This window comes from Pseudophryne corroboree, chromosome 6 (assembly GCF_028390025.1).
Source record: "Pseudophryne corroboree isolate aPseCor3 chromosome 6, aPseCor3.hap2, whole genome shotgun sequence".
Lineage (NCBI taxonomy): Eukaryota > Metazoa > Chordata > Amphibia > Anura > Myobatrachidae > Pseudophryne > Pseudophryne corroboree.
In genome coordinates this window covers 341578910-341723088 of record NC_086449.1, presented here as the reverse complement: position 1 = coordinate 341723088, position 144179 = coordinate 341578910, and the positions used below count along the sequence as shown (strand labels likewise).

The window sequence follows — 144179 nt, the reverse complement described above, 5'->3', positions numbered from 1 at the left end:
TTACTCACACAGCGACCTCGGTGCAAATTTTAGGACTAAAAATAATATTGTGAGGTGTGAGGTATTCAGAATAGACTGAAAATGAGTGTAAATTATGGTTTTTGAGGTTAATAATACTTTGGGATCAAAATGACCCCCAAATTCTATGATTTAAGCTGTTTTTTAGTGTTTTTTGAAAAAAACACCCGAATCCAAAACACACCCGAATCCGACAAAAAAAATTCGGTGAGGTTTTGCCAAAACGCGTTCGAACCCAAAACACGGCCGCGGAACCGAACCCAAAACCAAAACACAAAACCCGAAAAATTTCAGGCGCTCATCTCTACTAGAGACCCGCACCTGCTACCATCTTGCGGTGCAGCATGACTCTGCAGTGTCCCAGCATTGCATCCTGTGACCGGCAGTTACCTGACAGCGGCTTCCAACGTCCAGCTTCCAGTGGTGCTCTGCCCTGCCAGTAATCATCGGTGTTCCGTCATTGATCCTAAATCACCATCGGTGTTCTACCATCGATCTCAAGTTACCATCGGTGTTCTATCATCGATCTCAATTCACCATCGGTGTTCTAACATCGATCTCCAGTCACCATCGGTGCTCTGTCATCGATCTCTAGCATCACCAGTGTTTCTGCATCTGACCTTCCATTACACTAGTATCTGACACCATTTCACAGCTCACCACCTGTGTCGGTTCTATCCGGCATTTCCTGGCAGTTCACAAGTGCTCACCTCATTTAGCACTTCATCAGCATCTCCAGCTTCCAGCGTGTCATTTGCTGAACATTTCCCACGCATACCATCTATACAGCAGTTAGCTGTTTATCTGGACTTATCTCCTCTCCAGGTCTTCCAAGACCATACAGTGCTAATATCATGTTTCAATTCCATATTACTGAGTACCACTGTCTTTTTCGTGAACCGTCAATGTACATTGGGAACTGTGTTTAATAAACTTTTCAAACTTTTACGAAGTTGTCTTGGTCACGCCTTCGGGCATCTGTGCTAAAGATTCACGTACACCTCAGCCCCTAGAACTGAGGCTTCCCCAGGTCAGCACCAGCCCTCAGTTGTGACATAGTTGCTCCAGCATGGCCCAGACTGCATTGGTTCTCAGACCTGTAGCGTCTATCGATGGGGCATCCCCTTCTACTTCCTCAATGACCAGACCTCCTCGTACAGGGCCCTTGTCTCTACCCAAACTAGCTTTGACGGCGTGGCTCTTGAAGCATCACTCCTGAGAGCCAAAGGATTTTCAGAGGCGGTTATTCAAACGATGTTGAAAGCCCGCAAACCGGCCTCTACCCGGATTTATAACAGGGTTTGGAATACTTACTTCACCTGGTGTGCTGAGAAGAATTACGATGTCCAAAGATTCAGAACTTCCAGGATACTGGCTTTTCTGCAAATAGGACTGGACTTAGGTCTTCGTCTGGCCTCCCTCAAGGTCCATATATCTGCCTTGTCGGTTTGGTTTCAGAGAAAAATTGCCTCTATACCTGATGTTGAGACGTTATTCGGATTCAGCCTTCCTATGTCCCTCCTGTGGCTCCATAGGATTTGTCTGTTGTGCTGAATGCTCTGCAATAGTCTCCATTTGAACCTCTTGAATCGGTGGAGCTTAAATGGCCCACAGCCAAGGTCCTGTCCTTGCTGGCTATTGCCTCTGCAAGACGTGTCGGACTTAGGTGCTTTGTCCTGTCGTCCACCCTTTCTCATATTTCACTGGGACCGGGCAATTCTACGAACTTGCCCTGGTTATTTGCCTAAGGTGGTGTGATCTTTTCACCTTAACCAAGAGATTGTGGTTCCGGCCTTTGTCTTTTCGGATTTGTCTCCCAAAGAACGTTCTTTGGATGTGGTAATGGCTCTCCATATCTATGTGGAGAGGACTGCCTTTATCAGGAGGTCAGATTCCATTTTTGTTTGATTTTCACCATTGTGGCTGGCCTGTGAATAAGCAAACCTTGGCCAGATAGATTAGAATGGTAAATGCACATGCCAATGCGCAGCTTGGACTCCCAGCTCCTGCTGCATTTAAAGCCCATTCTATTCTGTCTGTTGGACCTTCTTGGGCGGCCCGCCATGGCGCTGCCCCAGAACAATTGTACAAGGCGGCTACGTGTTCCTCAGTGAACACATTCATTAGGTTCTATGCCTTTGATACTTCCGTCTCCCAGGATGCTTCCTTTGGATGCCGGGTTCTCTTACCTGCTAAGGCTCATCTCCTCCCTTGTGGAACTGCTTTAGGACATCCTCGATGTATTCCCTGTGGAACACAGTGTACCCCGATGCAGAAAAAAAGGAGAGTTATGGTAGACTTACCATGGTTAACTCTGTTTCGGCGAGGTACACTGGGTTCCACAGGGCGCCCACCCTGATTGCAGCAAAGAAGGCTAATAAGATATTAGCATGCATAAAACGGGGAATTGATGCTAGGGACGAGAGTGTTATACTCCCGTGGTATAAATCACTAGTGAGGCCACACCTTGAATACTGTGTACAATTCTGGGCACCATACTACAATAAGGATATCCTGGAGCTAGAAAAGGTTCAGAGGCGGGCGACCAAACTAATTAAGGGCATGGAGACGCTGGAATACGAGGAAAGGCTTGCAAGGCTAGGCATGTTAACATTGGAAAAGAGACTAAGAGGGGACATGATCAACATCTACAAATATATAAGGGGACAATACACAGATCTTGCGCAGGACCTGTTTTTAGTTAGATCAACACAGAACTCGTGGACACTCGCTCAGGTTAGAGGAGAGGAGATTCCGCACAATATGGCGTAAAGGCTTTTTCACGGTAAGGACTATACGTGTTTGGAAATCCCTGCCTGAGGGAGTTGTAATGGGGGACTCGGTCAACACCTTTAAGAATGGATTAGATAAATTCCTAATGGATAAGGATATCCAGGGTTATGGTGCATAGTCACGCACTACAGTTATTATAAAAAAAGAGTGATAAAACGTAACGGCAGACATCAGCATCAGTCAAAATTTTATACCAAATAATCCTGCATAGGAGACCACAAATAGGTTGAACTCCATGGACAAATTGTCTTTTTTCAACCTTAGATACTATGTTACATAGCTTCTTTGGGTTGTATGGCATTAGCCGCTGGTACCCTCTCCTGTCGTGAGATTGTGGTTCTATGTGACTAACATATGCCTTCTCTTTTACCTGCTCCTGCATTCGACTGGTTAATGAAACTGAGCTCTCAGTGCCTGGAGGTGGGGTTATAGAGGAGGCCCCAATGCATGCTGGGACAGTCAAAGCTTTGCCTGATGGTGCCTTTGGATCCAATTCCCGCTCTACACCCCAATCTTTTCCCTGTAGAACCCAGTGTACATTGCAGAGTTAACCATGGTAAGTCTGCCATAACTCTCCTTATTTGGTTCTCCCCCATTGATGCCAACATATTCTACATCAGCCATAAATCATTGATGATTTTGAATCATCGATGGTCGATGGCTATCCCTACCTCAGAGAGAGAAGTCGATGAGCGGCTCCTTCTTCAGCAGCACTGTCAGTATGTGTGAGGGCCAGTGGCTACCAGGTGATACTGTGCCCAGATAGGGAGGGGTAGTGGGGTGTCTGGAAAAAGGAACAGTTACATTAATAAAAGGTAGATGCTAGAATCAAGTAAGCTAATGGACCTCCGACGTCAGGGGGTGGAGCTAGGCCGGCAGGATAGTACTTTCACTATCCACTCCAACTACTCCCTGTAGTCACCCGGTGGTGTTATGCACACCAGTGCCTGCAGGAAAGTACTGGTGTCAGGACTGTTATGCACTCCAGTGCCTGCAGGAATGTACTGGTGTTTGAACTGTTATGCAAAACAAATGGACTTACAGACAGACTGGGGAATATGACATAACATACACAGAAGGTGATAGGGTAACAAAATACACACAAAGTGAACAGAGAAGCCCAGAGGCTAAGGAACTGGGTATCTCCCTTGTATTAGAACTGCTCAGATGGGAAAAGCAAGATGTTGTGTTTTAATACGTAGAGAACACGAAATGCTGTTGCTAAGGGCAACAGCAAAACCCTAAAGGGTTACCAACGGGTGTGGCAGTAAACTCCTTGGTCAGAGATGGAATGATAGACACAAGGAGAGTCTCCACAATCCTAATTCTCACTTGCAGTGCACAGGTTCAGCTTACTGCCACTAAACTGACCCCTGACACCTAGCACAGTGAGACAGGATTAGACAGGCAAGTCTTAGAATACAGCCGCAAACTTGCTAAGTTCACAGAGTAGTAACAGAACCTCAGCAAGCTAAACGACTGACTCCAGTCTTACTGCTAGGTCTGGATTGGCAGAGTGTAATACCAAATCCCCAGGCCTATTTGCAGTAAGCAACAAACAAATACAAAGCTACACAGTACTGGCTAACTTTCAGAAACTGACTAACCAACAAAGATTCAGCAGCATCTGCTTACCCTGAGAAGAGGCCTTATAAAGCAGGTGCTGTCCACGCCCCACTCAGACCTCACAGACTGTGAGCACAAAAACCAGCACCGGATCCCCTGCCATGCACAGAGCCTATAACCACTGCACAGCAAAAGACCCGAACCGGAGTATCAGCTGCGCTCAGGTCACTCCGCTAGCACTTGTCTCCCGGTTGCCATGACGACGTGGCAGCACAGGGCAGGAGACCCTAACAGTACCCCCCCTCTGACGAGGGGTCAAAGAACCCCTACCACCGGGTTTATCGGGGAACTGCGAGAAGAAAGAGCGTATCAGTCTGGGGGCATGAAGATCACAACTGCGCACCCACGACCGCTCCTCTGGGCCATACCCCTTCCAGTGCACCAAAAATGACAGCTGACCCCGAACCACCTTGGAGTCAAGAATCCTTTCAACAACAAACTCCCTCTGGCCACGTATCAGAAGAGGGGAAGGTCTTCCACTGGAAGAAGGATTACTAATCGCCCGTTTTAAAAGGGAACAATGAAATGTTTTATTGATACCCAAAGAACGGGGCAGATCTAACTGAAATGCCACCGGATTGATAACCCTGGTGATCTTATAAGGGCCGATGAACCGGGGGCCTAACTTATGAGATGGCTGTCTCAACTTCAAATTCTTGGTAGACAACCAGACGAAGTCTCCTAATTTGAAGCTGCAGGGTCTTTTCCGCTTATCAAAAACCCTTTTGGTCACTAATGACACAGACACAAGGGCTTTCTTCACTTTCCGCCAAATACCTCTAAGGACCGAAACCACAGAGGAACCACCAGGCGTGGAGTCCAGGGGGTCAAAAGAATTGGCCTTAGGATGATGCCCATACACACAAAGGAAGGGAGAGATCCCTGTAGCAGAGTGAGCCGCGTTGTTATAGGCAAACTCCGCCATGGACAGATGAGCAACCCAGTCAGTCTGACACTTGGAGACATAACACCTGAGGAACTGCTCCAAGGACTGGTTCACCCTTTCAGTCTGCCCATTAGACTGTGGATGGTAGCCCGACGACAAGCTGACAGAAATCTGGAGATCGGAACAAAATGCCCTCCAGAATTTGGCCACAAACTGGGATCCGCGGTCAGAGACCACATCAAGTGGCAACCCGTGGAGACGCACAACATGCAGCATAAATAATTCAGACAGGCATCTGGCCGATGGCAGCCCAACCAGTGGAACGAAGTGCGCCATCTTCGAAAACCTGTCAACGACAACCCAGATGGCTGTCATCCCCGAGGATTTGGGCAAGTCCACCACAAAATCCATTGAAATGTGGGTCCATGGCTTAGATGGAATAGAGAGTGGATGTAATGGGCCAACAGGAACCCCTCTAGGAGTCTTATTTCGGGCACAGATGTCACATGCCCGAACCCACTGATCCACATCCTTAGCCACCGAGGGCCACCACACCGCCCTAGATAGCAACTCCCGAGTTCTGGCAATACCCGGGTGACCTGCAGACTTCTTGGCATGGAATTCCAGGAACACTCGCTGTCTTAACCTAGGAGGCACAAACAAAAGACCTACCGGAAGGTCTGGAGGAGCCTGCTCCTGTGCTCTAAGGACTAATGATAAGAGGTCCTGGGTAATGCCCACTTTAATACATGATGGGGAAACAATGGGCAACGGCTCCTCGGTGGTCTCCTGGATTGGAGCAAAACTCCGCGAGAGCGCATCAGCCTTGATGTTTTTTGACCCAGGGCGATATGTTATCAAAAAATTAAAGCGAGCAAAAAACAAAGCCCATCGTGCCTGCCTGGCATTGAGACGCTTCGCTGACTCTAAATATGCCAGATTCTTATGGTCAGTGAGAATTGAGACCACAAACTTAGCCCCCTCAAGCCAGTGTCTCCACTCCTCGAGTGCATCCTTAATAGCCAACAATTCCCGGTTACCCACGTCATAATTCATCTCGGCAGGCGAAAATTTACGGGAAAAGTAAGCACAGGGATGAAGGCGATTATCAGACACTCCCATCTGAGAAAGCACTGCCCCAATACCCATCTCAGAGGCATCCACCTCCACCACAAAAGGACGCTCTGGATCTGGGTGTCGCAGCACCTTGGCCGAAACAAATGCCCTTTTGAGACGGGCAAAAGCCGCTTTAGCCTCACAAGACCAGTGAGCAACATCCGCCCCTTTCTTAGTGAGTGCCACCAAGGGCGCCACTATAGACGAAAATCCAGCAATAAATCGTCTATAAAAATTCGCAAAGCCCAGGAAACGCTGAAGCGCCTTCAAACTAGTGGGCTGCACCCAATCCAGGACTGCCTGTACCTTGGAACCCTCCATTTGGAAACCTTCTGGGGAGATAATATATCCTAGAAATGCGATTTGCTGAACTTCAAATTCGCACTTTTCCAGCTTCGCCCCAAGCCGGTGGTCTCTGAGTTTCTGGAGGACTAAGCGTACATGCTTCCGATGTTCCTCCAGGGAATGGGAGAAGATTAGGATGTCATCCAAGTATACAACTAAGAATCTATCCAAATATTCCCTGAGCACATCATTCATGAAATCCTGGAAGACTGCCGGGGCATTACAGAGCCCAAAAGGCATCACCAAATATTCATAATGCCCTGAGTGGGTATTAAAGGCAGTCTTCCATTCATCCCCCTCTCTTATTCGGATTAGATTGTACGCACCGCGTAGGTCAATCTTAGAAAAAATGGTGGCAGTACGAAGCTGGTCAAACAAGACCGAAATGAGAGGCAGTGGGTATGAGTTTTTAATCGTGATACGGTTCAATTCCCTGAAGTCGATGCAGGGTCGCAACGAACCGTCCTTTTTACCCACGAAGAAGAACCCCGACCCAACTGGAGACTGTGAAGGTCTGATAAATCCCTTAGCCAAGTTCTCCTGAATGTACTCTGCCATAGCCTGAGTCTCAGGACGTGACAGGGAGTACAACCTGCTCTTGGGAAGCTTAGCATTTGGCAACAAATCAATGGCACAGTCATAGGGGCGATGGGGAGGTAGTACCTCTGCAACTTTTTTGGAGAACACGTCCGCAAAATCTGCATAACACCCTGGCAATCCTGGCAAACTTAGCTGCGAGAGCCTGACTGGAAGGCTCAAGCAACTCCTGAAACAATCAGTACCCCAACTAAGAATCTCCCCAGAGACCCAGTCAAATTGAGGATTGTGGGCCCTTAACCAGGGTAACCCCAACACCAATGGGGCAAAAGTACAGACAGTCACATAAAAGGACAATTTTTCAGAGTGTGTGGCTCCAATAAACAAAGAAATCTGGCTAGTGCAAGAGGTAATTTTACCTTGGGATAATGGTTCCCCGTTTAACCCACAAATCTCAATTTCCGATGCCAAGGGTACTAAGGGAACAGAGTGTTTCAGGGCGAATTGGCGGTCCATAAAAACCCCGTCGGCCCCACTGTCGACAAAGGCCTCAGTCTTGACAGTTTGACCGAGGATCTTCAAGGTCACCGGAATGATAAAAGTCTTCTTGGGAAATTCTGACTTCTGGCCTGACAGGATATTTCCCATCACCCTCAGGCCCTGAAGTTTTCCGGCTTTTCTGGGCATGATACTACCACATGACCTTTATTCCCACAGTACAAACACAACCCCTGCTGTCTCCTCCGCGTCTTCTCACGCGAGGAGAGGCGGGTAGCCCCAATCTGCATAGGCTCCTCGTCAAATTCCTCAGAGTCTGAGGTTCCCTTGGGAAGGAGGGAAATCTCAGTCTCCCTTTCAAGCCTACGCTCTCTCAGCCGTCTATCCACCCGGATGGATAACTGCATGAGCTGATCCAAGCTATCAGGCAAGGGATATTGTACCAGTTGGTCCTTTATCTGGTTAGAAAGACCCCTTCGGTACTGGTGTCTCAGGGCTGGGTCATTCCACTGGGTATCATGGGCCAACCTCCGAAACTCCGTACAGTAAACCTCAACTGGCCTTCGCCCTTGCTTAAGGATCGAAATCTGAGCCTCGGCTGAGGCCGTCTTGTCAGGGTCATCATACAACATGCCCAGTGCCGTAAAAAAAGCATCAACACTTTTAAGCGATGGAAAGTCAGGCTGCAACCCATATGCCCAGACCTGTGGGTCTCCTTGTAGCAAGGAAATCACTATGCCCACCCGCTGAATCTCCGACCCAGAAGACTGAGGCCTAAGCCGGAAGTATAGCTTGCAGCTCTCCTTGAAACAAAAGAACTGCGAGCGATCTCCAGAAAAACGATCCGGGAGATTTACTTTCGGCTCCTTAACCCCTCCAGGTGCTGCTGCTGCGGGAGCTCCGCCAGCAGCCTGGGAGGTGTGCATTTTAATGGACAAATCATTAAATTGTCGAGTCAGGACCTGCACCTGATCGACCACCTGTTGCAACGTATTTTGAGGGGTATGCTCCATATTCCCACAAAATTTCAACAGGAGTATTAGGCTGCTGAATATGTTATGCACACCAGTGCCTGCAGGAAAGTACTGGTGTCAGGACTGTTATGCACTCCAGTGCCTGCAGGAATGTACTGGTGTTTGAACTGTTATGCAAAACAAATGGACTTACAGACAGACTGGGGAATATGACATAACATACACAGAAGGTGATAGGGTAACAAAATACACACAAAGTGAACAGAGAAGCCCAGAGGCTAAGGAACTGGGTATCTCCCTTGTATTAGAACTGCTCAGATGGGAAAAGCAAGATGTTGTGTTTTAATACGTAGAGAACCCGAAATGCTGTTGCTAAGGGCAACAGCAAAACCCTAAAGGGTTACCAACGGGTGTGGCAGTAAACTCCTTGGTCAGAGATGGAATGATAGACACAAGGAGAGTCTCCACAATCCTAATTCTCACTTGCAGTGCACAGGTTCAGCTTACTGCCACTAAACTGACCCCTGACACCTAGCACAGTGAGACAGGATTAGACAGGCAAGTCTTAGAATACAGCCGCAAACTTGCTAAGTTCACAGAGTAGTAACAGAACCTCAGCAAGCTAAACGACTGACTCCAGTCTTACTGCTAGGTCTGGATTGGCAGAGTGTAATACCAAATCCCCAGGCCTATTTGCAGTAAGCAACAAACAAATACAAAGCTACACAGTACTGGCTAACTTTCAGAAACTGACTAACCAACAAAGATTCAGCAGCATCTGCTTACCCTGAGAAGAGGCCTTATAAAGCAGGTGCTGTCCACGCCCCACTCAGACCTCACAGACTGTGAGCACAAAAACCAGCACCGGATCCCCTGCCATGCACAGAGCCTATAACCACTGCACAGCAAAAGACCCGAACCGGAGTATCAGCTGCGCTCAGGTCACTCCGCTAGCACTTGTCTCCCGGTTGCCATGACGACGTGGCAGCACAGGGCAGGAGACCCTAACAGGTGGCAAGCAGAGCGGGCCACCAAGCCCTAAGCATGGTGAGCGCACATTTCGTGTACCCTGTTCGGCCCTAACTCCTCCCACTGGTGACATCAGAGGATCTTTCCCCAACTTGGTTTTAGCCATAACCATTACTAAAAGCCCCTGGCCCCTCCCAGACCCTTCATTCTCACTTAGCAGAACTCCACTCGCTGACACCGCACAGAGCCAGCTGGATTTCTGGACTCTCCAATGCACATGTTCAAAACTCCGATGGTATGAACCAGCAATGGCATATAACATAGTATCATACCATCAATGGTTCACCTTCTATTTCCCATCAATGGGAAACACACTGATGGTCATCCTTAATATATGGCCATCCCTAATATAGATAATAATTACATCTAATTGAGGCAGCAGAAATGGACACTTCTGATCAATCACAAAGTATGACCAGTACAGTAGATAATGCACGGGATAGCCTGTCTGCACATGCACACCTGGCAAGCTTTGCGTTCCAGGCTCCAGACCATCCCACAAGTGTCAGTGTCCACTTCTGGTCACATGATCATTTCAAGCTGGGTGATGTTTATGAATTCTTTGGCGTGCTCAGGATGATGCAGCACAGGAACCTCACATAGCCAGTTATATTTTTAAATCATTCACCAATCATTCGATGAGGGAATATTTGAAGGTGTAGGACGCAGGCGAGGGTTTTTATGATTTTGTGCCACATGCAGGCCGTCAGGTTCGATAGCCAGACTCCGGGGTAGTGTAAGGCTCCAGAACAGAATAAAATCCCTAGGAGAGCTCAAATATGCGAAAACCGATTAGATAGACCGGGAAGGAGAGGAGGGTAGCTGAGGATTCTCTGTTTGTTGTAGGCGAAAAAGTTGGATGGTCCGCCCATCGGAAGTCCCTCCGGTGGAACTTTTATATAATACAATAGCAGCAGAAAGAGTTGTTGCATTTCCCCAGGAAATCCCAGTGATTGCACCATGGGAATCTATTACACCCAGTCTGTGTCTTAATTATTGGCAATAATAAAAGTGGAGATAGACTAGAAGATGATGGCTGCGCTTATCGTCTAACTTGATATGTTAAGCTGCTACGGGGGGTTAGAAGGGATTCCACATCTCCCTCTATATTATATGCAAATAAAAAGAAGTGTACCTCCCAGCTCTAATTTGATCAAGTATTATGCTGACACAAAGTCCTATAGCACTTATAAACCTTACACAAGAATCTATGACAGACTGAATATTAAAAAATATTGTTTCTTTTTATTAAAAAGCCCACCGCAGGGGATATTCAACTTAAGTGAATATGAATTGAGTACCTTTGAAGTGAAAGTTCTAGAAAACGGACTTAAATTTGCCCCGACTAATCCCATTAATAAATTCGATACTTTTATCGACCTTCAAAAATTAATTAGAAAGATCACACTGAAGAAGTTCTTCAAGCAAAAAGAGCAGGAGAAAATGACAGAAAGGGAAAGAAAAACAGACCCATTCGAACATTCGGCCTTGAAAGAAAAATCCACGTTTTACCCCTTACACCTCAAAGGCCATTTTCTGAATACATTTCAGAAGATGGTAGAAGAGGATATTAGGAGGATTCCTGGGAATATCAAACCTAAAGGGAAAAGGAATTTAACTAAAAAAGAAAATGAGGCCCTGAAGAACCTTAAGAAAAATGAAAATATAATTAAACAAGCCGATAAGGGAGGCGGTATCGTCATAATGGATAAAGAGAAGTATGATAACGAATCCATCAGATCATTAGGAGACAGAACTACTTATCAACAATTACTAAATAAAACATGTAAGAGTACAAGAAAGAACTGGAAACCATTCTTAAAGATGCGCTGGAAAAGGGGATTTTGACAAAGGATGAATATAAATTCATATATCTGGACCATCCAAAAATGGCTTTTTTTTATCATTTACCAAAAATCCATAAGGATTTGAACAACCCCCCTGGAAGACCGATAGTAGCAGGGATTCAGTCATTAACATCCCATCTTTCTTGCTACATCGATACGTTCCTTACAAAATTTGTAACTACTCAATGTAGCTATATTAAAGATACGACACAAATTCTGAATATATTAAACGGGATTACATGGAAAGAAGGTTACCTGCTGGCCACCTGTGATGTAAAATTGCTGTATACCTTGATCCAACATGAGCAGGGAATAGAAAATGTTCGGAAAATCATTATGAGAGAATCTAACATGGAAGAGGACCAAATTAACTTTATCCTAGAGGGTATAAAGTTCACTTTGAACCATAATTTCTTCTGGTATAATGAGATTTACTACATCCAAACTCAGGGAACGGCGATGGGTACAAATTTTGCACTCTCGTACGCCAACCTCTTCTTTGCCCAGTGGGAAAATTAGTATATATGGACTAATAACGAATACTTACCAAATCTCGTCCTATTAGCGAGGTATATCAATGATGTGATCATTATTTGGAATGGAGCGAATAAAGATCTTGAGCAGTTCATTACAAAAATTAAAATAATACATTCAATCTGCAATTTACAAAAGAAGTCAGCGATATAAGTATTAACTTTCTGGACCTTACCATTTTTGTTGAAAATAATAAGATTGAAACCAGAACCTATAATAAAGAAGTAGATTGCAATAGCTATTTGGACTGTCAAAGTAATCATCACCCAAAATGGCTATCAAATATCCCTAAAGGTCAAATGAAAAGAATGAGGAGGAATTGCTCGAAAAAAAGAAGACTAAGAAACACAAGCAATAAGACTTATGACACAATTTGAAGAAAAGAACTATAAAAGAAGCAATCTTGAAAAAGATAAGGATGAAGTTGACAAAGTGGACAGAATGGATCTTCTCCAATATAAGGAAAAAGACAAGAACATGAAAGAAGAAGTGATGTTTCTGACAAACTACTCCAGCCAACTAATATATCTGGAACGTAGCATATACAAACATTGGCACATTCTGACTACAGATAAGTGTCACAACTGAGGGCTGGTGCTGACCAGGGGGAAGCCTCAGTTTTAGGGGCTGAGGTATATGTGTACCTGGGAGGCAGTACAGGGTTCTTGGACATGCAGGGAACCTTTAGAACAAATGCCCGAAGGCGTGACCAAGACAACGAAGGAAAGTTCAAAGGTTTTATTAAACACAGTTCAGAGGAATACTGATGACTTGGTACTGGTAATAGGAAACACAGTTCAGAGGAATACTGATGATAGCAAACCGATGGTGACTTGGGATCAATGGCGGAACACCGATGGTAACTTGGGGTCGATGGCGGAACACCGATGATGACTTGGGATCGATGGCGGAACACCGATGGTGACTTGGGATCGATGGCGGAACACCGATGGAGACTTGGGATCGATGGCGGAACACCGATGGTGACTGGAGATCAATGGTGGAACACCGATGGTGACTTGGGATCGATGGCGGAACACCGATGGTGACTTGGGATCGATGGCGGAACACCGATGGTGACTGGAGATCGATGGTGGAACACCGATGGTTACTGGCAGGGCAGAGCACTGCTGGAAGCTGGTGTCGGTAACTGCCAGTCACAGGATGCAATGATGAGACACTGCAGAGTCAGGCTGTACTGCAGAGAAAGTCCATGGGAGGACTGCACACTGGAATCACTGAAGACAATTGAAGCACTGACAATCTTTCCAGCCCAGGAACAAGATATTTATACCAGCTGGGAAACAGGGATTGGCTGGCTGATTAACCAGAGACCAGAGTGCAGCTGCTGGGTAATCAGGCTGAGAGCAGAGTGCAGCTGATAGGCTGAAAGGTATCACGTGATTAGGAAAACATGGCTGCGCCCATGTTAGCTTTTGGAGGGAAAGATTGTTTGTAACTTGCATGTGAAACTTAACCCTGATGCTGCCAGAATCACAGTAAAGAGATTAGAAACAATGAGATGCAGCGTGCTGCACACAGACAGTGCAGATGGAATCCAGGCTTGGAACACTGGGACAGTCTCAGGAGACATCTGGAAGGTAAATACTGATAAGGAATTACCTGGATCGTGACAGCACCCCCTCCTTTAGGAGTGGCCCCAGGACACTTCTTATAAATTCTTTACCTGAACAAATGGAAGAATCAGCTGGAACTGAAAGAGTCAGAATCCGGTTAGAACCGGAATGAGTGGTATCTGAGTGTTCAGTTAGACCATCCTGGACCTGGTCCATGCTGGATGCCAACAGGATGGTGCTCTCTAAAGACGGCAAACAGGAGTTCATAACTGCATCTGTAGCACAAAAATTTCCATCTGGGAACTTGGCTCTGGATACTTCCCTTGGGGCTGAAATTCTGGTGACCCCCTCCTGGGGATGATGAATCAGACACCTCTCTCAGGGTTGTTTTCTCCAGCACCCCTCCTGGGGTTGACAGATCAGAAACTCCTTTTTGAGAAGACTCATATGCCCCTACTAGAGCTTGAACATTGGATACCCCTTCCTGGGCTGTAGACACAGACGCCCCTTCCTGGGCTGTAGACACAGACGCCCCTTCCTGGGCTGTAGACACAGACGCCCCTTCCTGGGCTGTAGACACAGACGCCCCTTCCTGGGATGTAGACACAGACGCCCCTTCCTGGGCTGTAGACACAGACGCCCCTTCCTGGGCTGTAGACACAGATGCCCCTTCCTGGGCTGTAGACACAGACGCCCCTTCCTGGGCTATAGACACAGACGCCCCTTCCTGGGCTGTAGACACAGATGCCCCTTCTTGGGCTGTAGAAAGTTCGGACACTAGGATCTGGTACTGTACCAGATATTTACTGACTGTTTGTGTCCCCTGACGTAGCTGGAGGATATCAGAGGAGGCTGAGGTCACACGACCTGGTTCATCAAAGATGCACCTGAAGGTTGCCACGAAGTCTGCATATGAAGAAAGCAGGGCATCAGACTTCTCCCAGAGAGGTGATACCCAATCGAGGGCGGAGCCACTGAGGAGGGAGATGATGTAAGCAACCTTGGTGCGGTCAGTTGGGAAACTGCCAGGCTGTAACTCGAAATATATCTCACACTGATTTAGAAAACCCCGACAGGCTTTTGGGGAACCATCAAACTTGGCAGGTGTCGGTAAATGGAGACAAGGAGCAGAAACAGGAATGGTGGGTGGGGATACCACCAAAGGTACTGCAGTCGGCACACTGGACGCCCCTGAACCACGGAGGGTTACTTGTATTCCATCCAGCCGAGAGGAGAGGTCCTGGAGACAGCGGATCACATGGCCCTGTGCGGTCTCCTGACGTTCAAGGCAGGCTGCAAGTTCTTGCATCGGCCTGGTCGCTTGGACCTGGTCTCCGGCCGGATCCATTAGGTCAGTGCTTACTGTCACAACTGAGGGCTGATGCTGACCAGGGGGAAGCCTCAGTTGTAGGGGCTGAGGTATATGTGTACCTGGGAGGCAGTACAGGGTTCTTGGACATACAGGGTACCTTTAGAACAAATGCCCGAAGGCGTGACCAAGACAACGAAGGAAAGTTCAAAGGTTTTATTGAAACTCAGTTCAGAGGAATACTTGTGACTTGGTACTGGTAATAGGAAACACAGTTCAGGGAAATACTTATGATAGCAAACCGATGGTGACTTGGGATCGATAGCGGGACACCAATGGTAACTTGGGATCGATGGCGGAACACCGATGAAGACTTGGGATCGATGTCGGAACACCGATGGTGACTTGGGATCGATGGCGGAACACCGATGGAGACTTGGGATCGATGGCGGAACACCGATGGTGACTTGGGATCGATGGTGGAACACCGATGGTGACTTGGGATCGATGGCGGAACACCGATGGTGACTTGGGATCGGTGGCGGAACACCGATGGTGACTTGGGATCGATGGCGGAACACCGATGGTGACTGGAGATCGATGGTGGAACACCGATGGTTACTGGCAGGGCAGAGCACTGCTGGAAGCTGGTGTCGGTAACTGCCAGTCACAGGATGCAATGATGAGACACTGCAGAGTCAGGCTGTACTGCAGAGAAAGTCCATGGGAGGACTGCACACTGGAATCACTGAAGACAATTGAAGCACTGACAATCTTTCCAGCCCAGGAACAAGATATTTATACCAGCTGGGAAACAGGGATTGGCTGGCTGATTAACCAGAGACCAGAGTGCAGCTGCTGGGTAATCAGGCTGAGAGCAGAGTGCAGCTGATAGGCTGAAAGGTATCACGTGATTAGGAAAACATGGCTGCGCCCATGTTAGCTTTTGGAGGGAAAGATTGTTTGTAACTTGCATGTGAAACTTAACCCTGATGCTGCCAGAATCACAGTAAAGAGATTAGAAACAATGAGATGCAGCGTGCTGCACACAGACAGTGCAGATGGATTCCAGGCTTGGAACACTGGGACAGTCTCAGGAGACATCTGGAAGGTAAATACTGATAAGGAATTACCTGGATCGTGACAATAAGGATCTAAAAGACATCTTACCCCAGCAACCTAAGAACATCTATAGGAGAGCATCTACAATCAAAAGTAATACAGGTTGAGTCTCCCTTATCCAAAATGCTTAGGACCAGAGGTATTTTGGATATGGGATTTTTCCGTATTTTGGAATAATTGCATAACATAATGAGATATCATGGTGATGGGACCTAAATCTAAGTACAGAATGCATTTATGTTTCATATACACCTTATACACACAGCCTGAAGGTCATTTTAGCCAATATTTTTTATAAATTTGTGCATTAAACAAAGTGTGTGTACATTCACTCAATTCATTTATGTTTCATATACACCTTATACACACAGCCTGCAGGTCATTTAATACAATATTTTTAACACCTTTGTGTATTAAACAAAGTTTGTGTTCATTGAGCCATCAGAAAACAAAGGTTTCATTATCTCACTCTCACTCAAAAAATTCCGTATTTCGGAATATTCCGTATTTCGGAATATTTGGATATGGGATACTCAACCTGTATTGTGAAAAGCCATCTAAAAAAGGAGAATAAGGGGAAAATAACTTGTCTGAAGGATCTAGAACCTGGATTCTATAAATGTAATAACTTTACAGTGTGCCGAAAAACAAAACAGCTGTCAACAAAACCCATCTTAAAGTATAAATCGAATAACACAGGAAAGGAATATACGATAAAGGAAAAAAGCACCTGTAATTCTAAGGGAGTGATCTATCTTATAACTTGTCCCTGTGGACCTCAGTACGTAGGGAAAACGTACCGTTGTCTGTACACTAGAATAAATGAACACTTGAATAATATAAGAACAAAAAAAGATAAACACAGTATTCCGGAACACTATACAAAAATTCATAATAGTGATCCTTCAGTATTGAATTTTATTGGAATTAAACTAGTGCAGAAACCATGGAGAGGAGGAGATTGGAATAGTATTCTACTGAAAGAAGAAGCAAGAACCATTTTTGAATTGGGGACTTTAATACCGAATAGTTTAATTGGGAGCTTCACCCTTTCCTAAAAGAAGGTTAATAAATCGAGCTATAAATAACATCTGTCCCTAGATACATTAACCGTTCCCTCCCTACTAATAATCCTATATAAGTATACTATTGAGTTAGTATTCAGTATTAATAAAATCTGGAAAAATATTTTGCTGTGTTTAAATGTGTGTCTATATGTTTGTATGTTTAGAAGAATACTGTGGATAATATGGAATTGCTAACAATAGTGGTGTCTATATTAAGAGCGGAAGGAGAAAGAAACTTCAAATTCCATAGAGAGAGAGAGAGAGAGAGAGAATAAAATCAATTGATCAGTATCTTAATTATATAAACAAATAGAAGAGACAAATGAACTATTTTATTGGACGTTTTTCATGACATCAACTCGATTAATACCCATGGTTTGGTGTTAATATGAGAGTAATTAGCCGCAATGATCATTACACCTATAGCGGGAAGAGAAACGAACTTTGTGATTCCCGGTTGCCATGACAACCAAAGACGGTATCAAAGGTATTGAACTAAGCGTAGATGAAATTATTTATTATAGAGGAGGGCGGAAGTGACGTGACGCCAGGACGAAGAGGAGGGCGGAAGTGACGTGATGCCAGGAGGAAGATCAATAGCGTCGGTAGTAACTGTGACAACGCAGCCTGAAGGAATGGGGCGGAAACGATGCCAGGAAGAAAGAGGGCGGAAGTGATATGACGCCCGGGAGGAGGGGGAAGAACTACAGTGGTAACTATGACAACGAGGACACAGACATGAGCATAAAAACGGGATAGAAGGTGCGCTCGGCCATCCTGATGAAGCTTGCTTAGTCAGGCGAAACTAGTAGATTGCAGAGCACCAACAACGTCTGCCGGCAGACACCTAATGCTCGTGTACCTCACAACCAGAAAGCTGCAAGTAAGTCTTCAATCAAATTTGCCTGTATTGTTCAGGATGTTTTTGGACTTATATAAATAGAAGTCTTCTATAGGACACTGTTCTTGGACCCTTCTATAAGATGTGAATTGAAAAATGTGGTAACAAATATTCCACTGGTAATTTATAACAGACTGACACGCTATACAATAGTGAGTAATTCGCCTTGGGCGTATCACTAGTAAATTTGTGTTGAATGTATGTATGTCCTGTTATGTAAATGTTGAGTATACCGGTATTAGGATTCACTATTAGTTTTTAATTGTACCTTATGGTATTTGAATTTATAGGGCAAATTATTGCATTACTTTTCCATTTATGATTTTTAATAAAAAGAAACAATATATTTTTATTATTCAGTCTGCCATAGATTCTTGTGTAAGGTTTATAAGTGCTATAGGACTTTGTGTCAGCATAATACTTGATAAAATGAGCGCTGGGAGGTACCCTTCTTTTTATTTGCAAATAATAAAAGTGGACCCTAATCAGTTTGTCTAATAAGAACTGCAGGGTAATAGGGAGACTGCTGACTAAGGACATACAGGTATCTTGCAGGAATAGAGCACGATCTTTAGGGACAGTAATGTGTATAGCCCAACGGGTTCAGTAAGATTTACTGACGTCCGGGATGCCAGACGTCAGTATACCGACAGTGGCATCCCGGCCACCAGTATGCCGGCAGCAGGGCGAGCGCAAAGAGCCCCCTTGCGGGACCAGTCTTGCGTTGCAGTGGGGGGAGCCTCTTTGAGGAAGCACCCAGGTGCGAAACTAGTTAGAGGGAGAATTTGCTGATAATTCTACAAATTCCTACAACTGATGGTGATCTGGTCCATAAGCTGGGAACCAAGGACGGCCAAATGTGACTCCTTAAATCAGAAACCGCCGGCTGGGTCTTCTGCAACGAGGATGCGGCCAACCAGCTGATGGGGAGAGTCAGATCTGCACAGCCGTCCGTATACAAGCGACTCCAGCTTCCCGTGCTCCGTTGAGCGGATGTAGACGGGTGAGAGACAGCACCACACACCACTGAGTGCAGAGCAAGATCCCGCAAAACAGCCAGTTGGGCTGCAGTGGTAAGCTGCCATACACGGCACATAAGCAGCAATCACATTACGGGACACGTGCTCTCAGGATCGTTTGCACATAACGTGGGACACCATACTTAGTGCCACTGCTTGTATATACAAGAGACTGCACCTTAAAACTGAAAAGCATACGAGTGTGCAAAAGTTTTCATACCATTTTAAGAAACATATATATCATGGAATAAGCTGTGTGCATACAGCATATGAGTGGTAACCACAATTTGGGACAGCATCTTTAAACACTGTTGTTTTTACAATATCTATATGGATAACGTTTTAAAGTTAAATTGCACTTTTTTTATGATAGATGTATACTTAAGATTGGATACTGATAAAGGTAACCCCAGGACAGGGCACCCCTCGCTGATTCAAGCTCAAGCACACACTCAATCGGTCAGCATCAGGTTCATTCATGGCTGTAGCCAGTTAAATAAAGAGAGTGAAGTAGGAAATAGCAGAAGCAGAAACAGATTTTATTTCCTGGAAACAACATATTATAAAGGAATACATATTTGCATACAGTGTCGTAATTTCCTTACACAAAGCTTAATCCTATTGGTTAATAAAACTTCTATCTTATACGTAATATATTTGCCAACGTCTATATTTTTTATACTGTATGTGCTTTTAAATGGGTTAGTTAGGGGAATTTTGCTAAAAGTGAGACATGCTATGTCTAGTTATGTTTTCACACCTTCCATACCGCAAACTACTGGACACCTGTGAAGCCTATATGTCTAGCTGCTGACATTTATATTTTACTCAGAAAAGTAATAAAAATAGATCATAAGAAGGTTTCAATATAGTTCACTCAAAGTGCAACGCCTTGCAGTTCTTTTCAATATCAACTCTGATCTGATAAACAATTATAAACAGCTTAGCAATATGGAGTCTATGAACAAAGATGGTTTCTATCTTTATCAATTTCCCCTCTTTGTTTACAATTTTTACCTCTATTCTACCCTTCCTTTACCTGGCCATTGATTCTATAGGGACACCTACTTTTACATTAAGTGTGCCTTAAGGGCACTCGAGACATGGGCTAATCCATTCAACACCCCTATACTCATGCAGAATCAATGTTCCCTATTCTCTTATCCCTAACTTTTAAATTATTATGAGTTCATAAATTAGAGGTATCTTCTGAAAATGGAATCATCATAATGTCCATAGTCCTTGCTCAATAGTCCTTAAAAGTCTTTTTGACTCAATATTGTGACAGCAAAGTTCATTAGATTACGTCATCATAACAGTAGGGACAGCTGGAAGCTTCTGTGTATCTGGTATGGCAGGTCTTACAGTAGAAGAATGTGGAATTGTATATTATAGCTCCTCCAATAAGTTTCATATAAATTGGTTGCGGTTTAGCAGTTTCAGCAATGCCTTAGGTAGAAAAACATTTTAGTGTCAGTATCCACATAATAAGCCTTAAAATATGCAATTAATAGCAAAACAAGTCCCTTAGCAACAATAGATAATATTCCTGAAAAGCAATTGGTTGTATAGTGTTTATAAAACCAAGAAAAGAAAGAATCTGGAAATACACTGGTATAATTATGATTAGTAGTGAACTGATTTTTCAACTGTATTACTTTATTTATCTTTTCAGCAATAATATCTTCTGGGCTAGTATAATTTATTAAATAAGTACAACATTTTACTCCATACATGGTCTGCAAAGTGACATACTAGCCTGCAGATACAGTAAACAATTGGTGACAACTGTTTATATTGGTCCTGTTTTACATTTTATGACTAGCATCTTTTATGCCTATTTGTCTTTACCTGGGTAATTGTTGACATCCTATGTGTATTCCCTTTTGTTTTGTTATTTTTGGCATAGTTACTGATTATTGCACTATCACTTGACTCCTCATATAAGTAAGGATCAATCATTACTGTTTATATAAGAATAACCATGCCAACAAGAAGAATTGAGTAACACATTATACATCCCCCAGACCCTTATATGGCCTGGGGCCTCTTAAATTGTATCTATATATTTTGATTATGTATCGTGATTGGATAATACTTCCTTTGTCACTTTTTTGCAATGAGATGCGTCTATTTACGAGTCTCTTCCACTCAACGTGACTGAAGTGGCGGTAGTCAACAGAACTTAAAACGGTCCTTTGAATCTGTGTTTAAGAGACTTTCTTTTTCTTAGTGACCACCCAATCACCTTGCTTTAGTTTATGTGAGTCTTGGGAACAGTTGGCATCTGGAATAGAATTAAAAACTTTGCCGTGCAATTTGGTTAGTTGCTGTTGTATATGCATTACATAATAAGTTAAGTCACCATGTTTATGTTGCAGTTGCTGTGGAAAATAACATACTGTCCTAGCAACAATACCAAAATAAGATTTCATATGGTATTAACCCATGCTTTTCACTTGAAGTATTTTTGAGAACAAAGCAATGGGTAAACATTTTAGTTTCTGTAACTTATTTTTATAGCTTTAGTTTTAAGGTAATATATACGTTTTTCTACATGTTTACTACTTTGCCTATAGGGAGTGTAAAAGGCCTGAGTAACACCTAAATCTGACAGAATTTTGCCTAATACTTCTCCTGTGAACTGGGTACCTCTATTGCTTTCAATAACTTAAGGTACTCCATATCTATATATTACTTCTTGCATTAACTTCTTTGCAACTGTTTTTGGCGTTTGCTGCTCTACAAGGCCAAGCTTCAACCCAATTTGAGAATAGGCCTTTGCACACAAGAAGTACATTTTAATAGAGATGAGCGCCTGAAATTTTTCGGGTTTTGTGTTTTGGTTTTGGGTTCGGTTCCGCGGCCGTGTTTTGGGTTCGACCGCGTTTTGGCAAAACCTCACCGAATTTTTTTTGTCGGATTCGGGTGTGTTTTGGATTCGGGTGGTTTTTTCAAAAAACCCTAAAAAACATCTTAAAACATTGAATTTGGGGGTCATTTTGATCCCATAGTATTATTAACCTCAATAACCATAATTAACACTCATTTTCAGTCTATTCTGAACACCTTACACCTCACAATATTATTTTTAGTCCTAAAATTTGCACCGAGGTCGCTGGATGACTAAGCTCAGCGACCCTAGTGGCCGACACAAACACCGGGCCCATCTAGGAGTGGCACTGCAGTGTCACGCAGGATGTCCCTTCCAAAAAACCCTCCCCAAACAGCACATGACGCAAAGAAAAAAAGAGGCGCAATGAGGTAGCTGTGTGAGTAAGATTAGCGACCCTAGTGGCCGACACAAACACCGGGCCCATCTAGGAGTGGCACTGCAGTGTCACGCAGGATGTCCCTTCCAAAAAACCCTCCCCAAACAGCACATGACGCAAAGAAAAAAAGAGGCGCAATGAGGTAGCTGACTGTGTGAGAAAGATAAGCGACCCTAGTGGCCGACACAAACACCGGGCCCATCTAGGAGTGGCACTGCAGTGTCACGCAGGATGTCCCTTCCAAAAAACCCTCCCCAAACAGCACATGACGCAAAGAAAAAAAGAGGCGCAATGAGGTAGCTGACTGTGTGAGAAAGATAAGCGACCCTAGTGGCCGACACAAACACCGGGCCCATCTAGGAGTGGCACTGCAGTGTCACGCAGGATGTCCCTTCCAAAAAACCCTCCCCAAACAGCACATGACGCAAAGAAAAATAAAAGAAAAAAGAGGTGCAAGATGGAATTGTCCTTGGGCCCTTCCCACCCACCCTTATGTTGTATAAACAAAACAGGACATGCACACTTTAACCAACCCATCATTTCAGTGACAGGGTCTGCCACACGACTGTGACTGAAATGACGGGTTGGTTTGGACCCCCACCAAAAAAGAAGCAATTAATCTCTCCTTGCACAAACTGGCTCTACAGAGGCAAGATGTCCACCTCATCATCATCCTCCGATATATCACCGTGTACATCCCCCTCCTCACAGATTATCAATTCGTCCCCACTGGAATCCACCATGTCAGCTCCCTGTGTACTTTGTGGAGGCAATTGCTGCTGGTCAATGTCTCCGCGGAGGAATTGATTATAATTCATTTTAATGAACATCATCTTCTCCACATTTTCTGGATGTAACCTCGTACGCCGATTGCTGACAAGGTGAGCGGCGGCACTAAACACTCTTTCGGAGTACACACTTGTGGGAGGGCAACTTAGGTAGAATAAAGCCAGTTTGTGCAAGGGCCTCCAAATTGCCTCTTTTTCCTGCCAGTATAAGTACGGACTGTGTGACGTGCCTACTTGGATGCGGTCACTCATATAATCCTCCACCATTCTATCAATGGTGAGAGAATCATATGCAGTGACAGTAGACGACATGTCCGTAATCGTTGTCAGGTCCTTCAGTCCGGACCAGATGTCAGCATCAGCAGTCGCTCCAGACTGCCCTGCATCACCGCCAGCGGGTGGGCTCGGAATTCGGATTTGGGATTTCGAAGAATGCACAGTTCTTTGCTGTGCTGCTTTTGCCAGCTTGAGTCTTTTCATTTTTCTAGCGAGAGGCTGAGTGCTTCCATCCTCATGTGAAGCTGAACCACTAGCCATGAACATAGGCCAGGGCCTCAGCCGTTCCTTGCCACTCCGTGTGGTAAATGGCATATTGGCAAGTTTACGCTTCTCCTCCGACAATTTTATTTTAGGTTTTGGAGTCCTTTTTTTTCTGATATTTGGTGTTTTGGATTTGACATGCTCTGTACTATGACATTGGGCATCGGCCTTGGCAGACGACGTTGCTGGCATTTCATCGTCTCGGCCATGACTAGTGGCAGCAGCTTCAGCACGAGGTGGAAGTGGATCTTGATCTTTCCCTAATTTTGGAACCTCAACTTTTTTGTTCTCCATATTTTATAGGCAGAACTAAAAGGCACCTCAGGTAAACAATGGAGATGGATGGATTGGATACTAGTATACAATTATGGACGGACTGCCACGGTTAGGTGGTATAAAAAAACCACGGTTAGGTGGTATATAATACAATTATGGATGGACGGACTGCCTGCCGAGTTCCGACACAGGTAGCCACAGCCGTGAACTACCGCACTGTACACTGGTTGATAAAGAGATAGTAGTATACTCGTAACAACTAGTATGACACTATGACGACGGTATAAAGAATGAAAAAAAAACCACGGTTAGGTGGTATATATTATAATAATAATACAATTATGGATGGACGGACTGCCTGCCGACTGCCGACACAGAGGTAGCCACAGCCGTGAACTACCGCACTGTACACTGGTTGATAAAGAGATAGTAGTATACTCGTAACAACTAGTATGACACTATGACGACGGTATAAAGAATGAAAAAAAAACCACGGTTAGGTGGTATATATTATAATAATAATACAATTATGGATGGACGGACTGCCTGCCGACTGCCGACACAGAGGTAGCCACAGCCGTGAACTACCGCACTGTACACTGGTTGATAAAGAGATAGTAGTATACTCGTAACAACTAGTATGACACTATGACGACGGTATAAAGAATGAAAAAAAAACCACGGTTAGGTGGTATATATTATAATAATAATACAATTATGGATGGACGGACTGCCTGCCGACTGCCGACACAGAGGTAGCCACAGCCGTGAACTACCGCACTGTACACTGGTTGATAAAGAGATAGTAGTATACTCGTAACAACTAGTATGACACTATGACGACGGTATAAAGAAAGAAAAAAAAATACCACAGTTAGGTGGTATATATTATAATAATAATACAATTATGGATGGACGGACTGCCTGCCGACTGCCGACACAGAGGTAGCCACAGCCGTGAACTACCGCACTGTACACTGGTTGATAAAGAGATAGTAGTATACTCGTAACAACTAGTATGACACTATGACGGTATAAAGAATGAAAAAAAAACCACGGTTAGGTGGTATATATTATAATAATAATACAATTATGGATGGATGGACTGCCTGCCGACTGCCGACACAGAGGTAGCCACAGCCGTGAACTACCGCACTGTACACTGGTTGATAAAGAGATAGTAGTATACTCGTAACAAGTATGACACTATGACGACGGTATAAAGAAAGAAAAAAAAATACCACGGTTAGGTGGTATATATTGTAATACAATTATGGATGGACGGACTGCCTGCCGAGTTCCGACTGCCGACACAGAGGTAGCCACAGCCGTGAACTACCGCACTGTACTGTGTCTGCTGCTAATATAGACTGGTTGATAAAGAGATAGTATACAATACATACAACAATATACTACTATACTGGTGGTCAGGCACTGGTCACCACTAGTCACACTGGCAGTGGCACTCCTGCAGCAAAAGTGTGCACTGTTTAATTTTAAATTAATATAATATTATGTACTCCTGGGGGCTCCTGCTATAACAACCTGCAGTGCTCCCCAGTCTCCCCCACAATTATTATAAGCTTTGCCTTTTATACATTGATGTGCAGCACACTGGGCTGAGCTGAGTGCACACAGACTGAGTCACACTGTGTGACTGGCTGCTGCTGTGTATCGTTTTTTTTCAGGCAGAGAACGGATATAGCAGAGAACGGATATATTATATTAAAATAAATAAAAGTTAACTAACAACAACTGCACTGGTCACTGTGGTAAACTCTGTCTGACTCTGCACAATCTCTCTCTCTCTTCTAATCTAATTTCTAATGGAGAGGACGCCAGCCACGTCCTCTCCCTATCAATCTCAATGCACGTGTGAAAATGGCGGCGACGCGCGGCTCCTTATATAGAATCCGAGTCTCGCGAGAATCCGACAGCGTCATGATGACGTTCGGGCGCGCTCGGGTTAACCGAGCAAGGCGGGAGGATCCGAGTCTGCTCGGACCCGTGAAAAAAACATGAAGTTCGTGCGGGTTCGGTTTCAGAGAAACCGAACCCGCTCATCTCTACATTTTAATACCCAGAACATTTGGGTAACTGGATAAAGTCTATTTGTAATTTCTGAAAGGGGTAGCAAGTTTGTGGGGTACTTTTTGCTGGTACCTTTACAACCTTTTCTGGGTTATGAAAGGCACAAGCTACACACCCTGCAACATAAGCCTGTGCTGCCTGTGTGAACCCTGGTGCCACCCAATGCTGGTTCAGAATCCTCACCATTGCATCTCTTGATTGGTGAGTTTTTTAATGCAATATTTGTGCTAAGACTGGGTAAAGTGAGCGTGGTAAACAGAGACTGTTTCCCACCATCCAACTGTCACTGTGTATTTGCCACCTAATTTTTCACAATCTTTTTCTCCTTGCCTAAGGCTTGTGCTTGTAATTTACACAATAACTGTAAGTCTAATGACTCTGGTGTGACAGTTAACATCACCTGAGTGTCTGGCAGAGGCTGGACTGCTGCAGCTTTTGCAGCCTGAATAGCTAGAGCATTTCCTCTGACCTCTGCAGTATCCTCTTTAGTGTGCGCTTTGACCTTTATAACGGCCAATTTCTTTGGCAATTGAAAGGCAGCAAATAATGCCCTAATACAGTCTGCATGTTTTATTGGCTTTCCTGAAGAACCTATAAAATCTTTGCTCTTCCAGATAACTGCATAGTCATGGGCAATACCAAAGCAGTATCTTGAGTCTGTATAAACGTTAACTGTTTGACCTTCAGCATAAATACAGGCTGCTATCAGTGCCCTAAGTTCTGCCTCCTGAGCTGAACTACCTGATGGCAAGGGTTCCTGTATTAAGATGTCTGTTTCTGTGGTAACTGCAAAACCTGTATGCGGTTCCCCATCCACATAGTACCTGGAGCCATCCACAAATAAATGTAAATCTGCATTTAGTAGAGGATGTTCCTGTATGTCTGGTGTACTTGCGGCTTCAAGGGTCATTAACTCTATGCAATCATGTTCTTGATCGTGTGTAGAAATTGAAAAATTTGATTGGTTTTCTGTGCCTGTCATTTCATCATCACTCGCACCATTCCCCTCTTTTGAAACCAGCGGCAATAATGTAGCTGGGTTCAAAGAAGTACAACGTTTGATAGTGATATTGGATGGTGTAAGCAATGCTACTTCATATTTGGTTAGTTTAGCAGCAGATAAATGTTTAGTCTGCGCTTGGTTAAGAATTTTAGTCACTGAGTGAGGCACCTGTACAGTTAAGGGATGACCCAGAACAATATCAGCAGCTTTGTCTAACAATAATGCTGCTGCTGCTACTGACTTGACACATGTTGGTGCTGCCCGTATGACTGGGTCTAACTGTACTGAGTAATACGCTAGGGGTCGCTGTTTGTCACAATGTACCTGCGTTAATATTCCTTGCGCATGGCCTGAAATTTCACAACAAAACAAATTGAAAGGCCTTGCATAATCAGGAAGTCCCAGTGCTGGTGCTGATATTATGTTTGTTTTTAGCTGACAAAAAGCATTTAGCTGTTCTTGTGTCATGAGTAATGCACCTTGTGCATTTTGTCCCTTTAGGGCATCATATAACACTTGTAGTTTCTGTGATGCGCCTACAATCCACTCTCTGCAATAAGTGATCAGTCCTAAAAGGATATGAGTTGTTTACATGTTTGAGGAGGTTTAACTTTTGAAATAATTTTCCTCCTTTTTGTAGTGATATGCTTACTATAAGCAGAAATGCAGTGTCCTAGAAATTGTACTTTGTCTTGTGCATATTGTAACTTATTTCTATGTACCCTACATTTTTTTTATATATGAATAGCAATAAGGGTTGCCATTTGGGTTCTATTTAAAAATACCTTACACTTGTGGTTCTTTTGATGGCATCATATAAAACTTAGTTTTCTGTGATGCCCTTGGAATGTATTTTGTACAATAGGTGATTAATTTTAGAAATGACTTAAGCTGTTGTAAGGCGCGTCATAGAGATATTTCTAAAATAAACCTCCCTCCTTTACTGTTATATGCCAAGCATCAACAGTGATGCAATGTTAATGTATGTTCACCTAACATCTTTTAGAGGTATTATTTATGCATTGTTACAGTTTACAGTTACAATCTTGATTTTATACCATGTAAATGTAATTGTATCATGAGGGCAGAATTCTATTTTAGGGGTATGGACTATGACTACAGTTCTGCCCACTTCTCATACCTAGTTTACTTTATCACTTGGCCCCACCCCTTGTAATAGTTACCCAAACACTTGCTGATTCTCTGACATTTCATTACACACTGTAACTGGAACAGCAACGAGCTGTACATTAAAGAAAATATTTTCTTACATTTGTAACATGTTCCTAATTATTTACCTATGAACTGTTACTGTTTTAGACACAGAGATATTAATTTTACTGTGGAGAATTTTTTTTTTTAATGCAAATACATGTCATATTTGTAGTCTTATGACAGCCCTTTGCTATTGGCTGGGGCAATATTCATTTGGCCACAACACATTTTATTATACTTATCCAAAACTTTATATTAAGAGAATACTATTTTACACACACAAATAAAACACTGAGAGTGAGCCAGCACTCTCCCAACTCCGAACAGGGGTTAGCTGGAGTTTAATGATAAACCATTAGAACTTACATAATACATTATATTACACACTTCCATTGAAGTCTACAAGTTATTTGTAGCCACTGATTCAATACATATTTACCAATTTAATTTACAGACTATATATTTTGCTATTCTGTGGCACAAAATGACAGAAAATAAGAATTTACTCACCGGTAATTCTATTTCTCGTAGTCCGTAGTGGATGCTGGGAACTCCGTAAGGACCATGGGGAATAGCGGGCTCCGAAGGAGGCTGGGCACTCTAGAAAGATCTTAGACTACCTGGTGTGCACTGGCTCCTCCCACCATGACCCTCCTCCAAGCCTCAGTTAGGATACTGTGCCCGGACGAGCGTACACAATAAGGAAGGATTTTGAATCCCGGGTAAGACTCATACCAGCCACACCAATCACACCGTACAACTCGTGATATGAAACCTAGTTAACAGTATAAAACAACAGAGCCTCTCAACAGATGGCTCAACAATAACCCGATTTAGTTAACAGTAACTATGTACAAGTATTGCAGATAAACCGCACTTGGGATGGGCGCCCAGCATCCACTACGGACTACGAGAAATAGAATTACCGGTGAGTAAATTCTTATTTTCTCTGACGTCCTAGTGGATGCTGGGAACTCCGTAAGGACCATGGGGATTATACCAAAGCTCCCAAATGGGCGGGAGAGTGCGGATGACTCTGCAACACCGAATGAGAGAACTCCAGGTCCTCCTCAGCCAGGGTATCAAATTTATAGAATTTTGCAAATGTGTTTGCCCCTGACCAAGTAGCAGCTCGGCAAAGTTGTAAAGCCGAGACCCCTCGGGCAGCCGCCCAAGATGAGCCCACCTTCCTTGTGGAATGGGCATTGACAGATTTTGGCTGTGGCAGGCCTGCCACAGAATGTGCAAGCTGAATTGTATTACAAATCCAACGAGCAATAGTCTGCTTAGAAGCAGGAGCACCCAGCTTGTTGGGTGCATATAGGATAAACAGCGAGTCAGATTTTCTGACTCTAGCCGTTCTGGAAACATATATTTTCAGTGCCCTGACAACGTCTAGCAACTTGGAGTCCTCCAAGTCCCTAGTAGCCGCAGGCACCACAATAGGCTGGTTCAGGTGAAACGCTGACACCACCTTTGGGAGAAACTGGGGACGAGTCCTCAATTCTGCCCTATCCATATGGAAAATCAGATAAGGGCTTTTACAGGACAAAGCCGCCAATTCTGATACTCACCTGGCAGAAGCCAAGGCCAATAACATAACCACCTTCCACGTGAGATATTTCAGATCCACGGTTTTTAGTGGTTCAAACCAATGTGATTTTAAGAAACTCAACACCACGTTGAGATCCCAAGGTGGGATGAACAAACGGGGGCTGAATATGCAGCACTCCTTTAACAAATGTCTGAACTTCAGGTACTGAAGCTAGTTCTTTTTGAAAGAAAATCGACAGAGCCGAGATCTGTACCTTAATGGAGCCCAGTTTTAGGCCCATATTTACTCCTGCTTGCAGGAAATGCAGAAATCGACCTAGTTGAAATTCCTCCGTTGGGGCCTTTTCGGCCTCACCCCATGCAACATACTTCCGCCATATGCGGTGATAATGAGTTGCTGTGACCTCTTTCCTGGCTTTAATAAGCGTAGGAATGACTTCCTCCGGAATGCCCTTTTCCTTCAGGATCTGGCGTTCAACCGCCATGCCGTCAAACGCAGCCGCGGTAAGTCTTGGAACAGACAGGGCCCCTGCTGTAGCAGGTCTTGTCTGAGCGGCAGAGACCACGGATCCTCTGAGATCATCTCTTGAAGTTCCAGGTACCACGCTCTTCTTGGCCAATCCGGAACCACGAGAATTGTGTTTACTCCTCGCTTTCTTATTATTCTCAATACCTTTGGTATGAGAGGTAGAGGAGGGAACACATAAACTGACCGGTACACCCACGGTGTCACTAGAGCGTCCACAGCTATCGCCTGAGGGTCTCTTGACCTGGCGCAATACCTCTCTAGTTTTTTGTTTAGGCGGGACGCCATCATGTCCACCTGTGGACGACCCCATTGATTTACAATCATTTGGAAGACTTCTGGATGAAGTCCCCACTCTCCCGGGTGGAGGTCGTGCCTGCTGAGAAAGTCTGCTTCCCAGATGTCCACTTCCGGGATGAACACTGCTGACAGTGCTAGTACATGATTCTCCACCCATCGGAGAATTCTTGTGGCTTCTGCCATTGCCATCCTGCTTCTTGTGCCGCCCTGTCGATTCACATGGGCGACTGCCGTGATGTTGTCTGACTGGATCAGCACCGGCTGGTGTAGGAGCAGGGATTTTGCTTGACTTAGGGCATTGTAAATGGCCCTTAGTTCCAGAATATTTATGTGAAGGGCAGTCTCCTGACTTGACCATAGTCCTTGGAAGTTTCTTTCCTTTGTGACTGCCCCCCAGCCTCGTAGGCTGGCATCCGTGGTCACCAGGACCCAGTCCTGTATGCCGAATCTGCGGCCCTCCAGAAGATGAGCACTCTGCAGCCACCACAGAAGAGACACCCTGGTTCTTGGGGACAGGGTTATCAAGCGATGCATCTGAAGATGCGATCCGGACCACTTGTCCAACAGGTCCCACTGAAAAATTCTGGCATGGAACCTGCCGAATGGAATTGCTTCGTAAGAAGCTACCATCTTTCCCAGGACCCGCGTGCAGTGATGCACCGATACCTGTTTTGGTTTTAGGAGGTCTCTGACTAGAGAAGACAACTCCCTGGCTTTCTCCTCCGGGAGAAACACTTTTTTCTGGACTGTGTCCAGAATCATTCCCAGGAACATTAGACGTGTCGTGGGGACCAGCTGTGACTTTGGGATATTCAGAATCCAGCCGTGCTGGCGCAGCACTTCCTGAGATAGTGCTACTCCCACTAACAACTGTTCCTTGGATCGTGCCTTTATTAGGAGATCGTATGGGATAATTAAAACTCCCTTTTTTCGAAGGAGTATCATCATTTCCGCCATAACCTTGGTAAATACCCTCGGTGCCGTGGAGAGTCCAAACGGCAGCGTCTGGAATTGGTAATGGCAATCCTGTACCACAAATCTGAGGTACTCCTGGTGAGGATGGTAAATGGGGACATGCAGGTAAGCATCCTTGATGTCCAGGGATACCATGTAATCCCCCTCGTCCAGGCTTGCAATAACCGCCCTGAGCGATTCCATCTTGAACTTGAATTTTTTTATGTATGTGTTCAAGGATTTCAAATTTAAAATGGGTCTCACCGAACCGTCCGGTTTCGGCACCACAAATAGTGTGGAATAGTAACCCCGGCCTTGTTGAAGTAGGGGTACCCTGATTATCACCTGCTGGGAATACAGCTTGTGAATCGCTGCTAGCACCGCCTCCCTGTCTGAGGGAGCAATCGGCAAGGCAGATTTTAGGAACCGGTGGGGTGGAGCCGCCTCGAATTCCAGCTTGTATCCCTGAGATACTATTTGAAGGATCCAGGGATCCACCTGTGAGCGAGCCCACTGATCGCTGAAATTCATGAGGCGGGCCCCCACCGTACCTGGCTCCGCCTGTGGAGCCCCACCGTCATGCGGCGGACTTGGAAGAGGAAGCGGGGGAGGACTTTTGTTCCTGGGAACCTGCTGTTTGCTGCAGCCTTTTTCCCCTACCTCTGCCTCTAGACAGAAAAGACCCTCCTTTTCCCCGCTTGTTTTTCTGGGTCCGAAAGGACTGAACCTGATAAAATGGCGCCTTCTTAGGCTGTAAGGGGACATGGGGTAAAAATGCTGACTTCCCAGACGTTGCTGTGGAAACTAGGTCGGAGAGACCATCCCCAAATAATTCCTCCCCTTTATAAGGCAAAACTTCCATGTGCCTTTGGAATCTGCATCTCCAGTCCACTGGCGAGTCCATAAGCATCTCCTAGCAGAGATGGATAATGCACTTACTTTAGATGCCAGCCGGCAGATTTCCCTCTGTGCATCTCTCATGTATAAGACTGAGTCTTTGATATGGTCAATTGTTAGCAGAATCGTGTCTCTGTCTAATGTGTCAATATTTTCTGACAGTTTATCTGACCACGCAGCGGCAGCACTGCACATCCATGCTGACGCAATAGCTGGTCTAAGTATAATGCCTGAGTGTGTATATACAGACTTCAGGATCGCCTCCTGCTTTCTATCAGCAGGTTCCTTAAGGGCGGCCGTATCCTGGGACGGTAGTGCCACCTTTTTAGACAAACGTGTGAGCGCTTTATCCACCCTAGGGGGTGTTTCCCAATGTAACCTATCCTCTGGCGGGAAAGGGAACGCCATTAGTATCTTCTTAGGAATTACCAATTTCTTATCAGGGGAAGCCCACGCTTCTTCACACACTTCATTTAATTCATCTGACGGGGGAAAAACTACAGGTAGTTTTTTCTCCCCAAACATAATACCCTTTTTTGTGGTACCTGGATGTAAATCAGAAATATTTAACACCTCTTTCATTGCCTCAATCATGCAGTGAATGGCCTTAACGGGCATTAAATTTGACTCATCGTCGTCGACACTGGTGTCAGTATCCGTGTCGACATCTACTTGTGCCATCTGAGATAGCGGGCGTTTCAGAGCCCCTGATGACTTTTGAGACACCTGGACAGGCACGAGCTGAAGACTCGGCTGTCCCACAGTCGGCATGTCGTCAAATTTTTTATGTAAGGAGTCTATACGTGCACTCATTTCCTGCCATAAACTCATCCACTCAGGTGTCTGCCCCCCAGGGGGTGACATCCCTGCTAAAGGCATCTGCTCCCCTTCCACATCATTATCCTCCTCGAACATGTCGACACAGCCGTACCGACACACTCCACACACACAGGGAATGCTCAAACAGAGGACAGGACCCACAAAAAGCCCTTTGGGGGGACAGAGTAAGAGTATGCCAGCACACACCAGAGCGCTATATATATACAGGGACTAACTGAGTTATGTCCCTAATAGCTGCTTTTCAATAAAATATATATATACTGCCAAATTTAATGCCCCCCTTCTCTTTTCCCTCTTACTGGTACTGTAGATTGCAGGGAAGAGCCAGGGAGCTTCCTTCCAGCGAAGCTGTGAGGGAAAAATGGCGCCAGTGTGCTGAGGAGATAGGCTCCGCCCCTTTTTCGCGGCCTATTCTCCCGCTTTTTATGGAATTCTGGCAGGGGTATTTACCTCATATATAGCCCCTGGGGCTATATATTGAGGTATTTTAGCCAGCCAAGGTGTTTTTATTGCTGCCTCAGGGCGCCCCCCCCCAGCGCCCTGCACCCTCAGTGACTGGAGTGTGAAGTGTGTGAGAGGAGCAATGGCGCACAGCTGCAGTGCTGTGCGCTACCTTGGTGAAGACAGAGTCTTCATGCCGCCGATTTTCCGGACCATCTTCTTGCTTCTGGCTCTGTAAGGGGGACGGCGGCGCGGCTCCGGGACCGAACATCAAGGCTGGGCCTGCGGTCGATCCCTCTGGAGCTAATGGTGTCCAGTAGCCTAAGAAGCCCAATCCGGCTGCAAGCAGGCGAGTTTGCTTCTTCTCCCCTTAGTCCCTCGCTGCAGTGAGCCTGTTGCCAGCAGGTCTCACTGAAAATAAAAAAATCTAAGACTATTACTTTCTAAGAGCTCAGGAGAGCCCCTAGTGTGCATCCAACCTCGGCCGGGCACGAAATCTAACTGAGGCTTGGAGGAGGGTCATGGTGGGAGGAGCCAGTGCACACCAGGTAGTCTAAGATCTTTCTAGAGTGCCCAGCCTCCTTCGGAGCCCGCTATTCCCCATGGTCCTTACGGAGTTCCCAGCATCCACTAGGACGTCAGAGAAAAGTGCAAACACACTGATTACAATTTATGAATAATCTTTTTACACAATTTGATAAGCATGCAGTTTCAGAGACAAAAGCAGCCTGAAACTGAGACCTTTGAACCCCAGTTTTACCTAATGACGGACCAGACCAGCCCACATGGGAAGGCAAAAAGGAGTAAAGAATAGATTACCACCAGCTGGTTTTATGTTTGCATTTCCATGCCACCTGAGTCCAATTGTCCATCACTAAGCAGGATCCAGAAAACTCATAACTCTTTTTGGATTCTATTTTTAGATTTAAATTATTTTTAATTTTTTTACATGTTTAATGAACTTCATAAATTGTTGTTTAACATCAGGGAGTTCTGTAACTGTTATGTTAACAGTTCTGAATTTGTTTATGGCTTGTACCATGTTGTGGTTCTGCGCCGCTCTGCCTGCGCTGCGTTACCATCCGCAGCTGCTACAGCAGGTGTGATTGAATCTTGTGTACATACCGGATACAATCCATAGGGGACTGGTCCCTCGGGTTCAGTATATGCTGGAGGTGCAGATGCCAATGTATAAGTTTAGGGCATCCGCATCTCCAAGTATATTTTGTAGGTTTGTTATTTTTAAGTAATGGCAACCATTCACTGATTAACTTTTTAGATTTAACAGATTTCCTAACATTTGGTCTTTTACAGGGTTTACATTTGTAAGACCAGGGTGTCTGACAAACTGGACATATTGTGTTATCTGGTAGGTTACAATGTCCACAATTTGGACATGCCCAGTAAGGATACCCTTTGGTTTTCTTGGGACCTTTATGTATCATTGTTTCCTTTCCAGATATGTCTGCATCTTTAAAATCATCCATATTAGTTAGAGTCATTTGTTTCTGAGTTTGTCCTAACTCTTCTAACTTTTTCTTATACTGAAGTAATTTACCTGTTTTAATCCAAAAATCAAGACTCTGTTCCAGATTATTATCCTTCACATATCTCCCATAGGTTACTCTAATTTGTTTTAACCTATCCGGGTCTAGAGTGCCATTAGTAGTCACTTTTGCCCATTGAAACAATCGTCTCATACCCTTCAAGCATTGCTCACCATGTACATTCTTTATAATGTCCATGGCACTCCGAGGTGCTTCATCCGAAGGATAAGTATTTGTATTTCCCATTCTTATGGTCAGTAAGTATTCAATAAAATCCGGGAAATATCAGTAACCTGGATCTAACGGATCCTCAGAGATATAACTGTGAGGAAAATTGCCTGGAACAGAGGTGATCTGTAACCAATTTTTACCTATGTCACTATCCTTTGGAATGAAATGACATTCCATCAATATAAACACATTATCTGGGTTTTCTCTATTTTCCCAAACCCCTTCTTCTGCAGAGTACACTACTGCTTTTAAAACAAATGGATGTCCCTCCCCTAACTTATGTATGATTGCTATGCAGACACAATCCGGACAGGACATTTAACGTGCATTCACCGTTCGCACCAGTCTGTATTTACAGATCACAGAAGAAAGAAAGAAAAGTTTTAAACGACTTCCGTTCCTCTTTTTTTTTTCTTAACTCTGTACGCTATAATTTTTAAAGCGACAGGAAGTGCTTTATGGTACTAACAAGGTATGCAAGTCAGATGCAATGATATTCTATTGTGACTGTAACTTAGACTCGTATATTATGTACAATATATTGTTCTGAACCTTCCAATTCAGACAGTATATCTGACCAATCCTTTCCAATATGTTTTACTTTAAGAATAAAATGACAACCTATTGGTACAAAAATGTTAAACCCCTCTTCCCACGGTTCAGAGAATAAGGGTGATTCTCCTGGATTACAAATATAATGTAAATAAAATTTCTGATTGTGGTGTGCCTTTACTAAGAGTACTACACACTTACAAAGGGGACATGTTTGTTTCATAACTCTGACTTATTTCTAGAGTCTTTTTACAATATTCTACACATATAGACTGCAGTAACACAAACTTAACCTACGTTCTAATTAGAAACATAGAAACATAGAATTTGTCGGCAGATAAGAACCACTTGGCCCATCTAGTCTGCCCCTTTTTTTTTTTTATATTATTTTTATCTCTAACCTTATTTGATCCTTATTTCTTTGTAAGGATATCCTTATGTCTATCCCATGCATGTTTAAATTGCTCTACTGTCTTAGCCTCTACCACCTCTGATGGGAGGCTATTCCACTTGTCCACTACCCTTTCTGTGAAATCATTTTTCCGCAAATTTCCCCTGAACCTCCCCCCCTCCAGTCTCAGTGCATGTCCTCGTGTCCTATTGCTTCTCTTCATTTGGAGAATGTTTCCCTCCTGGACTTTGTTAAAACCCTTGATATATTTGAAAGTTTCTATCATGTCCCCCCTTTCCCTTCTCTGCTCCAAACTATACATATTGAGATTTCTTAGTCTTTCTGGGTATATTTTGTGATGTAGGCCATGCACCATTTTAGTTGCCCTCCTTTGTACAGTTTCTAATGTATTAATATCCTTTTGAAGATATGGCCTCCAGAACTGAATACAGTATTCTAGATGAGGCCGTACCAATGACCTATACAATGGCATTATTACTTCTTTCTTTCTGCTGCTGATTCCTCTCCCAATGCAGCCAAGCATCTGACTAGCCTTCCTCATTGCCTTGTTACATTGCTTACCTGCCTTTAAGTCATCTGAAATAGTGACTCCTAGATCCCTTTCCTCCTCAGTAGTTTCCAGTATAGTGCCATTAATACTGTATTTAGCTTTAGGATTTTTGAGACCCAAGTGCATGATTTTGCATTTTTTTGGCGTTAAACTGTAATTGCCAGACTCTTGACCATTCCTCTAATCTACCTAGATCCTCAATCATTTGTTTTACCCCACCTGGTGTGTCTACCCTGTTGCATACCTTTGTGTCATCTGCAAAAAGGCATACTTTCCCTTTAATGCCATTTGCAATGTCACCAATAAAGATATTAAAAAGCACTGGTCCAAGTACAGATCCCTGGGCTACTCCACTGGTAACATTTCCCTCCTGTGAATGCACTCCATTTACCACAACTCTCTGTTTTCTATCCTTCAACCAAGATCTTATCCATTCAATAATCCTAATATCCAATCCCAAACTTTCAAGTTTATTTAGCAGTCTGCGATGTGGAACTGTGTCAAAAGCCTTACTAAAGTCTAGATAAGCTATATCCATGGCTCCACCTTTATCCATCACTTTAGTCACACAATCAAAAAAGTCAATAAGATTTGTTTGACATGATCTCCCCCCAGTGAATCCATGCTGTTTGGGATCCAGTAAATTGCCGGATTTGAGATAATCTACAACTCTTTCAAGAGTGTTTCCATCAATTTCCCTACTACTGATGTAAGACTCACTGGTCTGTAGTTGTTTGCCTCTTCCTTGCTTCCACTTTTGTGCAGTGGGACTACGTTTGCTCTTTTCCAGTCCCCTGGAATTACTCCTGTAGTTAATGACTGGTTGAATAATTCTGTCAATGGTGCTACCAGCACCTCTTTAAGTTCTTTTAGTATCCTTGGATGTATCCCATCTGGCCCCATAGATTTGTCCACTTTAAGCTTTGAGAGTTCTGTTAGGACCTTCTCCTCTGTAAATGTACTTGTTTCATTTTCCTGAATATCCCTGCAACTTAACTGTGGCCCCTTTCCCTCTCTTTCAGTAGTAAATACTGAGCAAAAATAATCATTAAGATGATCTGCTATTAAATTGTCTCCTTCAACAAGACTCCCAGTGTCCGTCTTTAGTTTTATAATTCCGCCTTTTGTTTTTCTCCTTTCGCTTATATACCTAAAAAAAGTTTTGCCTCCTTTACCCACTGACTGGGCCATTTTCTCCTCAGCTTGTGCCTTTGCACATCTGATTACCTTCTTTGTCTCCTTCTGTCTAACAAGATATATCTTTTTGTCTTCATTATTTTGTGTCTGCTTATATTTCCTAAAAGCCATCTTTTTTGCTCTCACAATATTTGCTACTTCTTTTGCAAACCACACTGGCTTCCTTTTCCTTGTGTTTTTCCTAACAGTTTTGAAACAAAGGTCTGTTGCCTTCAATATTGCACATTCTCAATATAAGACAAAACAAGACAGTGGTTGCAGCAACATCCAGTTTAACAACCCATCAGTTGGTTATATGCAGACACACTCTACATACTCCGAATCCATTTACTCCCACATTCATTTATTCTTACGCCTTTATAACACATATAAGCACATATAAGAGAATAGAAGGAAAATGAAAAAAATCAACCTGATTACTGACCAACTATTATGCACAATCCCCGATCCCTGTCTGACAACAGAACAGCTGGATAGTTAAAGGAATGACAGTCTGGAGATAAAATATCTCTACGTACCATGCGCATGGTTTTTGTGAGTCTCAGTCCAGCAACTATCCACCCAGCCGTCCGTTGCTCAACAGGTGATGAGGATCTCGGTGGGACCTCCATATTGATAAAGGTAACCCCAGGACAGGGCACCCCTCGCTGATTCAAGCTCAAGCACACACTCAATCGGTCAGCATCAGGTTCATTCATGGCTGCAGCCAGTTAAATAAAGAGAGTGAAGTAGGAAATAGCAGAAGCAGAAACAGATTTTATTTCCTGGAAACAGCATATTATAAAGGAATACATATTTGCATACAGTGTCGTAATTTCCTTACACAAAGCTTAATCCTATTGGTTAATAAAACTTCTATCTTATACGTAATATATTTGCCAACGTCTATATTTTTTATACTGTATGTGCTTTTAAATGGGTTAGTTAGGGGAATTTTGCTAAAAGTGAGACATGCTATGTCTAGTTATGTTTTCACACCTTCCATACCGCAAACTACTGGACACCTGTGAAGCCTATATGTCTAGCTGCTGACATTTATATTTTACTCAGAAAAGTAATAAAAATACATCATAAGAAGGTTTCAATATAGTTCACTCAAAGTGCAACGCCTTGCAGTTCTTTTCAATATCAACTCTGATCTGATAAACAATTATAAACAGCTTAGCAATATGGAGTCTATGAACAAAGATGGTTTCCATCTTTATCAATACTATCTAGAGTGTGCATAAGTATTCATACTACATGTGGTAATATAAGGTGTTTTCCATTGTTATAGCAATTAGGAAAAGTATTTGATGACTTGTACACATGAATTCTATATAGTAAAAGCAGAACGTTACCCAATCTTTTTATATATATATTTTTTATTGAATAAATAAATCAGATGGTTATATATTATACAGGAGTTTTCATTCATATATGCACCATTTAGTATTTTAGCGCAAAACAGTCATTTTTTGGTTCTTTGGTTTGCGTTAATTGCTGAGGTGGAGATCTGTGGCTCTTCATCATCACTAATTAAAATAGCTGTGTGCACACAGACACAGCTAGACTGTTTTTTTGCAGCTCATAGTATAAAAACTAATTGAGTTTATACAATTTAAAAACATACAGCGCCTGAATTGTGATTTTTGGAGATCTGTTCAGTTCAGGTTATTACCTAATCCCAGGAAGAAAGAACATAATAGTGAGGAATGACATATTACATGGACTCTCTGACGGTTCCCAAACATCTGTATTACAGATAGAGAGGCTGCAAGGAAATGAGAACAGCAAGTGTATGCCTAATGGGCCCTACACACTGGCCGATCCGCCGCCGAGCTGCCCGACGGCGGATACGGCCGACGAGCAACCCGGCGGCGGGGGGCGTGAAGTTTCTTCACTCCCCCCGTCACGCGGCTCCATTGCAGTGCAGGCAATTATGGACGAGATTGTCCATATTGGCCTGCATGTACAGCCGACGGGGGACCAGCGATGAACGAGTGCGGAGCCGCGCATCGTTCATCGCTGGAGCCTCCACACTGAAAGATATGAACGAGTTCTCGTTCATATCTTTCAAACAAATCGGCCAGTGTGTAGGGCCTATTAGAGCTGTAGCCCATGTCATGCAGTGTATCACACGCACGTGTTACTTCTGTGCTAGTGTGAGAGGTGGGGCGGCGGTGCGTGTGGTGCCTGCTGCCGTGCAGGTGTAGACTTGGTACTCACCAGGCGCCGCTCTCTCTCACCTTCAGGTACCGGAACCCTCAACGGACCTGGAAATCTTCACTCGGATCCGGACACGGCGATTCCCTCTCGGAGCTGACCGACGACCGAGCTGAGGAGAGAATGGTTTACATTAAAGGGGGTATCGACCCTTATTCCACTGGAACAGGGGATACCCCAGGGGTGGCCGCGACCTTCACCGGTTGGGTGAATGGTCATCACCGGCACAAAGCCTCAGCCACCCAGATTTCACACACTCGCGCTTTCGCACGTAGTGTGATGAAAAGGATTCTCACGTCCGTGAGCAATCCCGACTCCGGCGCTCGGGGACAAACAAGGGACAAACGTACACGGATGCTACTCACCGTCACAAGTCTTGCACTCCGATCTTCTCCACTTACAGGTCCCTGTAAGGAGGCAAAGAGAAACAGCCGTGCAGGGCCTAACTCTACCCTAGTGTCACACCCTATACTAAATACAACAGCAGAGCCCTCAAACTAGCTCTGTGGGTGTGGTGCAACAAAACTATGCAAACACAGACACTTTGCCCTGCACGGTAACAACATACATCACAATATCGGAATGCAATATCACACGGTTTTGTCCCTTTAAATCTCTACCTGCCGCTGGAAGGGGGTGGGCACCGCACGGCCTACCCACCTCCTGTGCCTTCCCTTAGGTGGGCCTCAGATCTGCCTTCCTAAATACTTCGGGGTGGCCTGGGCCTAGCGCCCAGGGCCACCTGTATTCACCCCGGGGGCTCTAATTCACTGGGCCTAGCGCCCCCTAACTGCACACAGGCCGGAGGCCTGATTTCGCCCACGGGCCTAGCGCCCGCCTCACTCGCTGCCCGTTGGGTGACCTGGGCCTTGTGCCCAGGGTCACCTTATATATACCTATTCGGACAAAATACACTAGGGCCTAATGCCCTCTATCTGTCCCACAGGCCTAGTGCCTGGATTGTGCCCCGGGCCTAGTGCCCGCCTAACTGGTGCCCGTTGGGTGACCTGGGCCTAATGCCCAGGGTCACCTTAATGTGTCCCTACTTGGCCACGGGCCAGGAGGGCCCGACTATGTGCCCACGGGCCAAGAGGGCCCGACTGAATGCCCACAGGCCGAGAGGGCCTGACTCTGCCCACGGGCCTAATGCCCGAACACCCGGTGGTCTAGGGAGGGGCGGGTACAGGGGCACCTGAGAAGGGCCTACCTGACCCGCTGGGAGAGGCACCAGGGGGGAGCTTCGGCAGCCCTTTGCTTCCCACCCCTGGTGACCCCTCCGGCGCTCTTCTTTAATCTTCGGCCGCTGGCCCGTCCTGGCCAGCGGCGCCGCCGTCGTCGCGCCGCGTCCAGCCGCCGCTGGACATCTTCTTTCCGAGGGCTGGAGTCTTCAGGCCTCTTCAGCGGCCACCGGAGCTCTTCTCCTCTCCTCCGCGCGGCGTCTTCTTTCCTCTTCTTCCGCCCGTCTCTTCTGCCGCTCTTCGGCGCGGCCTTTTCTTCAGGCTCCCGCCCCGCGTCTGACGTCAGACGCCGGGGGCGGGGCCTATGACGCGGCGAGCGCCGATTGGCTCGCCGCGTCTCTCCCTGATTGGCCGCCGCTCCGGGAGCCGCAATTGGCTCCCGGAGGGCGCCAAGATTCAAACGCCTCTGGTCCGGTGCAGGGAAAAGGGTAATCCCTGCACCGGACACCCGCCGCCACGCACCCAGCGCTGGGGACAGACAAGCTGCCCCAGCGCTGTCCCCAGCTAGGGACACCACCAGAGATGTGCCCACAGGGCACATCTCTACATTTCCCCCCCCTTTTTCCTTTGTAGTCCCTACAAAGTTCCTCACGGCGTCCATGGTCCGCGGGTCAGGGAATTCCAAGGTCCTTCCGGCGAAGGTGCATTCGGGGGCCCAGCCTGGACCGGCCGTGACCCCACACCCTTCCTCCTCCAGCTCCGGGTTCCTCTTACGTCCTGACCTCCATCGGCGGATCCTCTGGGGGAGTGGCATCTCCTCACGGTCGCTCGACGTTGGCCACCAAGGGGAATCTTCCTCCACGGGGACAACGGTCACCCACTCTTGACCTCCGATATAGTCTGTGGCTTCGTCCTTGTCTTCCGGGTGTGGTATCGACCACCACCCAACAGCGGAATCCTCCGGGGCATCCGTTTTTTCCCGGGCAACAGCCACCACATGTCGCATTTCCTCGTGGGGCATCTCCAAAGGTCCTGTGTCTTCCTCTGGAACGGGTCCTCCCACAGCATCGCGATCCTCTCCCCGTACGTCCGTCCATCTCGGCACTCCCGGCAGGTACTCTTGCTCCAGGACTATCTCCTCCTCTTCACGGAGGGCATTCAACTGGGAGCATGACTCCACCCGATCCTGCCAGTCACTCTCGTCGGCGCTTCCGATGCCAGAGTCGTCCTCCATCTGTTCTGGGAGGGATTCGTCGGCGGACAGCTCACCGTAATCCGAGTCTTCCTCCGATATCTGTACTGGGGTCTCGTTTTCCTCCTCAGCGTACTTAGTCTCTTCCGCTGGTACCTCTGCGTCCTCAGCGTACTCCTTCGTTTCCGCTGGCATCGTTACTTCCTCAGCGTACTCCTTCGCTTCCGCTGGCATCTCTAGGTACCCAGGACACATCTGTTCCGCACGTCTTGGACGTGGACGGTTCCATCGCGGGGAGATCCCGGACGTCCCAGTCACTGGGTCTTCACGCTTTTCTTCGCAGCGTAGTCTCTTCTCCTCCCAGTCGTCCACCTCCGCCTGCTGCGGGAAAGGATCCTTCGTTACTGGGGTCACTTTCTTGGGACAGAGTAGGTCCGCGGCATCTTCCCAGGGGCACTCACTGGCCGCATGTCCTGGTCGCCGACACTTCCAACAAGGGAGGGCCACTGCCACCTTCTCTATGACGTGTTTCTGGTCCACCTCCTTCACTGGGGAATCTTCACCCGTTGGTTCCGGCTCAGAGGAAATGGGCACCTGCGAACTAACTTCAAGCAAGGCCTTCCGCTCCATTTCCCTGGTTTCCTCCTCCCATCTCTGGGCGCGACCATCCGCAATCATCCGGTCTTCATCCCACGGACAATCGGGAAGCGCATGTCCTCTCGCCTCGCAGAGCGCACACACAGGCTCTGCAGCCACCCGGTCCCAAAGCTGCTGACGAGACTCCGTCATCTGCTTCACCGTGGCCTCGTAGTCCGTCCTGTCTTCCGTCCATGGACATTCCAGGAGCCGATGTCGGGGATCTCCACAGCTTTCACACCGGGAATCAACCTCGTCTTCGCTCAACTCTTCGTTCCAAGGACAACTGTTGTGCTCATGCCCGTAGTTTCCGCAGAGCAAACACCAGGACTCCTTCTTCGCTTGGCCCTTCTGACGTCTTCGGCCCGCTTCCTGGACCACCTTCTTTGGGGACGTCTCTTGCCAAGTACACTCGCTGGCAAAGTGACCTGTTTGCCGACATTTCTTGCAGGGCGTCACAGCGGCCTTCTTGCGCCCCTTCTCCCGGCGCTCTTCTTTTCCACGCTGGACCGACCGCTGCACCATCTTCAGGATGTCTGCCCCAGACACCGTCACCCAGTCGCTCTGGTCCGCACACATCCGGGGGTGAGTCTTCTTGGTGGCGTTCCACATCGTGTCCGTGATCCGGTCTCTTTGATCCTGCCGACTACGCCAAGTGTGAGAGGTGCGGGGTGCGGTGCGTGTGGTGCCTGCTGCCGTGCAGTTGTAGACTTGGTACTCACCAGGCGCCGCTCTCTCTCACCTTCAGGTACCGGAACCCTCAACGGACCTGGAAATCTTCACTCGGATCCGGACACGGCGATTCCCTCTCGGAGCTGACCGACGACCGAGCTGAGGAGAGAATGGTTTACATTAAAGGGGGTATCGACCCTTCTTCCACTGGAACAGGGGATACCCCAGGGGTGGCCGCGACCTTCACCGGTTGGGTGAATGGTCATCACCGGCACAAAGCCTCAGCCACCCAGATTTCACACACTCGCGCTTTCGCACGTAGTGTGATGAAAAGGATTCTCACGTCCGTGAGCAATCCCGACTCCGGCGCTCGGGGACAAACAAGGGACAAACGTACACGGATGCTACTCACCGTCACAAGTCTTGCACTCCGATCTTCTCCACTTACAGGTCCCTGTAAGGAGGCAAAGAGAAACAGCCGTGCAGGGCCTAACTCTACCCTAGTGTCACACCCTATACTAAATACAACAGCAGAGCCCTCAAACTAGCTCTGTGGGTGTGGTGCAACAAAACTATGCAAACACAGACACTTTGCCCTGCACGGTAACAACATACATCACAATATCGGAATGCAATATCACACGGTGTTGTCCCTTTAAATCTCTACCTGCCGCTGGAAGGGGGTGGGCACCGCACGGCCTACCCACCTCCTGTGCCTTCCCTTAGGTGGGCCTCAGATCTGCCTTCCTAAATACTTCGGGGTGGCCTGGGCCTAGCGCCCAGGGCCACCTGTATTCACCCCGGGGGCTCTAATTCACTGGGCCTAGCGCCCCCTAACTGCACACAGGCCGGAGGCCTGATTTCGCCCACGGGCCTAGCGCCCGCCTCACTCGCTGCCCGTTGGGTGACCTGGGCCTTGTGCCCAGGGTCACCTTATATATACCTATTCGGACAAAATACACTAGGGCCTAATGCCCTCTATCTGTCCCACAGGCCTAGTGCCTGGATTGTGCCCCGGGCCTAGTGCCCGCCTAACTGGTGCCCGTTGGGTGACCTGGGCCTAATGCCCAGGGTCACCTTAATGTGTCCCTACTTGGCCACGGGCCAGGAGGGCCCGACTATGTGCCCACGGGCCGAGAGGGCCCGACTGAATGCCCACAGGCCGAGAGGGCCTGACTCTGCCCACGGGCCTAATGCCTGAACACCCGGTGGTCTAGGGAGGGGCGGGTACAGGGGCACCTGAGAAGGGCCTACCTGACCCGCTGGGAGAGGCACCAGGGGGGAGCTTCGGCAGCCCTTTGCTTCCCACCCCTGGTGACCCCTCCGGCGCTCTTCTTTAATCTTCGGCCGCTGGCCCGTCCTGGCCAGCGGCGCCGCCGTCGTCGCGCCGCGTCCAGCCGCCGCTGGACATCTTCTTTCCGAGGGCTGGAGTCTTCAGGCCTCTTCAGCGGCCACCGGAGCTCTTCTCCTCTCCTCCGCGCGGCGTCTTCTTTCCTCTTCTTCCGCCCGTCTCTTCTGCCGCTCTTCGGCGCGGCCTTTTCTTCAGGCTCCCGCCCCGCGTCTGACGTCAGACGCCGGGGGCGGGGCCTATGACGCGGCGAGCGCCGATTGGCTCGCCGCGTCTCTCCCTGATTGGCCGCCGCTCCGGGAGCCGCGATTGGCTCCCGGAGGGCGCCAAGATTCAAACGCCTCTGGTCCGGTGCAGGGAAAAGGGTAATCCCTGCACCGGACACCCGCCGCCACGCACCCAGCGCTGGGGACAGACAAGCTGCCCCAGCGCTGTCCCCAGCTAGGGACACCACCAGAGATGTGCCCACAGGGCACATCTCTACACCATACTTGCCTACCCTCCCGCATTCAGCGGGAGGCTCCCGCTTTTTAACTGAGCCTCCCGCTGCCCCGCAAATCTTCTGCGTCCTCCCGGTTTTTGACGTGTACTCTCTGTCAAAGCACACTGCGCATGCGCCTGTCCTAAAGTGCTGGGGGCGGAACCTGAACAAGTGGCGACCATGCATTTCTACCACTCGGAGGGGCGGAGGCTGTGGACCATTCACGATGAGTTCTAGTATGAAGCGGGCAGGCTGACAGTGGGCACTAAGCAGCATTCTCTTCCATCCACGGAGCTCCGGATCCAATCCGCCCCTGCTGCACTGTTATTGGCCAGGGATACGCTAGTGAACCGCCCATAGTAGGCGGAGTCACAACAGGAGAGATCAGCAGCCTGGGTGATTGTGATGTAAGTCAATGTGAAAGCGAGTGGCCAGGCATAGTGCAGAACCCGGAGAGTAAGAGAGCAGTTCGGGTGAGTGACAGTCACTAGGCAGCCTGCAAGGAGTGTAATTCTAATCTGTGGCAGTTCTACACTAAGCATGGTCACTTGCTCTCCCCTCATTGCAGCTTCTCCTTTCCCTGCACCTTTCCCCCTCCCACACTGATGGACCAACTACCTGCTCGATTTAATACTGGCTGTAGTAAGGGGGCGGGGCCAATATTACTAACCCCGCCCCTTCATGATCCCCGTGAATCGCGGCATTAAGTCCCAAGGGGGCGGGACCTAATGATTACAAGTGCCCTTCTCCTTCAGCAAACTGCAGCAGCAGCAGTGCTCCATCAGAACATGTGATAATGTATGTATAATTGTGTACATATGTGTATGCAATGTGTAAATATACATTTGCTGTATTCCTTTGTCGTGTGTGTTCTCAAAGCCCCTGTTATTACACAGGCTTTTCTATGTGCTTGTTCTCAATTATCTCCGTGTTGGTATATGCCCAGTTATTTCTATGTGCATGCAGATCTACAAGGTCTCAGAGTAGCACTGAGCAAGACAAGATCTGCACCTAAATCACAGGCTTTCTGAGGGAGGTTTGCAGTTACGATACTGGCTGCCTGTCGGGATCCCAGCAGTCGGAATATCGGTGCCGGAATCCCGACAGCTGGAGGATGTTAAGTTTAGGCACCACCCAGGGGGTTAGGGGTAGGCTGCGGGGAGGAGGGTTAGGGGTAGGCTGTGGGGAGAAGGGTTAGGGTTAGGCACCACCGGGAGGAGGTTAGGGTTAGGCACTAAGCCGGGAGGTTAGGGTTAGGAACTAAGGGGGAAGGGTTAGGCTGCGGGAAGGGGGGTTAGGGTTAGGCACCATCAGGGGAAGGTTAGGGTTAGGCATGAAGAGGGGAGGGGTAGGGGAGATGAGACGCTCTCCTGTCGGGATTTCAACTCTCAGGGTGTCGGTGTCAGTATTGTGACTGCCGGCATCCCATCCACCAGTCGATCATACTGAACCCCTCAGTGATCCTGATAGCAAACTTTAGTGGTCACATTTTACATATTGTCTGCATACTCTTCCCGCTGTGAATTAGAATTCACCCATAGAGTGGGAATAGAACCTGTGGCGAGCGGTATTGTAACCGGCGCTCTCCTGACCTCCGGTCACGGTTGGTTCTATATCGGAGGGGCTGAAGGGACCTTGTGACGTATTGAGGGGAGGAGCTACGTCACCAGGGGGAGGAGCTACGGGCGAACAGGGTATCCGAAAAGTACCCTCGCGGGCTCGCTTCGCTCGCCACGCTTCGGGCACGGTGGCTCGCTCCGCTCCGCTTCGCTCACCACCTAATTACTAAAGGTAATAGTTGGTGGCGTGGATAGTAGAGGAACTATCCTGCTGGCCTAGCTCCTCCCCCTTGCGTCGTAACTCCTCCCCCTTACGGAAAAGGTCCCTTAGCCCACTTGATTCTAGCATCTACCCTCCGGTCACACATACCCAACCCATTTCTATAATGGGTGCAGTGTGTACAGTGCACATGAGCCCACACCACCCACCCTGCACCCATGTATTATACTTACTCCTCCAGAGTACCATGGCGGCGGTCCTGCAGTGTGGATACAAATCATTTTGAAAATGGCCACCAAAGCCATTTTCGGGTATTTTGCGCATGCACACCGGAGATGTCCCCAGGAACAAGGCGCTCTCTTTAAACGCACCTGTCTCCATTATCTTTATTCAGTGGAGGCGTCTTTATGAAATGTTAGCAACTGTGTTTATTTCCGTGCATGCATGTTTTTAAGTGAAAACGTGTATATGTGTGTGTGAGAGCATGCTTCAGGTTCAAATCAGGCAGCATGTCCAGATGCGTTTCCAGTAAAATAAATGTGATGTGCAAAATCAGAGGGCACTGAGCTACCCCGAGTGAAAAGATGTCACGCTCTGAAACATTGGTCCAACGATCTGTGTAATCATTCTTTCATTACTGCTTAGGATTCCTGAGTGCCGTCTGATTTTGCACATCATATGTATATTATATATATATATATATATATACACACACACACACACCACACACAAGCCTTACTCCAGCTCTGACTACTCCATCTATGTTACGATCGTATTTGGAAACCCCCCTTTCAAAATCCTGCATTTGCCACTGACGGCAGCTCAACTATGTTATTACAAGACAAAGAAAGTAGACCTGTTGAAGAGCCAGACTCAATTACAGGACCTTGGGTACTGTACACTGCTTATATAAACATTATTTTTGCTAAACCAGTGGTTCCCATACTGGCTGCCTCAATACACTAGCAGGGGAGCCCTGGGTTGGTGGTCCAGGACCAATTAAAATGATCTATGGCTGTCAATCATAAAATATGTGGACAAACAGAAGTGAATCCTGCCCTTCACCACATAAGCCTAGGGATGACATATAAACACAATTTACTTAATTTTTTTTTCCAGAATTTTTTCAGAATTTTTCACTTGGTGCTACAGGTACATAGGGTATGGTGACCTATGAATTACGTGCTGTCTGTGCAGCGGGTGCAGGTGAAGTGTCCTGTTTCCTGGGCTGACCCCTCCATGCCCTGTGTTCCTGCTACTGCATGCCCAGTGATACCCCTTGCATTTGTGTGTATGCATGTCAGCATTGGTGCAAATTGCTGTATTACACCCACTGTGTCCTGTGTGTGCTTCTGTCAGCTGTTATACTTTTGCACATTCCTTGTGTAGTATTATTATTATTCAGGGGTCACCCAGGCCCCAAGCGGGGAAAGTGTTATTTAAATGCCGGCCACCGCGGAGTTGTGGGTAGCTATGGCCACCCAGCAGTGCACACAGGAGAAGCTGAGCTAAAGTGTGCGCTGGCAGAGGCGGCAGTGTCAGCGGTTCCAGGCTGGGCAGGGCAGGGTGTTGCAGCGGAAAGGGAACAAACTATATAGGGTATACAGAGTGTGATTTAATAGGTATATAGTGAGCAGGGGGGATCGGTATGCTACGTAGGGTACAGAGTGTGATATAATAGGTATGTAGTGAGCAGGGGGATCGGTATGCTATGTAGGGTACAGAGTGTGATATAATAGGTACGTAGTGAGCAGGGGGGATCGGTATGCTATGTAGGGTACAGAGTGTGATATAATAGGTATATAGTGAGCAGGGGGGATCGGTATGCTATGTAGGGTACAGAGTGTGATATAATAGGTATATAGTGAGCAGGGGGATCGGTATGCTATGTAGGGTACAGAGTGTGATATAATAGGTATGTAGTGAGCAGGGGGGAATCGGTATGCTATGTAGGGTACAGAGTGTGATATAATAGGTATGTAGTGAGCAGGGGGATCGGTATGCTATGTAGGGTACAGAGTGTGATATAATAGGTACGTAGTGTGCAGGGGGGATCGGTATGCTATGTAGGGTACAGAGTGTGATATAATAGGTACGTAGTGTGCAGGGGGGATCGGTATGCTATGTAGGGTACGCAGGGTGATATAATATGTGTATGGTGATATAATATGTATATAGTGAGTAGGGTATATAGTGAGTAGGGTATGCAGGGTGACATAATATGTATATAGTGAGTAGGGTACGCAGGGTGATATAATATGTGTATAGTGAGTAGGGTATGCAGGGTGATATGTACCCTACCCACTGTGTGCATACTATAGCACCCTCTGGTATTCTGCTCTTTGTACTATAGTTTTCACCTGCCACTGCAGGAAACACTCCTGAGTAAAAATAGATACGCCAATGGGTGGAGCTAGACACGCCCCTTTGGGTGGAACATGACACGCCCCCTCAACGGCGCTCCTATAATCTCCCTGAAACTACTTTTCAAAAGTAGGCAAGTATGCTACACTAACACAAAGCCTGCCTTCTGCTTAACTCTCACACACTGACACAGCTATGTGTGCTGTCCTGCCAGCATGCCCATCCAGCTCGTGCTGGCACTTGCAGTTCCACAGAAACCATCTGCTGTAGGGAGCTGAGATGAGACACTGGAGGAGGGCATGTGCTGGGAGAGCAGGGCAGAGAGGTGTGTAGCGGCTGCTGCCTCTTGAGGCTAGAACCAAGTGGCCTAAGGGACCTTGCAGGAATACAGGGGAGAGCGTGGACAGCAGGCTATATGGCGCTGCTCCCAGTCACATGACAGCACAGACCTCAGAGTAACGGGGCGTGTCGTATTACGGAACCAATGTGTAAATGAAATGTTCCTGTCGGACTCCTCGAATGATGGACATGCCGGAAGTGGTGTAAATACAGTTGCCTTGGAAACTAAACCGCTGTTATCCTGTGAGTACTGCCAGAGATGGCCGAGGATGCACCAAAGACGGTAACGTGCGCATGGGAGCAAAGGGCTGAATTATGGTGGGCGGCTCTTGTGCCTGCAGGGGTGGGTGTAGGGCGGGAGGCAGAGCGCATCCGATGTCATAGGGCAGGTCGGGGTAATATTTAGTTTTAGGGGAATAATCGTAGCAGAGTGGGGGATGTCTGTCTGCTGGTAGGACGTCTGTCAGTAGTTGGAGAATACTCCTCCCATACATACACGTATAATAACCCAGGGTGTTATTACAGGTGGGATATAATATAATTATTATGTGTGTTATTAAGTGCTGAGCTCACTGATCCGGGATCCGATTAGTGCGCCATCTGTGGATGCTGCTCTGGCTTGGATCTGTGTCACAGTATGGGACATGTCAGCTACACACGCTCTATGTAAAAGTAGCACTAACCCCAGGTCTTGCTATTGATATTGTTTAATAAGTCGTAGCACACATACGTGTTTATGTATAGGTGTATATTTATTTAGGGCCACATCATACAGGTTTACAGTACACACACATGCTCATAAATCAAATTGTTAGTATTGGATATAAATGCCCTGCCTGTCCCTACTTAACACATCTATAGTACTATCGTCAAAATAATTAGTGTGTGATACTTCTACAGATATGCCATTTGGAATCAGTATGGGATCCTGGTGGTCGGAATACAGACACCGGAATCCCGACGGGGGGCGAGCGCAACGCAGCCCCTTGCGGGCTCGCTGCGCTCGCCACGCTGCGGGCATGGTGCCTCGCTACGCTCGGCACATTCATTTATTCTCCCTCTTTGGGTGTCGTGGACACCCACAGAGGGAGAATATGTCGGGATTGTGCCGGTCGGGATCCCGGTGTTGGTATTTCGACCGCCGGGATCCCGTCCGGCAGGATCTTGACCGCATCCCTGCCAGGCCATTTATATTCAATACTAACAACGTGTCTTAGAAGTTACTTTCTATACTTTCACGCGGTTGGCACTACCAATTAATACCTGCCAGCTCTCTAACTGCCTCCACTAGTGAATTATTAATACTAATGTGACTCCGTTTGTTTGTCCAATAGGAGGTAATTGGTTGGGATCCGGTCTGAAGATCGACACTGTCTAGGTCGACAACGTTTAGGTCGACAGTCACTAGGTTGTCAGGGTTTCTAGGCCGACATGTGCTAGGTCGACAGGTCAAAAGGTCGACATGAGTTTTTCAAATTTTTTTTCTTTTTTTGAACTTTTTCATACTTAACGATCCACGTATACTACGACTGGAACGGTAATCTGTGCTGAACGAATCGGTAGCGGAGCGAGGCACCTTGCCCGAAAAATGGCGAGCGAAGCGACATGGTGCACTAATTTGGCTTCCCGGTCACTGTACGCAGAGAACGACACAAAAAAGCCCCCTCATGTCGACATTTTGACCTGTCGACCTAGCACATGTCGACCTAGAAACCCTGTCGACCTAGACACTGTTGATTTGATGATCCACATCCAATTGGTTACATTATAAGTAGGAGATTTCTTACGCCCTTTATTCCAATGATTATATACCCCCATATCTTACTACATACCCAATAAAGGTTATTTATTTATTTTTAATAAAAACATAAATCTTTCCCCCCAAAAAGAGATGTACTTTTATTTTTGCTTTCTTGCAAAAAAAACCTGTTAATTCAGTATTTTTAAATCCTGTTGAGCACCACCAACTCTTCCATATAAACAAAGGGATCATTACCTAATATGAACACACACTGGTAAATACAATAGAACTTTTTTTACCAAAATAATTTTCTACACTGTCTGGTGTATGATCAATACTTACCCTAACTCTCACATTGAGCCTAAAGAAGTTGTCCAGTTGCAGGTGTAGCGCCTTATGCTAATCGTAAGTCAGTTTGCGGAGAATAACTTGCACAGATTTGCACTGCACGTGCCCATAAAGTGTGTACATGCATATGGAAAAAAATCAGACTTGTGTGTATCTAGCACTTTGCACCTCCTTAGAACAGGGGAGGAGGGAAAGGTTTGCAAACACAGGCTAACTACAATAATGTAGTGTTCCTGCTAGGATGCGGGCAAGGCGCAGAGGTGTGGGGCAGTATGGCACTAAGGAGGGGGGCGTGGCCCCACTAGCGTTATCATTGGGGCCAGTGTGGCCTTGTCCTCGTCATCAATGGGGGCGTGCCCAGCCATTTGTGTCATCAATGGGGCTTGCCAATCTGTCCACGTCACTAATGGGGGAGTGCCTATCACTTACAGAGTGCTGAGCTTCCCCCAAGCTCTCCCCTTAATGTGAATACATGCTGTGTGCATGAGCGTGGGATCTATTCATGCGGCGGCAGCACGGCAATGGGCGTGCTGTTTTACCAGGGCGCCACTAAAAGGTCAGGGCGTAGTTTGCCCTTTCAAAATTGGGCAGGGCGTGGCGTCATGCTAAAATAGAGTAGCTTGAACACTATTAATGGCATGTTCACACGAGTGTAACTCATGCACACCTGTAGAAGCACACATATGTTATTGTTAAGAGGTGTACTTTTTGCATCTGTTACAGGACAGGTTCAAATACAAGTTGAGTCTCCCATATCCAAAATGCTTGGAATCAGAAGTATTTTGGATATCGGATTTTTCTCTATTTTGGAATACAGGTTGAGTATCCCATATCCAAATATTCCGAAATACGGACTTTTTTGAGTGAGAGTGAAATAGTGAAACCTTTGTTTTTTGATGGCTCAATGTACACAAACTTTGTTTAATACACAAAGTTATTAATAATATTGTATTAAATGGCCTTCAGGCTGTGTGTATAAGGTGTATATGAAACATAAATGATTTGTGTGAATGTACACACACTTTATTTATTGCACAAAGTTATTAAAAATATTGGCTAAAATTACCTTCAGGCTGTGTGTATCATGTGTATATGTAACATAAATGCATTCTGTGCTTAGATTTAGGTCCCATCACCATGATATCTCATTATGGTATGCAATTATTCCAAAATACGGAAAAATCCGATATCCAAAATACCTCTGGTCCCAAGCATTTTGGATAAGGGATACTCAACCTGTATTTGCATAGCATAATGAAATATCTTGGGGATGGGACCCAAGTATAAACACAAAGTACATTTATGTTTCATATGCACCTTATACACATAGCCTGAAGGTCCATTTTATACAATATTTGTAATAATTTTGTGTATTAAACTAAGTTTGTCTACATTGAACCATCAGAGAGCAAAAGGTGTCACTATCTGTTGCTCGTAAAAAACCTCTATTTCTCTAACGTCCTAGTGGATGCTGGGAACTCCGTAAGGACCATGGGGAATAGCGGGCTCCGAAGGAGGCTGGGCACTCTAGAAAGATTTATGACTACCTGGTGTGCACTGGCTCCTCCCACTATGACCCTCCTCCAAGCCTCAGTTAGATCTTGTGCCCGGCCGAGGTTGGATGCACACTAGGGGCTCTCCTGAGCCCTTAGAAAGAAAGTATAGATTTAGGTTTTTTATTTTCAGTGAGACCTGCTGGCAACAGGCTCACTGCAGCGAGGGACTAAGGGGAGAAGAAGCGAACTCGCCTGCTTGCAGCCGGATTGGGCTTCTTAGGCTACTGGACACCATTAGCTCCAGAGGGATCGACCGCAGGCCCAGTCCTTGGTGTTCGGTCCCGGAGCCGCGCCGCCGTCCCCCTTACAGAGCCAGAAGCAAGAAGAGGTCCGGAAAAACGGCGGCAGAAGACATCAGTCTTCACCAAGGTAGCGCACAGCACTGCAGCTGTGCGCCATTGCTCCTCATGCACACCACACACTCCGGTCACTGATGGGTGCAGGGCGCTGGGGGGGGGGCTCCCTGAGCAGCAATATAAACACCTTGGCTGGCAAAAATACATCACATATAACCCCCAGGGCTATATGGATGTATATTAACCCCTGCCAGGTTCCATAAAAATGCGGGGGAAAAGTCAGCGAAAAAGGGGCGGAGCCTATCTCCTCAGCACACTGGCACCATTTTTCCCTCACAGCTCCGTTGGAGGGAAGCTCCCTGGCTCTCCCCTGCAGTCTACACTACAGAACAGGGTTAAAACAGAGAGGGGGGGCACTAAATTTAGGCGCAGTATAAATTATATAAAAGCAGCTATAGGGGACATAACTCAGTTAGTCCCTGCATTATATAGCGCTCTGGTGTGTGCTGGCATACTCTCACTCTGTCCCCCCAAAGGGCTTTTGTGGGTCCTGTCCTCATTGGAGCATTCCTTGTGTGTGTGCGGTGTGTCGGTACGGCTGTGTCGACATGTTTGATGAGGAGACTTATGTGGAGGCGGAGCAGATGCCGATAAATGAGATGTCGCCCCTGTGGGCCGACACCAGAGTGGATGGATAGGTGGAAGGTATTAACCGACAGTGTCAACTCCTTACATAAAAGGCTGGATGACGTAACAGCTATGGGACAGCCGGCTTCTCAGCCCGCGCCTGCCCAGGCGTCTCAAAGGCCATCAGGGGCTCAAAAACGCCCGCTCCCTCAGATGGCAGACACAGATGTCGACACGGAGTCTGACTCCAGTGTCGACGAGGTTGAGACATATACACAATCCACTAGGAACATCCGTTACATGATCCCGGCAATATAAAATGTGTTACACATTTCTGACATTAACCCAAGTACCACTAAAAACAAAGGGTTTTATGTGTGGGGAGAAAAAGCAGGCAGTGTTTTGTTCCCCCATCAAATGAGTGAATGAAGTGTGAAAAAGCGTGGGTTTCCCCGATAAGAAACTGGTAATTTCTAACAAGTTACTGATGGCGTACCCTTTCCCGCCAGAGGATAAGTTACGCTGGGAGATATCCCCTAGGGTGGATAAGGCGCTCACACGTTTGTCAAGGTGGCACTGCCGTCTTAGGATACGGCCACTTTGAAGGTACCTGCTGATAAATAGCAGGAGGCTATCCTGAAGTCTGTAATTACACACTCCGGTACTAGACTGAGACCTGCAGACTGCTGCAGCGTGGTCTGTACCCCTTTCAAACAGGGATACTATTTTGCGAACATAAGACGTCGTCTTATATATGAGGGATGCACAGAGGAATATTTTGCCGGCTGGCATCCTGAATTATTGCAATGTCCATTCTGTCAGGAGGGTATTGGAGACCCGACACTGGACAGGTGATGCTGACTTTAAAAGGCACATAGAGCCTTATAAGGGTGAGGAATTGGTTGGGGATGGTCTCTGGGACCTCGTATCCACAGCAACAGCTGGGATGAAAATATTTTACCTCAGGTTTCCTCACAGCCTAAGAAACGCACTGTATTATCAGGTACAGTCCTTTCGGCTTCAAAAAAGCAGGCGGGTCAAACGAGGGAAGAGGGAAAAAGCTGCACCAGCAGCCAGTCCCCAGAATAAAAATTCTTCCCCTGCTTCCTCTGAGTCCACCGCATGACGCGGGGGCTCCACAGGCGTAGCCAGGTACGGTGGGGGGCCGCCTCAAAAATTTCAGCGATCAGTGGGCTCGCTCACAGGTGGATCCCTGGATCCTTCAAGTAGTATCTCAGGGGTACAAGCTGGAAGTCGAGGCGTCTTCCCCCCCCGCCGTTTACTCAAATCTGCCTTGCCGACAACTCCCTCAGGCAGGGAGGCTGTGCTAGAGGCAATTCACAAGCTGTATTCCCAGCAGGTGATAGTCAAGGTGCCCCTACTTCAACAAGGACGGGGTTACTATTTCACACTGTTTGTGGTACCGAAACCAGCCGGTTCGGTGAGACCCATTTTAAAATGGAAATCCTTGAACACTTACATAACAAAGTTCAAGATGGAATCGCTCAGGGCGGTTATTGCAAGCCTGGACGAGGGGGATTACATGGTATCCCTGGACATCAAGGATGCTTACCTGAATGTCCCTATTTACCTTCCTCACCAGGAGTACCTCAGATTGTGGTACAGGATTGCCATTACCAATTCCAGACACTACCGTTTGGACTGTCCACGGCACCGAGGGTGTTTACCAAGGTAATGGCAGAAATGATGATACTCCTTCAAAAAAAAGGGAGTTTTTATTTATCCCATACTTGGATGATCTCCTTATAAAGGCAAGGTCCAGGGAGCAGTTACTGGTCGGAGTAGCACTATCTCAGGAGGTGCTACAACAGCATGGCTGGATTCTGAACATTCCAAAGTCACAGCTGGTTCCATCCACTCGCTTACTGTTCCTGGGGATGATTTTGGACACAGAACAGAAAAAAGTGTTTCTCCCGCAGGAGAAAGCCAAGGAGCTGTCATCTCTAGTCAGAGACCTCCTAAAACCAAAAAGGGTATCGGTGCATCGTTGCACACGAGTCCTGGGAAAAATGGTGGCTTCATACGAAGCAATTCCATTCGGCAGGTTCCATGCGAGGACCTTCCCGTGAGACCTCTTAGATAAGTGGTCGGGATCGCATCTTCAAATGCATCAAATGATAACCCTGTCTCCAAGGACCAGGGTGTCTCTACTGTGGTGGATGCAGGGTGCTCATCTTCTAGAGGGCCGCAGTTTCGGCATACAGGACTGGGTCCTGGTGACCACGGATGCCAGCCTTCAAGGCTGGGGAGCAGTCACACAGGGAAGAAACTTCCAGGGCCTATGGTCAAGTCAGGAGACTTCCCTACATATAAATTCTGGAACTGAGGGCCATTTACAATGCCCTAAGTCAGGCAAGACCCCTGCTTCAAAACCAGCCGGTACTGATACAGTCAGACAACATCACGGCAGTCGCCCATGTGACCCGACAGGGCGGCACAAGAAGCAGGATGGCAATGGCAGAAGCCACAAGGATTCTCCGATGGGCGGAAAATCACGTACTAGCACTGTCAGCAGTGTTCGTTCCGGGAGTGGACAACTGGGAAGCAGACTTCCTCAGCAGACACGACCTACACCCGGGAGAGTGGGGACTTCATCCAAAAGTCTTCCTGCTGTTGGTAAACCGTTGGGAAAGGCCACAGGTGGACATGATGGCGTCCCGCCTCAACAAAAAGCTAAGGAGATATTGCGCCAGGTCAAGGGACCCTCAGGCGATGGCTGTGGACGGTCTAGTGACACCGTGGGTGTACCAGTCGGTTTATGTGTTCCCTACTCTGCCTCTCATACCAAAAGTACTGAGAATAATAAGATGGCGAGGAGTAAGAACGATACTCGTGGTTCCGGATTGGCCAAGAAGGGCTTGGTACCCGGAACTTCAGGAAATGATATCAGAGGACCCATGGCCTCTGCCGCTCAGACAGGACCTGCTTCAGCAGGGGCCCTGTCTGTTCCAAGACTTACCGCGGCTGCGTTTGACGGCATGGCGATTGAGCGCCGGATCCTGAAGGAAAAGGGTATTCCGGAAGATGTCATTCCTGCGCTTATTAAAGCCAGGAAAGATGTTACGGCAAAGCATTATAACCGCATGTGGCGGAAATATGTTGCATGGTGCGAGGCCAAAAAGGCCCCAACAGAGGAATTTCCACTAGGTCGATTTCTACATTTCCTGCAAGCAGGAGTGAATATGGGCCTAAGTCTAGGCTCCATTAAAGTACAGATCTCGGCTCTGTCGATTTTCTTTCAAAAAGAATTAGCTTCAGTACCTGAAGTTCAGGCATTGTGAAAGGAGTGCTGCATATTCAGCCCCCGTTTGTGCCCCCTGTGGCACCTTGGGATCTCAACGTGGTGTTGAGTTTTCTTAAAATCACATTGGTTTGAGCCACTAAAAACCGTGGATCTAAAATATCTCACGTGGAAAGTGGTCATGTTATTGGCCTTGGCTTCAGCCAGGCGAGTGTCAGAATTGGCGGCTTTATCATGTAAAAGCCCTTATCTGATTTTCCATATGGATAGGGCAAAATTGAGGACTCGTCCCCAATTTCTTCCTAAGGTGGTGTCAGCGTTTCACCTGAACCAGCCTATTATGGTGCCGGCGGCTACTAGTGAATTGGAGGACTCCAAGTTGCTAGACGTTGTCAGGGCCCTGAAAATATATGTTTCCAGGACGGCTGGAGTCAGAAACTCTGACTCGCTGTTTATCCTGTATGCACCCAACAAGCTGGGTGCTCCTGCTTCTAAGCAGTCTATTGCTCGCTGGATTTTAGTACAATTCAGCTTGCACATTCTGTGGCAGGCATACCACAGCCAAAATCTGTAAATGCCCATTCCACAAGGAAGGTGGGCTCATCTTGGGCGGCTGCCCGAGGGGTCTCGGCTTTACAACTTTGCCGAGCAGCTACTTGGTCAGGGGCAAACACATTTGCAAAATTCTACAAATTTGATACCCTGGCTGAGGAGGACCTGGAGTTCTCTCATTTGGTGCTACAGAGTCATCCGCACTCTCCCGCCCGTTTGGGAGCTTTGGTATAATCCCCATGGTCCTTACGGAGTTCCCAGCATCCACTAGGACGTTAGAGAAAATAAGAATTAACTCACCGGTAATTCTATTTCTCGTAGTCCGTAGTGGATGCTGGGCGCCCATCCCAAGTGCGGATTGTCTGCAATACTTGTAAATAGTTATTGTTAACTAAAGGGTTATTGTTGAGCCATCTGTTGAGAGGCTCAGTTGTTTTCATACTGTCAAACTGGATATAGTATCACGAGTTGTACGGTGTGATTGGTGTGGCTGGTAAGAGTCTTACCCGGGATTCTAAATCCTTCCTTATTATGTCTGCTCGTCCGGGCACAGTGTCCTAACTGAGGCTTGGAGGAGGGTCATAGTGGGAGGAGCCAGTGCACACCAGGTAGTCATAAATCTTTCTAGAGTGCCCAGCCTCCTTCGGAGCCCGCTATTCCCCATGGTCCTTACGGAGTTCCCAGCATCCACTACGGACTACGAGAAATAGAATTACCGGTGAGTAAATTCTTAATATTTCTGATTATTTCATATTTTGGATATGGGAGACACAACCTGTACGCTGTAATGATGATGGCCACTTGATGCAATTCAGGACGCTTCTTGAGATGTGTTTGCCTTTGCAAATAGACTATTTTTGTGTGCATGCATTTTCTTTCATACACCCATTTAGTGATCAACTCAGCATCAGCCCGATAGGGTTCTGGTTCTTCTCATTTAGAAGCATTAGTGGAACTCAACCCTTCAATTACAAATCTGCAACCCGCAAGGCTTCCACTAAATTCATTACTTTAGGTAAGCTCCTTCAAGGTCTTGCAGAGGCTTTGGTGCTCTTGGTGAAGGGATTATGGTGTCCAGCTTGCTGACTGTTATGGTGTGTACACACTGTGAGATTTTTTTCTTACGATTTTGACTATATAGTCAAAATCGTAAGAAAAGTTAGTGCAGATCGCAAGGTGAAATTCACCTTGCGATCCCGATTCGATGCCGATGCGCGGACCCGCGTCGTCGGCATCGCAAGAATAGAGAGACTGTGCAGGCAAGTAAATTTTGACTATCTCTATAGAAGTGATAGTCAAAATTGACACTTAGCCAAAATCACACATAGTCAGTATCGCAAGGACATAATGAGTGTGCTTGCGATACTGACTATGTGCCGACCTGGCCCCTGTCGCATAGTGAGAATCAGGCATAGCCCGAATCGATCCAATCTTCCCATCCAAAACCTCTGCATATTCTCTGAGCAACTATCCATGAAGAACTGAATAAGGCCAGCATTGGTGGGCTTCTTATCCTTAACAGTGTGGGCTCCACATTTAGGAAAATCAGAGTTTAATGGATCTGTGATCAGACATCTGCTGCAAAACAGGAAATACTTTGTAACTGTGTTCATAGGCAATTATTTACTTAAGTTGAAGGAGAGACCAAGTATCACAAACAAAAATAGGTCTGCATGTGTACTCGCCAACAAAAATAAAACAAATACAATCGTGTGATGTTCAGTTTACAACCATGTACAAAGCTGGTGCACAGCAAAAGGAGGCGCCATACCCATAGCTGACAATTATGTGTTTACTTTGAAAGCAGAATTAGGAGTATAGGCAGACTTTCATAATATGGACATCCTTCTTTGATATACACCACTTTTCATAAATACCATAACTAGGTGAAGCCATTTATGGACTAGCTGTGACAGCTACCATATGTCCCAGCATGCCAAAATAGCCACTGGTTGATATATATACTCGAGTAAATGTATACAGGTTGAGTATCCCTTATCCAAAATGCTCGGGACCAGAAGTATTTTGGATATTGGATTTTTCCGTATTTTGGAATAATTGCATCCCATAATGAGAGAACACGGCGATGGGACCCAAGTCTAAGCACAGAATGCATTTATGTTTCATATACACCTTATACACACAGCCTGAAGGTCATTTTAGCCAATATTTTTAATAACTTTGTGTATAAAACAAAGTTTGTTTACATCGAGACATCAGAAAACAAAGGTTTCACTATCTCACTCAACAAATTCCGTATTTCGGAATATTTGGATATGGGATACTCAACCTGTATTATACTTTTTGATATCTACAGAACTCCTGTTTCCACCTTGCATTCACAGTCTGTAATACTGCAGATCACGTAGGGCCCGCTGAAACATAGAGGTTGTTTCAGCAGTACCTCCTCACATTCCCCCATCCTTACACTAGTAGCTTGTTTTTTGATTCCATATTAGTCCATGTCAGGTTTTTTTTTTCAAAGGATCACTGCGCCCCTTTGACACATATTCTCAGGTCTGCGGTTGTGTACTACAGGCGAGCTAGTCCATCCGCTCTGCTTTTCTACTGCAGAGAATCAACCACAGCAGGGTCTCACCTGGAATTTTTTCCGATATGCCAGTGGGCCAGACTATGCAGGTAACCTGGATGGTCTATTGCCTACAGTACATTTTATTGGTATAATTTAAAAAAAAAAAAAAAAGCTTTAAAAAACAAATGAATCATCTGGTGTTTAAACTTTTTTTTATTTTTTTATTCCCTGCACACAAAGTAATGTAAAATGATAAAATGCTGTCGGATACCCTTTGAGGTAGTGCTTTTGGATGGCAGACCCCATCTGTAAAGTCATGCATCATGTGACGTACTGTAAAGCCAGCAGAGGATGAATTCCCACATTTATGTTTCATTATGTTAGGAATCAGTTGTTGTATTTGTTTCATTTAGAGTTTAGCTGATTTAAGTTTAAAATTACATCCTAATTATAATTATTAATGGAGACATATCCTCTTTAGACTTGTACCCCTTTCACACCGCAAATGGCGGATCCCACCTGGGAATTGGAAATGGGTCCTTCCCGGGTGTGATCCGGCATTGGACGCTACAGCTGGCTTCCCTGACCCGGTAATGTGCCGGGTGTGGGGCAGAGGTAGAGGCTGCGCTGGGAGATGAGCTCATCTCCGCGCCGCCTCTCCCTATCTAGTGAACGGATCCCGGGTCGCATCGACCCGTGAATCCGTTTACACTGCCACTGATCAGGTATTCAACCCGGGAATAACACTACTTTATTCCCGGGTTGAATTAGCGGGTTGCAGGCACATATTAAAATACATAAAGCTTTTAAAACCATCAAAATCTCTCATGTTTTACAGTGTACGGTAGGATGTTAATTTTAAATAATGAACCTAAGACACACATTAGAGCCAGTGAAATATTTATGTTTACAGGCTATTCCAATAAACCTACATAGAACCATAGAGACGCAGTGTGGAAATTTGGACCTAAAAATATATTATGGACTTTTGAAGAGTGTAGAATGTCTGCAGACACATTTGTTCTGTTTAATGTTGTATTGAACTTTTTTGCAAAACATTTTTATGTTGCACTTATAACACTCACTATATATTCGGTTAATTGTCGTTGAACAGGTCCCACCAGACTCTACAAGCTTGAGAAAATCTCGCATTAAAAAAGGTGCACATCTAACTTGTCCCTTTCTTCTGTATTAATTGTTTGCTGCAGTTATAGAAATATCGAGCAACCTCTTATACGTGGGGTAAGAGTCTAGGGGGTAATTCAGACCTGATCGCAGCAGCAAATTTGTTAGCAGTTGGGTAAAACGGGTGTAGTACTGCTGACCGGCGGTCAGGAGACCGCCGGTCAGCTTACCGACACCGGGATCCCGGCAGCATACCGACGCCGGGATCCCGGCAGCATACCGACGCCAGGATCCTGGCGGGGAAGGGCGAGTGCAGCAAGCCCCTTGCGGGCTCGCTGCGCTCGCCACGCTGCGGGCTCGGGTGGAAATAGTCCCTGTTGGTCGGCATGCCGACCATCGGGATAGTGAGCCGTCGGGCTGGTGGAGGAGGTCATGTGACTGTCGGTCAGCTGACCGGCGGTCACATGAATACCACCCGGGTAAAACCATGTGCACTGCAGGGTGGGGGTGGGGGGGCAGATATAACATGCAGAGAGAGTTAGATGTGGATGGATTATTTTGTTTCTGTGCAGGGTAAATACTGGCTGCTTTATTTTTACACTGCAATTTAGATTTCAGTTTGAACACACTCCACCCAAATCTAACTCTCTCTGCCCATGTTATATCTGCCCCCCCCCCCCTATATCTGCCCCCCCCCCCTGCAGTGCACATGGTTTTGCCCAACTGCTAACACATTTGCTGCTAAAATCAGGTCTGAATTACCCACTAATCTCGGACTGTAATCTTCCCTCTACCCATTAGATGGGTGGTAACCTAACTGCAATAACCATCAAAGTTATTGAGTATGTAAAGTCATTGTCCATATGGAATATTTAATAAATGGAAAATAGGAGACAGTCACAACATTATTAAAGTGAACTAATGCAAACTGAATGAAATAATGAGCAAATACAAAAATACAGATTATTTTGCTGTATTAAATATTATTTTTTCCATGTTACTGTAGATCCCTGTTAAACCATTATGTATGTATGTATGTATGTATGTTTTGTATAATATATGTACTGTAACAAGTATATAAACTACTCTGTATGATAATGCTAATATTAAAACTATTATAAAGCATAGCCCAGTAATAATCTTGTTCTCTGTGAATGACAAACTTTTATTTGAAATGTTTATTTTGTAAGTATATTTAGAAACTACTTTGGTATTGCATAGCTCCAAGGATAACCCATTATGACACTATTTTAAAACAAGATATATAATTTAGATGGTACTTTTTGTTTAAATACTCTAATGTCCCAGATCTGTTTTTTTGAGGGGCATTCAGATCTGATCGTAGATGTGCTAAATTTAGCACATCTATGATCAGTTTCTCAGACACGCGGGGGGACGCCCAGCAAAGGGTAGAGAAAATTGTGGTGGTGTGGACTAGATGGCGCTATCGTTCAAGCAGTGATGGTGAATAGGAGAGTGCTAGACAAATACTTAGCTGTGCCCAGCAAAGGGTAGTCCGCCCCGCATATCTGGCCCTACCCACCCCGCAAGGGTGCAAAAGCATCACACAGCGGCGATGCTTTTGCACCCACTGAGTAGCTCTCTGCCAGCGCTGGCAGGCCGCTACACGTCGCGTCCCGGGTCGCATCGGTGTGATGTCACGCAGCTGCCGCGGCCCGCCTCTGCAACGGTCCGGACATGCCTCCATTGTTCGGACCGCGCCCCACCAGTGGCGTTCTAACGTCGTTGGCACCCACCCCGCAACCGCAGCCCAGAGATGCTTTTAGCATCTCACTTGGCTCCTGGGGTGCGTGTGCGCACTCCACACAAGGATTCAGACTGCGATCGCTGCCGCTACAGCGATCCAGTCTGAATTAGCTTCTTTGTCCCATGTTACACCAAGCAGATGAGGTATGGGATGCTTTACAAAGTCTGCTAAGAATAAGGAGACGTTCCCTCTGTAGATAAAGTATCATGAGTAGACATTTAAGTAAATTTACATTTTATTGGGTAAATTTACTAAAGCTTCCAAAAATGAAAAGTGGTGATGTTGCCCATAGCAACCAGTCCAAGTCTGTCTATCATTTTATAGGATGCGATAGAGAAATGATAGACAGAATCTGATTGGTTGCTATGGGCAACATCACCACTTTTCATTTTAAGAAGCTTTAGTAAATTTACATCTAAGAATGACATGCTTAACTTTCAGTATTATAGGTGTAACATAGGTTGTGAAGTTCACAAAACTGTTGTGACATGGTTAATGTGCTGGAATCATATTCTGCACTTTCATAGTTTAATGAGGGTAGGGCATTTCATTTACTGTATAAGAAAGGGTATTTCATAATTTCATAGTTAGTTTCTTTCTAAACATGTCTAGCACTAACAGGTATTTTCTTCATCACTCCTAGGTTAGTTTCCGGGTAAATGTAGTTGTTTTCAATTAAATCACCCATCATCTTTCACAGCCCCGGATCTACCTATCCTGGAAAGGCGCAACTGGCTTATCCACCTGCACTATGTTCGAAAGGATTACGAGGCTTGCAAGGTGAGGCGTGTGTATGTATGTGTTTGTGTATGTGTGTGTGTGTGTGTGTATATATATATATATATATATATATATATATATATATATATATATATATATATATATATATACTCGAGTATAAGTTGACCCGAATATAAGCCGAGGCACCTAATTTCACCACAAAAACCTGGGAAAACTTATTGACTCGAGTATAAGCCTAGGGTGGGAAATGCAGCTCTAGCCGTACACAGCCCTCATACTGCCAGATATACCCCCACAGTGCCAGATATGCCCCACAGTGCCAGATGTGCCAGATATGCACTCATGCTGCCAGATATGCCCCACAGTGCCAGATATGCCCTCATGCTTCCAGATATGCTCCACAGTGCCAGATATGCCCTCATGCTGCCAGATATGCCCCACAGTGCCAGTTACTTACCCTCCGTCGCTCCCGCGCTGTCTTCTAAAGGAGGGACACGGAGGGCACAGCACGCGCCTCTCCTGTGTCCCTCCTGCGTCTCCGGCGTGTGTGTGTGTTAAAGAAGTGCCGGTTCGTGCACTTCCTTTAACACACACACACGCCGCCGGAGATGCAGGAGGGACAAAGGAGAGCCGCGCGCTGTGCCCTCCGTGTCCCTCCTAAATACTGACTCAAGTATAAGCCGAAGGGGCTTTTTCAGCACAAAAAACAGTGCTGAGAAAGTCGGCTTATACTCGAGTATATACGGTAATTAACTATTATTTTTTTTATTATTATTTTTTTTTCCTCTTTTTTTTTTTTATGACATTGTTTTTGATCATAAGACTATTATATTTCTCCAGGCTGTGATTAAGGAGCAGCTGCAGGCAACAGAAGGAGTGTGTGAATATGCAGTATATGTACAAGGTGAGACAGACTACACCACCACAGAGTATATTAGCAATGCTTTCTGTGTGATGGTGGTGATCACCACCTTACTGCATAATGTGATATTTATGTGTGTCTAGTTTCTGTATTCCTCTAATCCTCCCCTTGCACAATTCTACCCCTCTATTTGCTCTTATTTTCTTCTGTTCATCCATATTCTTTTACCACTGTTACTGTTTGCATCTCAATCTCTTTGTCTCTTGATATTTTTTTCTTTCTAGCATTACTCCTAAGATTGGAGGGGAAAATCCAGGAATCTCTAGAACTTTTCCAGACTTGTGCAATCTTAAACCCGACCAGTGTTGATAACCTGAAACAAGTGGCGCGATCACTGTGAGATTGCTGGCAATGATCTCTAGCTCTGATAACCTATACCCTTTGTTGGTCCTTTATTGTGTCTTTCCTTCATAAGTTCTGAGTTTTGTTCTGCTCTTTACCTAATTTTATTATTTTGTTTTAATGCGTTTTTCGCGTCCATTCGCTCTGCTTTTACGCAAAGATAAAGCAATGGCCCCTAGATTTGTGCCATTTAAGATATGGCTGAGAAGGAGTGACATATCTATATTGCAAAGTAACATATAAATATAGAATATACAGTATATATGGAATGTGCTTAAGATTAGTAAATGTGTACTCTACTCCTACATTGAATAATAAACAAGTCTTGAACTGTGTTATGCTAAAATAAATACATTTAATTATATTCAATTTAAACTATTGCTATAACTTTAGAGGGATTTTTTGTACGTTCCATAATATATAGCTATACCTTAATTGTATTGTTCTAGAGTGGGATTCATATACCATTCGGCTGTCTGATCCACATTTGAGACACTAGTATTAAACTATTTATTTTATTTTAAAGAAATACACAATTACTGAAAAGTGATACCATAATGGAAATGGTTTTCTTATCTAACATTAGGAAATCACCCGAGCTATCACATACAGTCTTCAGATGTCCTGTTTAATGACTGATATAGAGGTCACTGCATTTAAATGTAAAAGTATTGACCAGAACATATTTTGTATATACCTACTACACGTTTTTTGTTTTATTCTTTCAACCATTAAAACTTAATCAGGTTAATGGTAATAACTCCTCTTTATTTACCTCTCTTCATTGTGCTGTTTGTTATCCTTTCTCCATCTTCCTATCTTCTCATTAATTTTCCTTTCAGGTTCTTACTTGGGAAGCACAGAGCAGCAGTTGAGGTTTACATTGAGGCAGCAAGACTCAATAATAAGGATTGGGTACGACCAAACTTCTCCCAACATACTCATTTTAAGTGTTCTAAAAGTCACTAGGATTAAAGACTTCAAGATAAAAACTAATAAATATATATATATATATATATATATATATATATATATATATATATAAACAAATCTAGAAAACCACAGCACTCGCCACCCCAGAAGCGGGGTGCAATATCTGCACTCACCACTCATAGGGTGGGGTGCATGCAGCCCATGGCCACCAACCCAAATATATACAAACAGAAAGGTGGTATCTTGGCGAGCGGTATGCAGGCTTCCGTGCATTGGACAATTCACTAACTAAACCCCCATCATTTATTTATTGATGTTGTGAGGATAAGTGAGCTTGCTATGGTGAGTGCTGAACTTTCTGTTTGTGTATATATATATATATATATATATATATATATATATATATATATATATATATATATAATATAATATACACAGTCGTGCAAGAAAGCCCACCACCATCCACTACTTGCTGATCTGTAAGGAGGAATGGACCAAAATTCCTCCAAGCCAATGTGCAAGTCTGATCAACCGTTTCAGAAACTTTTGATTGCAATCACTGCTACTCAAGATTAAATCCCAGAGGTTCACATACTTTTTTTTTTTTTAATGAAAACAAATCATTTTGCTCATTTTATGAATGAAAAAGTGTATTAATTTGTGTTATTTAATTTATTGGGTCCTCTTCATCTGTTTTTATGTCTTACATGAAGATCTGAGGGGAAATGTAATAAGGTGTGATAATCAGAAAGTGGCAGTCATTTACATGGCAATACAGCTTGATTTTGCCATGTAAATGGTTAGCACTTTACAAAAAAAAAAAAGTGGAGAGCTCTCTCACAATCTCTCACTTCCTGATTCTCACACAGTATTACATTTCCCCCCTGGACACATTTAAGATCACATTTATGCAGACATTAAAAAAATTCCTAAGGGTTCACAAATTTTCTAGCACTACTAGATGTAGAAATAATATTTGTCAGATTTTCAACTGATGTCATGTAGGCACAAGCATCCTAGTAAAGTGCTACTGCTGCGTCTCATTTTTAGTGTGTCTTATTTTACTTTTATTCTGTTTAGGAGATATGTTACAATTTGGGCGTTTGTTACCTGTATTTGAAAGACCTGAGCAAGGTAGGAGATCTAAAATGAATTAAATGTTGACAAAATATAATGGTCATGAAACGCTCGTATTTTTTATGGGATTATGCAGTACATGCACAGCAGTGCCTGCACAGTGGTGCCTCTCTGCAGCTAGGGACCCCTGACGCCATGTTTGGGCTAGTCCCAGCCTCACAAAGGACGGGATGGTTAGAGTTGTGCATTAGGGTTACCCATACTTATCTCTAGAAGCACAGCCGGATCCGCCGGACCAGGACGTAACCGCTGGAGCCATGATATCCGCCACACCAGGTAACTCCCAACCAGACCACCAGGGACATTTTGTCGACATTCTCATAATGTCAGCATTTCATCAGTGTGGACATGATTGTCAACGCTGACATTTCAGCCATATTGGGGTATATGCAATAGCGGGCGAATTCGCGGCAATTATCGCCGTTTTTTCAATTCGACCAAATTCGCCAGGTGAATTCCGGAAGGTGGCTTCCGGAATTCACCATATGCAATGAAAAACGGATTCGCCAGAGTCGCGGGCGAAAATCGGCCGATTTGGCGGATTTTGCCGCGATTTTAAAAAACGGGAAAAAACGGGGAAAAACCCGAAAAAAAAATGGCGTGGGGTCCCCCCTCCAAAGCATAACCAGCCTCGGGCTCATCGAGCTGGTCCTGGTTCTAAAAATGCAGGGGAAAAATCGGCCAGGGATCCCCCGTATTTTTAAAACCAGCACCGGGCTCTGCGCCTGATGCTGGTGCCAAAAATACGGGGGACAAAAAGAGTAGGGGTCCCCCGTATTTTTAACACCAGCATCGGGCTCCACTAGCTGGACAGATAATGCCACAGCCGGGGGTCACTTTTATGCCGTGCCCTGCGGCCGTGGCATCAAATATCCAACTAGTCACCCCTGGCCGGGGTACCCTGGGGGAGTGGGGACCCCTTCAATCAAGGGGTCCCCCCCCCCCCAGCCACCCAAGGGCCAGGGGTGAAGCCCGAGGCTGTCCCCCCCCATCCAATGGGCTGCGGATGGGAGGGCTGATAGCCTTTGTGTTAAAAAAAAAGATATTGTTTTTTCCATTAGTACTGCAAGTCCCAGCAAGCCTCCCCCGCAAGCTGGTACTTGGAGAACCACAAGTACCAGCATGCGGGAGAAAAACGGGCCCGCTGGTACCTGTAGTACTACTGGGAAAAAAATACCCAAATAAAAACAGGACACACACACCTTGATAGTAAAACTTTATTTCATACGCCGACACACACATACTTGCCTGTGTTGACACGCCGACTGCAACGATCTCCGACGATCCGAGGGTACCTGTCAAAAAATTATACTCACCTTCCAGCGTCCAGAGGTCCAGGTCCAGAGGTAAATCCACGTACTTTGTAAAAAAACAAACCGAACACGATCCACCGGACTAATGAAAGGGGTCCAATGTTTTCACATTAGACTCCTTTCCCCGAATGCCGGGACATCACGTGACTCCTGTCACTGATGTCCCTTCAGCCAATCAGGAAGCGCTACTGCCGTGGCGCTCACCTGATTGGCTGGACGCCGTCTGTACTCTGACAGCGCCTCGCAAAGCCGCTCCATTACTTTCAATGGTGGGAACTTTGCGGCTAGCGGTGGGGTCACCCGCCGGTCAGCCGCTGACCGGCGGGTGACCTCACCGCTAGCCGCTAAGTTCCCACCATTGAATATAATGGAGGGAGCTGTGCGATGCGCTGTCACAGCGATCAGCCAATCAGGTGAGCGCAACGAAGTTGCGCTTCCTGATTGGCTTAGAGACCTGTCAGTGACAGCTGTCACTGACAGGTCTCAATCGTGGAAAGGTGTCCCATGTGTCAGCATGGGACCCCTTTCAGTCCGTTCTGGAGCGGGTATTTGCGTTTTCTTTTTTTGCCAAGTACGTGGATTTATCTCTGGACCCTGAGGTGAGTATATTGAACTTTGCTTTTCAGGTATCCGTGGATTCTACATGGAGAAGAGGACCGATGTCGGCGTGTGAACATAGGTAAGTATGTGTGTGTCGGTAGTGTGAAATAAAGTTTTACTGTCGACGGTGTGTGTGTCCTGTTTTTATTTGGGTATTTTTTTCCCAGTAGTACTACAGGTACCAGCGGGCCCGCTTTTCTCCCGCATGCTGGTACTTGTGGTTCTCCAAGTACCAGATTGCGGGGGAGGCTTGCTGGGACTTGTAGTACTAATGGAAAAAACAATAGCCTTTGTGATAAAAAAAAGATATCAGCCCCCCCATCCGCAGCCCATTGGATGGGGGGGGACAGCCTCGCGCTTCACCCCTGGCCCTTGGGTGGCTGGGGGGGGGGGGACCCCTTGATTGAAGGGGTCCCCACTCCCCCAGGGTACCCCGGCCAGGGGTGACTAGTTGGATATTTGATGCCACGGCCGCAGGGCACGGCATAAAAGTGACCCCCGGCTGTGGCATTATCTGTCCAGCTAGTGGAGCCCGATGCTGGTGTTAAAAATACGGGGGACCCCTACTCTTTTTGTCCCCCGTATTTTTGGCACCAGCACCAGGCGCAGAGCCCGGTGCTGGTTTTAAAAATACGGGGGATCCCCTGTCAATTTTTTCCCCGCATTTTTAGAACCAGGACCAGCTCAATGAGCCCGAGGCTGGTTATGCTTTGGAGGGGGGACCCCACGCCATTTTTTTTTCTGATTTTACCGTTCCAGCAATAAAAAAAAAATAATATTTTAAAAAATATATAAATAATATTTGTGCCTCCCCCCCCCCCAAAAAAAAAGTACCTAATCCCTTCTAATATAAATAGATCTGCTATTCCCCCAAAAAAAAACACCAAAAAAAACATGTTTAAATTTTTTTTATTTGTTTTCACCCTCCAAAGTGTGGCGGATTGAAAATGACGAATTTGCTGTCTAAAAGCACTGCTGTCGAATTTCCAAACTTGAATTGAATATGCTTTGGTCGAATTGCAGCACTTGTATCATTGCAGAAAAGTCGAATTTGCAAAAAGTCGAATTTCAAAAAGTCGAATTTTGAAAGTCCGTTTTTTGGTCGGAAAGCACTGCATTGCATAGGCGAATTTTTTTTTTTGGTCGAAAATGGCCCGAAATTCGCCAATTTCGGGAATTCGACCACAATTGCATATACCCCATTGACTGTACAACCATGTCGACATGATGAGTGTTGACAAAATATACATAGGTTTCATTTATTCCTCTTTCATCCACGATAGGGGAACATTGCCATGACATTGGGTAGTGTGGGTCAACTCGAGATCACGCACTAAAACAGCCCTCCCCTCTATAATACATACCCATTCCATCTGGACTTCAGCTTTCTAACAAAGCCGTATGGAGAAAAAAAATACAGAAAAAAAAAGAAGTCCTGAACCCTCAGGAATAATTCAAACAATAAAGGTAAAACTAGAAAACCACTGGGAGGGAGCGCAGTGCCCCCAGCAGGATTAAGAGGAAGGGTTTTTACAGTGAGTACCAGAATCACATTTTTCTGTACTGAACTACAGACATTACAGGTACAGTTGGTTGCTATGTGCAACCTCTGCTTTTTCTTTTATAGCGATCTAGTTAATGTCCCCATGTGGCATGATAACAGTGTCTCCATATGTGTCTCTCTCTAACTTCTTATAGTGTAAAGAACAGCTGAATTTGGCTCTGCAGTTGCACAGACAAGATCTAATCTCCATGACCCTGGGGAAGATCCAGTTAATGGAGGGAGATACCGAAGGTGCCATTCAGACTTATTTGCAGGCACTGCAGTAAGTATGAGATCATATTGCCTGCTGAAATCATAAAGTCAATTTGTTATATACATTTGTTCCCTCAACCGGTAATGTTTCTAACATTACACATAGCAGATTTAGTAGTGTGGTGTGGTGTATGACTACTTATCTTATACAGGATAGGTTGTTTATATATGTTTGTATGTAAACTTGTGCTCCTCCCGCATTTTACTGTCATTGCAATCTGTACCACTGTAGTAGTAAATTTTACTGGCAAAAAAAATAAATAATAAAATATATATATATAATATTATACAGTCCTATGCAAACATTTTAGGCAGGTGTTGGAAAAAATGCTGAAAAGTAAGAATGTTAAAAAAAAAATGAAGTGTCCATAGTTTCTTTTTTCAATTAACAAAATGCAATGTGAATGAACAAAAGAGAAATCTGAAAATCAGTATTTGGTATGACCAGCCTTTCACCCTTTACCTTCAAAACGATACCAATTCTTCTAGGCACATTTGCACACTATTTTTGAAGGAACTCTGCAGGGAGGTTGTTCCAAACATCTTGGAGAACTAACCACAGATCTTCTGTGGATGTAGGCTTGCTCAAATCCTTCTGTCTCATCATATTATCCCAGACAGACTCAATGATATTGAGATCAGGGCTCTGTGGAGGCCATATCATCACTTCCAGGACTTTTTGTTGTTCTTTACGCTGCAGATAGCTCTTAATGACATCGGCTGTATGGGTATCCGGTTAGGTTTAGGCTATGGGGAGGGTTAGCATGCGAGGGGAGGCGCGGGGGGGGGGGGGGGGGGTTAGGTTTAAGCTGCTAGAAGAGGGGGTTAGGGAGTCATTGGGGTAAGCTAGGTACACTTACCATCCCCTGTTGGGATTCTGAACATCAGGATGCTGTGGTCAGCATTCTGACCGCCAGCATTTCAATCCCAACCCGCTGTATATTTGGGGTCGTTGTCCTGCTGCAATATGAATTTGGATCCAATCAGACGCATCCCTGTTGGTATTGCATGATGGATAAGTAGTTGCTTGTATTTCTCAGCATTGAAGCACAAAGAAACGGGCAAAGTTAAGGACCTTAGACGCAGTGAAAGACAGATGAAAGACACCTCATGCTTATTTCCCTTCGAAATCGGAAGATGTCCAGCAGTGCCATCAGCTCAGAACTGGCAGAAACCAGTGGGACCCAGGTACATCCATCTACTGTTCGGAGAAGTCTGGCCAGAAGTAGTCTTCATGGAAGAGTTGAGGCCAAGAAGCCATACCTCGACGTGAAAACAAGGCCAAGCGAATCAATTATACATGAAAACATAGGAATTGGGGTGCAGAAAAATGGCAGCAGGTGCTCTGGACTGATGAGTCAAAATTTGGAATATTTGTCTGTAACAGAAGGCAGTTTGTTTTCCAAAGGGCTGGAGAGTGGTACAGTAATGAGTGTCTGCAGGCAACAGTGAAACATGTTAGAGGTTCCTTTGCAAGTTTGGTGCTGGATTTGAAGTTGGGGATTTGGTCAGGATTAATGGTGTCCTCAATGCTGAGAAATACAGGCAGGTACTTATCCATCATGCAATACCATCACAGAGGTGTCTGATTGGCTCAAAATTTATTCTGCAGCAGGATAACGACCCCAAACATACAGCCAATGGCATTAAGAACTATCTTTGGCGAAAAGAAGAACAAGGAGTCCTGGAAGTGATGATATGGCCCCACAAGTGCACTGATCTCAACATCATCGAGTCTGTCTGGGATCAGGGACATAAGGATTTGAGCAAGCCTACATACACAGAAGATCTGTGGTTAGTTCTTCAAGATTTTTGGAACAACCTCCCTTCTGAGTTCCTTCAAAAACTGTGTGCAAGTGTACCTAGAAGAATTGATGCTGTTTTAGATTTCTCTTTTGTTGTTCACTTTGCATTTTGTTAATTGATATATACAGTATATATTTATCAATTCCGTATTGCAAGAATTTTTAAAGGTATATTTTATTTTTTTAATAATTTGCTTTTCAAGGAAGTGTCTTCCTCAAAGTGGTGACTGGACATGCTTTTTGTGAAATACTGTTGTATAAAGTAACATTTATGATTTCTTCTTCATCCCATAGGGGATACAGGGATTACACTGGGTATACAGTAGGCAGGAGGAGCAGACAGGCACCAAACAGTTATCTTTATCTTCCCAACAGCAGCCCTGGCTCCTTCCCTATACCCCGCCCCCAGCTCCAGATAGGCCAGTTTCCGTTTGGAGCCTGCAGGAGCAGGCACTAATTACCAGGGCTGCTTTTAAGCAGCTTTAACTATTTTTTTACATTCCTTTTTTATTATAAGTGAGCAGCGCTGGACGTCCTATATGTGGCTGCAGCGCTGGGGAGTTGGTCAGCGACATCTGCGAAACCCTCAGTAGCACACAGGAGAGCTGCAGCCGGACGCCATGAGGGATAGGTAAGTGCTTCTCCCTGCTTGCAGGTAGCCGCAGGGTAGCAGCTTTCATTAGAGGCAGCCATTGCCCTGGGAGTCCATGTCACAAGGCTGTCCCTGTTAGCTCCTTCCTTGCTCCCTTGGTGCTTTCCCTCACACTGGCGTCCCACCATTGGTGACTCCTGTTCTCCCCTCCCTTACAAAGAAGCTGAGCGGCCATTTTCACAAATGCCTACTGCAGCTAATCTCGGAGAGTCAGGTTTCTGTATACCTCCTCCTCAGCAGGCAGCTTATACAGTAAAGCTCCTTCCTACAGACTGGGGTTTGGACTGTTGAGCAATTACTGACCATATTTACCTGTTTTAATTACATTCAATGTTCCTGTGTGCTTCCATATTTCTTTTGTTAGTGTATAGGAACAGTTTGTGGTATAGGAGTACTTTGTTTTTGTTTTTTTCATTTTCTCTTTCTTTCATACGTGTATAGATGTACTCTGTATTTCTCAATGTCTTCCTCCTTCATTAGTGTATAGAAGTACTTGTGTATTCTCGCTATCTTCTTTCCTGTGTATAGGAGTACTTGTGTCTTCTCGCTGTCTTCTTTCATACGTGTATAGGATTACTTGTGTCTTCCCGCTGTCTCCTGCTTTCATACGTGTATAGGAGTAGTTGTGTATTCTCGTTTCCTTCTTTCATAATTGTATAGGAACACTTTATGTATTTCCACTGTCTCCTTCCTAATTTACTGTACTTTTCCTGGCATATAGGTACTTAGGTTCAATGACTGCATGTGAGTTCCAATTTGTTAATAGCCCTTTTAATTTTATATACTTAGCCCCACTTATCTCTTGATTTGTGGCGCTTTTACATTCATTGCACTAACCCTTGTTGGCACACCTAAGTTAATGCAACTTTTGTGTGCGGGGAAGGCTTTGGATTTCATATCATGTGTTCCAAAGGCACTGCACCCTGGGAGGTGGGTGCTCCTGTGTGGCGTAACTGTAGGACTTGTACTGCTATACTTTCTCCTCAGGCTCTGTACCAGGATGGTCTCTGTGTCCGGTGTTTAACAGTTACTCAGTGGGAATTCCCTACAAGACTACCGGTCAGAGAACGGTTGGGCTTTCACAGGTAAAGTTGCGATTAATAATTAGTTTGTATTCTTCAGGCTCCACCCTGCAGTCTACCAGCAGGCGCTGCCCAAGTTGCCAGTACATTACCATCCCGGGATGCCGCCCTAGTCTTTCCAGGGACAGTTCTGCAACCTTGTCTGGTTATAACTCAGACTAGGAGGTTTCCATTGTTCCTTATCCCGAAGTATTCTCTACCACTAGCTAGAGGTCTGGATCAGGACAGTCTAGGTGCTCTTTGATCGCCCTTTAGAGAAAACCCCCAAGTCTAATGGGGGTCACTGGTGTTAGGCATTAAAAGAAGTTGAGTACAGAATTTACTTCTGCGCACCTGGTAGACCATCTAATGTAGGCTTGGGATCATCCTTAGAGGCACTTCCGAGTTTCTCAGCATATTGCCACCCTCTATCCACTACCACATGTGGATCAGGCCAGATGGTAGTCCCCTCCTCCAGCTCTCATAGCCTGCCTACTAATGTATACTGCCCTCCATATCCTCAACATGGCGTCCCTTAAGGACAGAACGCTGTAATCTTCCCCAGGATGATTTGTTCTATTGTGGGTACTTTAGCAAGCTAAGGCCATCAGACGCTGGGCAGATGCCCTGGGGGATGGCCTCGGTTCTGGTATCTACGGAGACTAGGGTCATATCAGGGTGGAGGGCTCCTATCTTGATGAGGGACTGATAGTCACTGGTATCATGACTTCTAGGTTGTTGGACGGGCGGCCAGGACAGCCATCTGGCCTCGTTCCTGCTGCACTGATGAGAATGCTAAGAAGCACATGGTAGCTCTTCATTATTCAGATATCCATTTATTCCACAATGTTGTGGCTTTGGTGGTGGCTTCCAATACAACTCCCTTTCTCCTTTGGCAGACCAGATTGCGAGATGTTTGCTCTTTTGGGTCGCAAGGCATAGCTAAGGAAGTGTGTTTTTTCTGGTTTCCTGTTATCCTCCTCCAAGGGCTTCATTCCCCGAGGTAAATGGCACTGATTGCCCTGCCACCAAGCCAGCTGCCAGCCTGCAGCATGAGGGAGGGCCGCCACCTAAGAGACCCCAGCATGGGAGGTTGTCTTCTGCTTTACCCCTGATGTGTGAATGGTGTCCACGGCGGATTCCTGGGTAAGAAGGATAGTCTCCCAGGACTATGCTCTATTCATTCGGGAGCATCATCCAACCCGTCTTTGTTCTACCTTACAATAGCCATGGGAAGAACAGGAGCAATGCATGAGTCCTCAGTTCCCTGCTGACCTTCAGGGTTGTCACCGGTTCCCCTTGCCAACCTATTCTTGGTTCGGAAGCCGAATTGTTTATTCTGGCATATCCTCAGCCTGATGTTGCTCAACAAGTACTTTGTGTGTTCCCAGATTCTGGCTGCAGTTACTTTGCTCTAACTTTTGGCTTAGAATTGAGAACTTCATGGTCTACCTAGACATCCAGGTTGCCTCTGAACCTATTCGGCTCCTTCACCAGTGCTTCTTCAGGTTCCTCGTACTGAAGGAACACTTACATTTTTGAGCAATATCATCTGGACCTTCTAGGGTTACTTCTGTCTTCAGGAATGTCTTAGCGTTCAGGGCAGCTCTGCTTTAACACAAGTGATTCCGCAGTCTACCTTATCTGGACGACCTTCTTCACCTGGCCCAGTCGCCGGATGTCCTCTGGGGATACATCAGTCTCACGGTTAACCTTCTCCAATCTCACGGATGGGTCTTCGATTGGAGGGAATCCTCCTTGACCCCATCTCTGGAGATGTTGCTTTAAGGGCCTTGCTTCCACTAGTGTTTCTCCTGCGGTCAAACTCTGGGACTTCTAGTTCAAACTTCACTCATTTGTACGTCATTGCTGAGTTTCTATGCCCTCTTGTGTGCATATCCTGGCCTCTCAAGTCCCCACCTTAGTCATGGTGGACTATGCCCACTTTCACTCCCGTCCTCTCATGACTGAGATTCGGTCTATGTGGAACAACTCCCATATGCAGCTCAGGTACAGTGATTGTCACCTCTCGAGAGGTCTATTACTTCCTCTTGTAGTTGTTCCTTCAGTCCCACCTGCGGTGACTTGTTAATGGACCTTTTCGGGTCAGTGGATGGCTCAGGGGAGTTGCATCTTCTACAGTCAGGGTGTCCTCTTCCAGCTGTATTTCTGGCCTACATTCCTGGAGTCCAAAGCCACCAGGTTGTCCACTAAGGCGAATGTGCTCTACATCCAGACATCTTTCCACTTCTGGTTCTTCACTGGGGCTCGTCAGCCATCGTCCTAATCGCTTCTCTGCACTCTTCGAAGCTAGTTGGAGGAAAACACGGTGATCCTTGTGGCTCCTGTCTGGCCGTGAAGTGCAGGTTAGTGGATTTTACCAGCTTTTCCATTGACGTTCCTCTATGGCAAGGTATTCTGTCACAGGGCCTGTGCTTCTATCCACATCTGGACCGTCTCCCTTTGTCGGAGTGGCTCTTGGGACATCTATCCTCTGAGCTGAGGAGTTATCAAGATCAGTCATTCATACCATGCTTAATACTGGTTAACCTTCTGCCACCATTTCTCATCAGATTTGGGGTAACTTCTGTCACCTGGTGTACGGCTAGAGGTTTTCCCTGGTCGTTTTGACTCTCGTGAGTCCTCTCCGGCTGGCAAGTCCTGAATTGGGCCTCTGCTTATCTTCATTGATGGTTCTTGTTTTGGCACTTTCGCCTGATGTCCGGACTTTCCTAGAGGTTTTTCATCGTGTACAGTCCCTGTTTGTTCTTCCGGTGGCTTCCTGGTACTTGACTTTGGTTCTTAGGGCTCTGCTTTCATCTCTGTTTGAGCCTTTGGACGCTGTGGACATTCGTGGGCTTACGTGGACAGTGGTCTTCCCGCTGAGCGCATTCTCTTGTCACTCTTCAGTTCTGGCTTGTCTCTTGGACCGGGACATTTTTTGGTTGCGATTGGGCTACCTTCCTTGGGTAATTTCTTGGTATCACATCATTTAAGAGATTGGGATTCTTCCTTCAAGCACTGGATTCTCTGCCGGATGAGGCCCCTTGGCTGTCGTGCGGGCTCTCCGAATTTCTCTGGACAGGACAAGGGATCTCCGTAACCCAAAGTCTCTTTTTGCCCATTATGTGTTTTTCAAATGGAGCTGGATAGCTCCTACGCACACTATAGATACAGGGCTCTGTTTCACTATTCGCAATGCTTGTTCAGCGAGGCCCTTCATGTCCCGGCCGTGGTGTCATCTTATTCCACCCAATCGTTGGGAACTTCTTGGCCAGCTTAATGTGGCACCTCTGAGGAGCAGCTTTGTAAAAGCAGCCACATGGTCCTCTGCCCATGCATTTTTCTAGGTCTACTTTTTAGACTTCCTCGCCTCAGTGGTTGCAGCTTTTGGGCGAGAGGTTCTCAGTGCAGCTTAGATGCATCCCCACCTTAGAGGAATAGCTTGGGAACATCCCAGGGTAATTCCTGTGTTTCCTATGGGATGAAGAAGAAAAGTAGATTTATGTTCTTACCTGGTTAAATCCTTTTCTTTAAATCCATAGAGTACACAGGATGGCCGCCCTGATGCACCTGGCTTGCGGGGCTTTGTTCTGTTACCGGTTACCCTGTCTGCATCTGCTGTGATTGGACCTAGTTGTGTATCGGTCCTCTTTCTCGCTCCTGCCTTGGGCTTGCTAACCTAACTGGCCTGTCTAGGTCTGCGGACAGGGTATAGGGGAGAAGGAGCAGGGCTGCTGCTGGAAATAAAAAGTTAAATGTTTGGTGCCAAGCTCCTCCTCCTGCCTATACCCAGTATAATCCCTGTGTCCACTACGGGTTTGAAGAAATTAATTTAGCTAGGTAAGAACATAAATCTCCTTTTCTTTCTCAGGTTGTCTCCAGAGAGCACAGAGCTGTTAACCACACTGGGACTCCTCTATTTACAAGTAATAAGGCAGATCTAATTCCATAACCCTCCTCTCACGTCACTGTGTCTCCTCTTTTCTTATGGCTGTTACATCACTTGTTTGTTTATTCTATTCCGTATTACTCTTCTGTTAGTACGTCATATTCTGCTTGTAATATATTTCTCTGTTTGCTGCTGTGGTGTTCTCCCTCTGTGTGCTCTCTTTATATACGATCTGTGTGGCTCATGGATCTTTGTGGACATTCTCTGACTTGCAGACCTTTCCTATCTTTCTCTTTTGTGTGTGTTATGTTATTGTCATTCTTATGCCTCTGGCATGTCTTTTTGCTCAGAGGTTTAAGCATATGTTCTATATATGGAGTTTCGGCTTACTCGCTTTTCTTTTTCCCCTCTAACCACAGAATGGTTTGTATCAAAAAGCATTTGAATTTCTTGGAAATGCTCTGACTTATGACCCCAGTAATTATAAGGTGAGTAAATATATGCAATTCTTAGTTTTTATTTATTTGCATAAAATTAATAAACTAATTTATATGCTGTGGTGTGATGTCTAACTTGCCCATGTTATGTTGCCGTGTAACACATATTTATCTTCTCCGACGGGAGACAGGACAATGAGGTATACAGGGTCTAGCCAGGAGTTTTGCACTTTTACATATTCTTCTTAAAGTCTGACTGTCCCAACTGCAGGGAACTCATTTATTTCTGGGAGACCACCGGAGTAGCTTGCTTTTCAATAGGGATTCGCTAGCAGCAAACAGTTTTTACATCAGCTATTCACCAAAAGTGCTGCCAGCATCATCTAAAAAGTCTCACTGTCACAGGATTCCAGGCGTGGTCTGAGTTGGTACCTTTTCGGTGTCTCCTCATGCCGCCTCACCCCCCAGTACCTATGAGGGACCACTTCCAGGGGATCAGTGTCCCTTTCAATGCCATCATAGGTAGTAGGGTGCTGCAGTGCCAGACCCCACATTGGGTAAGTGGCCTCCCTTCTATGGACAGGGATATGGGAGCCCACATTGGTGGTCATCCACTATCCACTATGGCCTGCGCAGGATTGTAGTGAATCTGGTGTTAGGGAGATAGGTCATACAGTAGCCCCTCTCTAGGACCGGTCCATAAGCGTGGAAACACCCTTATAAAATGGAAATGAGTAAGGAAATATTAATCCAATGTCTACACATATGATATGGGCATACTGGTGACATAGCTTAAAAAGTTTTCTCTGCCATATCATATGTGTAGACACCGGAATACTATCTCCTTACTCATTTCCTTTTTATAAGGGTGTTTCCACACTTATGGACCATCCTGTAGTTATCCGTCTCTGGATAATAGCCACAGTTTTTTTTTCTTTGGCAGTGCTATGTAATATGCTGCTTTAAAAGGAAGAACTTAGTAGTGACACTTTACCAAAAAAAATGAATGCAGAGTTCAGCTATCACGCAACATGCAGAGTTTGGATGGATGCCCCAATAGCCTAATTATCTAAGCACTACTACCCATTGCTTTCCCTTTTCCTAATCCCTGTTCTCTATCATTTCCATTGGGGTTTGGAGGATATAGGAGGGGGAAGAGGGTTTCAAGCTTAGGAAGAAAATGGCAGACTTTTTTAGCAGGACCGTGTACCCTCCTTACTCAATGTGCACCTTGGGATTTTTTATTGCTCTTATGCAAGTCTTTCCTTGGTACACTTATACAGTTTGTGGCGTGGATTGCTAACTATAATAAATGAACTTCACTTTTAAAGTTGGACAAGCACAAACACAGCTGCGAGGCAGGTATCCGAACTCCAGGTCGACAGCACAAAGGTCGACACACCTTAGGTCGACGCCAATTGGTCGACACACCTTGGGTCGACATGGAAAAAGGTCGACATGAGTTTTTCACGATTTTTTTCTTTTTTTGAACCTTTTCATACTTAACGATCCACGTGGACTACGATTGGAACGGTAAAGTGTGCCGAGCGAAGCGGTAGCGGAGCGAAGGCACCATGCCCGAAGCATGGCGAGCCATGCGAGGGGACGCGGTGCACTAATTGGGGTTCCCGGTCACTCTACGAAGAAAACGACCCCCAAAAAAACATAAACTCATGTCGACCTTTTTCCATGTCGACCTTTTGTCCATGTCGACCTAAGGTGTGTAGACCAATTGGCGTCGGCCTAAGGTGTGTCGACCTTTGTGCTGTCGACCCTCAGTCCCAGACCCGCGAGACAAGCTGGTATGCCATAACAGGATGGTTTTATTACAGTATAATTTAGTTGTGCCCCCAGCAGCTGTGACCCCTGTATATTTGCCCCCTGTAATTGTGCCCAAGTAGTGCCGCTTACAAACACACACAAAAAAACCCCACAATACTTACCAGCCCCGCTCCTGCTTCCCGACCGCTGCTGCGCTGCCCTCCGTCTCTGGCCGCCGCTCAATTATGACCTGTATTGTCTGTCAGTGGCGCCTGCTGCAGCCGGGGACTGAGAGCGGGGATCAGGAATAGCAGCTCTTGCCACGGTGGCGGCTACTCTCTCGGGACAGCGGCGCCCCGGGCAAAAAGCCTGCTTGCCCGTGGCAAGAGCCGCTACTGAGTACAGTGTATATATGACATGCTATAGGCAGGTACTACAAGTAATACAGATGACATTGAATCTTTGAAAATATTCAGGCTTCTTTTTGCAATAATACACTGAAGTATTACAAATCAGAGAAAATAGATGATAGTTTTCCTATTAATGCGTTGGTAGCTGCATGACTCAGCGATACTTTGTTTTGAAGGGCATATTAGCAGCTGGCTGTATGATGCAGTCTCATGGTGATTATGACGTGGCTCTCAGCAAGTATCGCGTCGCAGCTGCCAGTGTGCCTGAGAGCTCCCCTCTGTGGAACAACATCGGCATGTGCTTTTATGGCAAAAAGAAATATGTGGCGGTAAGAGTGGTTTTCTCTTCTTCTGTCATTAGCTTTGTTATCACTTTTACCAATCTCAAAATTAACACTTAATCAAAGAGCAATACAGTGGGTAACACCAATAACGTATTTCTAATCTTACACCTACTCTATTAATGAGTTCTCATTGATGGGCATACAGGATAATGGTGGATTGGTATTTAGATTGATTGGTGACTTGAGTGAACAGTTAAGGTACACACTGTCAGATATTTTTTGGTCAGCCCGACAATCGGACGATTTTTAAGGAAGTTGTAGGCACCAATATCTGAGCTACACACGACAAAAGATTTTTTTTTATATTTAAAGTTACTAATTTTCTGCCACATCACACTGCATTTGCATATGTCCACCTACAAGGAGGATGATATTTTGATAGGTAAACATAGGAAATATGGGCATATTATTGAGAATGCGCACACACTGCTCGATATCGGGAGATTGTGGCCGAGATTTTTTGTCTGGGACGACAGATCACAAAATCGATCGCTTCTATGTGTGGGCAAGATTTTCCAGAATTATTGGTGAAACGCTGAAACGATCATTCAGACACACTATACAATAAGTCAGGGTGATGTCCCAGTTATTGGCAAATCGGCCCAGCGTGTAGTTAGCTTTAGTGTAGGGAATAATGAAAGCCTGCTTATTAGCTTGTGTGACCTGTTTACCAATCAGACACTATGCTAATCTGTTACCATGATTAGTTACACCAAAGGAGCTAATCAGTAGCTGGGAAGAAAAAAAAATTCAGAAAGCTTATGGAACATCTGCTTTTCTCCCCTGTCTACCAAAGCCAGAATTTGTATACACAGTATCTATTATATAATTCTATATCTGTTTGCCCCAGCCCCCTTACAGGTGTCATTGGCCCTGATGTCCCCTCCATACCCTGCTACAAGTGCTCTGGCTCTCCATTAATGTGTCCCATACCCGACTGCAGCATTTCCCTTCTTTGATCTCTGCAGTGGCCTAGACACGGTTCTGTATCTCTGTTCTGTTCGGTGAGCTCCTGGCACTCAGCTTTGGCCAGATATGTAGGCAATATTAACCGACCGCCAAGCCTATAAATATCCAGAAGGACTGATAAATCATACTGCAATGCAAAGCATACAGGGAAGAGAGAAGAGTGGGGGAGTGGATAAGAGAAATGGAGCAAGAGGAGGTGGAAAATGGGGAAAGCCAGCTAAGGGATAGGAAAGGAGGAGAGAGAGACATTGAGATGCTATAAATGATGCACTGACATAGGGAGGGAGGGGGCAGCAACACCGGGCACAACAGCTACAGACTGTTAGGATCCAGTTTAAACCCAAATTGCAGTATACATCAAACCAAGTACCATGGTTGTCTTAAACATATTAGAACTACAATAGTGTTAAAAAGGTTCTAGTTTTGTTTTATGGACAGGACACAACCAGTTTGAAATAGGAATTTAATACCTACCGGTAATTCCTTTTCTCCTAGTCTGTAGTGGATACTGGGGTGTTGTACTTTAGTACCATGGGGTATAGATTGGGATCCCCTGGAGCCTGGCAATTTAAAAACTTTTAATGTGTGTATGTGTGTGCTGGCTCCTCCCCTCTATGCCCCTCCTATCAGGCTCAGATTAGGAAACTGTGCCCGAGGAGACGGACATAATCTGAGAGAAGAACGAAACAACAGCGGTGTGGCAATAAGCCAACACACAACCAAAAACGAAAGGAGGGAGCTAACCAGAACAGAGGATAGTAACACCAACCTAACCAGGACAGCACTGCTATCCCAACAACAGAAGAGGACCACAACATCGGTCCAACCAAAAACTTACACCGGTAAGCAGGAACGAGGCACTGAGGCGGGCACCCAGTATCCACTACAGACTAAGAGAAAAGAAATTACCGGTAGGTATTAAATTCCTATTTTCTCTTACGTCCTAGCGGATACTCGGGTCTTGTACTTTAGTACCATTGGGAAGTCCCAAAGCTCCCAAACGGGCGAGGGAGTGCTGAGACCCCTGCAAAACCTCCTGACCAAACTGAAGGTCATCCTTGGCCAAGGTATCGAACCTATAGAATTTAACAACCGTGTTCGAACCAGACCAAGTTGCAGCTCATTTTATTTAAGACACTCTGCATGCACTATTTGCACTTTTTTTCATTCCCGGTTTTCACATGCTGCTGAGGGAAATCCCTGTGACAACTAGATGCACCATTTGGACTTTGCCTTCCAATTCTGTGGAATACTACATGCTTTATTGCTCATCCTTATTGTAAGTGCAAACCTGGAATAAATAATGATTAATTGTGAAAACGTGTTGCACTATTGTGTGTTTGTTTTCTGTTTCCCATACATTTGAATGAGATCCCAGTCATCAGGATTTTAAGGATCTATTTTTGGGGTGATTGAGTTTTTTATTAAATCTTCACAATTGGTGTTAACTTGGTTACCATATCAAGCGCTGTGGTTTGTGTACTATTCTTTTTTCTAATGACTGTTTTCCAGGTATCTTGGGTGATATACCCAGTACACTTAAACTGTAGCTGCTTTATGGTTTAATTGCGCATATTTCTTGAATTCTCTTTGTCTCACTCTTGTTCCCCCTTGTCAGTTGATGTACACCACTGCCTTGGTGTTGTCTGACTGAACCTGAATCGCCTGATCCTTCAGGAGATGAGAAGCCTGCAGAAGAGCATTGTAAACTGCCCTGAGTTCCAGGATGTTTATTGGTAGGGCAGATTCCTGTCTTGACCAAATCCCCTGGAACTGGGCCCCTTGGGTCACAGCCCCCAACCCCGGAGGCTGGCATCTGTTGTCTGTAAAATCCATGGGTGGATATTGAAACTCCTGCCCTCCACCAGGTGAGGAACCTGTATCCACTATAAGAGAGAAATCCGGGCTTGCGGGGACAACGTCACTTCCTGATGCATGTGAAGTTGAGACCCTGAACATTTGTCCAGCAGATCCAGCTGAAATGGTCGGGCATGAAATCTGCCGTATTGGATTGCCTCGTAAGCAGCCACCATCTTGCCCAGTAATTGGATGCAAAGGTGTATGGATACCTTGCGAGGACCAAGCGAACCATGGCCTGGATTGTCAAGGCTTTGTCCCTCGGGAGAAACACCTCTTGAGACACAGTATCCAGTATCATCCCCAGGAACTGAAGACGTTGGGTCTGTTCCAGGTGAGACTTCTGAAAATTTAGGATCCACCCATGAACCGTCAGTAGTCGAGTCGTCAGATCGATGCTGTCCAGCAGACGCTCCCTGGACACAGCCTTTATTAGGAGATCGTCCAAGTAGGGGACTATGGGGGTCATTCTGAGTTGATCGCTAGCTCCATTCGTTCGCTGTGCAGCGATCAGGCAAAAAAAGTCACTTCTGCGTGTGCGGTGCAATGCGCACGTGCGTCGTACTATTGCAACGAACAATGTAGTTTCACACAAGGTCTAGCGAAGCTTTTCAGTCGCACACTGCTGGCCGCAGAGTGATTGACAGGAAGAGGGCGTTTCTGGGTGTCAACTGACCGTTTTCAGGGAGTGTTCGAAAAAACGTAGGCGTGCCAGGAAAAATGCAGGCGTGGCTGGGCGTGTTTGTGACGTCAAAACAGTAGCTGAACAGTCTGAAGTGATCGCAAGCGCTGAGTAGGTCTGAAGCTTCTCTGAAACTGCACAAATATTTTTTGTAGCCGCTCTGCGATCCTTTCGTTTGCACTTCTGCTAAGCTAAAATACACTCCCAGTGGGCGGCGGCATAGCGTTTGCACGACTGCTAAAAACCGCTAGCGAGCGATCAACTCGGAATGACCCCCTATGTTCACTCCCATCATGCGCAGCTGTAGCATCATCTCCGCCATGACCTTGGTGAAAACCCTCAGAGCTGTGGATAATCCAAAGGGCAAGGCCTGAAACTGGAAATGGTGATTCAGTATGGCGACCCTGAGGTAAGCCTGATGAGGGGGCCACATGGGAATGTGTAGGTAAGCATCCTTGACATCCAGAGATACCATGAACTCCCCCTCCTCCAGCGCGGACACCAACACCCGCAGGGATTCCATCTTGAATTTGAATACCCGCAGATACAGGTTTAGAGACTTCAAGTCCAAGATGGGGCGCACCGAACACGTGGGCGAAGTATTGAAGGCGATCACCTACCTGAAAGGCACTTCTCCGCTGGGGCCAGCTGTCACGCGGCAGGAGAACCGGTGGTCTGGTCCATGGAGACGGCAGGTGCAAGTTTACGGGACTTACCACGAGGTGCTCTGGAGGTGGTGGAGTCCCCTCGGCCCCTGCCTCTGAACTTCGCCACAGGAAAGGACTGCAAGGAGGGTCTGGTGTAGGAACATCTAGCAGGCGGCGCAGCCGACGGCAGATATGTAGACTTACCCGCCGTAGCCTGGGAGATCCATTTATTTAATTAATCTCCAAACAAGGCATCACCTGTAAATGGAAGATTTTCTACACCCTTTTTGGAGTCAGTATCAGCTGACCACTGATGTAACCACAGAGCCCTGCGCGCCGAAACAGCCATAGCAGTAGTGCGGCCATGCCATTTACCTTACACAACTCCTTAATAGCTTCGCTCATAAAGTTTACAGCATCCTGTATATGTTGCAGCAAAGTAATGACCTTATTCCAGGGTAGAGAGTCTAAACCTTAAATAACAGTGTCAGACCACCTGACTACCGCCCGAGAAATCCACCTACAAACTATTGTGGGGCGCTGTGCTGCACCTGCTGCCGTATAAATTGCCTAGAGTGTAGTCTTAATCTTACGGTCAGCTGGCTCCTTCAGGGATACAGCCCCTGGTACCGGTAGTACTAATTTTTTGGACAGTCCAGATACAGACGTATCGACTAATGGTGGGTTTTCCCACATCTTCCTGTCCTCAGCAGGGAGGGGAAAAGTAGTTAAAAACCTCTGAGGGATCTTAAGTTTTTTTTATCAGGGTTTAACCAAGCCTCCCTGGCCAGGGAGTTAAATTCCTTAGACACAGGAAAAGTTGCTGAGGTCTTTTGTCGGACATTAAAATATAATTCCTTATCTGGTTCTGCCTCCTGATCAGGTATGTGGAGGACCTCTCTAATAGCATGAGAGCCTCCACTCCAGGGGACAGAGAGCTGTCCTCATACATATAATCATCATCATCATCCACATCCGGCTGATCAGAGTCAGAATCAGACTGTAATACCTGAGGCAGTGAGCGTTTATGGGATACCACTAGAGGGGGCTGATAAGCCTTCTTGGCATCTGCAGCCTTAGCCACACAATCAATAGATTGTCTTAGCACCTGACTCTCTCTTTTAGCAGCCACCAATTCTGAATTTACATTCTGAATCATGTTTTTGAAACTATCCAGCCAGTCAGTTGCCTGTGAACTGTGTCCCTGTGGTGACCAAGAACATTGTTCACACATGAGTGACCCCGCTGAAGAGGGGATTGAGTTACAAACAGTACACATACCCATGTCCACAGACATTTTAGACAACCATAATACAGCTTAGCCCACTGACTAACAGCTCCACATAGACCCTAGAGAGCCCCTGGAGTGACACTGAGGAGCGGACACCAGCACACAGAAACACAACAGCTCAGAGTGTGAAAGTATGTGTATGACCTGATAGGAGTGCAGCGGTGCTACCGCTGGCGTGCTCCCCCCTTCTATGACCCCCTGGTACCAGTTTACAGTCTGTGTCATCGTGGCTCCCTGGAGGAGCAGCGTTCATGCAGCCTGATGATCACCAGCAGCAGGAAATGGCTTTCCGCCTCTTTTCCCGCTCTGGAAAGCCCCGCCCCCTGTAATGGCGCGATTTTATACTGGCAAAGTTAAAAATAACATTATACATCCATATACAGTCCACACATAGCCTTAAGACAGTGAGCACTACGGGGCTTGTAGCCCAGAGCCAGTTTGTCCGCGGCTGGCACCGCAGCTCCGGTTCCATGACTGCCGAATGACTTGCCGCCAACACTGCACCGGGGACCTGCTAACCGGGACCCCGGTGTAACACTCACCGCACCTGGATCTTCGGCATCTGTTAGAGGGTGGTGGCTAGCTGCCGGCGTGCGCACAAATACTAACGGAGTGTGATCAGCACCTCAGGAGCTCAGTGTCCGGTCAGCTGGGATTACAAACCATTAACCCTCAAGAGGTTGGTTCGGTCCCCCCTCTAAGTCCCACAAAGCAGTTAGTCTGGTTGCCAACCAGAACTACCTGAAAATAATAAACTTAAAAGAAAAATCTCTGGAGCTCCAAAGAAGTGCACCCAGCTCCTCGGGCACAATTTGCTAAACTGAGTCTGATAGGAGGGGCATAGAGGGGAGGGGCCAGCACAAACATGCACACACTAAAAGTTTTTAAAGTGCCAGGCTCCAGTGGACCCTATCTATACTCCATGGTACTAAAGTACAAGACCCCCCAGTATCCACTAGGACGTAAGAGAAAATGCAAGGAAATAATAACTCGCTGGTCTGTTGTAATGCTGAGACAAAATTCAATTAATTTGTAAGTGTCTGTTACAATAAGCTGTGCAGTCCAAGGCAAGGCAGTTTATACTTACAGCAAGTAAAGTTTAGCAGACATGAAATCCTGATTAATGTCCAGAATTCCCACAAGAGTCCAGGGCTGTGAGCAGGCTGTGAAGGCAAGGAATTTTCAGATATGACTTGAAACAGGATACTGTGAACAAGGCAGTAATCTGTGGCTTTGAACAAGGTTAAATCAGACAAGACTGTGAACAGGATCCAAAGTCTCTTTATATAGCTTAAGGGCCGTACACATTGCGCGATCCGCCGCCGAGCTGCCCGACGGCGGATACGGCCGGCGGGCGACCCGGCGGCGGGGCCGGCAGTGACGGGAGGAGTGAAGTTTCTTCTTTCCCCCCCCCCTCAACCAGTTACATAGCAGTGCAGGCAAATATGAACGAGATCGTCCATATTGGCCTGCATGCACAAACGACAGGGCACCAGCGATGAACGATAGTTTTCGTCTTTTTTTTTAGGTCAGAAGGGGTTCCGACCTATTCAATCTAAACCTAAATTTTTCGACAAGTTGAGTAATTCAACTTGTCGAAAAGCACGTGGATCGGCGGAATAGCTGCCGATTCGCGTGCTTGTGTTGAAAACGTGTCCGTTTTGGCCCCCTTTTCAACCATCTCAATTCGACTTTAAAAAAAGTCGAAGTGAGACGGAGAGAGCAGCGCCGGAGGATGTCACAGCCGCCGCTTACAGCAGCATCCACCTGGCTCCAGCAAGCGAGACCTTGCTAGCTGGAGCCAGGTGGACGCTGCCGTGAGTGACTGCTGTGATGCGCGGATGGAGAGAGGCTGAGACGGGGGGGAGATGGAGGAGAGCCGCGGGTAGACGGGGGAGAGCAGCGCTACAGCGGCTATATAGTCGCTGCTGTAGCGCTGCTCTCCCCCGTCTGCCCGCGGCTCTCCCCCGTCTCCCCCCCGTCTCCCCTCCCGCATCTCAATTCGAATTTTTAAAAGTCGAATTGAGATAGCATTGAATAGCCAAGGTCGGAGCCATTCCGACAAATGAATGTCGGAATGGATCCGACTTCAATTGAATATACCCCTATGTGTGTACAGGCGGTCAGTTGACTGCCTGTACACTTCCTGCAGCAGCTGGCAGTGATTGACGGCTCTACTGTAAATGCCCGCCCAGTTTGTGACGTCAGTTATGACGGATAGGGCAGTGTGTATGCACAACACACTGCCCGATCCTGCTATAGATATATCTGCAGATCCATTGATCTTCAGATATATCTACCAGTGTGTTCCCACCTTTAGTTATTTATAAAGAATGCAGGGGATCTGTTACTATGTTTCCAGCTGACTTAATCATCACACAGATTAAATCCATTCAATATTCTGGATAAGGAACAGTTTTATTAATGAAAAATTTCACAAAAATAAGATAAAAACACTTCTGATTCTCACAGCACGTCTTTCAGCCAGATATATAACGAATGGGTGTCACACTCATGAACATCAAAATAAATGTAGATGGTAATATGTAAGATCAAATTCCTCCGTTCAGCCTCTCAGTGTGCCAAGATGAAATGTAGCTCATCAAACCCCTGTATGTGTCCTGAGTGCAGCAGGACAGCCTGCCATGATGTTTGGAAGAGTTTATCACCAGCATCTGTGCTTCTGAGTTTCAAATCCAACTACTACCCTGCATGGTGTCTCTTTGCGTAAACTCGTATAAGCATATCAGTTTTGTATGTGTTTATTTCTCTAACGTCCTAGTGGATGCTGGGGACTCCGAAAGGACCATGGGGAATAGCGGCTCCGCAGGAGACTGGGCACAAAAGTAAAAAGCTTTAGGACTACCTGGTGTGCACTGGCTCCTCCCCCTATGACCCTCCTCCAAGCCTCAGTTAGATTTTTGTGCCCGAACGAGACGGGTGCAGGCTAAGGGGCTCTCCTGAGCTGCTTAGTGTAAAAGTTTAAGGGGCGGAGCCTATCTCAGCACACTGGCGCCATTTTTTCCTCACAGCTCCGTTGGAGGAAGGCTCCCTGACTCTCCCCTGCAGTCCTGCACTACAGAAACAGGGTAAAACAAGATAGGGGGTGGGCACTAAATTGGCATATTAATATATACAGCAGCTATATTAGGGAAAAACACTTATATAAGGTTATCCCTGTATATATATAGCGCTCTGGTGTGTGCTGGCAAACTCTCCCTCTGTCTCCCCAAAGGGCTAGTGGGGTCCTGTCCTCTATCAGAGCATTCCCTGTGTGTGTGTGCTGTGTGTCGGTACGCTGTGTCGACATGTATGAGGAGGAAAATGGTGTGGAGGCGGAGCAATTGCCTGTGTTAGTGATGTCACCCCCTAGGGAGTCGACACCTGACTGGATGGTCTTATGGAAAGAATTACGTGATAGTGTCGGCACTTTACAAAAGACTGTTGACGACATGAGACAGCCGGCAAATCAGTTAATACCTGTACAGGCGTCTCAAACACCGTCAGGGGCTATAAAACGCCCGTTACCTCAGGTCGATACAGACACTGACACGGACACTGACTCCAGTGTCGACGGTGAGGAAACAAACGTATTTTCCAGTAGGGCCACACGTTACATGATCACGGCAATGAAGGAGGTTTTGAACATTTCTGATACTACAAGTACCACAAAAAAGGGTATTATGTGGGGTGTGAAAAAACTACCCGTAGTTTTTCCTGAATCAGATGAATTAAATGAGGTGTGTGATGAAGCGTGGGTTTCCCCCGATAAAAAACTGCTAATTTCTAAAAAATTATTGGCATTATACCCTTTCCCGCCAGAGGTTAGGGCGCGTTGGGAAACACCCCCTAGAGTGGATAAGGCGCTCACACGCTTATCAAAACAAGTGGCGTTACCGTCTCCTGATACGGCCGCCCTCAAGGAACCAGCTGATAGGAAGCTGGAAAATATCCTAAAAAGTATATACACACATACTGGTATTATACTGCGACCAGCAATCGCCTCAGCCTGGATGTGCAGTGCTGGGGTGGCTTGGTCGGATTCCCTGACTGAAAATATTGATACCCTGGACAGGGACAATATATTATTGACTATAGAGCATTTAAAGGATGCATTTCTATATATGCGTGATGCACAGAGGGATATTTGCACTCTGGCATCAAGAGTAAGTGCGATGTCCATTTCTGCCAGAAGAGGGTTATGGGCGCGACAGTGGTCAGGTGATGCGGATTCCAAACGGCATATGGAAGTATTGCCGTATAAAGGGGAGGAGTTATTTGGGGTCGGTCTATCGGACCTGGTGGCCACGGCAACGGCTGGGAAATCCACCTTTTTACCCCAAGTCACCTCACAGCAGAAAAAGATACCGTCTTTTCAGGCTCAGTCCTTTCGTCCCCATAAGGGCAAGCGGGCAAAAGGCCACTCATATCTGCCCCGGGGCAGAGGAAGGGGAAAAAGACTGCAGCAGACAGCCTCTTCCCACGAACAGAAGCCCTCCCCCGCTTCTGCCAAGTCCTCAGCATGACGCTGGGGCCTTACAAGCGGACTCAGGCAAGACGGTGGGGGCCCGTCTCAAGAATTTCAGCGCGCAGTGGGCTCACTCGCAAGTGGACCCCTGGATCCTGCAGGTAGTATCTCAGGGGTACAAATTGGAATTCGAGACGTCTCCCCCTCGCCGGTTCCTGAAGTCTGCTTTACCAACGTCTCCCCCCGACAGGGAGGCGGTATTGGAAGCCATTCACAAGCTGTATTCCCAGCAAGTGATAATCAAGGTACCCTTCCTACAACAGGGAAAGGGGTATTATTCCACGCTGTTTGTGGTACCGAAGCCGGACGGCTCGGTGAGACCCATTTTAAATCTGAAATCCTTGAACACTTACATAAAAAGGTTCAAGTTCAAGATGGAGTCACTCAGAGCAGTGATAGCGAACCTGGAAGAAGGGGACTATATGGTGTCTCTGGACATCAAGGATGCTTACCTCCATGTCCCAATTTGCCCTTCTCACCAAGGGTACCTCAGGTTTGTGGTACAGAACTGTCACTATCCGTTTCAGACGCTGCCGTTTGGATTGTCCACGGCACCCCGGTCTTTACCAAGGTAATGGCCGAAATGATGATTCTTCTTCGAAGAAAAGGCGTCTTAATTATCCCTTACTTGGACGATCTCCTGATAAGGGCAAGGTCCAGAGAACAGTTAGAGGTCGGAGTAGCGCTATCTCAAGTAGTACTACGACAGCACGGATTGATTCTAAATATTCCAAAATCGCAGCTGATTCCGACGACACGTCTGCTGTTCCTAGGAATGATTCTGGACACAGTACAGAAAAAGGTGTTTCTCCCGGAAGAGAAAGCCAGGGAGTTATCCGACCTAGTCAGGAAACTCCTAAGACCAGGCCAAGTGTCAGTACATCAATGCACAAGGGTCCTGGGAAAGATGGTGGCTTCTTACGAAGCGATTCCATTCGGCAGATTCCACGCAAGAACTTTTCAGTGGGATCTGCTGGACAAATGGTCCGGATCGCATCTTCAAATGCATCAGCGGATAACCCTGTCTCCAAGGACAAGGGTGTCTCTCCTGTGGTGGTTACAGAGTGCTCATCTCCTAGAGGGCCGCAGATTCGGCATTCAGGATTGGGTCCTGGTGACCACGGATGCCAGCCTGAGGGGCTGGGGAGCAGTCACACAGGGAAGAAATTTCCAGGGCTTGTGGTCAAGCATGGAAACGTCACTTCACATAAATATCCTGGAACTCAGGGCCATTTACAATGCCCTAAGTCAGGCAAGACCTCTGCTTCAGGGTCAGCCGGTGTTGATCCAGTCGGACAACATCACGGCAGTCGCCCACGTAAACAGACAGGGCGGCACAAGAAGCAGGAGGGCAATGACGGAAGTGGCAAGGATTCTTCGCTGGGCGGAAAATCATGTGATAGCACTGTCAGCAGTGTTCATTCCGGGAGTGGACAACTGGGAAGCAGACTTCCTCAGCAGACACGATCTTCACCCGGGGGAGTGGGGACTTCACCCAGAAGTCTTCCACATGATTGTGAACCGTTGGGAAAAACCAAAGGTGGACATGATGGCGTCCCGCCTCAACAAAAAACTGGACAGATATTGCGCCAGGTCAAGGGACCCTCAGGCAATAGCTGTGGACGCTCTGGTAACACCGTGGGTGTACCAGTCAGTGTATGTGTTCCCTCCTCTTCCTCTCATACCAAAAGTACTGAGAATCATAAGAAGGAGAGGAGTAAAGACTATACTCGTGGCTCCGGATTGGCCAAGAAGGACTTGGTACCCGGAAATTCAAGAGATGCTCACGGAAGACCCGTGGCCTCTACCTCTAAGAAAGGACCTGCTCCAGCAGGGACCATGTCTGTTCCAAGACTTACCGCGGCTGCGTTTGACGGCATGGCGGTTGAACGCCGGATCCTGAAGGAAAAAGGCATTCCGGATGAAGTCATCCCTACCCTGATCAAAGCCAGGAAGGATGTGACCGTACAACATTATCACCGTATTTGGCGAAAATATGTTGCGTGGTGCGAGGCCAGGAAGGCCCCTACAGAGGAATTTCAACTGGGTCGATTCCTGCATTTCCTGCAAACAGGACTGTCTATGGGCCTAAAATTAGGGTCCATTAAGGTTCAAATTTCGGCCCTGTCAATATTCTTCCAAAAAGAACTAGCTTCTGTTCCTGAAGTTCAGACGTTTGTCAAGGGAGTACTGCATATACAGCCTCCTTTTGTGCCTCCAGTGGCACCTTGGGATCTCAATGTAGTTTTGGAGTTCCTAAAATCACATTGGTTTGAACCACTCACCACTGTGGACTTAAAATATCTCACATGGAAAGTGGTAATGCTGTTAGCCCTGGCTTCAGCCAGGCGTGTTTCAGAATTGACGGCTTTATCCTATAAAAGCCCTTACCTAATTTTTCATACGGACAGGGCAGAATTGAGGACTCGTCCTCAATTTCTCCCTAAGGTGGTTTCAGCATTTCACTTAAACCAGCCTATTGTGGTGCCTGCGGCTACTAGGGACTTGGAGGATTCCAAGTTACTGGACGTAGTCAGGGCCCTGAAAATATATGTTTCCAGGACGGCTGGAGTCAGAAAATCTGACTCGCTGTTTATCCTGTATGCACCCAACAAGTTGGGTGCTCCTGCTTCTAAGCAGACTATTACTCGTTGGATTTGTAGTACAATTCAGCTTGCACATTCTGTGGCAGGCCTGCCACAGCCAAAATCTGTAAAAGCCCATTCCACAAGGAAAGTGGGCTCATCTTGGGCGGCTGCCCGAGGGGTCTCGGCTTTACAACTTTGCCGAGCAGCTACTTGGTCAGGGGCAAACACGTTTGCTAAATTCTACAAATTTGATACCCTGGCTGAGGAGGACCTGGAGTTCTCTAATTCGGTGCTGCAGAGTCATCCGCACTCTCCCGCCCGTTTGGGAGCTTTGGTATAATCCCCATGGTCCTTTCGGAGTCCCCAGCATCCACTAGGACGTTAGAGAAAATAAGAATTTACTTACCGATAATTCTATTTCTCATAGTCCGTAGTGGATGCTGGGCGCCCATCCCAAGTGCGGATTGTCTGCATTACTTGTACATAGTTATTGTTACAAAAATCGGGTTATTGTTGTTGTGAGCCATCTTTTCAGAGGCTCCTTCTGTTATCATGCTGTTAACTGGGTTCAGATCACAAGTTGTACGGTGTGATTGGTGTGGCTGGTAAGAGTCTTACCCGGGATTCAAAAATCCTTCCTTATTGTGTACGCTCGTCCGGGCACAGTATCCTAACTGAGGCTTGGGGGAGGAGCCAGTGCACACCAGGTAGTCCTAAAGCTTTTTACTTTTGTGCCCAGTCTCCTGCGGAGCCGCTATTCCCCATGGTCCTTTCGGAGTCCCCAGCATCCACTACGGACTATGAGAAATAGAATTATCGGTAAGTAAATTCTTATTTTTTTCCTAAAACAAATCTGCAAAAAAGTATATTTATTCCTACTCGTTGATCTAAAACAGAGGTTCTCAAACTCGGTCCTCAGGACCCCACACAGTGCATGTTTTGCAGGTAACCCAGCAGGTGCACAGGTGTATTAATTACTCACTGACACATTTTAAAAGGTCCACAGGTGGAGCTAATTATTTCAATTGTGGTTCTGTGAGGAGACCTGCAAAACATGCACCGTGTGGGGTCCTGAGGACCGAGTTTGAGAACCTGTGATCTAAAATATTCCCTGTATTATACTATGGTGTTTAGATTTTACATACTTGACTCAAAGATAATTAAACATTGAAATATTATCTGTCACTGTATAGTATTTGCTCAATAAATGTGTGTGTGTGTGTGTGTGTGTGTGTGTGTGTGTGTACACACATGTGGTGGGTCTTGTAATCACCCTGCAGTAACTTCACGTTCAGGTGTGTCTCTCTCATATGACAGTGTTACCAAGCTGATCTAGTACTTTAATCTGTTTGCAGAAAGTGATGCAAAATGTAATTTATTTAGGTAATTTTTACAGAGCAACCTAACTACACAGTAATACAGGTTGAGTATCCCATATCCAAATATTCCGAAATACGGAATTTTTGTAGTGAGAGTGAAATAGGGAAACTTTCGTTTTCTGATGTCTCAATGTACACAAACTTTGTTTAATACACAGTTATTAAAAATATTGTATTAAATGACCTTCAGGCTGTGTGTATAAGGTGTATATGAAACATAAATGAATTGTGTGAATGTACACACTTTGTTTAATGCACAAAGTTATTAAAAATATTGGCTAAAATTACCTTCAGGCTGTGTGTATACGGTGTATATGAAACATAAATACATTCTGTGCTTAGACTTGGGTCCCATCACCATGATATCTCATTATGGTATGCAATTATTCCAAAATACGGAAAAATCCGATATCCAAAATACTTCTGGTCCCAAGCATTTTGGATAAGGGATACTCAACCTGTACTACACATGTGACCAGGCACATAAAGTGCATCCGAAAAGTATGCACAGCGCCTCACTTTTTCCACATTTTGTTATGTTACAGCCTTATTCCAAAATGGAATAAATTAATTTTCTCATACGTCCTAGAGGATGCTGGGGACGACATCAAGACCATGGGGTATAGACGGGATCCGCAGGAGACATGGGCACTCTAAAGACTTTTCATTGGGTGTGAACTGGCTCCTCCCTCTATGCCCCTCCTCCAGACCCCAGTTTTAGAAATGTGCCCAGGTCGACTGGATGCACTCTGAGGGGCTCTACTGAGTTTCTCTGAAAAGACTGGGACTGAGGGGGCAGAAGTAGGAACCAACTTCCTGAAGAGTTTCATGGCTCTGCTTCTGGCTGACAGGACACCAGTAGCTCCTGAAGGGTACTGAACGCTAGCCGTGCCTAGATGCTCACTCCCACAGCACGCCGTCACCCCCCTCACAGAGCCAGAAGTCAGAAGACAGGTGAGTAGAAGAAGACAGATCTTCTATCAAGAAAAGTGACGGCTGAGGTACAGCGCGGCTGGCGGGAGCGCAGCGCGCCATTGCTGCCCACACACACAGGCACTGCAGGGCGCGGGGGGTGCGCCCTGGGCAGCAAAAACACCTCTATAAACTGGCAAAAAGGGGGCATAAGATGCCCAGGCACAGCCCTACCCCCAACCAGTATAAATATTATGAAAAGTTTCTGAGGTAAAAAGGGCGGAGCTTCTTTCTCAGGCAGCCAGCACACTGTGGGTCTGTCCCCTAATAAGTCTCAGTGTGTCTGTGTGTGTGTTGTACACGTGTGTAAGACATGTCAGAGGCAGGGAGTTCCTACCCGGAGGAAACCATTTTAGGGACACAGAAGTGTAAGGTGGTGACGCTGCTGGCACACCAAGAGCCTGCATGGGTGAAAGAAATATACGTGATAGTATGCATCATATCAATAGGAGATCAGATAAGTCTGAATCTCATGCTGAGTGCTGGAGAAAATCTGTGGAGGATGTGATTTTTCAGGGTTCTGTTCTTCCATCCGCAGGCGACCCCTCTGGGTCACATAAGAGACCATTTGCAAATATTGTGAATACTGATACCGACACGGACACTGATTCTTGTGTCGACGATAGTGACTCCAGGGAAATAGATCATAAATTGGCAAAAAATATACAATATATGATTGTGGCTATAAGGGAAGTTCTGGAAGTCACGGAAGCCACTCCTGTACCTCAGGAGAAGGCTTATTTCTATAAAGAAAAGAAATCTAAGGTCACTTTCCCTCCTTCCCACGAGCTTAATACACTCTTTGAAGGGATGTGGGTGAATCCCGAAAATAAATGTTGTATTCCCAAGAGAATTCAGATAGCTTATCCTTTCCCGGTGGAGGACAAGAAAAAATAGGAGTCACCCCCCGTGTTAGACAGTGCACTGTCCAGGTTGATAAAGAAGGTAATTCTCCCTGCACCTGGCACGGCTTCACTAAAAGAGCCGGCAGACCGAAAGATGGAAACTACATTGAAATCCATTTATGTTGCCAATGGTACGCTGCTCAGGCCCGCAATTGCTTGCGCGTGGGTGAGTCGCGCTATTGAAAAATGGTCAGAAAGCGTGTCATCCGAAATTAACACGATTGATAAAGATGTGATACTCCTTAAGTTAGGGAATATCAAAGACGCTGCCGCATACATGCTAGAAGCGATGAAAGATATTGGACTCTTGAGTTCACAAGCCGCTACCATGGCAGTATAAGCTCGGCGGGCATTGTGGATTCGCCAGTGGAACGCGGATGCAGATTCCAAAAGAAATATGGAGGCTCTCCCTTATAAAGGTGAGGCCTTATTTGGCGATGGACTGGATGCGTTAGTCTTGGCGGCTACCGCAGGTAAGTCAACAATTTTGCCCTCTGCGCCTGCACCGGCAAAAAAGACCTATCACCCGCACATGCAGTCCTTTCGGCCCAATAAATAAAAAAAAAGCGAGAGGTTCCCCCTTCTTTGCGGGTAGGGGAAGGGGAAAGGGAAAGAAGTCCACAGCAGCTTCAGGTTGCCAGGAGCAGAAGTCTACCCCTACTTCTGCCAAATCTTCAGCATGACGCTGGGGCTCCTTTGCGGGAGGCCGCTCGGGTGGGGGCACGTCTCAAACTGTTCAGCCAAGGTTGGATTCTGTCTGACCTGGATCCCTGGGTGTTGCAAATAGTGTCCCAGGGATACAATCTGGAATTTCAAGACGTTCCCCCATGCCGATTTTTCAAATCGACCATGCCAGCTTCTCTTCCAGAAAGGGAAGCAGTAACAGCGGCAATCCAAAAATTATATCAGGATCAGGTCATAGTCCTGGTACCTTTGTCACAACAAGGGGAGGGATTTTATTCAAGCCTTTTTTATAGTTCCGAAGCCGGACGGCTCGGTCAGACCGATCCTAAACCTGAAAAATCTGAATCTCTACTTGAAACGATTCAAGTTCAAAATGGAATCACTGAGGGCAGTGATTTCCAGTCTGGAGGAGGGGGACTACATGGTGTTGGTAGACATAAAAGATGCTTACCTGCATGTTCCCATTTATCCTCCTCACCAGGCTTATTTGAGATTCGCTGTTCAGGATTGCCATTACCAATTCCAGACGTTACCTTTTGGTCTCTCCATGGCGCCGAGGGTATTCACCAAGGTGATGGCGGAGATGATGGTTCTCCTGCGTCAAAAAGGAGTCAATATAATTCCTTATCTGGACGATCTCCTGATAAAGGCGAGATCCAGGGAGCACTATTAAGCGCGCGGGCAAAAATGGGGTCGTGGCCTAGTTGTCACAAAGCCACACTCCATATTTGTGCGCACTTGTACGTTTGTAGGAGTAGGACCTTGTGTCATATCCCAGTTTACTCATACGTCCTAGAGGATGCTGGGGTCCACTTATTGACCATGGGGTATAGACGGTTCCGCAGGAACCATGGGCACTCTTAAGACTTTTCAATGGGTGTGAACTGGCTCCTCCCTCTATGCCCCTCCTCCAGACTTCAGTTTTAGAAATGTGCCCTGGAGATTGGATGCAATCTGAGGAGCTCTACTGAGTTTCTCTGAAAAAGACTTATGTTAGGTTTTTTATTTTCAGGGAGAACTGCTGGCAACAGACTCCCTGCTTCGTGGGACTGAGGGGGCAGAAGCAGAACCAACTTCCTGAAGAGTTTCATGGCTCTGCTTCTGGCTGACAGGACACCATTAGCTCCTGAAGGGAACTGAACGCTAGCTGTGCCTAGATGCCCACTCCCACAGCACGCCGTCACCCCCCTCGCAGAGCCAGAAGCCTGAAGACAGGTGAGTATGAGAAGATAGATCTTCTAGCAACTAAAGTGACGGCTGAGGTACGGCGCGACTGGCGGGAGCGCAGCGCGCCATTGCTGCCCACACACACAGAGCACTGTAGGGTGCAGGGGGGGGGCGTCCTGGGCAGCAAAATATTACCTTAAACTGGCGCGAAGGGGGCATAAGATGCCGCTGGCACAGCCCTACCCCCGCCAGTATAAATATTAACAGAGTGAAAAACGCACCATTTGCAGGGGCGGAGCTTCTTCCTCAGGCAGCCAGCACACTGCTCAGCGCCATTTCCTCTCTCTCCTCAGCTGCAGAGACAACGCTGGTCCTTTCCTCCACTTCTGGCAACAAGTACAGGGTGCAAATAAGGGGGGCACACAGCGTTTGGTGGTGCATTACTAGTGGGAATTACTGTGTAAAAGCGCTGTTGTCTGTGGGCATTCTGTGTTCACAGACATTACATACTGCCGATGTGGTTGTGAACTGGCTGCTCCTATACTGTGTCCCTCTGACAGATTTTGCTGTGGGTCTGTCCCCTTATAAGTCCCAGTGTGCCTGTGAGTGTGTGCTGTACACGTGTAAGGCATGTCTGAGGCAGGGAGTTCCTCCCCGGAGGAAGGCATTTTAGGGACACAGAGTTGTAATGTGGTGGCACTGCCGGCACACTAAGAGCCTGCATGGGTGAAAAAAATACGTGACCGTATGCATCTTATTAACAGGAGGTTAGATAAGTCTGAATCTCAGGCTGAATGCTGGAGAAAATCTGTGGAAGATGTGATTTTTCAGGACTCGGTTCTTCCTTCTGCAGGCGGCCCCTCTGGGTCACATAAGAGACCATTTGTGAATACGGATACCGACACAGACTCTGATTCTTGTGTCGACGATAGTGACTCTAGAGAAATAGATCATAAATTGGCAAAAAATATACAATATATGATTGTGGCAATAAGGGACGTGTTGGAAGTTACAGAAGCCTCGCGTGTACCTCAGGAGAAGGCTTATTTATGTAAGGAAAAGAAATCCAAAGTCACGTTCCCTCCTTCCCACGAGCTAAATGCTCTCTTTGCAGGGATGTGGGTGAATCCTCAGAAAAAATTGAATATTCCTAAGCGGATTCAGGTAGCTTACCCTTTCCCAGCAGAGGACAGGAAAAAATGGGAATCACCCCCTGTGTTAGACAGTGCACTATCCAGGTTGACAAAGAAGGTTATTCTCCCTGCACCTGGCACGGCTTCACTAAAAGCCGGCTGACCGTAAGATGGAAAGTACATTGAAATCCATTTATGTTGCCAATGGTACACTGCTCAGACCCACTATTGCCTGCGCGTGGGTCAGTCGCGCTATTGAAAAATGGTCAAACAGTGTGTCATCAGAAATTGACACGGTTGATAAAGATGAGATACTCCTTAAGTTAGGGTATATCAAAGACGCTGCCGCCTACATGCTAGAAGCGATGAAAGATATTGGACTCTTGAGTCACAAGCCGCTACCATGGCTGTATCAGCTAGGCGGGCATTGTGGATTCGCAAGTGGAACGCGGATGCGGATTCCAAAAGAAACATGGAGGCTCTACCATATAAAGGTGAGACCTTATTTGGCGATGGTCTGGATGCGTTAGTCTCGGCGGCTACCGCAGGTAAGTCAACGTTTTTGCCCTCTGCACCTGCATCGGCAAAAAAGACCTATCACACATGCAGTCCTTTCGGCCCAATAAATATAAAAGAGCGAGAGGTTCCCCCTTCTTTGCAGGAAGGGGAAAGTAGCCCACAGCGGCTCCAGGTTCCCAGGAGCAGAAGTCTACCCCTGCTTCTGCCAAATCTTCAGCATGACGCTGGACCTCCCTTGCGGGAGGCCGCTCGGGTGGGGGCACGTCTCAAACTGTTCAGCCAAGGTTGGATTCTGTGTGGCCTGGATCCCTGGGTATTGCAAATAGTATCCCAGGGATACAAACTGGAGTTTCAAGACGTTCCCCCATGCCGGTTTTTCAAATCAACCTTGCCAGCTTCTCTTCCAGAAAGGGAAGCAGTAACAGTGGCAATCCAAAAATTATGTCAGGACCAGGTCGTAGTCCTGGTGCCTTTGCCGCAACAAGGGGAGGGGTTTTATTCAAGCCTCTTTGTAGTTCCGAAGCCGGACGGCTCGATCAGACTGATCCTGAACCTAAAAAATTTGAATCTCTACTTGAAACGGTTCAAGTTCAAGATGGAATCACTCCGGGCAGTGATTTCCAGTCTGGAGGAGGGGGATTACATGGTGTCGGTAGACATCAAGGATGCTTATCTGCATGTTCCTATTTATCCTCCTCACCAGGCCTATCTGAGATTTGTGGTTCATGATTGCCATTACCAGTTCCAGACGTTACCTTTCGGTCTCTCCACGGCGCCGAGGGTATTCACCAAGGTGATGGCGGAGATGATGGTCCTCCTTCGTCAAAAAGGAGTCAATATAATTCCTTATCTGGACGATCTCCTGATAAAGGCGAGATCCAGGGAGCAGTTGTTACAAAACATCACGCTCTCCCTGTCGATACTCCAACAACACGGTTGGATCATAAATTATCCAAAGTCACAATTGGAACCGACAACAAGATTGTCTTTTTCTCGGGATGATTCTGGACACTGAAGTTCAGAGAGTATTTCTTCCGGTGGAAAAGGCTCTGGAAATCTAAGAAATGGTAAAACAATTATTGAAACCATCAAGTGTGTCGATCCATCAGTGCATTCGATTGTTAGGGAAGATGGTGGCGGCCTACGAGGCCATACAGTTTGGCAGGTTCCATGCCAGAGTATTCCAGTGGGACCTGTTGGACAAGTGGTCGGGATCCCACCTTCACATGCACCGAAAAATAGCCCTGTCGTCAAAAGCCAGGATTTCACTCCTGTGGTGGCTACACAGTCCGCACCTACTAGAGGGACGCAGATTCGGGATTCAGGACTGGGTCCTGGTAACCACGGATGCAAGTCTCCGAGGCTGAGGAGCTGTCACTCAGGGGGAAAGCATCCAAGGAAAATGATCAAGTCAGGAAGCCTGCCTTCACATAAACATGCTGGAATTGAGAGCCATTTACAACGGCCTCCGACAAGCGGTACATCTTCTTCAAGATCATCCCGTGCAGATCCAGCCGGACAATGTAACAGCAGTCGCATACATAAACAGGCAGGGTGGAACGAAAAGCAGAGCAGCAATGGCAGAGGTGACAAAGATCCTCCTCTGGGCAGAAAGGCATGCAAAAGCTCTGTCAGCAATTTTCATTCCGGTGGACAACTGGGAAGCAGACTTCCTCAGCAGACACGATCTCCATCCAGGAGAGTGGGGCCTCCACCAAGAAATCTTCGTAGAGGTGACAAGTCTTTGGGGAGTTCCTCAAGTAGACATGATAGCATCCCGTCTCAACAAGAAGCTTCAGAAATATTGTTCCAGGTCGAGAGACCCTCAAGCAATAGCAGTGGATGCGCTAGTGACCCAGTGGGTGTTTACGGTCAGTGTACGTCTTCCCTCTACTTCCGCTGATCCCAAAAGTTCTCAGGATCCTAAGAAGAACAAGGGTTTGAGCAATCTTCATTGCCCCAGACTGGCCAAGGAGGGCTTGGTACCCAGATCTTCAGGAGTTGCTCATAGAAGATCCTCGGCCTCTTCCTCATCGCGAGGACCTGCTGCAGCATGGGCCGTGCGTGTATCAGGAATTAACGCGGCTACGTTTGACGGCATGGCTGTTGAGCGCCGGATCCTAGCCCGTAAGGGTATTCCGAAAGAAGTCATTCCCACACTTATTCAGGCCAGGAAAGGAGTAACGTCGAAACATTACCACCGTATTTGGAGACAGTATGTGTCTTGGTGTGAATCCAAGAAGGCTCCTACGGAAGAGTTTCACTTGAGACGTTTTTGTTTGCGGATGATGTCCTCCTCACCCTATCGTTTCCTCATACATCCTTCCCTAATCTTTTTCAGGCATGAGACAACTATGGCGCCTTGTCGGGTTATAAGATGAACTTCTTCAAAACGGAAGCTTTAACTCTTAACTTGACATCGCCAGTCTTAGACCTTCTACATCATAACTACAAATTTGCATGGCATTCCTCTATGATTAAATACTTGGGGGTATACATAACGGGTCAGTACGATACTCTATATACAGCTAACTTTGTCCCACTGTTTAGGGCTATTAAGCTTGACCTTTTTCGCTGGCGTGACCTCATAATTTCCTGGTTGGGCAGAATTGTCGCACTTAAAATGAATATCTTACCCCGATTGCTTTACCTTTACCAAACTCTACCTGTTCAGGTCCCCAGATCTTCCTCAGTGCAATTGCATAAATGGTTTGTGCAATTTCGCTGGAGGCTCACGACCCGAAGACATCCCACCTCCAATGGAGGAACTGAGTTCTCTGATGTTAAATTGTATTACTTTTCAACTCATCGAAGCCAGGCAATAGCTTGGTTCGCATCCGCTCAAACTCCTAGATGGGACTCAGTGGAGATTAACTCATGTAACGTTCCCTCAGTGTCTTCTATTATAGGATTAGCCCTTTCAGTTAGGCCTGCAATCGCGCGCTCACATCCTGTTGTTTCCTTTACTTGCTCAATATGGGACTATTGCAAAATCCATTTCGATACTACCTCCTACCCCTCTCCCATCACCACCCCCTCCCCCCCTGGCATAATCCAGCATTTCCTCCTGGATTCGTCCACAGACGCTTTACCCCATGGTCTGAAGGAGGCATTAGAGTTATATATGATTTACTTGATTCAGACCGTTGTGCCTCTCTGGATTCTCTACAGGGCAACTATAATCTGCCTTCGATTAACTATTTTACGTACATCCAAAGTAATTTTCTGCAGGCTGGTGTGGAGGCAGGCCTCTGATTGGGGTCAATCAAGGTCCAGATTTCGGCCTTGTCAGTGTTCTTCCAAAAACAATTGGCCTCTCTTCCAGAGGTTCAGACCTTCGTGAAAGGCGTTCTGCACATCCAGCCTCCTTTTGTGCCTCCAGTGGCACCATGGGACCTTAATATGGTGTTGTAGTTCCTTCAATCGGATTGGTTGAGCCTCTACGAGAGTTAGAGTTGAAGTTTCTCACTTGGAAAGTGGTGATGCTTTTGGCATTGGCATCCGCACAGCGGGTGTCTGAATTGGGGGCCTTGTCTCACAAGAGCCCTTACCTGATTTTCCATGAAGATAGGGCAGAGTTGCCAACATTTTCTTCCAAAGGTGGTTTCTTCTTTCCACATAAACCAACCTATTGTGGTGCCAGTAGTTACTGACACGTTCACTGAGTCAAAGTCTATAGATGTGGTTAGAGCTTTGAAGATTTATGTCGCTAGAACAACTCGAATTTGGAAAACAGAGTCTTTGTTTGTCCTGTATGCTCCCAACAAGATTGGGTGTCCTGCTTCCAAGCAGACTATTGCACGTTGGACCAGAAGTACGATTCAGCAAGCTCATACTACGGCTGGATTGCCGTTGCCGAAGTCGGTGAAGGCCGATTCCACTAAGAAGGTGGGCTCATCCTGGGCAGCTGCCCGGGGGGGGGGTCTCGGCATTACAACTTTGCGGAGCAGCTACTTGGTCGGGGTCAAACATGTTTGCAAAATTCTACAAGTTTGATACCTTGGCCGACGAAGACCTCAAGTTTGGTCAATCGGTGCTGCAGGGTCATCCGCACTCTCCCGCCCGTACTGGAGCTTTGGTATAAACCCCATGGTCAATAAGTGGACCCCAGCATCCTCTAGGACGTATGAGAAAACAGGATTTTAATACCTACCGGTAAATCCTTTTCTCCTAGTCCGTAGAGGATGTTGGGTGCCCGTCCCAGTGCGTACTTTACCTGCAGTTTAGTTATACACAAGTTGTGTTATGTTAGTTTCAGCTTGTTGCTGCAATTGATTCATGCCTGTTGGCGTGTTATGTTGATTGCCATGTGTGCGGCATGGTTGAGGTGTGAGCTGGTATGTATCTCACCACTAGTATTAAAGTAAATCCTTTCCTCAAAAGTCCGTCTCCCTGGGCACAGTTCCTATAACTGAAGTCTGGAGGAGGGGCATAGAGGGAGGAGCCAGTTCACACCCATTGAAAAGTCTTAAAGTGCCCATGGCTCCTGCGGAACCGTCTATACCCCATGGTCAATAAGTGGACCCCAGCATCCTCTACGGACTAGGAGAAAAGGATTTACCGGTGGGTATTAAAATCATGTTTTGAGTCATGTTGTACAGTGCCACATACATGTAATGCCCCAATACAGTGCCTCATACATATAAAAATGCCAAAAAATGGGTGCCTCCACAGTGCCAGATACACATATGTCCCCACAGTGCCAGATACACATATGTCCCCACAGTGCCAGATACACATATGTCCCCACAGTGCCAGATACACATATGTCCCCACAGTGCCATATACACATGTCTCCACAGTACCAGATACACATATGTCTCCACAGTGCCATACACACGTCTCCACAGTGCCATACACACGTCTCCACAGTGCCATACACACGTCTCCACAGTGCCATACACACGTCTCCACAGTGCCATACACACATGTCTCCACAGTGCCATACACACATGTCTCCACAGTGCCAGATACACATGTCTCCACAGTGCCAGATACACATGCCTCCACAGTGCCAGATACATATATGCCCCCAGTGCCAGATACACATGTCCCCACAGTGCCAGGTACATATGTTACCTCAATGCTAGATACACATGCCCCCACAGTGCCAGATGCATATATGCCCCATGGTGCCAAGTACACACATGCCCCACAGTGCCAGGTATGCATATGCCCCACTGTGCCAGATACACATGTACCCACAGCGCCAGCTATGCCCCCAGTGCCAGATACACACATCCCCACAGCGCCAGCTATGCCCCCAGTGCCAGATACACACATCCCCACAGTGCCAGCTATGGTCTGAAGGAGGCATTAGAGTTATATATGATTTACTTGATTCAGACCGTTGTGCCTCTCTGGATTCTCTGCAGGGCAACTATAATCTACCTTCTATTAACTATTTTACATACATCCAAAGTCGTAATTTTTGTTGACTCCCTAACTCCTAGCTCAGTAACTAGACCACTGACCCTGGTCTAGACTCTTTGCTTAAATTATCCCCTTCGTAAGAGGATCATCTCGGCTCTGTACAATTACCTACTTCATACTAAGCTTCCAGATACCACTAGTCATGAACTCCAATGGATAAGAAATCTGGGTAATCCACCAGACGATGAGTCATGAGCCGTCATACGCGAGAGGGTCTCTAAAAGCTCTATCTTCTTATTTAAAGAAAACGCTGACAACATCTACTATAGATGGTACCGAGTACCTTCCAGTCTACGTAAAATGTATAGTTCTGCCTCAGATCGATGCTGGAGAGATTGTGGCGAAGAAGGCACCTATTTACATATCTGGTGGTCATGTCCCAAGATCATACGGTTTTGGGACGATGTTTCCCATGTTCTTTCTGAGGTTCTCCACGTACCAATATCCAAATCGCCCTGGTTTTTCTCCTTAGTTTTCCAATAGAGGACCTAAATAAAGGTGCAGACATACCATCTATGCACATCTTGAATGCGGCCTGTTGTTTAATTGCTAAACAGTGGTGTAGAGTTGGATCTTGATCTGAGGCACCAACAGGCTAAAGCTTTGACTGTTCCCAGGATGCACTGCACCGCCTCCTCTATAGCCCCGCCTGCAGGCACTGGAGCTCAGTTTGTAAGTTGGTGCCTGCAGTGCAGGTCACTAACAGGTCGGGCTGCGCTAGGCAGCCCTGAAAAGAGCTTTTTTAGAAGACTTCAAGGGTCGTAGCACTTTCCATGTCTTTATGACATGCTGTGCTACGGATCCATCACCTCCCTCAGCGGTGCTGCATACTCCCGCGGCCTGGTTCCTGGAAACTTGCAACGGAGACACACAGGTTTTCTTCAGGCACACCACCGCTGTTATTCTCCAGGATCGCGTGGCTGCACTTGAAGAGGGGAGGTAAGGTAAATCACGATCCGGTCGCGGTCCCAAGAGACGGACCGCGCCGCTGGCGTGGACACTGTTTCGCACAGGGACCCCACTATATCCACCAGGGCAAGGACCACGGGTCGGATTTCTTAAAATCCATTTGCAAGAGGCTCCACAGTACCCGGTGGTGAAGTCCAGCAGAAGGCATAAGGCGCTGACCTGTAGCCCCTCCCCTAGCTCCGGGCGCCATCTACTGCTGGTGTTCCCGCCCTGGAGCTGCATCACTCTCTCCCTCACTGGCTGAAGAGATTTTGGCGCCATTACATAGCTGGGCTGATCTCCGGGACTGCTGGGCACTGTCTCCTCTGTAAATCTGCCTGTATCATCAGCACTGTGCATTTACAGACACTTAAGTATTCTACATGTCAGTTTAGACAGTTTTAGTTAAGAACAAGTGTACTGCATTCTGAATTTCTGTTGCGGGGTACACTGGGCTCCACAAGGATTAACATCGGGGTGTAGAGTAGGATCTTGATCCGAGGCACCAACAGGCTCAAAGCTTTGACTGTTCCCAAGATGCACAGCGCCGCCTCCTTTATAACCCCGCCTCTGTGCACATGAGCTCAGTTGGTAAGTTGGTGCCATGCAGTAAGCAGGCATACAACAGGGGGGCTGCCTTTTGCAACCCATTTATAGCTTTATTTGAAGAAAGAAGAAAGAAAACTTTTAAGACTTCAAGGGCTGCAGCGTTTGATGTCAGATAGACATACTTTGCTGCAGCTCCATCACCCCCAGCGGCGATTTATACTCCTGCGCCCTGGTTGCCGGGTAACTACAGCGGAGGCTCCGGTGTCTTTCCTGTCAGTCACACACCCGCCGCTGCCCTCCAGGATCGTGTGGCCACAGGTACAGGGGGAGGTAAGGAGTCTCTTTGGCCGCTATTTACCGCGATCTGGCGCGGCCATGGGAGGCGGGCCACACGCGCTGGCGTGGACACTGTTACTGAGCAGCCGCTCCACTAGCCACCAGGGACACTGGGCACAGGTAGGGTTTTTTTTCTCTTTAAAACTCCGTTTTTAAGAGCCCGCAGCGCCCGGTGGGGATACCAGCAGGGGGGAGAAGGCCTAACCTGTAGCCCCTCTCTCAGCCCCAGGGCGCCATTTCTGTGAATGTTCCCGCTCTGGAGCTGCATATCTCTCTCTCTCACTCCCTGTCAGCAGCCATCACAAACTGAGCTGAGCTGTTCCTGGGACTGTTGGGGCAAATCCTCCTCTGTAAAGCCGCCTGATCGCCAGCGCTGTGCATTTTACAGGACACTTAAGTATTCTACCTGTCACTAGGACAGTGTTAGTTAAGAAAGAGTGCATACATTCAGGGTTGTGTGGTACAAACTCCCTGTGATATACATCCAGTATCTACTGTGCTTTGTTATATCTATTGTTGACACATATAGCTTTACTGAGTATTACTTTGTATTGCTAGTCCAGTGCAGTTTTATGGGGCATAATTTCTGCATGGTACGCTTGTGACTATATGTGTGTGTGCATGTAGCTGCTGCGTGGCTGCCTTATCGGGTATTTCACTCAGCGTGCTATTCCTATATTCCATAACTTGTGGGACTAAGTGTATCAGGTTTTCTGTATAATATATAGGATTTTCTTCACAAGATATACTTGCCATGTATTTTTCCTTGTGATTTATAGTCACACTATATATCTCTTGAACTCCCGGTTTGTACTGACACGGTCACACTTCACTGGGAGTTCTTGCTAGGTATATCGCTGCTAAGAATTGTACCAGGTTGCCCAATATTGTGCACATTATTATGTCGGCTACATGAGGCAACGGAGCTGGGGCTTCTCCCACATTGCGTGGTGGTGATGCCGCAGACGTGTTGGAGGAAAATATGGCAGCTGAGAGTTCAGGTTCAGGGGGTTCCTTACCCCCCAGTGGGTTTGTAGCACCGGGGGCATCAAATGACCCACCGTGGGCGACCTTTTCCACGCTGTTAAACACGATTGTTAATAAATTGGCGCCCCCTGTGGGACCACCTGTGCCAGTGCAGCAGTTTATGGTCCCAGCTATTAATCCGCCATGGGCAGATCAAATCTCCACTCAGTTACAGCAATTGAACCGGTCACTGACTAAATCTAAGTGTCACTCTCGCCTGTCTAAGACGTCTTCTAAATGGGCCATTACCTCCTCCCAATCCACTGCTATCCCAGACACGTCCTCTGAGGAGGATGGTGCATATACTGATCCCACAGACACAGACTCAGATGTTTCTGATGGGGTAGGGAAGTCATTAGTGGATGTTCCGTTTTCTCCTCTATTCCCTGATCATCATACCTAATAAATAAATAAATTTTATATATATATATATATATATATATATATATATACATACACATACACGCGATGTTTTCCCTCACAATTCTACACACAATACCCCATAATGACAAAGTGAAAAAAGGTTTTTTGTTTATTTTTAGATTTTTGCTAATTTATTAAAAATAAAAAACTAAGGAATCACATGTACATAAGTATTTACAGCCTTTGCTCAATACTTTGTTGATGCAACTTTGGCAGCAATTACAGCCTCAAGTATTTTTGAATATGATGCCATGAGCTTGGCACGCCTATCTTTGGCCAGTTTTGCCCATTCCTCTTTGCAGCACCTCTCAATCTCTATCAGACTGAATGGGAAGCATCGGTGCACAGCCATTTTCAGATCTCTCCAGAGATGTTCAATCGGATTCAAGTCTGGGCTCTGGCTGGGCCACTCAAGGACATTCACAGAGTTGTCCTGAAGCCACTCCTTTGATATCTTAGCTGTGTGCTTAGGGTCGTTGTTCTGCTGAAAGATGAACAGTCGCCCCAGTCTGAGGTCAAGAGCACTCTGTAGCAGGTTTTCCTCCAGGATGTCTCTGTATATTGCTGCATTCATCTTTCCCTCTATCTTGACTAGTCTCCCAGTTCCTGCCGCTGAAAAACATCTCCACAGCATGATGCTGCTTCCACCCTGCTTCACTGTAGGGATGGTATTGGCCTGGTGATGAGCGGTGCCTGGTTTCCTCCAAACATGATGCCTGGCATTCACACCAAAGAGTTCAATCTTTGTCTCATCAGACCAGAGAATTTTGTTTCTCATGCTCTGAGAGTCCTTCAGGTGCATTTTTGGCAAACTCCTGGCAGGCTGCCATGTGATTTTTACTAAGGAGTGTCTTCCGTCTGGCCACTCTACCGTACAGGCCTGATTGGTGGATTGCTGCAGAGATGGTTGTCCTTCTGGAAGGTTCTCTCCACAGAGGAATGCTGTAGCTCTGACAGAGTGACCATCGGGTTCTTGGTCACCTCCCTGACTCTTCTCTCCCCCCGATTGCTCAGTTTAGACGGTCGGCCAGCTCTAGGAAGAGTCCTGGTGGTTCCGAACGTCATCCATTTACGGCTGATGGAGGCCACTGTGCTCATTGGGACCTTCAAAGCAGCAGATATTTTTCTGTACCCTTCCCCAGTTTTGTGCCTCGAGACAATCCTGTCTTGGAGGTCTACAGACAATTCCTATGATTTCATGCTTGGTTTGTGCTCAGACATGCACTGTCAAGTGTGGGACCTTATATAGACAGGTGTGTGCCTTTCCAAATCATGTCCAATCAACTGAATTTACCACAGGTGGACTCCAGTTAAACTGTAGGAACATCTCAAGGATGATCAGTGGAAACAGGATGCACCGGAGCTCAATTTTGAGCTTCATGGCAAAGGCTGTGAATACTTATGTACATGTGATTTCTTAGTTTTTTATTTTTAATAAATTTGCAAAAATCTGAAAAAAAACTTTTTTCACGTTGTCATTATAAGGGTATTGTGTGTAGAATTTTGAACGAAAAAATAAATTTATTTCATTTTGGAATAAGGCTGTAACACAACAAAATGTGGAAAAAGTGAGGCGCTGTATGTATCTTCTAATACTGTAATATTAGTAAATATGTATGCTTGGTTGTAATGGAAATATATATTTTTTTTTACGGTGAAAATATTCTTTCAGAATCTACCATGTGTAATAGGAGAGAAACTGTAGTTTGCTTTTTCTAAGTAAGATATAACCTGCAGTATAGCTTTGTCACTTTGTACTTTCTCCCTTTTGATCCACATCTTCTGCTTCACAGGCCATCAGCTGTCTGAAGCGTGCTCTCTACCTTTCCCCATTTGACTGGCGAGTACTCTATAACCTGGGGCTTGTCCATCTCAGCATGCAGCAGTATGCTTCAGCATTCCATTTCCTGAGCGCTGCCATCTCCCTGCACCATGGCAATGCAACACTTTACATGTTGTTGGCAGGTAGGAGAGTGTCCACATCCACAGGTGCCACTCCCATCACGGGCACATCCTGCAAATCTCTTACCATTTTCATTCTATGTTTCCTCTCTTTTAAGTGGCACTAACTTATCTGGATGATTCAGAGAATGCCAAGAGCTCATATCAGCAGGCGGCCAGTCTGGACCAGTGAGTGATGATAACATTAATCATTTATGAATTGCCTACCTGCTGTCTTCTTGCATTACATTGTCCATTGTTTATCAGTTTCTTCCAGTGAACACTTGTCTGAACTGTTATAACAATTTTGAAGTGGAGACACTATTACTGTACATGCAGTATGCAGCTATGGGTGGCTACATTTTCTGTTTTTATCTATATCTTTCTTTTCTTTTACATTTGCTCCCAACGAGCCATTGTAATCAAACGCAGAACTAGATGACTCATTGGGGTGGATGCAATTGCAACTGCTGGGTTTTTTTTTCTGGATTCGCGGCAGCGGTAATATGCATATGCTAGTTTCAGACCTCCCCTTTGTACTTGAATGAGCCGGAATGTACAAGCCCTGAGATGCCCACTTTCAATGCCCATGGGTAGTGTAATTCTGCCAGTGGTTCTAAACAATCCACCATCTGCGCATTATTGTGCTCGTGTCACAACTGAGGGCCTGAGCTGACGGGAGGCAGCCTCAGTTGTAGGGGCTGAGATGTAACGGAACCTGGGAGGTTGTATCAGACCCCTAGACATGTAAGTAACATGTAGAATAACTGCCCGAAGGCGTGACCACGACAACCAGGATAAAAGTCAATGATGTTTATTATGACAAACTCCGTAACACAGCAGCAGTAAAGGAAACATAAAAGTCAACAGAGAATAAATACAATTCCTGGGTACTACAGGGTGGCAAGGGCCACAGGCACTGGTAGAGTGAGACAGTTCTTATAATCTTCTAGTTGGAAAGTCCTTACCAGGCCTGACTGTAGCAATGGAGAGAACCCAGGATCGTACCAGCTGGTGTTCCAGGAAAGGCTGGGTTGCTGAAGATAAAACGGCTGCTGTGGATACTGGCTGGAACCAGACTGTTGTTGGTACGGAGTGGATACTGGCTGGAACCAGTTAAATAATAAACGAACTTGAGAGCGATGAAATAATAATGAAGTTTGGAGTTTGAGAGCGGTGAAATAATAATACCGGTGGAGAGTGGTAAACTGCAGAAAGGACACCGGCCCTTTAAGAGAAGCTGTACACTGCTGGAAGCTGGGCTGGAAGCAGGTGATTGATGAAGTTTGGAGTTTGAGAGCGGTGAAATAATAATACCGGTGGAGAGTGGTAAACTGCAGAAAGGACACCGGCCCTTTAAGAGAAGCTGTACACTGCTGGAAGCTGGGCTGGAAGCAGGTGATTGATGTAACTGGAAACAGGTGAGTCCAGAATGGATCGGAGAGTCAGGCTACACCGCAGATGGAATGCTGGCGCGGGTCTCTATAGCAGAAGTCTGGAGACAGGAGCTGGAACCTGGAAGACAACCACAGGGGAGAGACAAACTGGAACTAGGTTAGACAACCAAAGCACTGACGCCTTCCTTGCTCAGGCACAGCTTACTTATACCTGCAGCAAGGAAGGGGTTGGCTAGGCAATTATGCAAATCAACAATACAGACAGCAGATTGGTGGAAATGCTCAGATGACAAAATCCAAGATGGCTGCGCCCATGCAGACACTTGGAGGGAAGTTTGGTTTGTAATCCATGTGAGAATTGAAACAGTAATGGCGACGCCGGCCACAGGAGACAGGAGACGCCAGACTGACAAGCGCACATTTAACCACGCGGGCACAGCGGAGGCCGCGGCTGATAAAATCACCACTCTGACATTCTGCATGTGGAAACTCAGGAACAGCGGAATCCGGTCCTGGAACGCTGAGCCAGCCTTAGGAGGCATCTGAAGGGTAAGTAATGGCGTCCAGATACCCGGATCGTGACAGCACCCCCCCCTTTAGGAGTGGCCCCAGGACACTTCTTAGGCTTTAAAGGAAACTTTGCGTGGAAATTTCGGACCAAGGCAGGAGCATGGACGTCTGAGGCATTGGTCCAAGAGCGTTCTTCAGGACCATAGCCCTTCCAGTCAATGAGGTATTGTAACTGACCGTAACGGAAACGTGAGTCCAAAATCTTGGCCACCTCGTACTCGACTCCCCGTTGAGTCTGAACTTTGGGAGCTGGAGGAAGTGCGGAATGAAACCGATTCAGGATCAGCGGTTTCAACAAAGAAACATGAAATGTCCTGGGTATTTTCAAGAAGGATGGTAACTGTAACCTGTAGGCAACAGGATTGATGACTTGTTCAATCTTGAAGGGTCCGATGTAGCGAGGTGCAAATTTCATGCTGGGAACTCTCAACCTCAAATTCTTCGTGGACAGCCACACACGATCACCCACCTTGAGGGCAGGAACCGCTCTACGCTTTCTATCGGCAAACTTCTTATACCTGAATGAGGCTTTAAGCAGGGCTGTGCGGACGTTCCTCCAGTTATTTGAAAACTGACGCAAGGTGACATCCACTGCTGGAACAGAAGTTGCGGGAAGCGGTTGGAATTCTGGGACTTTAGGGTGGAATCCATAATTAATGAAGAATGGTGTAGAAGAAGATGAGGAATGGTATTGATTGTTGTGGCTGAACTCGGCCCAAGGAAGGAGTTGAACCCAGTCATCTTGAGAGGAAGACACATATATACGGAGGAAGGCCTCCAAGTCCTGATTCACCCTCTCGGTTTGACCATTGGTCTGAGGATGGTAAGCCGTGGAAAACTTTAACTTGACTTGGAGGGCTTGACACAAACTTCGCCAAAATTTGGCTACAAATTGTACTCCACGATCCGAGATGATCTCTTCAGGAAGACCGTGAAGTCGGAAGATCTCTTGTATAAACACTTGAGCCAACTTGGAAGCTGACGGAAGACCGGTGAGAGGGATGAAATGTGCCATCTTGGTGAACCGGTCAACTACCACCCAGATGGTATTAAACTTGTTGCAGATAGGTAGATCGGAAACAAAGTCCATCGACAAATGGGTCCAAGGTCGACGGGGAACAGATAATGGAACCAGTTGCCCCGCAGGCGACTGGCGGGAGACTTTGTGTTGGGCACACTTTGGGTAGGAGGCAATAAATTCCATAACGTCCTTCTTCAGAGTTGGCCACCAGTAGGACCTAGAAATAAATTCAAGGGTTTTCTGAATGCCTGTATGTCCAGCAAAACGGGAAGCATGGGCCCAATGCATGAGCTTCTTCCTTAGAACTGGCTTAACAAAACTTTTCCCTGGTGGAGGCGTAGAGTCCATCCCTACCGTGGAGAATGCCAACGGATTAATAATAGGATGCTTGTCTGCAGACTCGGACTCATTTTCTTGCTCCCATGAGCGGGAAAGGGCATCGGCCTTACGATTCTGAGAACCCGGACAGAACTGGAGTTTAAAGTCAAACCTAGAGAAGAAAAGTGCCCATCTGGCCTGACGAGGATTCAGACATTGTGCGCCTTTGAGATATAAAAGATTTTTGTGGTCGGTAAGAATGGTGATTGAGTGGGAAGCTCCCTCCAACAGGTATCTCCACTCCTCCAGAGCGAGCTTGATGGCTAGCAACTCCTGATCGCCAATGGCATAGTTGCGCTCAGCTGGGGAGAACTTCCGGGAAAAGAAACTGCAAGGATGTAGATGTCCATCTTTGGCCCTCTGGGATAACACTGCTCCTACTCCAACGGAGGAGGCATCTACCTCTAAGATAAAAGGAGAGTCGGTGTCGGGCTGTTTCAGAACTGGTGCAGAGATGAACCGTTGCTTCAGAAGGTGAAAGGCCTGTGTAGCTTCCTCGGACCACTTGGACGGATTAGCACCTTTCTTGGTTAATGCAGTGATAGGCGCCACAATGGTGGAAAAGTCTCGTATAAATTTTCTATAATAATTGGCGAACCCTAAGAACCTCTGGACCCCTTTGAGGCTTAAGGGTATAGGCCAATTCTGGATTGCTTGGAGTTTCTCAGGATCCATCTCTAGTCCGGAACCGGACACAATGTAACCTAGAAACGGAATGGTTTTAACTTCAAACACACACTTCTCCAATTTACAATAGAGGTGATTGACACGGAGACGGGAAAGAACCTCTTTTACCCAGAAACGATGATCTTCGAGATTATTAGCAAAGATGAGGATGTCGTCTAGATAAACCACGACATGGCGGTACAAGATGTCCCTGAAAATCTCATTCACGAAGTGCTGGAAGACTGCTGGAGCATTGCTCAATCCGAAGGGCATGACGAGGTACTCATAATGTCCGTCACGGGTGTTAAAGGCGGTCTTCCACTCGTCACCCTCACGGATTCGGATGAGATTGTAGGCACCCCTCAAGTCCAGCTTTGTGAAAATAGTTGCACCACTAACTCTATCAAAGAGCTCGGTAATCAGGGGTAAAGGGTATCGGTTCTTGACGGTAATGTCGTTCAGACCTCTGTAGTCGATGCACGGACGCAGACCACCGTCTTTCTTCTTAACGAAGAAGAAGCCTGCGCCGGCTGGAGAAGAAGATGGTCGGATGAAACCCTTCGCCAGGTTCTCTTTGATGTACTCTTCCATGGAGTGTGTCTCAGGCAGAGACAACGGATAAGTTCGGCCTCGCGGTGGAACCTTCCCTGGAATGAGGTCGATTGGGCAGTCCCATTCTCTATGAGGAGGAAGGATATCAGCAGAGGCTTTACTGAACACGTCCGTGAAGTCTTGATATGGAGGAGGCGGAACATCAGATGACCTGGGGAAGGAAGAACAAACAGGAAGAACTTTGGCTAAACAAGTCTCAGCACAGGAGGGACCCCATGCCAGTATTTGCGTAGTCGTCCAGTCAATTGATGGGTTGTGGAGACGGAGCCATGGAAGGCCTAAAACCACTGGATGTGTGGCTCTTGGAATCACTAAAAAAGAAATATACTCAGAATGAAGAACTCCCACTCTCAGACGAACTGGAAGAGTCCTTAAGGAAATGACTGCGTCAAAAATCTTGCTGCCATCCACGGCAGTCAAAGAGATGGACGAGGACAGTCTCTCGGTGGGTAGGGACCACCGTTTAACATAAGCTTCGGTTATGAAATTCCCAGCTGCTCCGGAATCAAGGAGGGCAATGACGTTCCTGTAACGTTGAGCAATTTGGAGCGACACTGGGAGGTTACAGTCATGAGGAGATGGAGAGGAGATCATTACTCCTAGCCGGCCCTCTCCTTGGCGAGCTAGGATCTGGAGTTTCCCGGACGTTTGGGACAGGCATTGATAGTGTGCGACGGAGCTGCACAGTAGAGACAGAGGGACTCAGAGAGACGTCTTCGGCGCTCAGCGGGAGATAGACGAGAACGACTAATTTGCATAGGCTCATCCTTGGATGGAGATGGTTGACGAGGAGGAGGAGCAGAAGATTTAGGAGTAGATGATCTTCCTCGCTCAGTTGCTCTCTCTCTGAAACGTAGATCAACCTTCGTGCAAAGAGAAATTAGCTCATCCAACTTAGAGGGCAAGTCTCTGGTAGCTAACTCATCCTTGATGCGTTCTGATAAGCCATGCCAGAATGCAGCATACAGGGCCTCGTCGTTCCATGCCAGTTCGGATGCCAGGATTTTAAACTGTATAAGATACTGTCCCACAGTACGTGTTCCCTGGCGTAAACGGAGAATCTCAGATGAAGCAGATGTTATCCGGCCTGGCTCGTCGAAGATGCGCCTGAATGTAGCTACAAAGTCAGTATAGGAGGATAGCAGGGGATCAGACTTCTCCCATAAAGGCGATGCCCAGTCAAGGGCTGAGCCACTGAGAAGGGAGATGATATAGGCAATTTTGGTACGGTCACTGAAGAAATTGCCAGGTAGAAGCTCAAAGTGGATTTCACATTGATTGAGAAATCCCCTGCAGAACCTTGGAGATCCATCAAATTTTGCTGGCGTTGGAAGATGAAGATGTGGACTGGAAATGGGTAAGGTGGGTGGGGTTACAGCTGGTGTCACTGTAGTGGACGCACCGGACGTGCCAGGTCCACGGAGGGTCGTTTGAATCCCATCCAGCCGTGTAGAGAGATCCTGGAGACGGTGGATGATGTGGCCCTGTGCAGCCTCCTGATGTTCAAGTCGGGCTGCCAGTTCTTGCATTGGCCTGGCCGCTTGATCCTGGTCTCCGGCTGGATTCATTAGGTCAGTGCTTACTGTCACAACTGAGGGCCTGAGCTGACGGGAGGCAGCCTCAGTTGTAGGGGCTGAGATGTAACGGAACCTGGGAGGTTGTATCAGACCCCTAGACATGTAAGTAACATGTAGAATAACTGCCCGAAGGCGTGACCACGACAACCAGGATAAAAGTCAATGATGTTTATTATGACAAACTCCGTAACACAGCAGCAGTAAAGGAAACATAAAAGTCAACAGAGAATAAATACAATTCCTGGGTACTACAGGGTGGCAAGGGCCACAGGCACTGGTAGAGTGAGACAGTTCTTATAATCTTCTAGTTGGAAAGTCCTTACCAGGCCTGACTGTAGCAATGGAGAGAACCCAGGATCGTACCAGCTGGTGTTCCAGGAAAGGCTGGGTTGCTGAAGATAAAACGGCTGCTGTGGATACTGGCTGGAACCAGACTGTTGTTGGTACGGAGTGGATACTGGCTGGAACCTGTTAAATAATAAACGAACTTGAGAGCGATGAAATAATAATGAAGTTTGGAGTTTGAGAGCGGTGAAATAATAATACCGGTGGAGAGTGGTAAACTGCAGAAAGGACACCGGCCCTTTAAGAGAAGCTGTACACTGCTGGAAGCTGGGCTGGAAGCAGGTGATTGATGAAGTTTGGAGTTTGAGAGCGATGAAATAATAATGAAGTTTGGAGTTTGAGAGCGGTGAAATAATAATACCGGTGGAGAGTGGTAAACTGCAGAAAGGACACCGGCCCTTTAAGAGAAGCTGTACACTGCTGGAAGCTGGGCTAGAAGCAGGTGATTGATGAAGTTTGGAGTTTGAGAGCGATGAAATAATAATGAAGTTTGGAGTTTGAGAGCGGTGAAATAATAATACCGGTGGAGAGTGGTAAACTGCAGAAAGGACACCGGCCCTTTAAGATAAGCTGTACACTGCTGGAAGCTGGGCTGGAAGCAGGTGATTGATGTAACTGGAAACAGGTGAGTCCAGAATGGATCGGAGAGTCAGGCTACACCGCAGATGGAATGCTGGTGCGGGTCTCTATAGCAGAAGTCTGGAGACAGGAGCTGGAACCTGGAAGACAACCACAGGAGAGAGACAAACTGGAACTAGGTTAGACAACCAAAGCACTGACGCCTTCCTTTCTCAGGCACAGCTTACTTATACCTGCAGCAAGGAAGGGGTTGGCTAGGCAATTATGCAAATCAACAATACAGACAGCAGATTGGTGGAAATGCTCAGATGACAAAATCCAAGATGGCTGCGCCCATGCAGACACTTGGAGGGAAGTTTGGTTTGTAATCCATGTGAGAATTGAAACAGTAATGGCGACGCCGGCCACAGGAGACGCCAGACTGACAAGCGCACATTTAACCACGCGGGCACAGCGGAGGCCGCGGCTGATGAAATCACCACTCTGACATTCTGCATGTGGAAACTCAGGAACAGCAGAATCCGGTCCTGGAACGCTGAGCCAGCCTTAGGAGGCATCTGAAGGGTAAGTAATGGCGTCCAGATACCCGGATCGTGACAGCTCGCCTATGGCAGACGCATTGTCTCTTTCTGAACTCTGGCTAAACCTGTCCTCTGTGGCTGCAGTACTGCGTATGAGAATGCAACCTCTTGTATTGACACGCCTGTGACACAGCCATTTTTTTGTGTTCACTTTTGGATGCCTCCTAGCTACCACACAAGAATGCCCATGGTTTTGCCTCGCTGTTCTTAATGTTAGTTATACACTCACGGTAACGCATTTACCTAGAGCTTTTTATGGCTTTTCGAGCATTAGCAGTAGAAAATCACTCAACTACGCTAAAATCGGCACTGCGTCCACCTCTGAATCAAGCCCATTGTGCATATTGCGGGGTACTCAGTTGTTTGAAAAGTCAGTTGGGTGTCTGTTTTTTCCTATCTAATAGAGAGGAAAAAACAGACACCCAACCGACTTGGGGGTTAGCTGTACCTGCCAACCCGTGTCCTTAGCCCTAGCTGCCACCCCTGATGATTAGCTGTGGCAGACACCATTAGGGTATGAGGCAGGAGAGGGGTATATTAATTACCCTCTCTCCGTTAGCATTTTAAAAGTCGGGATGCCGTGGTCGGTCATGTGACCGCCGGCATCCCGAACGCTGGTATTTAGTATCGCACCCTCGGGACCATTTTCCCCGGCACAGCGCATCGTGTGTTAATACACCTCACTGCTGCAGCCGCCAGAGTGGGTCCAGGCTGTAGCAGATTAAACAATATTTTTAAAATAAATTTTTATTTTTTAAACATCGGGCGCCTAGCATCGTTAGTACATTTAAATGTGGAGCCTAGTGACTATTGTCTATGAAATATGGTACTGCAGTATGGCGGGTTAACCCCCTCAGTGCCGTGGCTGCCATTAACCACGTAGGTCCAGGAGGGCGAAAAACTTGTTACAATGTACTTTTGTATTTTATTTTATTTTTTTCACATTTCATTTTAATGGCATCAATCAAAACTATTGTCTATTAAATGCCAAATAATGAAAAACTAAACCATTTGGATTTTTAGATGTTTGACTTAATGTCAGTCTCCTTAATTTCTGTCCCTCCCTCTGTTTCTCAGGACAGATCCCCTTGTGAATTTGAACTTTGCTGTTTTGCTGTATAACCAGGGAGATAAGAAAGGTGCGTTGACTCAGTACCAGGAGCTAGAGCGTAAAGTCAGCACTCTCCGAGAGACTACCACTGAGTTTGACCCTGAGGTGAGATGGAAGACATACTTGAACCTTATTTTGTGAAAGTGGTTGTGCACATAAGTGTCTTCTAATCTTAAGAGAAACCTGTATACTGCCTTTAGTTGACATAGGGTTTAGTCCTAAGCACAGCCGTCCATCATGGAATGCTAGATCTGTAGGGCAGACCCCACTCAGGTACCCTTTCATCTGTAAAGATAACCAATAGAGATTGTTTTCCACATTACAAACTTCACCGCCACTAAATCCATGGACTCGAAATGAACCTGTTGTAAGGCTGTCAGTACCAGGACCTGTGGATCATCTTGAATGTTGAGTCTTCCGCATGGCTTGCATCGACTCCATCTATGCCCTACCATCTAGATAAGGCACTTATTGATCCTCATACAGTCTGAATCTTCAGAAACGTCCTCATAAAAAGAGGACTCTGAGACTGACCTTTCTCCGGACTGGGCCCCTGTGATACTATGGACTTACAATGCCTTGCAGTAGATGTACTAGTCTCAGTCTTCAAGCCAGTTGATTGAAGGCTTTGGGGACGCAGGAATATCATTTACCTCCGTGGGGTGCAATTTGAACTGTGAAAGGTTCACAATAGAATGGGATGAAGATTCAGCCCTGGCTGGTTCAGCCAGCTCCTTTAAAATAAATTTCTATTAACCAACTTATTAGAGTCTGAATTGGTCTTCTTCTTCTTTGGTCACTGCAGCGTAGGGTTATAGAACAGGAGACCTTTCATATTTGCCTCAGACAGTCTCCAAGCTGGGGATTTATATTCCCAAAGTCCAGTGTCCCCAAAGAGGACAATAGAGAAACATATTTTGTTAGTTATAAAAATAAAACCTGATTTACAGGACATCATTTTAATATACTAGTGCTAAATTGGAAACGTATTTATGGAATTATTTAAAATTACTCTGCTTTTAACAACTTTTTAAATGTTATTCATATTGTATAATTAATCTTTATTCAGATGGTAGACATGGCCCAGAAGTTGGGAGCAGCCCTACAGGTTGGGGAGAGTCTGGTTTGGACCAAACAGACAAAAGACCAAAAGTCTAAGCAGCGAGCAGCTCTGAAAGCTCCCGGGGCAGAGCAGACCCCATTGGGGTCTAATCAAGCTCTGGGAAGAGCAATGTCTTCTGCTGCCGGATACAGCAAGGCTGCTGCTCTCCCAGCAGGTGAGACACTACAAGAGAAAGCAGGTCTTTTAAATTGAATTGTTAAATATGGTCTACTTAGAGTAAAAATACAAATGATCTTTTATTTTATTTTCTTCTAAGGTTCCACTACTTCTGTCTCCAAACCACCATCTCTGCCACTTGAACCAGAGGACCCTACAAATTCTGGTCCTGCTACAGAGTACAAGAGAGGTCCCAGCTAACTCTTATACATGGAGAACTGTAAACAAGAGATTCTCCAGACAGACCGTAGATATTTTGGTAGATTTATCAGCACATATCTGAGTTAGTTAATGGAGTGTTACCTGGTGTAAGATAAACACTTCATGACTGTAAGCATCAGTTAATATCCTTACTGATCTTTTAGTACTGTATGCTATGCACATGAATTACGTGTATATCTAGCATATGTGTAAACCAGCCCTGATGTGTGTGGGCTTATCTAAGTTGTAAAAATGTTGTATATAGATTGACTTTTATTTAAAAGACAAAAATAAATAGCTTTCTCACATTTGTAAGTTTAAGAAATAATTAAGAATACTCTAAGGGCATGCTATTAACAACTTGACTGACTAATATTTTTTCCAAAAGCCGCTCAGAAATTGTTGTTTTTTGTGTGATTGAATTAAGTTAAGAACATTTATTTCTCTTTCATCCACTAGGGGACACTGGAGATCTCAGACAGCTGGGGTGTGAAGGATGCAGACCGGAGGTAGCACAATATATAAAAAGCAAATTATGCACACCTGGCTCCTCCCCCTTCACGCCCCCTAATCCCTCCAGTTTGAAAAATTGTGCTGGAGGTAGCATCACAAAGGAGCCCTTGCTCCATAAGAAGAATTTTTGTAGTTATGTGAGCCAATCCAGCCTACTGAAAGGAGGGGGGTGAAGGCTCCCAAAAAACTGTAACAACAGTTTTCAGTGAGACAAAGATCCCGTTGGAAGGGATCAGCATCTCACTTAGAAGATCTCAAGACTGCAGTGAGTAACATGGGTAATGGGGCAGCAGGCACCTTTATTCCCTAGCAAGTAGTTTGTCCCACAGCAGCGGGCAGGCGGGGTGGCGCCTAGAACATAGTCACCGCCAAGTGCAGAGGGCGCAGACAAAGACCCGGCGGCGCTGAGACGCATGCTGCCGGGTAGTAGGCTCAGGAGCGGCTGCAGGGAGCAGGCAGACATCACAGGCCGCGAGGTGACTAAAAAATTTGGATGGCAGCCATCTTAGTCTTCTCTCAGGCGCGCTGTTAGAGCGAGAAGTCAGAGGGAGGTCTGATTAGTCCTAGAGGATGCTGGGGATGCTTCAAGAACCATGGGGTATAGACAGGATCCGCAGGAGACATAGGCACACTTTAAGACTTTGATTGGGTGTGAACTGGCTCCTCCCTCTATGTCCCTCCTCCAGACTCCAGTTTAGATTCTGTGCCCAGAGAGACTGGTCACACACAGAGGAGTTCTACTGAGTTACTCTGAAAAGACTTTATGTTAGGTTTATTGTTTTTTTGTAACTTTGTGCATTGAACAAAGTGTATCTACATTCACAAATTCATTTATGTTTCATATACACCTTATACACACAGCCTGAAGGTCATTTAATACAATATTTTTAATAACTTTGTGTATTAAACAAAGTTTGTGTACATTGAGCCATCAGAAAACAAAGGTTTCACTATCTCACTCAAAAAAGTCTGTATTTCGGAATATTCCGTATTTCGGAATATTTGGATATGGGATACTCAACCTGTATATATAAAAGATAGTCCAGTGCAGTATTATTGTTAGTAATAACCTCTGCATTGTACAAACTGTGACTATCTGTGTGTGCATAAGCTAGCTGAGTGGTGTCCATTTCGTGTGTCTCACTCAACTATCCCTATATTTTATAACCTGAGGGGGCTTGGTGCGTCAGGTTTTATATTTATATAGGATTTTCACAAAGATATACTTTAATACGTATTTTTCTCTGTGATTTTAGTCACCATATCTCTCCTTTATCTCTGCTAGTGCTAACTACACTGCGCAGGGGTTTGGGTAAGAGGTATTGTGCTGCTGCCAATTGTACTGTGTTACCTGATACTGCAAGTTACAGCATGTCTGCTTCTGAGGGTAACGGTTCCGGGGCTGAACACACTGCCAGTGTTGCTGAAGCCACAGATCCCTATGAGGGGAATATAGCAGCTGTGGGCTCTGGTTCTGGAGGCTCCTTGCCCCCCAGTGGGACTGTGCAACGGAGGTACTTAATGACCCACCGTGGGCCGCTTTTTCCACGCTTCTACATTAGCTAGTTAATAAACTAACACCCCCTATGGGATCCCCTCTGCCGGTACAACCGTATGTGGTCCCTGCAGCTAACCCGCCTTGGGCGGACGACTTATCTGCTCAATTGAAGAAGTTGAATCGGTCCCTGACTACTAAAAAGTCTGACCCTCGCTCGCCCAAGCGCAAGGGGTCCTCTAAGCGAGCTCTTATCTCCTCGCAATCCACTGCTGTCACTGACACCTCGTCTGATGAAGACGGCACTTACACTGACCCCACAGATTCTGACACAGATACTGCTGATGGGGAGGGTAGTTCACATGTGGATGTTCCTGATCTTTTGGAGGCTATTAAGTTGATTTTACAGATTACGGATGATCCCGAGCCATCCGTCCCTCCTAAGAAACCAGATAGGTTCAAGCGTCAGAAGGTGGTTAAACAAGTTTTACCTCACTCTGACCACCTAGTGGATATACGTCAGGAACCCTGGGAAAACCCGGGTAAGAAGTTTGTGCCTCAAAAGAAGATGCTGGCTCGCTATCGTCTCGCGCCAGAGCTGTCTAAAAATTGTGAAACGCCTCCTCCAGTAGACTCGCATGTGGCTAGGATGGTGGTTTCCTCAGCTCTACCTGTCACTACCGTCACGTCTCTAAAAGAGCCTACGGATAAACGTGTGGACGGCTGTCTGAAAGCGATTTACACCCTCACGGGTGCTGCACAAAGGCCCATTATTGCAGCAACATGGGCTGCAGAGGCTATTGAAGCATGGGCCTTGGATTTAGAAGCTGAAATCTCTTCTGACCATGCTAGACAATGCTTGTCATATATTGTCACAGCTTCTCGCTACATTAAAGAGGCGGCTTCTGATGCCGGTATCCTAGCAGCCAAGGCCTCTACTACGTCAGTCCTGGCCTGTGGATCTGGACTCTAGAAAAACCCTGGAGGTACTCCCTTTCAAGGGAGATATTCTGTTTGGGGAGGACTTAAATAAGATAGTGGCTGACTTGGCTACTGCCAAAACTGCCTGTATGCCAAGTACCACTCCTTCTGTGTCGAAGGCTAAAGGTACTTCCTTTCGCCCCTTTCGTCCTTCAGGTAAAGCAAAAGGTCAGGCGTACAACAAGCAGACCCGCACTTCCAAACCTGGTAAGCCAAAGCCCAAAAGAGCCTGGGCGGCCCGTCAGCCAGCTTCCAAGACCGATAAGCCTGCCGCATGACGGGGCGGGCCTCCCCCTTGGGGATCCCAGGGTGGGGGGCCGGCTTCTAGGGTATACCCAGGAATGGTTGAAGACCACTTCACTTGCCTGGGCACGGGAAGTCGTCACTCGAGGTTACGCCATAGCCTTCAAAAACAATTCCCTCATCGATTTTGCCGGATTTTCCAGTTGGACCAGACAAAGGCAAACACTCTACATTCAGTAGTACAGACCCTCCTGGATACAGGAGTCGTAGTACAGGTGCCTCTTGCGCAGAGAGGCCGTGGGTACTATTCTCCGCTGTTTCTAGTCCCGAAACCGAATGGGTCCTCCCGGCCCATTCTCAACCTCAAGGCATTGAACAGGTTTGTGAAGGTTTCCAAGTTCCGTATGCAAACCCTTCGCTCTATAGTTCTGGCCTTGGAACCTGGGGACTACATGGTCTACCTGGATATACAGGATGCTTACCTGCATATTCCTATAGCAGCGTCACATCAGCAATACCTGAGGTTTGCGATTGGCAACCTCCATTACCAGTTTCGGGCGTTACCGTTTGGTTTAACTACGGCTCCACGAGTCTTCACCAAGGTCATGGCGGTGATGACGGTGGTACTCCGCCGTCAAGGGGTCAGGATACTGCCGTATCTGGACGACTTGTTAATCCTGGCAAATTCCCCAGAAATTCTCCTACGTCTTCTGGAAATGACTGTCCGGTTTCTACAAGCCCACGGGTGGCTCATCAACTGGAAGAAATCCTCCCTGGTCCCTGCTCAGAGCGTGGTGCACCTGGGAGCGCTTTTGGACACTCACAACCAGCGGTTGTTCTTGTCTCAGGAGAAAGTCCTGAAGCTTCAGGGACAGGATTCGTTGCTTCCTTTCTCGTCCGCAAGTGTCGAAACATTCGGCGATGCAGGTGCTGGGCCTCATGGTATCAGCATTCGACATGGTGGAGTATGCTCAATTTCATTCTCGCCCCCTCCAGAGGCTGATTCTAGCCAAGTGGGACTGCCTGCCTCACCGGATCAGGTCTCACATGATCTCATTGACTCCGGAGGTCCGTCTGTTGCTGCACTGGTGGCTCCAGGACCAATGATTGTGCAGGGGCCGTCCCTTCTGGATATCCGACTGGGTCCTGTTGACGACAGATGCCAGTCTCAGAGGTTGGGGAGCGGTGATGGAGCAACACTCCTTTCAGGGTCGGTGGACCAAGGAGGAATCTCTCCTCTCGATCAACATTCTGGAATTGCGGGCGGTCTTCAATGCGTTGAACATGGCCCAGCATTTAATTCAGAACCGTCCTGTTCAAGTACAGTCGGACAACGCCACCACAGTGGCTTACATAAATCATCAAGGCGGCACTCAAAGCCGTTTGACAATGAAGGAAGTCTCACGGATTCTACATTGGGCAGAATGCCATCTAACGGCCATATCGGCAATATTCATTCTGGGAGTCCTGAATTGGGAAGCAGACTTTCTCAGTCGTCAGAACGTACATGCCGGCGAGTGGGGCCTCCATCCAGAAGTGTTTCAACTCCTAGTGGAAAAGTGGGGCCTTCCAGACGTAGATCTGATGGCGTCTCGACACTATCACAAGGTTCCGGTCTTCGGAGCACGGACAAGGGATCCTCAAGCAGCGTTCGTGGATGCGCTGGTGGTACCGTGTTGGTTTCGGCTGCCGTACGTGTTCCCTCCGATGTCACTCCTGCCCAGGGTAATTTGGAAGTTCAAGCAAGAAAAAGGAATTCTGCTTCTCATAGCTCCAGCGTGGCCCAGACCGCACTGTTTTTCAGGCCTGCAAGGCCTATCGTCAGAGCGTCCAATTCTACTTCCACAACGCCCAGACCTCCTCGTTCAGGGCCCCTGTGTCTACCAGGACCTAGCCCGGCTGTTTTTGACGGCGTGGCTCTTGAAGCTTCCATCTTAAGGGCTAAAGGGTTTTCTGAGGCGGCCATTCAAACTATGTTGCGGGCCCGGAAACCGGCTTCGGCTCGGATTTACTATAGGGTCTGGCATTCTTACTTTGTTTGGTGCGCATCTAACGATTATGACTCTTCCAAGTTTAGTATAGCCAAGTTGTTGGCTTTTCTTCAGCAGGGCCTGGACTTAGGCCTGCGTCTGGCCTCCCTCAAGGTTCAAATATCTGCCTAGTCGGTGTGGTTTCAGAGAAAAATTGTGACCTTACCTGATGTGCATACCTTTACTCAGGGCGTGTTGCGTATCCAACCTCCCTATGTCTCGCCTGTGGCTCCTTGGGACTTGTCGGTGGTTTTGGAGGCGTTACAAGAGTCTCCGTTTGAACCTCTTGGTTCAGCTGACCTTAAGTGGCTTTCCCTTTAAGGTGGTGTTTCTACTGGCTATTGCTTCAGCTAGAAGAGTGTCAGATTTGGGTGCCTTGTCCTGTAGTTCTCCATATCTGATATTTCACCGTGGCCGGGCGGTTCTTAGGACTCGTCTCGGATATTTACCTAAGGTGGTTTCTTCGGTCCACCTTAACGAGGAGATTGTGGTTCCGGCACTTGTTTCTCCTGATCTGTCTCCCAAAGAGCGGTCTTTGGTCGTGGTACGGGCTCTCCGTATCTATGTGAATAGAACTGCTTCTATTAGGAAATCTGATTCTCTCTTTGTGCTGTTTGGATTTCACAAACGGGGCTGGCCTGCTCACAAGCAAACTTTGGCCAGATGGATTAGAATGGTGATTGCACATGCTTATGTGAGGGCTGGTCTGTCAGCTCCTGCTCACATTACGGCCCATTCTACTCGGTCTGTTGGACCTTCTTGGGCGGCCCACCGTGGTGCGACCCTTGAACATTTGTGCAAGGCGGCTACGTGGTCCTCTGTGAACACGTTCATAAGGTTCTATGCCTTCGATACCGCCGCTTCCCAGGATGCTTCCTTTGGACGCCGGGTTCTTGTGCCCGCTGCAGTGCGTACCCTCCCATAAGGAACTGCTTTAGGACATCCCCTATGTCTATTCCTTATGGAGCCCAGTGTACCCCGCAGTAGAAAACGAGTTTTATGGTAAGAACTTACCTTTGTTAAAACTCTTTCTGCGAGGTACACTGGGCTCCACAAGGCGCCCACCCTGACGCACTTAGCTTCTTTGGGTTGGTATGGCATTAGCCGCTAACACTTCTCCTGTCGTGAGAGTGTGGTGTATGTGGGTACTAACCGTTGACGCCTCTTTTCCTGCTACTGCATTGGGCTGGTTAACTAAAAACTGAGCTCCTGTGCAGGGAGGCGGGGTTACAGAGGAGGCGGCGCTATGCATTCTGGGAACAGTCAAAGCTTTTCAGCCTGTTGGTGCCTCGGATCCAGATCCTACTCTACACCCTATGTCTATTCCTTGTGGAGCCCAGTGTACCTCGCAGAAAGAGTTTTAACAAAGGTAAGTTCTTACCATAAAACTTGTTTTTTCCCAGGAGAAAACTATATGGGAGACACAGACGAGGGGGGTGTCCCTGTCGGCACCAACAATATCCGACTGGGTGGATATGGAACATGATAATGTGATGCATATCAGATAAAGCTATACCTATATGTAATATGTATGTACAGTAAGATTATATAGGTTTGTGGCACGATAACAGACGTGATAATATTTATGGAGGGGGTCATATTCATAGAATGGATTTCTCTCAGACCCCTCAGGGTCGCAAAAATGTTATTTTGCCCAGTTACTACTCCCTGAGATCGATTCGATTAATCTTTCTTAGGTCGACCATAATGTTTCCTGATCAGATCCTCAAAAATTGGCATTCAGTACCTGTTCATGCACATTAGAATATTAACGTCACTAGGGACCTTGGTGTTCTTGACAAAAAATATGTATACGTATTAGATATGTATATGTAGATGTATATGTGTGTATGTATATGTGTGTGTATGTGTATGTATATATATATATATATATATATATATGTGTGTGTGTGTGTGTGTGTATATAGATATATGTGTGTATAGGTGCATTGGAAGGTATATATATATGTATGTATGTATATATGTATATAGAGATATTTATAATGAATGCTGAGGTAAAGTTTTTCCTTCTCAATGGATAGAAGGTGAGAGTCACCCCCTGTTCTGCATGGGGTCCTGTCACAAAGGATCGTATGCAGGAAGATATGTGATACTCTAATTATGTGTCCGCATGTACGTTGATTATACTGGCATTACATGCGCATGGGGGAGTAGTTGTATGCAACATAAATAGAGTCATGTCTATATCATTGCAGCATACTGCCGGGCGACTACAAGGGATATAGGACTCTTGTTTTCGCGGGCCAATTCCATGGCGGTCTCGACTAGGAGGGCGTGGTGGATTCACCAATGGAATGCTGAGGCTGACTCCGAGAAGAACTGGAGTATCTTCCCTATGAAGGTGAAACCTGGTTTGGGGATGGCTTTGTTAAGTTGATCTCGGCAGATACCACTGGAAGTCTACCTTCTTGACCTATGTTCCCTCACGACGGTTGGTGACGCATTTTTGTAGGATGCAGTCATTTCGACCGAATGGATACGGTTTTCCCTTTCTTTGCAGGTAGAGGAAGATGAAAAAAGGTAAGAGGTCAGCAGCCTTTTCAAGTTCGCAGAAGCAGAAATCATCCTCTGTTTCTACCACATCCACCGCATGTCGCTGGGACTATCTTGCGGGAGCCCACACCGGTGGGACCACGTCTAATACTCTTCAGTCAGTCCTGGAACGGACATGGACCAGTGAGTTTAAGAATAGAGTCCAAAGGGGCAATACTGGAGTTTCCAGACGATTCCTCTCACTGATTTTTCAAAATCTCCTCTGGACGGGGAGGTAGTATGCGACGCCATACTAGGTCAGGATCAGATCATTGTCCTGCTGTCCCAGTCACACACAAAAAAAGCAAAAAAAAGCTGTTATTCAAGCTTTTTCGTGCTTCTGAGGCCGGAACGCCTGGTCAGTACAATTCCAAACAATTTCTACTTAAGAAGTTGAACTACAAGATGGAATCTCTCGGGGCAGGGATCTCCAATCTGTTGAAGGAGAAAGAGGGTCTAAATACGGTCCTTCCGCATTAGGCTTACCTGGGTTTGCTATTCAGGGTTGTCAGTGCCAATTCACTGGAGTGATGGCGGTATGATGATTTCCTTCAATAGTAAAAGCATTATTATTCTGTACTGGGACGCTCTCCTGTGTACGGGGAGGGCAAGAAACAAGTGGTGTAAAACGTTGTTTTATCCCTGACGGATCTTCAACAAGGTGGTTGGCTCCTGAACTTTACAGAGGGAAAAGGTAGCAGGTGCACTATCTCACACTAGCTCAACCTGTAGTAACCAGAGGCACTTAGCATATTCCTGGCCAGGGCTATGAGCTTACCCACCGCATCAAGGTAGCCTCTCATTGGGTAAGTCCCTAACACTAACTATAGGGGTTCAGGTCCGGGGGGCAGGACACCCCAGAGCCACCCAGCCAGACAACCCCAGGGCATCGCATGAGTGATAAAAATATAAGGTTAAAGAGGCAGGAGCAGCTGTTGCTGCATGTGTGAATAATGTGAGGAGTAAAAGAAAATTATGTGAAGGTGTTACATATATATAAAACAAACTATAAGGGCCATGGAGTGATGAAATAGTGTTAAATTGCGATGCCCCAGGGACACCCAGCCACGGCAGGCACAGGGAGCCCCGCACCCCAGAGAATTCCCTGGGGCATCGCAATTTAACACTATTTCATCACTCCATGGCCCTTATAGTTTGTTTTATATATATGTAACACCTTCACATAATTTTCTTTTACTCCTCACATTATTCACACATGCAGCAACAGCTGCTCCTGCCTCTTTAACCCTATAATTTTATCACTCCTGCGATGCCCTGGGGTTGTCTGGCTGGGTGGCTCTGGGGTGTCCTGCCCCCCGGACCTGAACCCCTATAGTTAGTGTTAGGGACTTACCCAATGAGAGGCTACCTTGATGCGGTGGGTAAGCTCATAGCCCTGGCCAGGAATATGCTAAGTGCCTCTGGTTACTACAGGTTGAGCTAGTGTGAGATAGTGCACCTGCTACCTTTTCCCTCTGTACACTTTACTAAGTCTCAAGCAGAGTAGCACCTCACTACCTAATTAAGGTGTGCAAATTAGGGCCCTTTTCCTTCTGGCTCCTGAACTTGCCAGAATCACGGTTGATCCCAACGACGCGGTTGTCGGCGTTGGGAAAAATGTTAGATACTGAACTGTTGAGAGTTTGTTTCTTCCAATGGAAAGAGCTCTGAAGATTCAGAGTCGGGTCAGATCTACAACAGTGTCAATCCATCAATACGTTCCATTGATGAAAAAGAGGGTTGTGGCTTACGACGCCATTCAGTGAGCAGGTTAAATGCCAGAGTGTTTTTTAGCGGGACCAATTGGACATGTGGTCCGGGTCTCACCTGCACATGCACCGGTAAATAATCTTATCTTCCAGGACCAGAATTTCTGTCCTGTGGTGGCTGCACAGTTCTCACCTCCTAGAGTGACGAAGGTTCGGGATCCAGGATGGGATCCTGGTGTCCATGGATGCAAGTCTCCAGGGCTGGGGAGCAGTCATTCAGGGGGAAACGAATTTCCAGTGAAAGTGGTCAAGCCAGGAAGCTTGTCTGCACATAAACATTCTGGAACATCTTGTTCGTGGTCTGCCCGTCTTAATTCAGTCGGACAACATACAGCAGTGGCGTACGTAAACTGCCAGGGCGGATCGGAGAGCAGAGCGGAAATAGCAGAAGCCACAAAAGTTTTCCGCTGGGCGGAAAGGCATGTAAACGCTCTGTCAGCGATCTTCATTTCGGGCGTAGACAACTGGGAACCAGACTTCCTCAGCAGACACGATCTCCATTCAGGAGAGTAGGGTCTTCATCAAGAGGTCTTTGCAGAAGTGTCAAGTCGTTGGGAAATTCCTCAAATAGACATGTTGACGTTTCGCCTCAACAAGAAACTTCAAAGATATTGTTCCAGGTCGAGGGACCCTCAAGTAATAGAGGTGGACGCCCTGGTGACACCGTTGGTGTTTCAGTCGGTCTAGGTGTTCCCTCCACTTCCACTCATTCCAAGGTGATAAAGATCATAAGAGGAACAAGGGTTCAGGCGATTCTCATTGTTCCAGACTGGCCAATGAGGGCCTGGTATCCAGATCTTCAGGAGTTGCTCATAGAAGATCCCTGGCCTCTTCCTCTTCGAGAGGTCCTGTTACAACAGGGGCCATGCGTGTATCAAGACTTACCGCGGCTGCGTTTGACGGCATGGCGATTGAACGCCAAATCCTAGCCCGGAAGGGTTTTCCCAGTGAAGACATTCCCACACTTCTTCAGGCTAGAAAAGAAGTAACGGCGAAGCATTACCACCGTATTTGGAGAAAATATGTGTCTTGGTGTGAATCCAAGAAAGGTCCTACGGAGGATTTTCCTCGGGGGCGGTTGCTCCATATTTTGAAAGCAGGTGTGAATGCGGACCTAAAGTTGGGCTCCATTAAGGTACAAATTTCAGCCTTATCAATTCTCTTTCAGAGGGAATTGTCCTTCCTTCCAGAAATACAGACCTTCTTGAAGGCCGTGTTGCACATCCAATCTCCCTTTGTGCCCCCTGTGGCTCCATGGGATCTTAATGTGGTGTTGCAGTTCCAGCAATCTCATTGGTTTGAACATTTACGTAAGGTTGCATTAAAATTTCTTACTTGGAAAGTAGTCATGATGTTGGCCTTAGCATCCGCAAGGCGGGTATCTGAATTGGCGGCTTTGTCTCACAAAAGCTCCTATTTAATCTTCCACGCTGATAGAGCGGTGTTGAGAACTCGTCAGCAATTTCTGCCAAAAGTGGTTTCACGTAAACCAGCCTATTGTGGTGCCAGTGTCTACTGACACCTTGGCAGAATCGAAGTCTCTCGATGTGGTCAGAGATTTAAAAATCTATGTCGCCAGAACGGCTCATATTGGAAAAACAGAGGCTCTGTTTGTCCTATGGGCTCCCAACATGATTGGAGCTACTGCTTCCAAGCAGACTATTGCGCGCTGGATCTGTGCAGCGATTCAGCAGGCTCATTCTACGGCAGGATTGCCGTTACCAAAATCGGTGATGGCCCATTCTACTAGAAAGGTGGGCTCATCCTGGGCGGCTGGCCGAGGAGTCTCGGTGTTACAGCTTGGCCGAGCTGCTACTTGGCCGGGATCAAACACCTTTACAAAGTTTTACAAGTTTGATACCCTGGCTGATGTGGACCTCTTGTTTGGTCATTCGGTGCTGCAGAGTCGTCCGCACTCTCCCGCCCGTTCTAGAGCTTTGGTATAAACCCCATGGTTCTTGAAGCATCCCCAGCATCCTCTAGGACGTATGAGAAAATAGGATTTTAATACCTACCGGTAAATCCTTTTTTCTTAGTCCGTAGAGGATGCTGGGCGCCCGTCCCAGTGCGTACTGTTTCTGCAGTTATTGGGTATGTTTACACACATGGTGTGTTATGTTTAAGTCAGCCTGTTGCTGATGATGTTCATGCCATGGCATGCGTTATGCTGTTATTGGTTATGTTTACACACACAGATTGTGTTACGCTTTATGGGGGTCATTCCGAGTTGTTCGCTCGCAAGCTGCTTTTAGCAGCTTTGCACACGCTAAGCCGCCGCCTACTGGGAGTGAATCTTAGCTTCTTAAAATTGCGAACGAAAGATTTGCAATATTGCAATAAGACATCTCTGTGCAGTTTCTGAGTAACTCCAGACTTACTCGGCATCTGCGATCAGTTCAGTGCTTGTCGTTCCTGGTTTGACGTCACAAGCACACCCAACGTTCGCCCAGACACTCCTCCGTTTCTCCAGCCACTCCCGCGTTTTTCCCAGAAACAGTAGCGTTTTTTTACACACTCCCATAAAACGGCCAGTTTCCGCCCAGAAACACCCACTTCCTGTCAATCACATTACGATCACCAGAACGAAGAAAAAACCGTGAGTAAAATTCCTAACTGCATAGCAAATTTACTTGGCGCAGTCGCAATGCGGACATTGCGCATGCGCACTAAGCGGAAAATCGCTGCGATGCGAAGAAATTTACCGAGCGAACAACTCGGAATGACCCCCTATGTCAGCATGTTGCTGCATGTTCTTCATGCCGTCGGCTGGTGTTCTATTGAATGCCACGTTCGGCGGCATACTGAGGTGTGAGCTGGTAAGATGCTCACCGTGGTTTAACAATAAATTCTTTCCTCGAAATGTCTGTCTCCCTGGGCACAGTTACTTAAACTGGAGTCTGGAGGAGGGGCATAGAGGGAGGAGCCAGTTCACACCCAATCAAAGTCTTAAAGTGTGCCTATGTCTCCTGCGGATCCCGTCTATACCCCATGGTTGTTGAAGCATCCCCAGCATCCTCTACGGACTAAGAGAAAAAGATTTACCGGTAGGTATTAAAATCCTATTTTTTAGGCTACTGCAGAGATCTTTCTGAAATAAAATTATAAGAGTAAATATATTTTTCTTCCAAAGGACTCTGCTGACAGGTCCTGCGGAGGAGGAGCACCAGAATTCTCAACCCGGTCAACTCAAGCTGTAACAACAATTGGTGGTGTGAGAGTTGTAAACGTCAGGCTGGGTAAAAATTATTTTTTATTTTCTCTAACGTCCTTGAGGATGCTGGGACTCCGTAAGGACCATGGGGAATAGACGGGCTCCGCAGGAGATAGGGCACTTTAAGAAAGCTTTGGATTCTGGGTGTGCACTGGCTCCTCCCTCTATGATCCTCCTCCAGACCTCAGTTTTACACTGTGCCCAGAGCAAGATGGGTGCACTGCAGAGAGCACTCTAGAGTTCTCTGCTTGAAAGCATTTTTGTTTGGATTTATCTTCTACTTTTTACTACTTTTTCACAGGGAGCACTGCTGGCAACAGGCTCCCTGCATCGAGGGACTGGGGAGAGAGGAGCAGACCTTCTTGTCAAAGATAGGCTCTGCTTCCTCGGCTACTGGACACCATTAGCTCCAGAGGGGGTGCACGCAGGTTCTCACTGGGCGTCCACCCCCGGAGCCGCGCCGCCATTCTCCTCACAGAGCCAGAAGCACAGAAGTCAGAAGACGTCTCAGGCGGCAGAAGCCTTCAGCTTCACTGAGGTAACGCACAGCACTGCAGCTGTGCGTCATTGCTCCCATACACCTCACACACTCCGGTCACTGTAAGGGTGCAGGGCGCAGGGGGGGGGGGGGCGCCCTGGGCAGCAATATAAACCTCTGCATGGCAAAAGGACTATATACATGTACAGGTGGGCTCTGTACATGTATATAAAAGAGCCCCCGCCATATTTTCCTAAGTTTGAGCTGGACAGAAGCCCGCCGCCGAGGGGGCGGGGCTTCTCCCTCAGCACTCACCAGCGCCATTTTCTCTCCACAGCACTGCTGAGAGGAAGCTCCCCGGACTCTCCCCTGCTTACACGGTGAAAGGGTGCTTAAAAGAGAGGGGGGGGAGGGGGCACATAATTGGCGGTTTACATATTACACAGCGCTGCTGAGGAAAAACATTTTGTGTTGGTCTCCAGGGTTATTGCGCTGGGGTGTGTGCTGGCATACTCTCTCTCTGTCTCTCCAAAGGGCCTTGACAGGGATACTGTCTTCAGGAAAGGGGTTCCCTGTGTGTGTGTGAAGTGTGTCGGTACGCGTGTGTCGACATGTTTGACGAGGAAGGCTCGCTTAATGTGGAGGGGGAGTGCTTGAATGTCAGGTCGCCATCTGCAACGCCGACACCGGAATGGGTGGATATGCTGAATGTCTTGAATGCAAATGTAAATCTATTACATAAAAGGTTAGACAAGGCAGAAGCTAGGGATCAGTCAGGTAGCCAGTCCATGCCTGTCCCTGTAGCGCCAGGCCCGTCGGGGTCTCAGAAGCGCACCATATCCCAGATCGATGACACAGATTCTGACTCTAGTGTCGACTATGAAGATGCAAAATTACAGCCGAAGGTGGCTAAGGGTATACGGTACATGATTATGGCTATTAAAGAGGTTTTGCATATTACTGAGGAACCCCCTGTCCCTGACACGAGGGTACACATGTATAAAGAGAAAAAGCCTGAAGTCACTTTTCCATCATCATTTGAGTTAAGTGAATTGTGCGAAAAGGCTTGGGACTCTCCAGATAGGAGACCACAAGTTCCCAAAAGGATTCTTATGGCGTATCCCTTTCCACAAACTGATAGGATACGCTGGGAATCTTCACCAAAAGTGGACAAGGCGCTGACACGCTTGTCCAAAAAGGTGGCACTGCCTTCTCAGGATACGGCTTCCCTCAAGGAACCGGCTGATCGCAGGCAGGAAATTACCTTGAAGCACATTTACACTCACTCCGGTACTATTGCTAGACCGGCTATGGCGTCGGCCTGGGTTTGTAGTGCAGTTGTGGCATGGGCAGATTCCTTATCTGCGGAGATTGACACCTTAGATAGGGATGCCATTCAAATGACCATAGAGCATATCAGAGATGCTGCCTTGTATATGAGAGATGCTCAGAGAGACATTTGTTTATTAAGCTCCAGAATAAGTGCTATGTCTATTTCTGCTAGGCGACTCCTGTGGACCCGACAGTGGACGGGAGATGCCGATTCTAAGCGGCACATGGAGTCCTTGCCGTACAAGGGTGAGGAGTTGTTTGGAGACGGCCTCTCGGACCTAGTCTCTACGGCTACGGCTGGTAAGTCGAATTTCTTGCCTTATGTCCCCCCGTAGTATACTAAGAAGGCACCTCATTATCAAATGCAGTCCTTTCGTTCCAATAAAAACAAGAAGGTGCGGGGATCGTCTTTTGTTACCAGAGGAAATGGCAGGGGAAAGAAGCTGCACACAGCTAGTTCCCAAGAGCAGAAGTCCTCCCCTGCGTCTGCAAAATCCACCGCATGACGCTGGGGCTTCCCGGGGGGAGGCAGATCTGGTGGGGGCTCGTCTTCGGTTTTTCAGCCACGTCTGGGTTCAATCGCAGGTGGATCCCTGGGCAATAGAGATTGTTGCTCAGGGATACAGGCTGGAATTCGAAGACTTGCCTCCTCGCCGGTTTTTCAAATCGGCTCTGCCGACTTCCCCGTCAGAGAGGGAGTCAGTGTTGACAGCAATCCAAAAATTGTATGTTCAACAGGTGATTGTCACAGTTCCTCATCTCCAGCAGGGAGAGGGATATTATTCAACCCTGTTTGTGGTCCCGAAACCGGACGGTTCGGTCAGGCCCATTTTAAACCTGAAATCTCTGAACTTGTACTTGAAAAGGTTCAAGTTCAAAATGGAATCACTCCGGGCGGTCATCGCCAGCCTGGAGGGGGGGGATTGGATGGTGTCCCTGGACATAAAGGATGCATACCTTCATGTTCCAATATTCCCCCCTCATCAGGCATTCCTGATATTTGCAGTGCAGGACTGTCACTACCAATTTCAGACGTTGCCGTTTGGGCTTTCCACGGCCCCGAGGATTTTCACCAAGGTAATGGCGGAAATGATGGTGCTCCTGCGCAGGCAGGGGGTCACAATTATCCCATACTTGGACGATCTCCTAATAAAGGCGAGATCTCGAGAAGTTGCTGGACAGCGTGTCTCTGTCCATGAAGATGTTGCAGCTACACGGCTGGATTCTCAATATACCGAAGTCCCAGCTAGTTCCTACAACGCGTCTGACCTTTCTGGGCCTGATCCTAGACATAGACCAGAAAAAGGTTTTTCTTCCGATCGAAAAGGTTCAGGAACTCATGACCATGGTCAGGAACCTATTGAAACCAAAGAAGGTTTCAGTGCATCAGTGCATGCGGGTCCTGGGGAAGATAATGGCTTTATACGAGGCAATCCCTTTCGGCAGATTCCATGTGAGGACTTTTCAATGGGACCTCTTGGACAAGTGGTCCGGGTCCCATTTACAAATGCATTAAAGGATCACCCTGTCTCCCAGGACCAGGGTATCTCTCCTGTGGTGGCTGAACAGTGCTCACCTTCTAGGGGGTCGCAGGTTCGGCATTCAGGACTGGGTCCTGGTAACCACGGACGCAAGCCTCCGAGGCTGGGGAGCAGTGGCACTGGGAAGAAATTTCCAAGGTCTCTGGTCAAGCCTGGAGACTTGTCTCCACATCAACATCCTGGAGTTGAGGGCCATATACAACGCCCTGCGCCAAGCGGAGAACTTACTTCAGGGAAGACCGGTTCTGATTGTCAGACAATGTCACGGCAGTGGCTCATATAAACCGCCAAGGCGGAACAAGGAGCAGAGTGGCCATGGCAGAAGCGACCAGGATTCTACGCTGGGCGGAAGGCCATGTAAGCGCGCTGTCCGCGGTGTTCATCCCGGGGGTGGACAACTGGGAGGCGGACTTCCTCAGCAGGCACGACCTGAATCCGGGGGAGTGGGGACTTCATCAAGAAGTCTTTGCACAGATCGCGGATCGGTGGGGCCTGCCTCAAATAGACATGATGGCGTCCCGTCTCAACAAAAAGCTAAAGCGGTATTGCGCCAGGTCAAGGGACCCCCAGGCGGTAGCGGTAGACGCTCTGGTGACACCTTGGGTGTTCAGATCGGTCTATGTGTTTCCTCCTCTTCCTCTCATACCCAAGGTGTTGAGAATTATAAGAATAAGCAAGGTCAGAACAATCCTCATTGTTCCAGATTGGCCACGGAGGACTTGGTATCCGGAACTACAAGAGTTGCTCACAGAAGATCCGTGGCCTCTTCCTCTGAGGCAGGACCTGCTGCAGCAGAGGCCCTGTCTGTTCCAAGACTTACCGCGGCTACGTTTGACGGCATGGTGGTTGAACGCAGGATCCTAGCGGAAAAAGGAATTCCGGAGGAAGTCATTCCAACCCTGATCAAGGCTAGGAAAGACGTGACGTTAAAACATTATCACCGTATATGGCGGAAATATGTTTCTTGGTGTGAGGCCAGAGCTGCTCCTACGGAGGAGTTCCATTTGGGCCGTCTACTTCACTTCCTTCAAACAGGAGTGACCTTGGGCCTAAAATTAGGGTCCATAAAGGTCCAGATTTCGGCCTTATCCATTTTCTTTCAAAGAGAATTAGCCTCTCTTCCTGAGGTACAGACTTTTGTGAAGGGGGTGCTGCATATTCAGCCTCCCTTTGTGCCTCCGGTGGCGCCTTGGGATCTTAACGTGGTGTTACGTTTCCTCAAGTCACCTTGGTTTGAACCACTTAAAACTGTGGAGTTGAAATACCTCACATGGAAAGTGGTCATGTTGTTGGCGTTAGCTTCGGCGAGACGTGTTTCAGAATTGGCGGCTTTATCGCATAAAAGCGCATACTTGGTTTTTCACGTGGATAGGGCAGAGTTGAGGACTCGTCCTCACTTTCTGCCAAAAGTGGTCTCATCTTTTCATGTGAACCAACCTATTGTCGTACCTGTGGCTACAAGGGACTTGGAGGATTCTGAGTCCCTGGATGTAGTCAGGGCTTTGAAGATTTATGTGACCAGAACGGCTCGGATCAGGAAGACTGAAGCTTTGTTTGTTCTGTATGCGGCCAACAAGGTTGGCGCCCCTGTTTCAAAGCAAACTATTGCTCGCTGGATCTGTAACACGATTCAGCAGGCCACATTCGACGGCAGGATTGCCGTTACCGAAATCGGTTAAGGCCCACTCCACTAGGAAAGTGGGCTCTTCTTGGGCGGCTGCCCGAGGGGTCTCGGCATTACAGTTGTGCCGAGCAGCTACTTGGTCGGGGACAAACACCTTTGCAAAGTTCTATAAGTTTAATACCCTGGCTGAGGAGGACCTCCTGTTTGCTCAATCGGTGCTGCAGAGTCATCCGCACTCTCCCGCCCGTTTGGGAGCTTTGGTATAATCCCCATGGTCCTTACGGAGTCCCAGCATCCTCAAGGACGTTAGAGAAAATAAGATTTTACTTACCGGTAAATCTATTTCTCGTAGTCCGTAGAGGATGCTGGGCGCCCGTCCCAAGTGCGGACTTCTTCTGCAAGACTTGTATATAGTTATTGCTTACATAAGGGTTATGTTATAGTTTTCGTTGATACCGTGGCTATGTTGTTGTTCATACTGTTAACTGGGTAAGTTATCACAAGTTATACGGTGTGATTGGTGTGGCTGGTATGAATCTCGCCCATAGATTTACAAAAATCCTTCCTCGTACTGTCCATCTCCTCTGGGCACAGTTTCCCTAACTGAGGTCTGGAGGAGGGTCATAGAGGGAGGAGCCAGTGCACACCCAGAATCCAAAGCTTTCTTAAAGTGCCTTATCTCCTGCGGAGCCCGTCTATTCCCCATGGTCCTTACGGAGTCCCAGCATCCTCTACGGACTACGAGAAATAGATTTACCGGTAAGTAAAATCTTATTATTTTTATAAAAATTTTTGTACCATAATTCCAGCTGTGTGACTCCAGATTCTTCATTGCTCCCTATATAACTACGATCTTTCTCCTATTCTGATAGGGTGAAAGTCCTGCTGATTGGTGGATGAGTATTTTAACATGTCTAAAGCACCAACCAAGAACACAACGACTTGATATGTATGTTCAAAATGTGAGAAAAAGAGCAGGCAGCTTCGGGGTGTGCGACACATGTTCGGGAATGGACACACAACCCGGGTGCAGTGGTCCGTCCGGGTCATGGGAACATGCCCTGGCAGATATTTCTAACAGCATTTAGAATGGGCTGCAGGCTTTTTCAAAACTATGGAGGAATTCCTAAATAGAATTACTCCACCCACACAGGTACATAAGAATGTGCGTAAAGCGGTTAAGAGACACCTCCCTATCCTAAAAGAGGAGTCGGAAGAGGAGGAGGGAGGGTCTGTAGATGTGTTAATTGATGTAAGTCCTCAGGAGGAGGAGGATACTGAGGTCAAGGGGTTAGAATCCCTTATTGAAGAGGTAAAACAGGTCCTTAACTTCAAGGAAGAAGAGGTTAAGGAACCTGAGGTCTTTGATCTATTTGAGTCTCAGAAACCGCAAACAGCAGTGTTTCTGATTCCTCAGACTCTCCAGGATCAGATGGGAGAGGCATGGAAGCAGCCAGATAGACGCTTCCAAATTCCCAAAAAGTTCACAGCTAACTACCCACTACCCAAGGGTGTCATGTCTAAGTGGGAGGTCCCGCCGATTGTGGACACCTCCCTGGCTAGTCTGTCTAAGAAGACAATCTTACCTATACCAAATATAACTACACTAAAGGATGTGTCAGATCGTAAGTTGGATACTACACTGAAATCCATCTTTGTTGCTGCAGGAGTATCACACAGACCTACGATTATCAGTGCTTGGGTAAATAAGGCTATTGTAGCATGGGCTGGTCAAATTGTTCAGGCAGTGGCGGAAGATAACAGCCAGGAAGAAATAGTTCAACTAGTGGAGCATATCCGAGAGTCGGCCACATATATTTGCCAAGCTACAAAGGATGCTAGCAGGATAGCGTCACGCATCTCGGCTTCTGCTATATCGGCCAGAAGGATTCTGTGTCTCAGAGAATGGCAAGTGAATTCTGATTCCAAGAAGGCAGTGGAGGCGATCTCCTTTGTAGGGGAGGCTTTATTTGGTCCGGAATTAGACAAGTGTTTTTTTTTTCAAGCAACAGTGGGGAAATCTACTTTTCTGCCTACCACGTATCCTAAAACCACGCCACCGGTCAGAAAAAGTTACTCTGGTGCAGTGTTCTACTCTTTTAGGTCTCAGTCCTTTTGTCCTAGAGGAAGAGGTTTTGGCGGTCAATCTCGGGGAAACAGAGGCAGAGGCGGTTCCCAGTCCACAGCCCGAAAACAGGACTCTAAACCAGCTGACAAGACCGTGGCATGACGGTCTCCCAGCTCACCTTGGGTCTACTATGAACACCTGGGCCTTCCTCGATGCTCTCAAAGAGCGACAGCATTAAACACGGCTATTCAAAAGTTACTTCAGACAGAAGTAATTATGCCTGTCGGGACTCCTCAAAGAACAGGATTTTATTCAAATATTTTTGTAGTGCCAAAACCGGATGGGTCTGTCAGGCCAATCCTCAATTTAAAGGTGCTAAATCAATTCCTGACAGTTTACAGATTCATAAACAAAAGGGAGAAAGAAGAAGGCTCTTGTGTGGGCGCACTCATTAATGGTAGTTAAATAACTAGAATGAATAACACTAGGTTGATTAGTCAGCAGATAAAACAAAATTTATTTGGAAATATTAAGAATATAATTGCCCCTGGTTGAGGAGATGTGAATGATCCCAGATAAAAATGTTCTGGTCCTGCCTCAGGAAATGAGATGGAGAGGGGTAGAGACACTGCAAGTCATAAACCCTTTCTCACCCGGCCAGTACAGATGATCTGTGTTAATGAGATCAATTAAGTCAATTGATTTTAGATTCTGTCATAATCCTAATGAAGGAATAGCAGCTATTATGGCAATGAGTAATAATAGAAACAAATCAAAGGATATACCAGGGTAAAGAAAGAAAAGGATAGGAACAAATGGTGATGCTGCTGTTGGAGTCACATACCACACATCATATGCAATGATTGATGTTCTACAACACTGAGTATTCCCTGTGAGTCTCCACCTCAGGTACTAACTCAGCCCACACTGTTTCGCTTCCAAGATCAGACGAGATCGGGCATTAGCAGTGTGGTTTGATAGTAGAAGGATTTGGTCAGACGTCCAATGAGAGTGCACCTATATAGGGGGGGATAATTAGCTGGGTCTTATAGATACAGTGTGGATCTGCTTTTTGTGTTAGGCAGGAGACATCAAGTCCCACACCGGTGGTATTGTGTCCCTGGATCACAAATGAGAGTCCACGAAAAAGGAAGATATATAGATTTATGAAAAAAACGAAGATATATAGATTTATGAAAAAAACCCTAAAAAGGAAAATGGAGATCAATTAGGCTGTAGTTATTAGGAACGGGTGATAAAAATTACCCGTCCGTATAGATACAAATGGATAAGGAAACACGGATCAAGACATTTTTTTATATATATGTGTACATTGGTACTGGTGTAAGGAACAGAAAATATGTCAAAGATAATTGTAGATACAAATAAATAGTACTGGTATATGCAATGAAATAATCACTAGTGACATGGGTGTCATTAGAAACACTTTGTGTGAATTGGAGCTGTTATAATCATTAGGATATAGGGAAATAGA

The 144179-nt window shown here is 46.7% G+C and overlaps 1 protein-coding gene across 2 annotated transcripts; it reads left to right on the top strand.

Annotated features, from left to right (window-relative positions):
- The first annotated feature begins 50538 nt into the window (after positions 1-50538).
- BBS4 (Bardet-Biedl syndrome 4) lies at positions 50539-123154 on the top strand. 2 transcript variants are annotated; one of them, XM_063926485.1, is made up of 16 exons: positions 50539-50861; positions 62608-62653; positions 65087-65166; positions 65968-66031; positions 66274-66385; positions 67234-67306; positions 68405-68458; positions 72073-72200; positions 79583-79637; positions 80020-80088; positions 82385-82537; positions 112382-112553; positions 112649-112718; positions 121333-121471; positions 122436-122643; positions 122746-123154. In XM_063926485.1, exons 1-16 carry the CDS (start codon positions 50838-50840, stop codon positions 122844-122846), a joined length of 1548 nt encoding a protein of 515 aa, XP_063782555.1. In that variant the 5' UTR covers positions 50539-50837; the 3' UTR covers positions 122847-123154. The 2 variants fall into 2 exon arrangements, with proteins under 2 accessions (XP_063782555.1, XP_063782556.1); XM_063926486.1 differs by lacking the exon at positions 50539-50861 and adding an exon at positions 50874-50896.
- Positions 123155-144179: the final 21025 nt, after the last annotated feature.

What these genes read in the sequence shown, in the direction of transcription:
- BBS4 (XM_063926485.1), top strand. Translation starts at nt 50,838, where the DNA reads ATGGCCGAGGATGCACCAAAGACG. An exon ending in ATTTGAAAGACCTGAGCAAG is followed by an intron (nt 68,459 to 72,072) that starts GTAGGAGATCTA and finishes AACTTCTTATAG; the next exon opens with TGTAAAGAACAGCTGAATTT. An exon ending in ACTTATTTGCAGGCACTGCA is followed by an intron (nt 72,201 to 79,582) that starts GTAAGTATGAGA and finishes TTTCTTTCTCAG; the next exon opens with GTTGTCTCCAGAGAGCACAG.